Source organism: Saccopteryx bilineata, chromosome 2 (genome assembly GCF_036850765.1).
Source record: "Saccopteryx bilineata isolate mSacBil1 chromosome 2, mSacBil1_pri_phased_curated, whole genome shotgun sequence".
Lineage (NCBI taxonomy): Eukaryota > Metazoa > Chordata > Mammalia > Chiroptera > Emballonuridae > Saccopteryx > Saccopteryx bilineata.
In genome coordinates this window covers 246935323-247079501 of record NC_089491.1, presented here as the reverse complement: position 1 = coordinate 247079501, position 144179 = coordinate 246935323, and the positions used below count along the sequence as shown (strand labels likewise).

General features: G+C 41.5%; 2 protein-coding genes across 3 annotated transcripts; both read left to right on the top strand.

Annotated features, from left to right (window-relative positions):
• Positions 1 to 3877: 3877 nt before the first annotated feature.
• TBCEL (tubulin folding cofactor E like) lies at positions 3878 to 61588 on the top strand. 2 transcript variants are annotated; one of them, XM_066259817.1, is made up of 9 exons: positions 3878 to 4071; positions 10652 to 10791; positions 19026 to 19175; positions 21052 to 21191; positions 27585 to 27766; positions 29034 to 29290; positions 32342 to 32468; positions 33944 to 34060; positions 57694 to 61588. In XM_066259817.1, exons 2-9 carry the CDS (start codon positions 10722 to 10724, stop codon positions 58010 to 58012), a joined length of 1362 nt encoding a protein of 453 aa, XP_066115914.1. In that variant the 5' UTR covers positions 3878 to 4071; positions 10652 to 10721; the 3' UTR covers positions 58013 to 61588. The 2 variants fall into 2 exon arrangements, with proteins under 2 accessions (XP_066115914.1, XP_066115915.1); XM_066259818.1 differs by lacking the exon at positions 10652 to 10791.
• Positions 61589 to 72308: 10720 nt separating this feature from the next.
• On the top strand, positions 72309 to 140510 carry TECTA (tectorin alpha). Its single transcript, XM_066259816.1, has 23 exons — positions 72309 to 72372; positions 75487 to 75620; positions 78058 to 78345; positions 81976 to 82113; positions 82456 to 82621; positions 85696 to 86108; positions 90674 to 91244; positions 93532 to 94124; positions 95761 to 96334; positions 99699 to 100300; positions 107863 to 108424; positions 115777 to 115976; positions 122825 to 123208; positions 125862 to 126148; positions 127690 to 127985; positions 129793 to 129903; positions 131239 to 131441; positions 132749 to 132912; positions 133343 to 133591; positions 138134 to 138296; positions 139397 to 139484; positions 139775 to 139891; positions 140410 to 140510. Exons 1-23 carry the CDS (start codon positions 72309 to 72311, stop codon positions 140508 to 140510), a joined length of 6468 nt encoding a protein of 2155 aa, XP_066115913.1.
• The last annotated feature ends 3669 nt before the right edge of the window (positions 140511 to 144179 follow it).

Here is a 144179-nt window from a genome sequence, read left to right as displayed (position 1 = left end):
CTGGTACATAATTTTTTTTAGTAGCACATGTGCATTTGAGAACTGTTGCTCATTCAGGGTTTGGTATGCACAGGATTTGAGGGTCCCTTGTAAATAACTCTCGGGGACCCACAGGGTCTGTGTCCATAGCTGAGGAGACATTGCCTCCCAGCAGGTCTCTAACTATGTTTTGTAGGTCAGTAGGGTTCAGAGACTCATTATAAGGCATTACATGATAAAAGAATTGAGGCCAAACATGTATGGATTATAGTGCACGAAATACACTTCAACCATTTTCTTTTCTGCAGAACATCTTGGAGTATTTATAATGCAAGTATGAAAAATTATTCTCCAAAAGGGTGATATAGACATTTTTGACAAAAGTCGTGTGTGTGTGTGCGTGTGTGTGTGTGTATATATAAAAGCACATGTAGTAACTTAGAAGCATGAGAACTTGGAAACTCACATTTATTGCACAGACTAAAAATAAAAACAGAAAAAAAATCATAGAAATGAAAACTAAAAAAAACCTGGGGTAGCAATCCATATATAAGACAAAATAGGAGAAGTAATCAAAAAATTCCTAGAAAACAAAAGTCCTTAACCAAATGGCTTTAGAGGTGAATTTTACCAAACATTTAAAGAATCAACATCTATCCTTTTCAAACAATCTAAAAATTTCAAGAGAAGTAAAGACTTTCAAACTCATTTTAGTAGACCAGCATTCTCCTAATTCCAAAACTAGTTAAAGACACTACAAAGAAAGAAGATTCTAGGCCAATAACTCTGATGAACATAGATGCAAAAATCCTTAACAAAATATTAGCAAGCCAGCTCCAGCAATGCATTAAGAAATTATACACAGTGACCAAGTAGGATCTATTCCTGGGATGAAAGGTTGGTACAATATTTGCAAAACATTCAATGTGATACACCACATTAACAAAATGAAGAATAAATATCACACGATCATATCAATAGAAGCAAAAAAAACCCCATTTGATAAAACCCAACACCCATTTGTGATAAGAAATCATCAAAGTAGGAATAGAAGGAACATAACATAATAAAGGCCATATATGATATACGTATAGCTAACATTTTACTCAATGCAAAAAACCCCACTAAAAGTGTTTCCCTTAAGATCAGGAACTCAGGTACAAGACAGGGATGTCTGTTTTCACCACTCTCATTTAACATTGTACTGGAAGTCTTAGCCACGGCGATCAGATAAGAGGAAGAAATAAAATTCATCCAAATTGGAAAGGAAGAAGTAAAGTTCTCATATTTGCAAATGACACAATTCTGTATTTAGAGAACACTAAGGACTCCACCAAAAAAATTACTAAAACTGATAAATGAATTTGGTTAAGTAGCAGTATACAAAATAAATATTCAGCAATTGGCTGCATTTTTATACATCAATAATGATCTATTAAGAAAATTAAGACAACAATCTCAGTTACAATTGCTTCAGAGAATACTTAGGAATAAATTTAACCAGGGAGGTAAAAGACCTATACTCAGAAAATGATAAGGCACTAAAAAAAATTGAAAAAGATACAAGTGAGTGGAAGCATATGCTGTGTTTCTGGATAGGAAAAATAACATCATTACAATGTCCATGCTATACAAAGCATTCTATGGATTCAATGCAATTTCTATTAAAATACCAATGAAATACTTCACAGATCTAGAACAAGTAAATTTAGCCACATGTGGATAGTGGCTACCACTGAACAGGGCAAGTACAGAATAAGGGGAAACAGGAATGAATTTTAGAAAGATGATTCTGGCTGTCATGTGGGAATAGAACAGAGATGGATGGAGATATTGATCTGGTCTTTAGGAATCTGCTCTACAAGCTGAAAGAAGGGAACAAAATAAAAGCGATAAAGAAGTACAAGGGTCCTTGGGCGACGACACCATTCTGTTCCTACAACAATGATGTAACCCAAATTTTGGTGAAGGTCAAAACACACCCTAGCCTAAGTCACTTACCTATCCTAACACAGTTATAAAATCATAATCTAGAAAATAAAAACACAACTAAGCCACAGAAAATGAATATTGCATGTTCTTCCGCCATGCACAATCAAGCTGTACAGTTCGGTCACGTAGTTCATAAGTACAATGCTAACAGCATAAACCAAAACACTCACCTCTCAATTTTTAAAAGTTTTTATGGGAGTGAGCCTTGTAAATTTGAAACGTTGTATGTCAAGGAGGACCTTGCTCCTTGACAATAAGGAGCTTCCAGAAAACTATTGTAACACGAGGACCCCCCTGTATATAACTAATCACACTCAGTCATATATCTAGTTGCTCAGAATACATTTAACTTCCTCAGTATTTCTGGGTGTCCCCAAAGGTACCTGAACTTATGAGTAAGTTTATCATTTGAGTATCCATTCAGCATCCACCCTGTTCTCACTCTTCTGTGCATATTTCATTCTGCTCTTCTCATGGTCCTTGCCACTGGGGCTATTTTTTACTGTGATCATGTCATTGACCCTGATGCCCTCAAAGCCATTAATCCTAAGGTACTAGAAAGACATTGTTCTCTGCATCAGGAAGAAGAAAGCCCCTCCCCCCAACAAACTTAGCCACACTGCTTGACTCACCTTTCCCTTGATCCTCAGAGCACTTTATTTAACCAGCTCTTTCAAGCCCCCCCCCCCCATTTTACTGCATTAAGCCCTAGCAATGTGACAGAAGCAAACGAAACAAAATGAGTGAAGCAAGTCCCAGGAACTGCCTTTGGGTCCCTCCTAAAGAATTCCATCTCACCACCTCTACGAACCAATAAATACCCATGCATGCACACCATAACCCCTCAACTGCTTCTTGACACACACGACATGAAAGCACACATGCCTTATGCAACAGACCTCTTCCATTCCTAACACTTCAGCTGTTAACATAGCCACACAAGACTGAATTCTCTCCAGGATCAGCCAGCACTGTCCTACTCCATGTGAGTTCTTGCAGAAGAAATGGACAAAGAAGTACACAAGTGACTACAACCCAATGGTCAGATATAACATGTGCGGAGCTGGGGCAATAACACTGCATAATATTATTAAGTGCATGGGCTTGACTTTGGTGTCAGATTGACTTGGATTCAAAACTTAACCTGGTCACTTTACGTAATTGGGTGATTTGGAGCAGATTTCTTAACCTCTGTAAACTTTAGTTGTCAAATCTATAAAATACCTACTTTTGGAAGACTGTAAAATCTGACATCATGTAGGCACAGTATCTGGTACCTAGAAGGGGCTCAGTAAATGGATGCTACTATTACTACCTTGGCACTGGAGCCCTCAAAGCTCAGGATGCCATACAAACCTTGGGGACAGGACACAGAGTAAAGGTCAGAGTGCTACCATATTCTCATACAAAAGCATCTTCAGATAGTACTGGATTACAGCCCAGAGCTCATCTAGTGTTGGGCAAATGAGTTTGTAAAATTTGTATTTTTTTAGTTTGATCACTTATATTGTTAAAAAGACGGCAGGGACCCCTGGCCTTACACCTACTCAGGATACTAAAGGCAGAGACAGAAGGTGAGTTGATCAGGATCACACTACACATTAGTGACAACCAAGGACAAAATTCCAAGTCAGCCTGCAGGTTTGCTGTTGACCTGCCTCTATTTGACCCTGATGTGGCTGACACTCTGTACTCCTCCTTTGCACCTAGGGTGTCCCCTCATGACGCGCAACGGAAAGATCACATGAGTTGTGTTTCCAATGTCAACCAGACACTACCGACATCCCGCTGCCATAGCAACCGGAGCTCGTTGGTGAGGACCAGCTCCTCCGGCGCCCCCTCCCATTCACGCAGCGGACGCGAACGTGCGACTTGGGTCACGTGTTGTTGTTGGGGCCTGAAAGCTGCTTCCGGGTCAATGCAGGACACTGGCTCCTGCGGCCCGAGTTGGGGACGAGGTGAAGCGGAGCGGTCCGGGGCCGGCCGGGACCAGGCCGGAGGCTGAGCGGCGGCCCGGCGGCCAGGCGGCGGCCGGGAGGGGGGAGGCGAGGCGCAGCCCGAGGAGCCGCCGCAGCAGCCCCCCGCCTCCCGGGCTGAGGGGTGAGTGGAGCCCGGGCCTGCTGGCTGCTCGGTCCTCGCGGCCGAGGCGCTCCGCTCCGGAGCCGGGGCGCAGTGTGAGCGACTCCGGGGGGACTTCGGAACGGGACGCAGCCTGTCCCGGAGAAGGGCGGATGGGACACCTGCCGGGGCTGCGGGAGGACAGGCCTGGCCGGTGCTGGGCGTTGCGGGGCGGGTCCAGGGGCCGGTCCAGGATAGGAGGAGGCGTGGGGGGAGCCAGCGTCAGTTCCTGGGGGCGACCAGGCGTCCCACTGTGCCCCGGGCGTGGGGGATGGGAGGATGCCCCTGGCTAGCAGGAGATGGAGAGGACTCCGGGGCAGCTGGCTGGGCAGATAGGAAACTTGTCACTGGACCACTGAATCCGAAAGAAAAACAAAAACAGAAAGTAGCGGAGGTGTCCCCTGGGAAGTTCAGCGGGCGGGAATAACCGGGCTCTGGGACATCAGGCCTGCCCTTTCAGGGTCCAGAGGATGTGGTGGTTTATTAAAGGCTCGTGGCATAAACGTTTTGTCTGTAAGTTGGGAGATGCTGAGAATGAGGGGATTGGAGTAAGATGGGACCTGGAAGAAGGGTACCTTGTCCTGGGATCTGGGAGGGGTTAGGTAGCATAAGGCTCTATTAAAAATAGGGAAGGCAGGTCATGGGGGGTAGCTCAGTTGGTTAGAAAGTTGTCCCAATGGGCCAAGTTGGTTTTAGGTTCCATCCCTGGTTAGGACACATATAAGAATCAACCAGTGAATGCGTAAGTAAGTGAAACAACAAATCGGTGTTTCTCTCTCCCTAAAATCAATAAATATAAACTTTTTTTTTTTTTAATTAAAGAATGGGGACTACATAGTTCTAGGACTTCTAGTAGAAAGACATTCAGGGAATGGGCGAAGCAAGAAGATTTTATACTGTACTACCTTATCTTGGAACACAGTGATGCTGGAAGCTGTAGGAAGGAAAGCTGATTGCAGGAGTTGACCTGTTTACAGTCAGTGGAGGAAGGAGGAGTTCTACTCTGAAGGTTGATAACCTGCAAGGAGTGTGTAGGCACAGTCTGATTGGGAAAGTTCCTTGTCCAAACACAAGTTTAGCTGAGACATGGCCTGGTTATTTCTGTGCTGCCCTGGAGGACAGAGTTCTAGGACTTCTAGTAGGAAGACACTCTGGGAAGTGGTGAAGTGACAAGACTTGATACTGCCTCCTCTTGGGACACGGTGTTGCCTCTGGTCTTCAACCATTAGACCTAGATCCCCAAGAGTAGGAACTTTAAACTTCTTTTTCAAAATCATGCTCCATAGTGAGAAGTACATTTTATTTCATGATCTAGTACATACCTGCATATGAAGAAAACGTTTCCCAAAGCAATATTTACCCTTATTACATGTGATGCCATCAAATCATTTCTATTATATTATATTTTCTTTCACTAAAAAATGCTGACTAAATCCACTAAATTGATTTATGGGTCACAAATTACAGTTTGAAACATATTGTGTCCAAGACACATTGCTTTGATTCAATTAGTGTCCTCAGATCATGTGCTTCTAGAGAACAGGATGATTATTTTTCTTTTTTTTTAAATTGAATTTATTAGGGTGACACTAGTTAACATAATTATATACGGGTTTTGGGTGCCCAATTCTACAGCGCATCTCTGTATACTATATTGTGTGCTCCCCCCACCCCCCAAGTCAAATCTTTGTCCATCACCATTTATCCTCCCAAACCCTTCTCCACCTCCGCCCCTTTGAGCAGTCACCACATTGTCCACGAGTTTTGTTTTGTTTATTTTTTTTGTCCTGTTTTGCCCCATTCCTCCACCTCCCTCGAAGAGCAGGGATGATAAGAAGGACATGAATTGGGAGGGGCAGGAGCACCAACCAGATGTAGTTGACTGCTTCATTTGTTTAAATATTTATAGCATTGCATATTTGACTGGTATTTTGTACCATAATCTTAATCTTTGATATCTTCATTTGCTTGATCATTTGATGACATCTTTTGAAATAAGCATGCTTTTTTATTTTCTCTATTCTTTGCAGTATCTGAGAAATATGAGAGATCTGGTTCTATTTAGTTGATTTACCCCTACAACATAGTTTAGGTAATTTTATTTTCATGTTAGTGTTATAAATATACACTGATTTGTTTTTCTTCTGCTTAAAAAATTTCAAGCTGAAATCTTAACGCTTTTTTTTTTTTTTTTTTTTTTTTATTTTTCCGAAGTTGGAAAACGGGGAGGCAGTCAGACAGACTCCCGCATGTGCCCGACCGGGATCCACCCGGCACGCCCACCAGGGGGCAATGCTCTGCCCTTCTGGGGCGTGGCTCTGTTGCAACCAGAGCCATTCTAGTGCCTGAGGCAGAGGCCACAGAGCAATCCTCAGCGCCCAGGCCAACTTTGCTCCAGTGGAGCCTCAGCTGCAGGAGGGGAAGAGAGAGACAGAGAGGAAGGAGAGGGGGAGGGGTGGAGAAGCAGATGGGCGCTTCTCCTGTGTGCCCTGTCTGGGAATCGAACCCGGGACTCCTGCACACCAGGCCAACGCTCTACCACTGAGCCAACCGGCCAGGGCCTAACGCTTCTTACTCTAATAATTAATATGTGGTATACTGCTAAATGATTAAAGGTATATGGCTTTGGTATATATTTTAAACTTAATCATAAACTTAAGTATAACTTTGAGTCAGTTAACATCATCAATCCCCCCCAGGAAAATGTTGTTTTCATCTGTTTCTAAAAGAAGTGAGATCCTTATATGAATAGTACACTGCTCACAAAAATTAGGGGATATTTTATCACTTCATGTTCATTTTGAAATATCCCCTAATTTTTGTGAGGAGTATATTAAACATTAATGAGTTTTGGTGAACCAAGTGAGAGGCCTACCTCTGTAGCTGTGTTTAAAGTCCTTTTAAAAGTTGTCACACAGCCTTCTGTTACAGGATGTTGAGCGTCAAATGATGTTATCTGATTTCAGTTGGCAAGTTTATAGGGCATATGTTTAAGTCCAGTTTAATAGCGTTAATTTTTTTATTGAGGATACCTTCCTATTATTTGGAACATGAAATTCAAAGGCACAGCTGGAAGGGAAGAATTGCTCCAAACTTCATCAGTGGGTCCGCATTCTTGATTAAATGCCTTAAGAAGTCATTTGTAATCATCTTTAAACTTTGTGTGTTGTGAAATATATCTTTCTTACCTTGAACTATATCTTGGTTATCGATGAGAAGGCTATGTTAGCATGTATTGGCTGTCCTTTAAATTATCTTTTAATCGGGTAAATAGTTGTCTTAAAATATTTAGCTTTAACTCTGTGTGTGTGTGTGTGTGTGTGTGTGTGTGTGTGTGGTAGGTATTTGAACAATAAGGAAGATTCTCATAATTTTTTTTTCTGGGAATTGTGTACCTATCAATAAACAGTTGTGGAGAACTTACCCTGAGTGACTGTGTGTGCTTTTTTATAGTTTCCATTTCTTTTTAACCTCAGAATTTTAAATATGTCCACCTATAGTTGGATCTTTTCCCCTTCTAAATTTTGCTTCCAGAGTGCCGTGAGTTTGGAAGTAAGATGCTTACATTTGTTAGAATCATGTGTAAAATGAGATTGCATGGCTCTGAATAATGTTCTTTCATTTATATATTATATACATATGTATATATGTACAATATATAAATTATTATTAGTTTTTTTAGTGCCTGAATTATGTGCCATGTATCTTGGCTATTCAGAGGCCTATTTACTGACCTCTTAGTCATGGGCTGTGTTTTAAATAAGTGAACTTTATATATATTTGAGCCTAGTAATCTGTATCAGAAAAAGTTCTTAAAAAGTGACATGAAGCTGACAGTGATACAAGTTGGATTTAAGAGGTAAAGAAATCCTTTAGTTGTGATTGTTGCCTTTGCCCTTCATGCACTTAGTCATTAGAGTACCATTCCTCCCTTTTCCAACTATTTCACTACCCTTTTATTTCTTTGAGATTTGAATACTAACAGCTTAACTATTCCCATTGTCTATTATTCTAGTTCTACATGATCTTGCATGGCTTCAAAGAATATTGTTGTCTTTTATCATTTCCTTCCTCGAAAACCACTGGTAGCTTTCCAATGCCAACCCTAAATAAACTCATACTGTACAGGTGGATACTGAGGGCATTCCACAGCCTCTGCTTTTTTTCCAGACATTTTTCTATCCCTAAATGCAGATCCTCTGTTCTTGTGCCATGAGGTCTACTCATTATACCTTCTTTTGTATGTGCTTATTGCTTGCATTATGGCATAAATGATTAACTTGCATATGAAATGGATTGTATGGATACCTAAAGCATATATATAGTATTAAGTCTATTGTGGCTGCAGGTTACTCAGAAGAATTTAGCTTGTGCTAGGTAGAAGGTATTTTATTTCTGACTCTGCTACTGATTCATTGCTCAGTCATGTCATCTCTTATTTTTGGAATCTCCATGGAGAAGTAAACATTACATATTTCAGTGGTAGATATTAAGCATTAGTACTCTGATCTCAGAGTTTATTAAGAAATCTGTTTTTCATATTTTATAAAATTCACTTGATATGTACAATCAGAATTCTATTAGAATACTCATTGATTGTCTCATTTACTGGATGCTAATGAAGTACAAAGATTCAGTCAGTGATCACTACAAAGAAGCCTTATGATACATATGGTCCTTGTCCTCAAGAACTATGCAACCTAAGGACACAAGGCATAAACACATGAAAATCACATCAGTATGCATGAGTGGTATTATGCATAATAGTGTATGGCAGTGTTTTTCAACCACTGATCTGTGGACCGGTGCTGGTCTGCCAGAAATTTCATGCTGGTCTGCGGAAGAGTTAACCACCCTGATGTATAAAGACTATAGACCCAAAGATTATAGACTATAATCTTCATACAGCAATACAGACCCAGTGATTATAGACTCTAATCTTCATACAACATTATAGACACATTGATTATAGACTCTACAATCTTTCAATATTAGGGTGGTTAATTAACTCTTTCACAGACTAGCACCAAATATGACTGGTGGTTGAAAACCACCATTGTGTGGGACAAAAATGAAAAGATTCCATGCTAGTATGTGATTGATTGATGGACTGATTGCTCACTGAATATTTTAGGTAATGGACATCACGAGCTCAGCGCAATGGAAACCGATAATTATGGTGGAGGTATCTGAAAAGGCTTTGTCTCTGAAATATATTCTGAGTTGGGCATTGAAGGATGCATACAATTAAGATAGGTGGAGAGGAGAGAGGGATGAGCTTCCAGTTAAGGAAGAATGACATAAAGATCAGAAATTTTTACTGTCTGAATGCCTAATTGGCATTCACTAACATAGTCCTGGGAGCAAGAACAATTAGATTGAATCTATTTAACAAAAACTGCTAGTCCCCCAGCTCTACATGAACGCTACAGTGCTCACTGGGTGGTGATGGCAGTAGTAATAGGAGTAGCAGTAACAGTAGAAGTAATAGTAAATTTATATTTACTCAGTGCTTTCTATGTGCCAGGCACTGTGGTAAACACTTTTTACCCATATCATCCCCATTCATCCTTAGCACCCTGGGAACTGGGAGTTAGGGCTATCTATGACTCTTTCTAAGACTTAGAGAACCTAAGAAACTTGCCCACAGTCACACAGAGTCGTAGAGGCAGTCATGATTTGCACCAGGCGATTTGGTTCTAGAACCAGCACTTTAATTACCACCAGGCAATAGCACCATAGGCACTAAATGTGGACAGGGCTAGTGAATATTTTAATGACCTGTAAACTTTTGCAAACTTTCCATATGGCTAATGTGTAACATTCTGGCAATCCCTGGTTATGAGCCAGAAAAGTCTGTAAACTTCTCTAGGTAGTAGTTTTCAAACCACGTGCTGCAGAATTTTAAAAACACTATACCTGACTACTTAGTTATTTAGTTTAGTTATTGCTATACCTGATCTCTTTTCCTTTTGATTGTCAAAAGAAAAAAAAATTGACAACAGCTGACACAACAACAATAGCCATCTGGTGTGAATGAGTCAATAGTATAAATATTTTTTTGTCAGATCAGCAAAAATATTTTTTGGTGTGCTGCAGAATTTTAGTAATTAGTTTATATGTGCCATGAGATGGAAAAGGTTGAAAATCCTTGCTCTTGAAGGCTGCAGAGTGATGAACTAGTAGTCTATTCCCAGTGAAGCCTTGTTTTAACTTACTAGCTTCTGTTGGTGCTCAGGAGTAGAGATAATGGGAGTCATTTGTTCTGTAAACAGCTGAGTAATGAATGACCTTCAACTTGTGTATTCACAACTGAAGGATAGCATGCACATACAATTGGTTTTCTGATGAAAACTAATCAATTTAAGAAACTAGTATTTATTGCTTTTTTGGCCAGGAGAAGTTGAGAATAATTTTTTCCCATTTAGTGACTAAACCATTCAGTATTGCTGCTTAGATTTGTGGTTCAATTACTTTGATGTAGTTACAAGTGGTATCTTGGGTGGAGCGATTTTCATATATTTTAATAAGTTGTATTTCTGTGATTTGTGTGTGATGCCAGATGCTGTTGACATGAAATCCTCCTTTTTGAGTAAAGACGTGTGGCTCAGTAGATTAGGGGGACAGAAAGTATGACTGAGCATGCTGTAGGGCCACAGAAACCTGAGCAAGCGCCCTCAGTTTCATATCCTGGAAACAGAGGTAAGTGTCAGTTTGTCTGTTTCAGAGGGTGGTTGTGGAAAATTACTAGGCCTTAAATGATTGTTAAGCTCAGTGTGGGGGTCACTTGGCTTTTGGGGAACATCAGTTTGGGTGTAAATGTATCTACTCTTGAATTTTGAGTAAGAGCAACAGGCCTTGAGATTTTCCCCAGTCAAATCTGGGCCAGTAGAAGCGCTGTATGCAGCTTGTGAAGGAGCTGGGTGGTGGGAGAAGGGTGGAACTCTCTGCTATTGAATTAAAGCATACAGTGAATGTTAAATTTTTTGTTGTTCTTACTGAAAGTTTATGGAAAGTGTTTTCTCTATTTTAGATTGCCTACTTTAATAGAGATAGAGATAGTTGGTTTAAACCAACAATTCTGGATAATAAGAACCTAAGGAAATCAAGAAAGAAGTGCTTAGGAATATTTTCACACAAAAGTACGTCAGTCTAAATAGCAATATTTTCTTAATTTTTGTATCTTCTCAAATACCTTCTCAAAATCCTAAAATTCATGGGTTAGTGCATTTGGATCAGAAGTTCCCAGTGCTCTGTTTATGTAACAGTAGATCCCAAGTATACAGGTTAGTCATATTTGCAAAGGTGCAGTTGGAGATGAAAAGCTGTATCTGTTTTTTCAACATCAAATGTGCCTTGTATGCACTGAAATTGTTCAGGAGAAAATGCATAGAGCTCTGAGGCTGTGCTCATTGATAACAGAGTTACAGATTTAGATATCTTTGGAATAAAGACTTTGAGTTTGAAACTTTAATATCTGTGGTGCTTTCAGAGAGACGCGCAGTGCTGAGTGAAGGAGGGTAGTAGCAGCGCCTTACTCATAGCATCATTCAAGGACTGAGCAGGGGTCTGAATTCACATTTCACTTGGCAGTGTTGGATACTTTTTTAATCTTCTGTCTTGAAAAGCTGATGTTCCACATTATTATTACACTTAAATATAGAGTTGAGTGTACAGTTGAGAAGGAGACTTTGAAAAATAGGGTGGTTCTTAGTAGGCTATGAAATCGAAGTTGCATGGTGTGTCCTGATAATGGATTTATCAGCTGCACTCAAGTTTTGCACTTGGAATTCATAGAGTGAATTTGTAAATTGGTAAAAAAATAAGTCTATAGACTAGTTCTGAAAATTTAATAGGATTAATTTGTTTTCTTTTCTTTTCATCCCAAGAAAGTGTCCATTTAAGTATATTACATAATGCTTAGGGGATGTAACTGAGATAGAATTGCAGGTTTACGTATTTTATGATAAATGAAATTAAGAGTGAGATTGTCTAGCCTAAGTATTTTGACTTGGACAATGTCCCTGAAGTGTTTTTATGGGAGAGATAGCTGTCATTCGTGCCTTCAGTTTCAAAAACTTGTTAATGGGATACTCTACAAACCTTAAAAATGATTAACAGATATGTATTTATTAAAAAGTTCTTCATGAGCTGTTTAGTGAAAAGGCAGTTTACAGAACTATATAAAGTAATTGAATGTACATAGCATGGGAAAATAGCCTGGAATAGTGTGCCCCACATGGTGCATCCTTAGACTTAATCTATTTCCTAAGCATCTGTTGACCAGCGGTATGGCTGTGGCTCTAACTTAACTTCAGATAAGAAAGGTTTTGGCAACACTTATTTACATGCCTCATTTAGCTAATAGGGCAAATAGGTCTACATGGAAACTACACGATGTTACAGGTTTTTTGCTTATTTTCAACGCAACATTTAAAAAATTCAGAATGTAATATCACTTGTATTTTTATTATTTAAAAAAAAAGCTTAATAGACTTTTATTAATTCACTTATGTACTCTTTCATGGAGAGAAAAATGTATTTATACATTTTTCCTAGAATACAAATAATTTCCTAGAATACTTTCCTAGAATAGTTATGTTTTGTTGGGGTACACTTTTCCTGAGGATCAGAAAGGTATGGGGGAAAAAAATCCCAGCCACCCATCATGTCCAAGAATCTTCCTTTCAAAAAAGGAAGCTTTCTCAGATGTGGTTAAGAGTCCACAAAGCAAAAGGTAAATGGGCCTAAAAGGTTAGTAAGAAATACTTGCAAAATTGAGAAAGCTGCTAATCTTAAAAGGTTCTTTCACGCTCCCTGGGAGATTTTCCTCCACAGACTTGTTTTGTTATTATTGACCTCCTGCACTCCCCCCCCCCCAAATCTCAGCCTATAAATTTGTATTTTATCCTTTAAAACAAGAACAAGCTATACAAACTCTGTGAACAATTGTTTTTTCTTAATCACCTGTCCCATTTCTTCTGCTTTCATCTAAGCATCTCAAAGGCCTGGTCTAAACTCGCTGTCTTCACTTATTTATTTTATTTCCTTTACTTCTTATACAGTTTCTAGCCACCTGCCTGTACAGAAAATGCTTCCCCAAGGAACAAACTCCTGATTGCCCAGAGGTTTTAAAATTCTCATCGTTTTGACCTCTTGATATTCTACATCAGTGGTAGTCAACCTGGTCCCTACCGCCCACTAGGGGGCGTTCCAGCTTTCATGGTGGGCAATAGCAGAGCAACCAAAGTATAAATAAAAAGATAGATTTAACTATCGTAAGTTCTATAAAGATTTATTCTGCCAAACTTAGCGAAAATCCGACATAAAGTACTTGGTAAGTAATTATTATTATATGCTTTAACTTGCTGTAACTCTGCTTTATAAATTTGATAAAGTTACCTACTTTATAAATCACCATTACTGTAGAACCAGTGGGTGATTAGAAAATTTTACTACTAACAGAGATACAAAAGTGGATGGTAAGTATAAAAAGGTTGACTACCCTTGTTCTACATAAAGATTGGTAACCCCCAGCCTTGCACTATTCATGGATAAAGTTGAACCTGAGCAAGTCAATCATAGGCTGATTCTAATGTCTACCGTATAGTCCAGTGGTTCTCAAAGTGTGCACCAGGGCGCACTGGTGTGCCCTGGAAGATTTCCAGGTGCGCCCTATGGTATTTCAGAGAAATATGTATGTGTATGCCTGTTGGGGACCAAAACACCAACAGGGTTTTTGGAGTTTAGATTTTTGGGGGACAGAGGTGTGGGGAATTGGCTGTAAGCTGACAGTCTGCCCGACCCCCCACCTCACTTGCCTGATTAGATTGCAAAAGGCTATTAATCTGTGGTGCTGGACTGTTTACCTCCCATGTTCCCGGGAAAGACTGAAGGCAAGTTTCTTCTATCCTTTGTTTGGTGTAAAGTTAAGATGGTATGTATGGTGGGGGTTTTCTGCACTCAACACAATTAAGAGTAAAAAGAGAGAAATTCTTCAAAGTATTGATGAGGAAGTGAGAGTTTGCCTTTCCAATATATGCCCAAACATTGAAGAAATCGCTAGGACACATCAGGCTCATGTTTCTCATAAACACAAGAATGAAATAACACATGTGCGCCGGGACCTGCCCAATTTACTAAATCTTACTAAGAATGTATCTATATATATAAAAAGATAAACTTTTTTGTCGGTTTTTTTATTTTTAACCCCTCTTTTTTATGAATCCTAAAAAGCATAACTCAAAAAATGTAACAAAAAATGTTTTTTAATGTCAGAATAAATTTAATTTTGTTGTATTTATTTTGTTTAATTACCATAAAAGCACACTTGGACTTTATATATATATTTTAATATTTGACTTAATTATTATATCATTTCTCAGAAATATGTATATAGTGTACCTACAATTATTTGTAGGATTTTAAATGCGCCCGACTTCAAAAAGTTTGAGAACCACTGCTATAGTCAAATGTCCTGCCTCCCCTGCTTCCCAACATGTATTTTATATTTTAGCAATACTGCTTAGTAGCCAATATTTTATGTCCATTGTGCCTGTTCACACTGTTATTTCCTGGGCTGGAAATGCTCTTCTCTACTCTGTTAACCCAGTCTTCATTATCTCCCCAAATGGCTAAAGTTTCACCTCCTCCTTCCTTGGTCATACTTCCAAAAGTTAATCGTTTCTTATGTTTGAATTCACTGTGTGGCTTATTTCAGGTATGTGGTGTTTCCAAGTATTTCCTTCCAGACTGTGGCTGTCCTGAGAGCAGAGTCTGGGTTTTATTCATCTCACTTCCTTAGTGCTCAGCAGTGTTTGGCAGACACACTGTCTGATTCCTGCTTGTTGAACAGAACTAAAAGAGACCTTTAAGCTTTGTGAGAGCATTCATTTTATGAATGCTTGAATGGGAAAATAAGCCTAATTGATAAGGTGCAAAAAAGAGATAGCAGAATTGACTAAATATATTTGCTCTCTCCATTTTTATTAAACAAGTGGTAAAGAGATTTTTATTCTGAGATTGTTTTATAAAGGAAATAGGCACCTAAGTGGAGAAAAATGACTAGAATGAAATGAAAACTGACTAAAGGAACCGAAAGGTGAAATTGTAGAGCCTTTATCCAAAATGTTTAATTTATGTTTTGTTTTCAAACATTTGGTAGCAAAATATTGGCAGATAGCTTTTGGAGTGTAGTTTTTTCTGCCCTTCTCTGATGAATGGATGAGATTGGTTAGTTGTCTATAAATGGGGTCCATATCAAATGACTGAAAATAATTTTAAACTACTTGAGAGTGTTTAGCTTTTCTCTATTATTTCTATGCCATGAACATTCTTACTGAAGATTTAAGCTCATCCTAAACTGATGCAGATTTTGCAGATTGTTTTTTAGAACTGTAAATCAGTTCCCAACTATTTACTATTCCAGTAGTTTGAATCCCGTAGGATCAGCTTCAGCTTCCTGCTGCTGGAAGCACCCCTCTTTTCTTGGATAGTCTCCACAGTGACAGGTGACAGGAAGGCCTGAAGCTCTCAATGCATCCTTAGGCTTATTTGTGGCTTTGCCACCCCTGCCTCTTGGAGCCATTATGGACCCAGAGTCACAGTAGTTTGGACACAGTTTGGGTAATTTGGATGAAATCTTTGGCTAATGTTTACTAACGCATTTAACTTGTCTAGCTAAGAAAGCAACATGGCAGGTTGGGAAGGCCTTCTTCAGCACTCCTGCACATTTCACAATGGAGCGGTGGCTTTGCCTCTGACAGCTGTGACAGAGACCAGCAGCATGCTGCCATCTGGCCATTCATCTTCCTCCAGCTCAGCCCTCCTCTCCTTTTCATTGTAGTTTAGTTCTGAGGCTGGGGTGCGGGGGAGGGGGGAACCTTCTGTTTGCTTTTTCTTTCCCAATACTGTTTTACAAAAGTATCTGCGTTTGTCTATCCATCTTTCTTTTTTTTTTTTTTATCCATCTTATTTCTTCCTCACTTCCCACTTTTAAAATTATTAGGGGTATTATATATTCCACGTGGTCCAGTTTGGAATTTTTTTCATAAATAATTGATAATGAGGAATTTAAAAATCCTTTGACATATTATTAAGTCATTCCCAGATATATCACTGAAAAATGTTTTATATTTTGAAAAGATAATTAGAAAAAAGAAAATGACATGGTGTCTGGTGAGGTCAGGTGGGTCAAATAGGTGAACAGCGAAAAGTCCTTCTCCTTTCCACTCTCATCCTTATTTCTCTCTGGAATCAACCACATGAACTAATTTTACTAATTTCTATTATATCCTCCTAGAGGTAGTCTATGTGTATATAAGCAGATACAACTATTTTTATTATAAGATTTAAAATGTATTTTGGGGGACTCTCTGGGTATTATCTATTTTTTGGAAGTTGTGAGTGAAGCTTGTAGTATTCACACTTTCTTAAGTATGGTACTCTACTATAAGGGTGTATATGTGTGTCTCTGTGATATAAATATTGATCTTGTTTACCAGCATAAGGATATATTTTGTATTAGTGGTCAGGTATGCCTATTTTCGATTTTCAGTTACTTTGAGTATCTTACTAATTTTGACCTAGCCCTTTGGCAACATAAAGTACAAATTGTTTGATAGCAGATGAGGGTACTTAGGTGACTGGGTATTCTGTTCTGATATTAATCTATTTGGCAAAAACATACTGAGCACCTTACCCAACAACTTGCACTTGATCCTGACTTTCTCCGAACATTTACAAGAGCAGAGTCTAGTCAGGGTTTGAAGCACAAAGGAGTTAAAATTTTCACGGGTGCACTCTACAACTTGATAATGGAACTGGGCAACTTCACCCAAGATTCCTGGCTCCCTGACTTTCAGCACTAGTTTAGGACACTTTTATAAATGCATTAGCACTATGCCAAATGTAGAGGTTGCCAGATGTAATTTGACACCCATCCCCCCCCCCAGAAAGTCATAGATTACCCTTCCACCCCCAAAGAACCTTTTCAAGGGCTCCGCTTAAAGATCTTTTTCCATCTTGTGTTTCCTCAGTTTTTAATCTGTTTGGTTTTCAATTTTCCTTTCCCACCTACTATTCCTCCTCAAACGCCTCAACAGATTTTAAGTAGATTTATGTTACTGATTCATTTTGCAATCTTAATGTTTTAATTCAAAACTCATGTATGACTGTGTACACTATCTACATTCCTGGAAAGCTGTTTCAATAGCGTATCCTGGAAAGTGACCAGTGAAGGCGCCTGGCATTGCTTTTGTCTTTGGAGGCTGGAGGGGGAAGGAAGAAAACCCAGACTATCTGGAAGAGTTGTTAAAGCCTGGGGCCATGAGAAATAACTTTTTTATGTTCCCATGATTTACTTGCTTACTATAACTTATTTTGACTTGACTATGTCTTTAATATTACGATTCCTCAGTTGGTCTCCATTTAAATTGTGAATAAAATTATTGCTTTTGAATTGCATAAGTTTGAATTTAAGTGGTTCTGAGCCTTCTAGTTAAAAGATGCTATTTAAACTCGGTGATTATTTTGACACTGACAGTTCAGTGGTTCCCACACACTTTTTATTCTTTTTGTACTGCCATTTGTGTGGAAGTGTCACTTCTTTGACTTCCTGTTAAACATTTCTAAAAATTTTCTTGGCCTTTATTTGAGACAAGTCTTTGATAAGAGTTATGGTGCTGTCGCTAATGGCTTAGCACCTGCTCTATACTGTCTGTTGTCTGTACCAATAAATTTACATTGGAAAAAGAACTTTTCAACCTGAAGTTTCCTGAAGGCCTAGATGAATGTGTGGCATTTCAATTTTGACACCCTCAGTGCTGGGATAGAAGACACTGCAGACACTTATCACTCTATGTGGATAGAAAGAACAGACTGTCTTCTACTAAAACAGGTGCTATCCTTAGCTCACAAATGAGGACCCTGACAAAGGCAGCCCTGTAGTCTCAGCGTGACTTTTGGTATACTCATTATGAAATGTATTCCATGGTCTAAACTTGGTAAATTGTATAGATAAAATTTTGGTTCAGTAAGTGGACAGATATCTGTACTGGCACAGAAACAGACACATAGATCAAGGAACAGAATAGAGAGCCCACAAAAAAAACCCATGCCTAATGGTCAGTTAATCTACAACAAGAAAGGCAGGAATATACATTGCAGTAAAGACAGTCTTGTTAATAAATGGTGTTTGGAAAACTGGACTGGTTCATATAAAACAATGAAACTAGACCACTTTCTTACACCATGCATAAAATAAACTCAAAATCAGTTAGAGACTTATTTAAGACCTGGAACCATAAAACTTCTAGAAAATTTAGGCAGTAAACTCTTCAATATTGGTCATGGCAATATTTTTTTTTTTGGATATGTCTTCTTGGGCAAAGGCAACAAAAGCAAAAATAAACACCTTGTGCAAAGAGCATACTCTGGCTCTCTTTTAAGGATGATTTCCAGAAGTGGCCACAGATTAATATGTTTCTGTTTCATCAACTAGAATTTAGTCGTATACTTCCTAAATAGGAGTAGGTCTATATGTTAAAAACTCTTTTACTGTGAAAAAAGGAGATTGTATGTCGAGGAGCAAAGGATTCATTCAAACACTCTTTTTTTTTTAATTGAGAGAGACAGACAGAAACATCGATCTGTTCCTGTATGTGCCCTGACCTGGTATTGAACTCACAACCTCTATGCTTCCCAATGATACTAACCAGAGGAGCTATCCAAACTCTTTAGTCTGATGTTTAGTCTATGCCTGTTTAGTCCTTTTTGCCTATTACGACATGAACCCCTTGCATCATCCAAAAGTATTCTTGTTACCCTGGGTTAAAAATAATTGCCTCTTCTTCTAAGTCGTGTGGCACTTTTAATCTGTATTGTAATTATCATGTGCTGAAAATAAATAATCTTCCTAACTTCTTATTTTTTTGTAGAATTTTTGGAAAGGAAGATGGATCAACCTAGTGGAAGGAGTTTTATGCAAGTGTTATGTGAAAAATACAGTCCTGAAAACTTTCCTTATCGCCGTGGTCCTGGGATGGGAGTCCACGTTCCAGCTACCCCTCAGGGCTCACCTATGAAAGGTAAGAAAGATGGTACTTCAAACGTTTATTCTCTGGAGCTTACTTGGGACATTAAACCAGAATATTGCCTTGTTTGCAAATGACTTTCTTTATTTTGAATTTTTAGTCCAATAGTCTTTCTCCCTTGCTGTGGTTTCAGTTTTTTTTAAAACCATAAAAGGCCTTTGTTTGCTCCTGATTGGCCCAAAGGCATTTTAGTTGTACTCATAGCGCAAGAACAATATTTAAGTGATAATATTTCAAATGTGTATTCTTTCAAGGAACTTGGAGGGTGCAAGATAGATACTACAGACTACACTGTGCCCTCAACAACCTGATAGCCTAATCAGACGACAAGCTAGTCACATTTACAACAATATAACGTGAGGTAGTTTATGTTGAGCCCAGTGAATGGCACAGTGACTGGGAAAGACGTTTTTTGTTTTTTTTTTTTGTTTTTTTTTTGCATTTTTCTGAAGCTGGAAACAGGGAGAGACAGTCAGACAGACTCCCGCATGCGCCCAACCGGGATCCACCCGGCACGCCCACCAGGGGCGACGCTCTGTCCACCAGGGGGTGATGCTCTGCCCATCCTGGGCGTCGCCATGTTGCGACCCTCCTGGGTGTCGCCATGTTGCGACCAGAGCCACTCTAGCGCCTGGGGCAGAGGCCACAGAGCCATCCCCAGCGCCCGGGCCATCTTTGCTCCAATGGAGCCTTGGCTGCGGGAGGGGAAGAGAGAGACAGAGAGGAAGGCGTGGCGGAGGGGTGGAGAAGCAAATGGGCGCTTCTCCTATGTGCCCTGGCCGGGAATCGAACCCGGGTCCTCCGCACGCTAGGCCGACGCTCTACCGCTGAGCCAACCGGCCAGGGCCTGGGAAAGACGTTTAGAAGAGAGTTAATTAATCTGATCAGAAAAGGGTCCAAAGCTGTGAGATTTGAACTAACCCTTCAGGAATGTAGAATTGGGTTAGAGAGGAGATGACATTCTAGAAGGCGGGTCACGATATGAGAAAGGTCTACAATAGAACTGTGTGGGTTGTGTTCTCTGCCTACCTTTTAGCTTCACGTCGTAAGGAACAGTTCTTAGAATTAGTTCTTTGTAATTATGGGAGATAATTATTGAACAGTGTTTTAGTTCTATGACCAAAGGATACTGAGCGTTTGTTATTGCTCGATACAACTATTTTATCACCCCATGTAAACTGTAATGGCAAAGAAGTGGATTTCTTATTTGGTCATTTTTTCACAGTCCATTCCCATTCTGAAAAATTTGTACTGATAAATTCTAAGTTGAAAAATCATGTAATTTGAGACCTCCATTAATAAAATATTATCTTTGTGAATCCTTGTTTTATACCAAATAGGGAAAGTGGGGTTGAATTCTCATCTTTATCCTTTTTAGTAGAGATAGTAAGTGATTTTATTGACACATGTAGAAGAGTAGAGGTAGGTTAGCAGATACTATCTTTAATGGTTTAAGCTAATTCTAAAAGGCAGCAAAAAGTGAAAATACATACCAGACCGAGAGAAAAGAGCTATCCAGAATGATACTTTCAAAGGAATAAATTGGGCCAATAAGAAGACAATGATAGTGAGACATGAATTACAGGGGTCTAGTGTTTGGATGGCAAGATGATAGCATGGTGGGATAAATAATCCTGCTGGGAGGTAAAGCCTACAGGACGTTTTAATGGCACCGGGTCCAGTTTTTCTCATCTCTTCCTGGTTCATTTTTGAACCAAACTATCACCTGGTTCCTATTTGGCTGTCAGAGCCTGTATTTTCTAGGTCCTTGTGTAATTTCACATAGTTGAATTTTGATTCCTGGGGGCTGCACGTCTGTAGATGAGAACAAGGCTGATGCAGAACGTGTTGTGTTTCCCCCATGACTCAGATCGCCTCAACCTCCCGAGTGTGCTGGTGTTGAACAGCTGTGGGATAACCTGTGCGGGAGACGAAAGAGAAATTGCTGCCTTCTGCGCTCACGTGTCAGAACTAGACCTTTCTGACAACAAACTTGAAGACTGGCATGAGGTAAAGCTTCTATAGTGCTGCCTCTTGGTGCAGTGTAGCAGTGATCACTGTACTGTTGTTTATATTAAGAATATAATTGGTTTTTCATTAATGTGAAAGGCACTGAGGAACTTTATTCGAGGTGTCAAAAGGCTAAGAAGACTATAGAAGTTTAGACTGCTAGCAATGCATTAAATTTTCTACTATTTCACTAGCTTACACATCCTGTACTTATTCTTTGCTACTTCACCATTTCTTCCTACAAATTGACATAAAATTTGCTTGAGGCTGAAACTGAGATTATAAAAATATTCTTGTTACTGAAATTTATTACAAATATTTTAGAACTTTTTCTTATTTTATGAAGTCTCTTAGGTTTGACCTAACTGATGTCTGAGTAACTCTAAACCAAGTACCCAAATAAAAGTATTATAACATTCTTTCTTATTATTATACATATCATTAGCTATCTGATTACATCATTACCCAATAGAAGCTGCCTTGCTTGATCTGTTTTCCTGCCTTCATTTAGCTAATATTCTTTGCTTGGAAAAGCTTGCTAATGAGTTATTCTGCGTCAGTTTTATTCTACTTCCTCTAAGCCAGGGATCGGGAACCTTTCTGGCTGAGACAGCCATGAACGCTGCATATTTTAAAATGTAATTCCGTGAGAGCCATACAACAACCCGTGTACGTTACACATTATCCAATAAAAATTTGGTGTTGTCCCGGAGGACAGCTGTGATTGGCTCCAGCCACCCGCAACCATGAACATGAGCGGTAGGAAATAAATGAATTGTAATACATGAGAATGTTTTATATTTTTAACGTTAGTCTTTTTTTTTATTAAAGATTTGTCTGTGAGCCAGATGCAGCCATCAAAAGAGCCACATCTGGCTCATGAGTCCTGGGTTCCCGACCTCTGCTCTAAGCTATCTTCTACAGTGAATAATATATGATTATGATACCATCCTGTTTGAAGTCCTGTAGTTGTTTTTTCCTGCCTGGAAACTGATGAGTGTGGCCCTCTGTCAAATGGCCCTTTGCTGTTTCTAGAGTGCTCGCTATCTTCATCTTCAGCCAAATGCTTTTTCTTCCAGCTCCTGATAAACTCTTTGAAAGGCTTTCTCGCTTTTAATTAATTCTGAATCTATTGCTCTCTTCCTATGTTCTTTCAGAACTTGGCCCAACTTGCTATTTCTCTGTGAAAGTTCCCCTGGCTGTCATGCAGGCAGGGTCAGATTGTCCCAGTGCCTTTGTCATGCTGCTGTGAAAGGATTTATCACAACGTCCTGCAGTGACTTGCTTACCTGGCATTTTCCTCCTAGACTCAGCTTATTCGAAGTGGAGATTTTTGTCTTTTTATCATCAGCAGCCAGCAGACTAGGTGCTCAGATGTTTGTTGAATTCATTAATGAATACATGATTGTATCTTAAGGATTGAGCCAGACCACCGTTCCAACTTTCTTGTGATCTTAAGAACCTCACTTAATGTTTTGCTGCTGTGGCTCGCTCATCTGTAAGACAGGGCTGCCAGTGAAATTAATCACTGAGGACTTTGTACATGTTAAATGCCATATACAAATTTTAAGACGGCTTTCTTCTTTAAGAAAAATCTATCATAACCTAGTTTTCTTCAGCTTTTCTTATATCCCTTTATTTATTTATTTCATAGTCTTTTTTGATCTCTTAGCTGCTCCCAATTATAGTTCCTATTAAGATGTACCAGAATTCTTTGAGATGCTTGCCATGTGATTTCTAAGTAATTTGTCAATATATGCAGATTTATTAGGCCATTTCGGGGAAAAAAATCTCTATTTTTACATTGATTGATTGATTGATTGATGTACTTACCTAAACAACTAGTATAGTTCAGTATTCAACAAATTACAGTCTGTGCCTTCTTTGTCCTTTGAGATGCTTAATTGACATGCACGCTCTGTCCACACTGCACAGATGCAAACAGAACTCTGTTGGTAGCCCTCCTCCTCCACGATTCCTTCGTAGTCCTGCTGAACCTCTGGTGAGATTTTTGTCCTGCATGGGTGACACGTCAGACCTCATCTTCCTCTGCATCATTTCAGTGGCTGTCTTCACAGGCTGATTCTCCTAAATTTGTTTCTTTGGGAGTAAAATTTCACAGAGGTGTTGTGCTTTGACCTATGCTTTGACCACGTACATAAGTTTTTGCTAACTGATGGGAACAGTTTAAAAGTGATGAGGTTGCTACCTCAGAAGAACGATTTACATCAGTATGGATCAGAACACAATTTACACGAAGTAATTCAGCCTTTTCTCTGCTTAGACAGTGATCTACACGAAGTATTCTTCAGATCACAATGACATAGATAGCTAGAGGGTCACATGTTTATTTATACTCTGCTTAGTTTGTATATTCTTATATCTGTGTGCTCTACAGTTTGTTTTCAAATAAATATTTGTTATTGCTACCCTTTAGTTTTCTATATATTTTGCAGTTTATTTTTGTTTTCATCATTGCTTTATATTTTTGTCCTTAGCCTTAAATGTATGCAGTTGATCCCAATCTTCTAGAATATCTGTCAGAACACAGAGAGACGGGAGAAATACTGACAGCAAAGAATATTGATTTTTAGGATTGATTAAATGAAAGCCTCAGAGGTCATGGTTTTAAGACAATTACATTTCAGCCCCATTGCAGCCCATATATCTGATTACCAAAACGATCATTTGTCTCTGTCCATTAACTAGGTTTATTCAGACAGTATTTGATATAGCAATATGAAGCAAAATAATATCACTTGCTCTTTTAGTGTTTCAAGTGATCACTAATGCTGTGGATAACTTCTTTTGTAGTTTAAACTACTGGTTCTTGTGTATCCCGAGACTAAGATAAATATGCATAAGAAGTGTAATACTTTGGAGGGAACAAAGATTTGTCAGTATCCTTCTAAAATTGGGTATCTTTGTGTTAAAAAGAAAGATGCATTTTTTTTTAGCTTTTGACTTGAATTTTAGTCTAAATAGATTTTAGTCTGACCTTTCCCAAGGTATCTCCTTTTTCCTCCTTTTCTTATCAAAATCAGTTTATAAAAGAAATTAGACAAAGTAGTTGAGAGGAGGGTGGGATTAGGTACTCAGGTGCGATAGAGAATAGCTTGTATATAAGTTACAGGTTATTGTCTTACAGTACTTTTCCCATCTTTCTTAAAACTGTAATTTCTTTCTTTTTAGAAGCCACAGTAGAGGGTCCCCTATTAAATCACAGAACTGTGGAGACTTGAAAGGAGACCTCAGTTTGTTCATCTCCATGTTCCTGCACACGAGTATCCTCAACTCACTCAGGCTAGAGGAGTTTGTTCTTTATTTTTATTTTTATTTTTAGAATTTAAAAAAGAGAAGTCGATATACTGCCCTAGAAAGTTATTGAATGTCAGTCTTTGCTATTAGGACATTTTTGTGTCATAAATAAGTTTACCTGTGTAATGAATATTATATTTTTCAGAATCTTACCATTAATTTAAAAGTACCCTAAAACAGATTCTAATTTTAGCCTTTTAAAGAAAATATTTATTTATTTATTTTTAACGTGTATTCTTTTTCCTGCTTTAATTATTACACTAGAGTCTTTTTGGGATATTTCAGGACTAATAAGTCATTCTAAATCTTTATTCTCATTGGACAGTCGTGTTTATGCAGACTATGAGAAAGATTGTATCAATATCTGTTAGCTTTTGGAGTTCTTCCGAAACCCCTTAAATTATCAGTTTTTTAAGTTATTTTCCTCTTGTTTACAAAAATAAAATATGAGGGGTGATGGTTTAAAGGGTTTATGTTTTCTTTTTATTTAGCTGGAGCTGTGCTATAATGAGCAGTTATTCTTCATCCTGTTGTTGAAGCAGAATTCTTTTTCATTCTTTTTACCCTTAAAAGAGATAAACATAGATGGTCATTATTCTCTGTGTGGAAGTCCTTTATTTCGTTGGTGTTGAGGTGGTAGGGTGCAGATTGTTCCCTGTGTGGACTGCTCAGCTGTGTTGTGGCCACAAACTAAACCCCCTTTCCTAGCCAAATGTCACACCAGTGCTTGATCAAGCTGGAGAATGTGCTCAGACTAGGGCAAATTCCTTACCTCTTAAACTGAAGCCTAGTGTATTTTCTGTAAATGATGTCCAATTTTTTTTATTTGTAAAGTGAGGATATAAATGGTATCACTTCAGAGTGTTAGTATGAAGAATAGATGTGATAGTGCATGTGAGGACCATTTCCTCTGACATGCTTCTCTGAATCTTTTTGGAATTAATCTACTTCTCACTGATTTCAGAGCTCCTGACCTGCACAATACACAGTAAATCTGATGTATACAGATTACATTTTATTTCTACCCATAGTTCTCAGCCTGGGGTACCTTTTGACATTTCCTATGGAGCTCTGAAGAGAAACAGGTATATCCAGGTCTCAACCATGAAGCTTGTCTTACCTGTGTTTAGGGTGGATCCTGAGAATCAGTTTATTTTTGAAATTCTACCAATGATTGTAACTATGACATTCAAATAAAATAAATATGCTGTGACATATAGCCAGGGTGGAGATACTGGTTCTTACTAAACTTACAGTAGTAATTGTTACATTTATTGAATTATTCTGTGTCATTAATTTATTTAACAAACATGAAGTACCCCCTAGGCAGTAATGAACTGAGTGAGTACTGTTCCTGCTTTCAGGCAGCTTACATTCTTTTAGGGAGTAGAAGGAAACAAGTTTCTAAAAGGTGTTCCAAACACTACATTAAGTGCTTTACACATGCATCTCATTTAATTCTACCAATAATCCTGTAAAATAGGTGGGTACTATTTTTTTATGTTTTGATTGAGAAAACACATTTGGAAAGGTTAAGATCTGTGTCAAACCACACAAGTAGGAAGTGTTGGGACCTGGTCTGATTACAGGTTTCCTAACTCCAAAAGCTGCACTCCTTTTTTCATAGCTGGTAGTTACCACACTGCCTGGCTGGGTGATGTTGAATGTGTTTACTGGGCTTCTAGCGTTTATTTTACAGAACTTTAAGCTTAGTTCTCATTTTTTTTTGGTTATATCTATATTTTATTAGCTGTCGTACAATAGTCCCCCCTTATCCCCGGGTATAAATTCTAAGACTCCCCAATTAGTGTCTGAAGTCACTGATAGTGCCAAACCCTCTATATACTATGTCTTTTGTCTATACATACATGCATATATATTCTATAGCTCTCTGGCATATCCACATTGCCAGCATCAGTACTCTTGTGCTTTGGCATTATTATTAAGTTAAGAAGGATTACTTGAACAACAGTTGGTCTGATAACCAAAGTGGCTACTAAGTGACTAATGTAAGGATGGAGGCAGGTAGCATATACAGCCTGGATACACGGATAAGGGATGATTCATGTCATGGTGGGAAGGAGTGGGACACAGCAGGATTTCATCATGCTACTCGCAGGGGCGCCTGATTTAAAACTTATGACTTGTTTATTTCTGGAGTTTTCCATTTAATATTTTCAGGCCATGCTTGATACAGGAAACTGAAACCATGGAAAGCAAATCTGCAGATAGGCGAGGGGACTGCTGTATATTGGAAAGAACATGGCTCTGATTTTTAAGTTCTAGATTTGGCTTTTGTGACGCAGAGACCTTATTTAATATAAGATGTTAATTATTCAACATCTCTGAGTCTCAGTTTTATTTTTTAAAATGAGAAAGTATCAGTCATCTTACAAGTTGTTCTGAGAATGTAGTGAAATAGCTATATCAAAGACACTAGTACTATCCAAGCAAATAGTTAAAGGTCAGTAATGCTCAGTTCCTTTTTTAAACTTTTTTTCCTACCAAGTTTCTAGGTAAATCATTAAATTAGTGATATTTTCTCTTTTATTATATAGTTATGGATAGTTTTATACATCTTTGAACCAAGCTAGAACTGTTTTCTGAGTGATGATGGCTATGTAGTCAATTTTGAATACCTGAATTATTACTTTGTGGTCTTCAATAAAGTTTGAATTAGCCTTAATATTGTAATGAGGATAGAGGGAAGGAGATATTCAGAGAGGATTACATGACCCAATCTCAGCTCTTTAGAAAGTCATAGCCTCAAGTGTCATCTAAACAGTCTTTTCTCCCATTTATCAAAGAGAATGTCATATATAACAGTCAAAAGCCTTGCCAAAGGCAACATGGGAAATCTTTTTGTTTGTACCATTACTTTTCAGTGATGACAGTATTTTATAGAAAGAGATGAAGTTATTTGTCAAAATTTGTTGAAATTATTTATGCCCCTCTGTGCATACATAATGTGAATGGCCCTTTGCCTGGAGACCCACTCGCTTAGGCGTTTTGGAGCGTGATTGCTATTTAGAAACTCTGATTCCTGCCTGATATGCTTTTCTTTTTTCTCCCTAGGTCAGTAAAATTGTGTCAAATGTTCCCCAGTTGGAGTTTCTAAACCTGAGTTCCAACCCTCTGAATTTGTCGGTTTTAGAAAGAACATGTGCTGGGTCCTTCTCTGGGGTTCGCAAGCTTGTCCTCAATAACAGCAAAGCTTCCTGGGAGACAGTGCACACGATCCTGCAGGAGTTACCAGAGTAAGCCCAGAGAGCACGGTGGAGAGGGGGCTGAGCTGTCACCTGTGTTAGCACATAGAATACTGCTGATCTCCCACCGCAGAAATCCTAGACCCGCAGATACAATGGCGAATGAGGTTATGAAAATGAGTCATTACAATGAGGGTGTGAGTGTAACTTGGTACCATTTTTATTAGAATGCTTGTTCAGTGTTGAGTAACACCATGCCACAGGATATGTCATTCTTTGGCTAGACAATATCCCTGAGAAGCACTTATCATTTCTAGATCGACCTAACCTTTCTCCATGTTAATCTTCTGATTACCTGATTTCAGAATTTTGCCTCACCCCTTTTCTTTAGGAGGAGAAAAAAAATCACAGTATCTCTGAAATATATTAACAGTCAGATGATTAAGTACATAGCTGACCTAATTGGAATTGAACCTGGTGTTCTTTTCAATAATTTAAGCAAGAAATTATGCTGTTAGTCTAGAAATGCTCTGTTATATTTGTTTATCTATCTTTGAATATACATATTCAGAGGAAGGAGTTTAAAGAAATAGATGAAGCTGTAGTTTCTTTGACTATATAAATATGGAAATTATCAAAGCCTTTCAGAATTTGGTCTCACCCCACTTATCCCATCTTAGAGTCTCACTCTCACTGTTGAGATTAGTTTCCTCATGGCCTGCAACATCTAGCATAACATGCAATGAGCTTTTATGCCCTAGTTCTACTTCTAATCATGTCCTTTGACAAGCTAAATAACTTCTTTGAGCTCTATTTCCTTGTTTATAAAATGGGCATAATTATATCCACCTTGCAGAAACAGAAGTACAGTCTATAAAGCCCCTGGCAGGGCCTGACACAGGGTAGGAATTCAATAAATGGTAGTTATTGTTTCTGTTCTAAACATTTGTTTGTGATGCTACTGGATTTTCTTCCATCTTCTCTCAACTTGTGCAGGTCTACCCTCCTTCAAGGTTATGCATCCTTTCCTCATTATTCCAACTACAATTCTAATTCCATTTCTAGATGAATACTGTTGAACTTAGAGGTTATACTGCTTAATTAAGTCCCAAATAAAATTAATACTGGGTTATATCTTTCTCTGCTGTATTCCCAGCAGTAGTTTTAGCTTTGGGAAGACATCTTTATATTTTCTCTACAACACCTGGCAGTCTCACACATAGTAAGCATTTACTTATTTCTTGAATGAATGAAAACAGGTGCAAAGTAGAAAAGTAACTGCTTTCAACAATGAAGTATTTCCTTTCTTTCTCTGCAGTTTGGAGGAGCTCTTCCTGTGCCTTAATGACTACAAAACAGTGTCTTGTCCTTCTATTTGCTGTCATTCTCTTAAGCTACTACATATAACAGACAACAACCTCCAAGACTGGACTGAGATACGAAAGTTAGGGGTTATGTTTCCTGCACTGGATACTCTGGTCCTGGCCAACAATCATTTGAATGCTATTGAGGAGCCTGATGATTCATTGGCCAGGTTGTTCCCTAATCTGCGCTCCATCAGCCTCCACAAATCAGGTGAGCTATAGGCTTGTTCTTATTCTACACACCAATCGATTTGAGTCTATGCATGAAACACAGTGAAAGTATATTTCTTTCAGTCATAGCTCTGCCTTCTGATAGGACACATTTTCAAGAGCAACATGCGGATACCTATTGATTAGCTAAATTGAAGGCATTCTTCATAAATCAAGTGGCATAGCATTATATTAGCTATTTACATTTTATATATCAAAGGGGTCATGCCACAAATGAAGTGAAATTAATGAATTGTATAGTAAAAGGCAGAGCAAAAAGAACATAAAGAATTACAAACTAGACCATTTTGTCTGAATTTAGGTTTGGGAATTCTCCTGTGTCTTTCAAATGCTCTCTTTTCTTTTCTAGTACTTATATGTAATTGATTGCCAATTTGTTACCATCTAATTCTGTGTAACACAGGAGTGAATATTTTTAGCCTGTTTTAAAAAATTAATAAACTTTACTTTTTTAGAGCAGTTTTAGATTTACAGCAAAATTGAGCAGAAAGTACAGAAAGTTCCGCAGGCCCTGGCCAGGTAGCTATACCCCCTGCCTTCATGCATGCCGACCTCCCCCACTGTCAGCATCCGGGTCCCGAGGTGATAACAGTAGTGACCTTGCACTGACACATCGTCATCGCCCAGTCTATAGTTTACATTAGGGTTCCTTTCTTGGTGTACATTTTACGGGTTTGAAAAAATTGGTAATGACACATATCTACCATTGTAGCATAATACATAATAGTTTCACTGCTCTAATAATTTTCTGTGTTTTGCCTGTTTACCCTCCTTCCTTCCCAGTCCCTCGCGACCACTGAGCTTTTTACTCTCTCCATAGTTTTGCCTTTTCCAGAACGTCATGTAGTTTGGAATCATGCTGCATGTAGCCTTTTCAGATTAGTTCCTTTCACTTATAATATGCATTTAACTTTCCTTCTTCTTATGGCTTGATTGCTTATTTCTTTTTAGCACTTACATTCTGTAAGGCTCAACCAGTGCTAGCCCATTGTCTGGATATACCGCAGTTTACTATCCACTTACAAGCTGAAGCACATCTTGATTGCTTTCAAGTTTTGGCAATTATTAGTAAAGCTGCTGTAACCTCTGTGTGCAGGTTTTTGTGTAGACATAAATTTTCATTTGGGTCAATACCTAGGAGAGTAATTGCTAGAACATGTGGTAAGAGTATGTTTAGTTTTAGGAGAATCTGCCAAGCTGTCTTCCAAAGTGGCTGTACCATTTTGCATTCCCATTGGCGATGAATGAAAGTTCCTGTTGCTCCACATCCTCATCAGCATTTGGTGTTGTCAGTGTTTGTGTTTTGGCCATTCTAATAGGTGTGTAGTAGACTCTCATTGTTGTTTTAATTTGCAAGTCTTCATTAGCATATGATGCAGGGTAGTTTTTCATATACTTACTTGCCACTTATATATCTCCTTTGGTGAGTCTGTTGGAGTCCTTTGCCCATTTTTGAATCAGGTTGTTTATTTTTTTACTGTGGAGTTTTAAGAGTTCTTTGTGTATTTTGGATGCTAATCCTTTACCAGATATGTCTTTAGCACATATATTCTCCCAGTGTGTGCCTTTTCTTTTAACCTAGTTTTAAAAACAATTACATAACTTAAAATAACTAACCTGCAACTGAAAAAACATAAAGAGTTGAATTTGCTGTAAGGGTAGGAATTAAGTTTTAAAAACTAGTATTTTGCATAAGGAAGCTATTTGTTTCCTAACTCCATACCCCTTGAGCTAACTCTATTCTTCCTCCTAGATGGAAATACCATTCTGAAGGGAAGAGGATGGTTGTGACTTGGGATAGTTATACACCAGCGTCCTCATAAATTGCTCCTCTGCCTTTACTGTTGCTGAAGGTTGATAGAAACAGGAAGGAACTAAGTTTTCTCACATGGACTTAATGTGTTGTAAAATTAGCCAGCTTCATTATTTTATTTTTTATTTTTTATTTTTTTGTATTTTTCTGAAGCTGGAAATGGGGATAGACAGACAGACTCCTGCATGCGCCCGACTGGGATCCACCCGGCACGCCCACCAGGGGGCGACGCTCTGCCCACCAGGGGGTGATGCTCTGCCCCTCCAGGGCGTCGCTCTGACATGACCAGAGCCACTCTTGCGCCTGGGGCAGAGGCCAAGGAGCCATCCCCAGCGCCCAGGCCATCTTTGCTCCAATGGAGCCTTGCTGTGGGAGGGGAAGAGAGAGACAGAGAGGAAGGAGAGGGGGAGGGGTGGAGAAGCAGATGGGCGCTTCTCCTGTGTGCCCTGGCCGGGAATCGAACCCGGGACTTGTGCACGCCAGGCTGACGCTCTACTACTGAGCCAACCGGCCAGGGCCTTAGCCAGCTTCATTATTATGAGGCTAGTTTTCCTACCAGTGCCAAGTATTGACTTGGATGAGACATTTGCTCACAGCCATAGGAAGAGTTTTGTTTTAGGACTAAATGAATTTCATTTATTGCATGTTCTTTCCCAAAAGTTCAGATGTTTTGTTTTCATTGGTTTGAAATTTTGAATCTGTTTTCCCTGTCCCCCAAATGAGGACAGGATAAAAGAGAGATAATATTTAGTTTCTGGTTCTATTGACCTTGCCATATTTTAGAATTTGTTAGGTAAAAATTTGAGTCTAACATTATCAACTCTGATCAGTAGTAATGTTCCATGAATCCATATTTGATGACAGAGTCAATTACGTCACTTATATAATCATAACATACATCCAGCTTATTGAAACCACTAGTGACTCCCTTTATGAGCCATGTGAGTGGAGAATTAGTGGATGAGTGGATGGTAGAGAGTAAAGGTCTCTTTTTGACCACTGAGATCACAGGGATTGGAGAGGCTATAGGGAAGCTGGTATGGTGTTTAAATATAGTTCATTCTTTCCTTGGATTAAAAAAAGAAAAATCAGGATCTCTAACTAGTTTACGATAATTTTAACATTTCACATATTATTAATGAAGTAATTTATTTGTTATGTTTATCTTCTGATTTGTATACTCATGGATTTACTTAAACAATATGTTTCTCAACTTAGGTTTGCAGTCATGGGAAGACATTGACAAACTAAATTCATTCCCCAAGCTTGAGGAAGTGAGATTATTAGGAATCCCTCTTCTGCAGCCATATACCACCGAGGAGCGCAGGAAATTGGTAATAGCCAGGTCTGTTGTCCTGACTCTTCTGCTCCCCTTCCCCTTGGGGGCCTTGTTATTTCACTAAAGGAATGATGCACTACTTAGGAGGGAATGCCTTATAAACTGATCCAACGCATGAACAGACTATGCTTGAAGGAGCTGCTTGTATAGCTTGACATCCTGGAAGGAAGGGAATGCAATATGATGAGGAAAACATGGCATGTAATTGGTCTGCCAAAACCATTGTAAATTTTTCTCACATACTATTCTGTTTTTATATTTTTTGGTTTTCATAATATTCGAAGTTCTGTTTTGGTTCATGAAGCAAAAGTTGGTACAATAAGGAATCAGTTGTCCTTATTTTCTCTGTTAACATCATGGTCATTTATAGTGTAAACACCTAATAATCAGGTTGTTTCAAGTATAGAACTTAAGAGAGCTGAATCTATATTTTCTTCTTATTATGTAGACCGATGTAGATATGACTACTATTTTGTTATCTTCTTCCTTTGACTCCCTTTCCTGTCTCAGACTCCCATAGACTATGAAATGACCCATGAGTCTATTTCTGGATGTGCCTTTAGCAGCAGTTATATTCGGCTAAGATGGAAAGGCCACAGAACTTTGATTTGTTCTCTTTGTGTACTATACACAGTAGTTTTGAAAAGGGAACAGTAGACTTTAAGGTTCTAAAGAAGAATAGTTATTTAAACAGGGTATTGATCTTTCTGATCAACTAATATCGAGCAAATCTTTGCTGCTTTCCACCTGTTGACATACACATTGCTATCTCACTGAAGAAATAAGTTTCAGCATATTTTTCATCTAAGAAGTCTTGTAGTAGGCCTTATATGTTTTCTTTTTACATAGTTCTTTTGTAAATATAATAAATTAATTCCTGAAGTATATAACCAAATTGTACTGACTACTCTATAGACTTAATACTGTCTAGTTTGGTACCATTCACCATGTGTGACTTTTGAGCACTTGAAATATAACTAGTCTGAATTGAAATGTCCATTAAGCGTAAAATAAACCCTAGATTTCAAATGCTTTATATGAAAAAGAGAATGTAAAGTGTCTCATTACTTATGCATTAGTATTAAATTCAGGTTGAAATGATTTTATCCTGCGTATGTTAAGTTAATTAAAATATATTATTAAAATTAATTACATCTGTTTTACTTTTTAAAATATGGCAGAGAATTTAAAATTACATATGTAGGTTGCATTATGTTTAAATTAGACAATGCTGCTAGAATCTTATTTTGAAAAGTGAGTTATGATTATAAAAGGTCAGTGTCTCATCCAAAACTGAAATTAAAAATATTTTTGATGTTTTTATTTTATACCACTTTAGTTTATGTCAGTTATACACAAGCAGACTACATCAACTGTGTCTTTTCAGGAGAATAAGACTGGGCCTTATACCAATAATTTTATTTCCAAAACCAAATATTTTTAATATCTTAAAATGCCTTTATTTTGGCTTTTACTTTCAGATTGCCATCAGTTTCCAAACTCAATGGCAGCGTTGTGAGTGATGGTGAGAGAGAAGATTCTGAGAGATTTTTTATTCGTTACTACGTGGATGTTCCACAGAAGGAAGTGCCATTCAGGTAAAATTCCTCTGTAGTTTAGCAACACTTTAGCAAGTATTGAGGCAACTTAAAAACCATTTGTTTAAAGCAAAATTGAATAATTTGTCATTGGACCCTCTTAGAGGATATTGGTGATAGGTTAAAAAATAAACACAAAAGCAAACGAATTTTATCTCATTTTCCACAGTGTGTTTCTGCTACCTTACACTGGGTGAGTATTGAACTACTTCTAGTAATCCCACTCCATATTCCATATCATTGATTCATTTTTCATGCTCTTCTGCAGGGGCATGTTTTCCCTGTGCCCCGAATTGAACTCTTCTTTCACAGTGCATCTGCTTTTAGGATGTATTAAGTTCTGCAATTTGGAAGATTTGGCCGATGTGTATTGGGTTATATTAGGTTAGAGAGTATGGAAAAGGACTGGGTAGCAGACTCCAGGAAGTAATACAGGGTTTGGCATGGTTGAATATGAAGAGAAATGCTGAGGGTTAGATTAGTAATTACCTTTAAGTATATGAAGAGTTAATATATATTGTTTGGTGAAGAACTACCTTTGATGCTGTGTAAATATGAAAGGAAATACAGCAGGTATGATATAAATAAATACAAAAGAAAAAATATTTCAGACAGGTTTCTAGGTGTCGGTAACTATATTCAGTTGCCCCAAAAGTTATATACTTTCCTTAATGACTTTAAGAATATGATGAAATCCTATTTAATATGAGGAGTTCCAGACAAATAAAATACAGATTAGGACTGAATGGGTCAAATTACTTGGTCCTTCTGGTTACAATTTTCTGAGATTCTCCTAATACACAGAAACAAAAACAGAGGGGTAGTGAAAATGGGGAGATAAAGTAACAAAGCCCAAATAAAAGAGCAGTAGAAATCCCCAGAAAAATAGCTAACTGAAATTGAAGCAAGCAATCTACCAGATACAGAGTTCAAAACAATGGTTATAAGGATGCTCAAGGAACTTAGGGGACGAACGGATGAACTAAGTGAGAACTTAAAGAACTAGTAATAATGTAAAAAGACATAGAAACCATAAAAATGAACAAGTCACATCATAGGGATATTAAAAAGAAAAGAGAATGATCAAGGGATCAAGAATCTATTTGAAGAGAGAATGACTAAAAACTTCTCTAATGTAGTAAAGGAAAAACGCACACAAATCCAGGAAGCACAGAGGGTCCTAGTCAAGATGAACCCAAGGAGGCCCACACCTAGATACATCATAATTAAATGACACAGGTTAAAGACAAAGAGAACCTTAAAAGGAGCAAGAGAAAGACAGTTATCTACAAGGGAGCTCCCTTAAGACTGTCAGCTGGATTCTCAACAGAAATAATTCAGGCCAGAAGGGATTGGCATGAAATATTCAAAGTAATGAAAACCAAGGACTTGTAACCAAGACCACTCTATCCAACAAAGCTATGATTTAAAATGTAAGGTGAATTAAAGAGCTCTCCAGGCCTGACCTGTGGTGGCCCAGTGGATAAAGCATTGACCTGGAAACGCTAAGGTCGCCGGTTCAAAACCCTGGGCTTGCCTGGTCAAGGCACATATGGGAGTTGATGCTTCCTGCTCCTCCCTCCCCTTCTCTCTCTCTCTCTCTCTCTCTCACTCTCTCTCCTCTCTAAAAATTAATTTAAAAAAAATTAAATAAGAGAAAAAAATAAAGAGCTCTCCAGACAAAGAAAAGCTAAAGGAGTTTATTACCATCAAACTAGTATTATAAGAAATATTAAAATATTCACAGTAGAAGACACATGGAGACTGGTAGGAATGTCAGAGATGCAAAAAGGAAAAAGAAAAAGCTAAAAGCATTTGTTACCAACAAGCCAGTTTTGCAAGTAATAAAGAACCTGCTTTAAAAAAAGAAAAAGAAGAAGGGAAAGAAAGGAATGTAGTTAAAAGAATACAATGGTAAGAAATATGTACCTATCAGTAATCACTTTAAATGCAAATGACTTAAATGCTCCAATCAAAAGACATAGGATAGCTCAATGGATAAGAAAGCAAAACCCGTATATGCTGTCTACAAGAGACCTACCTCAAAATGAAAGATACACACAGATTAAAAGTAAAGGGATACAGAGAGATATTTCATGGAAATGAAAAAAAAAAAAACTGGGGTAGCAATACTTATATCTAACTAAATAGAGTTTCAAACAAAGGGTGTATGTAGTTAGAGATAAGGGAGGACATTACATAATGATAAAGGGAGCAGTCTAATGACAGGATATATCCCTTGTAAATATTCATGCAGCAAATGTGGGAGCACTTAAATATGTAAAGCAAATCTTGATGGACATGAAGGGAGAGATCGACTGACATCAGTGAATAGATCATCCAGACCAAAATCAAGGAAAAGGTGGCCTTAAATGACACATTAGATCAGCTGAATGTAATCAATATCTTCAGAGCATTTCACCCCAAAGCAGCAAAATATACATTCTTTACAGATTCACATGGAACATTTTCTAAGATAGAATACATGTTAGGGCATAAAACAAGCCTCAGTAAATTGAAGAAGATTAAAATCATGTTAAGCATCTTCTCTAACCATAATGGTATGAAACTAGAAATCAGTCACAAGAAAAATCCCAAAAAGCACATGAATGAAGACATAGAGGTTAAATGACATGTTACTAAACAATGAATTGGTTAACAATGAGATCAAGGGACAATTCAAAAGGTACCTTGACACAAATGAAAATGAGAATACCACAATCTCAGATAGGTGGGATATAGTGAAAGCAGTCCTAAGAGGGAAATTTCCAGCATTTCAGGCCTACCTCAAGAAACCAGAAAAATCTCAAATGAACAATCTCACCCTACATTTAAAGGAACTTGAAAATAATAATAAACAAGTCCCGAAGTAAGTAAAAGGAGGGAAATAATAAATATCAGAACAGAAATAAATAGAGACTAAAAAAATCAATATAAAAGATCAGTGAAACCAAGAGTCGGTTCTTTGAAAAAATAAATAAGATTGACAAACCTTTAACCAGACTCATCAAGAAAAAAAGAGAGACCTGACCAGGCAGTGGTGTAGTGGATAGAACATTGGACTGGGATGCAGAGGACCCAGGTACAAAACCCCAAGGTTGCTGGCTTGAGTGCAGGCTTACCAGCTTGAACGCAGGGTTGCTGGCTTGAGGGTGGGATCATAGACATGACCCGTGGTCTCTGGCTTGAGCCCTGATGTTACTAGCTTAAAGCTCAAGGTCACTGGCTTGAACCTAAGATCGCTGGCTTGAGCAAGGGGTCACTCACTTTGTTGTAGCCCCCTGGTCAAGGCACATAGAGAAAGCAGTCAATGAACAACTAAGGAGCCGTAACAAAGAATTGATGCTTCTCATCTCTCTCCCTTCCTGTCTGTCTGTCCCTATCTGTCCCTCTCCCTGTCTCGCTCTGTCTCTGTCACAAAAAGAGAAAAGACCCAAATAAATGAAATCATAGATGAAAGAGGAGAAATAACGACACCAAAGAAATATAAAACAGTGAAAGAAAACATATGAACAACTATTATGCCAACAAATTGGACAATCTATATGCAATAAATTTCTAGAAATATAAAATTTTCCAAAATGAATCAGGATGAATGAGAGAATCTGAATAGACAGATTACAGCCAGTGAAATTGAAGCAATCAAAAAACTCCCAGCAAACAAAAGTTCTGGTCTGGATGGCCTCATGGAAGAATTTTATCAAACATTTAAAGAAGAATTAACACCTTATCTTTCTCAAATCATTCCAGAAAATTCAAGAGAGGGGAAGACTCGCAAGCTTATTTCATAAAACCAGCATTATCCTAATTCCAAAACCAGATAAAGACACTACAAAGAAAATAACTATATGCCAGTAACCCTGATGAACACAGATGCTAAAATTCTCAACAAAATATTAGCAAACTGGATCCCGCAGTCTATTAAAAAAAGTCTTACACCATGATCAAGTGGGATTTATTCTGGGATGCAAGGTTGGTTCAACATCGCAAATCAAATGTGGCACACTACATAGACAAAATGAAGGATAAAAATCATGTGATCACATCAATAGATTCAGAAAGCATTTGAGAAAACTCAGTATCCATTTATGTTAAGAACTCTCAACTAAGTGGATATAGAGGGAATGTTACTCAACATAATAAAGGCCATATATCACAAACCCACAGCCAGCATCCTACTCAAAAGACAAAAACTATAAGCATTTCCCTTATGATCAGGAACAAGACAGGGATGTCCACTATCACCATTCTTATTCATTATAGTACTGGAATGTCTAGCCACAGCAATCAGACAAGAAGAAATAATAAAAGATATCCAAATTGGAACAAAAGAAGTAAAACTGTCATTATTTGCAGATGACATGTATATAGAAAACTCTAAAGATTCTACTAAAAAAAAAAACTAGTACTGATAAATTCAGTAAAATGGCAGGATACAAAATGAATATCTAAAAATCAGTTGCAGTTCTACACACCAGTAATGATCTATCAGAAGGGGAAAGTAAGAGGAAAATACCATTCACAATTACTTCATAAAGAATAAAATACCTACAAATAAATTTAACCAAGGATGTAGAAGACCTATACTCCGAAAGTACAAGACACCGAAGAAAGAAATTGAAGAAGATACAGATAAATGGAAACATATATCATGTTCATGGAAAGGAAGAATTAATATCAATATGCTCATATTACCAAAAGCAATCTATAGACTCAATGCAATTCCTATCAAGATACCAATGGTGTATTCACAGAATTAGAACGAATATTCCAGAATTCATACGGAACTACAAAATACCTTGAATAGTTACAACAGTTTTGAGAAAGAAGAACAGTGGAGGAATCACACTTCCTGATATCAAACTATACTACAAGGCCATACTAACCAAAATACTGTAGCATGGTACTGACATAAAATCAGACATATAAATCAATGGAACAGAATAGAGAGCCTAGAAATCAACCCATGCCTTTATGGCCCATGAATATTTGACAAAGGAGGCAAGGATATACAATTGGGGTAAAGACCGTCTATTCAGTAAATGTAGTTGAGAATATTGGACAGATACATGCAAAAAATTTGACACGGGACCTTATTACACAATACATATATAAGGGACTCTAAGTCAGTGGTTCTCAACCTGTGGGTCGCGACCCGCAGGTTGAGTATGTATTTTCAGATGGCTTTAGGCGACCCCTGTGTTTTGGTCGTTCAACTCCCGCCGGGGTCCTGACCCACAGGTTGAGAACCACTGCTCTAAGTGGATTAAAGACATAAATATAAGACTCAAAACCATAAAAGCCCTAGAAGAAAAGATAGGCAGTAAAATCTCTGACATTTCTCTTAATAATATTTTTCCTGATTTATCCTCTTGGGCAAGGGAACAACTACTAAACAAATAAATGGGGCTACGTCAAATTTAAAAGTTTTTGCACAGCAAAGGAAACCATCAAGGAAACGAAAAGACAGCCTACTGATTGGGGGAAGGTATTATCAGATACGTCTGATAAGGGGTTAATATCCAAAATTTATAAAGAACTCATACAGCTCATCACCAAAATACCAAACAATTCAATTAAAAAAATGGCAGAGAACCAGAATAGACACTTCTCCAAAGAGGACATAGAAATGACTAAGACATGAAAAGATGCTCAGTGTTACTAATCAACAGAGAAATGCAAATTAAAACCACAATGAAATACCACCTCACACCTCTAAAATTGCTACCATCAATAAATCCACAAACAACAAGTGCTGGTCTGGGATGTGGAGAAAAGAGAACCTTCTGTGCACTGTTGGTGGGGCTGCAGACTGGTGCAGCCATTAATGGCAAACAGTATGGCATTTTTAAAAAATGGAATTGCTTTATGACCCAGAAAACCCACTTTTGACTGTATATCTGAAGAAACCCAAAACACTAATTGGAAAGAGACACCCCTATGTTTGTTGCAGCATTGTTGACAGTTGCTAAGATAAGGAAGTAATCCGAGTGCTTATTGGTAGATGAGTGGATATAAAAGTAGTGGTATATATGTACCATGGAGTATTACTTGACCATAAAAAGAAGGAAATCTTATCACTTATGACAGTCTGGATAGACCTAGAGGTTATTTTATAGCAATTGAAATAAGTCAATCAGAGAAAGATAGCTGCCATATGATTTCACTCATATGTGGAATCTAAAGAACAATATAAACGAACAAACAAAACAGAAACAGACTCAGAACTATGCAGGACAGACTAATGGTTGCCAGTGGGGACGGGGTAGGGGGACTGGGTGGAATAGGTGAGATTAAGAAGTACAGATTGGTAGTTACAGTATAGCCACCAGGAAAGAGTCCATTCTGTTGTAGTATCTGTGTATGGTATCCGGTAGGGACTGGAAATACCTGGGGGACACTGTAAAGTATGTGATTGTCTAATCACTGTGACGAACACCTGAAACTAATACAGAATAATATCGAATATTAACTAATTTTAAAACAAAATATAAAAATTGCCACTGTGGCCTTGCTGCCTATTTATGTAATTATGCCTACTTTCTCACTCACCAGTGGTTAGTTCCATGGTTTGGTGTCTTCCTTGCTTCTTGAAATTGAAATGGGCAACCTGATTTCAGTGTGTCCTACCAGCATCTCTGGCCAATAATACGTTTTTCAAAGATGTAAGTGCTTTACTAGTGTTTTTGTTTGTTTGTTTGTTTGTTTACAGAGACAGAGAGGGTCAGAGAGAGGGATAGATAGGGACAGACAGGAATGGAGAGAGATAAGAAGCATCAATCATCAATTTTTTGTTGCAACACCTTAGTTGTTCATTGATTGCTTTGTCATATGTGCCTTGACCGTGGGGCTACAGCAGACCAAGTAATCCCTTGCTCAAGCCAGTGACCTTGGGTCCAAGCTGGTGAGTTTTTGCTCAAACCAGATGAGCCTGTGCTCAAGCTGGCGACCTCGGGGCTCAAACCTGGGTCCTCCGCATCCCAGTCTGACGCTCTATCCACTGCGCCACCGCCTGATCAGGCACTAGTGTGTTTTTTAAGGCCTTGGAAAATGGAGTGTCTTCTAGGTCCTCTTAGTGTTCATAGATGGAGAATGGGTGAAGGGTTAACATGGGTAACAATGATTTTCATCATTCCTGTGTCCTGAAAGTTTTGTATTCCTCCTTTCGTATTATCCAAAAGGATTTATGGCATTGCAACTTTTTAAAAAATAGATGACCATTGAGTCCAGTTTCCAATCAGCCAACTACATAAAAATTTAGAACTTCTCTAACTGGTTCTAAACCACTAAAACTAGCTTTTTGACTAAAACTGCTTTTCCTTCCTTGGTCAACATACTCTGAATTGATTACTATTCTTATGTTCTATATTTTTGTTCATATAAAAGACTAAAGTCTTGAAATTTTCTTTTCTTTTGTTTGTTTTTTGTTGTTGTTGTTGTTTGTAATTAAGCCCACAGAGCATGCTGTGATCTGATGGTGGTAGAGCCATTTCTTAGTGCACAGAACAGAAATAAGCTCTGGCCCACTGATGTAGGTTAGAAATTTAGCTCACAGTTGACAAGATTAGAGAATTAGACTCAGGTAGGATTGATGGGAAGCAAGCCGTTCCGCCAAGATTTCTGTGTCTCACTATACAAACAGCATGTTGCACCAGCCAGTGGACAATCATCAGCAAGCTGCTAGACCTCATTGCCCAGAGGCATTACAGTTATGCCTTTGAATTCCTGACTGTTATTCATCTGCTGTGAATAATCATGTATTAGATCTTGTATCTTTGCATTACATCTTGAGATATAACATTGCAGCTACACAGGCCAGGTTTATGTCACCTTCCTGTGTTGTAGCTTTCAAGGAATGGAATCAGACAGTATTCCTCTTTAGCATCTGTCTCGGGTTTCCCTCAACTCAAATCAGAAGGGCATGCAGATGCTGGACAGCCAGAGTCAACATGCATCCATTATCGTACCTATTCCCTAGTAGTATGTATGTATGTATGTATGTATTTTTGTGACAGAGACAGAGAGAGAGAGAGAGAAAGGGATAGATAGAGTCAGACAGATAGGAAGGAAGAGAGATGAGAAACATCAATTCTTTGTTGCAGCACCTTAGTTGTTCATTGATAGCCTTCTCATATGTGCCCTGATCGGGGGGCTAACGCACAGTGAGTGACCCCTTGCTTAAGCCAGCAACCTTGGGCTCAAGCCAGTGACCACAGGCTCATGTCTATGATGTCACGCTCAAGCCAGCAACCCTGCACTCAAGCTGTTGAGCCTGCGCTCAAGTCTGATGAACCTGCACTCAAGCTGGCGACCTCGAGGTTTCAAACTTGGGTCCTCTGCATCCCAATTTGATGCTTTATCCACTGCACCACCGCCTGGTCATGCCCTAATAGTATTTCTTATAAAACTTATTTTGATGTGCCAGGAACTAGAAGGCACTTCAAAAAGAACTGTAATAGCATTCATGTTGATGCAAAATGGAATGGTGAATAAGTGCAGTGGAATTTGTATTAAATGAGTTAAGAATAGTGATATATAAACAGGGTTTTAGTACCATACTTATCTCTTTCAAATTATGTGCATTTTCTCTCCGTAAAATAGTGCGGTCGTAGTTAGTAAAAAGTGAACATTTGGAGACCTTGGATAAATTGTGTTTCATACAGAATGACATTTGAGCTTTTGTTTCCAAGTAGGTTGAAGATGTCCATTTATTTTGGGGAAAAAACATTCCTTTTCATTTGGCCATGATTTTTTTTTAAATCAGGATTTAACTTGATGTTCCTGCAAATTCTAACTTCTACAACACCCGTCCCATTCTTGTTAGGTCCTCTCAGCTTTTCCTCCTTTCCTTTTCATGTCCTGTGTCCTTAAACATGAAACACCTCTACTCAATTTAGACGTAAATAGAAAAAGTTCGCCAAAGTGTCTCTGAGGACATAAATAAAAAGCCATTATGGTCAGTTTAATCTTTTTTTTTAATGGTAGCAAGGTTATTTTGTGAGTCATGTGGATTATTCACACACATCTGTTTTCATGTGCTTAGTCATTTTGATTACAGAAGACTTTAAAGATTATACAAAATTTACATACTCTGTTTTCCTCTCAGAATAAAATAGAAGCGCCAATTACCTTAATTGTTTCACTTTTTCATGGTGAACAGAATAAAATGATTAGAGAGCCGAAAGCAGACATCCTTATTACGATTTTGTGATTTCCTGTAGGGGCTCAGTTACCCTTCTCCTTGCGTTGTACTGGTAGGTGGAGCTGGAAGTGTGGCCTCTCTACTGTAGCTGTTCATGGTGATAATGGACTAATACAAAAAACCTTAGCAATCACGCATGTGTTTATTTACCTTGTGAAACAATAGAAAGTGAAAAATCTCCATTTCTTGATTCTTGGCCTTTAAACTGTACACAGTGTTTGCTTTTTCAATCAATGGACTTGGTTTTAAAACTTTCATCTGTGTCCTGTCTCTTCATGGTATGTGTAGCAGTGGTGTGCTATTTCCACATATGTTCAGTATGTAATGCAGGAAAGTTGTCCTCACTGAGCTGGTCATATTTCAATTACTGGACTCTCACATTCATCCAGGAGGGATTCTAGGAAATAACTCTAGATTCTAGCTGTGTTTAAAGGACAGTTTATTTGCTGAATACATTCTGTGAACCAAGAGGCGCTGGGCCAGAAGTTGGAAATAAGATAAAAAAAAAGTAATGTCTCCTCTCAAGATGTTTGCCACCTGGGCTAGGCTTGAGATATATTTCTTTTGCTAGATTCTTCTCATGTTTCCAACCTCTAAAGATTGAGTTATCCCCTAGATTTGGTTCTTGGACCTCTTCTATGTTGTACTCATCCCCTAAGGTCAGTGGTTCTCAAACTTTTTGAAGTCGGGCACATTTAAAATCCTACAAATAATTGTAGGCGCACTATATACAGATTTCTGAGAAATATGTTATAATAATTAAGTCAAATATTAAAGAAAAAATATATAAAGTCCAAGTGTGCTTTTATGGTAAATGAAATAAATACAACAAAATTAAATTTATTCTGACATTAAAAAACATTTTTATGTTACATTTTTTGAGTTATGCTTTTTAGGATTCATAAAAAAGGGGTTAAAAAATAAAAAAATGACAAAAAAGTTTATCTTTTTATATATATAGATACATTCTTAGTAAGATTTAGTAAATTCGGCAGGTTCCGGTGCAAATGTGTTAAGTTTTTTCATACTTGTGTTTATAAGAAACATGAGCCTGATGTGTCCTAGAGATTCCTTCAGTGTTTGGGCATATATTTGAAAGGCAGACTCTCATTTCCTTGTCAATACATTGAAGAATTCCTCTCTTTTTACTCTTAATTGTGTTGAGTGCAGAAAACCCCTACCATACATATCATCTTAACTTTACACCAAAGGATAGAAGAAACTTGCCTCCAGTCTTTCCAGGGAATATGGGGGGTAGTGTAAACAATCCAGCACCACAGATTAACAGCCTTTTGCCACGTAATCAAGCAAGTGAGGTGGGGGGTTGGGCAGACTGTCAGCTTACAGCCAATTCCCCACACCTCTGTCCCCCAAAAAATCTAAACTCCAAAAGCCCTATTGGATTTTTAGTCCCCAACAGGCATATATCTCTCTGGAATACTATATGGTGCACCTGGAAATCTTCTAGGGCGCACAGTGCGCTCTGGTGCACACTTAGAACCACTGACCTAGGTGGATGTTTAAATGCAATGTGATGTTCAAAAACAAACTTTTGATGCACCCTGCCTTACCTTTCTGTGGCCCACCTCTGCCTCCACCAGTTGCTGCTCTGCAAGTGTTCCTCCAACTCTCCATTTTTCCAGTTGCTCAGAACAAAACTTTGGCATCATTCTTGATATTTCTCCATCCTGTGTTTAGTCCATTTGTTTTTTTTCTTTCAGTTCTATCAAAAACGTGTAATCTACTTCTTACCATTAATTTTATTTCAAGCCTTCAGCATCCCTTATCCATGTTATTATAGAAGCCTTCTATTTGGGCTTCCTGAATCCACCCTTGCCCTCTCTAACTTATTCTCCACATGGCAACCACTTTATAAGAACTCGTTTATTAAAACAAAAAAATAAAAACAAAACCACCCTCCTTGATATTCCTCAGATACATAAAGCACACTCTCCCTCAGGCCTTTGAATTTTTTCTTCTGTTTGGAATGCACCAAGGTCTTGCCCCCACTGTCTTGTCTGCTCTGTAAAAACAAGAACTTCTGTTTTGTACTCAGCGCTTAGAGCAGTGCCTGACAATGTAATGTTCACATCATGCTCTGGGAGCATTAAGGAGGAAGAAGTGGTACTTCCTAGAAAGTGCGTCGATCTGGTGAAGGTTCGGAGAGAATATTCCAGACAGCTTTGAGTACATCAGGAGTAGAAGCACACAAATATGAAACAACTCTTTATGTGTGAACTACAATAGTTCCGTGTTTCTTGGTGAACAGGAGTAAGTGGGAAGTATGGCGGATATTTCTGGGGAGGAAGGTTGGGGCTCAGAGCAGTCCATTAAAGACCTTGAGATGACGTGCCGAGAGACCAGGATTTTTTTTTTAATTTATTGTAGGCAGTGGAAATCATTGAAAGGTTTCAGTAGGGAAATTAACATGGGCAGATTTTAGTTTATATTTAGAAGAAGAAGCTGAGAGAGACCCAGAGACCTCATACATAGCTGAGACTGTAGCAAAGTAGGATATGTGTGCTGGAGGTTGCGTATGTCTCTTACAGAAGTACGTGTTAGAACTGAATTTCACCACAGTGTAAAGTAGTCCTTAGAGGACATATTGTGAAGCTTTACTCTTTTTTCTGATATTTATAGCCCTGATTTCTCACGTGGTATTAAAATACCACTTAGAGAAGAAGAAGGTCCACGTTTATGACTCTGGTGCGTGTTCACGTATACATGTTTCTTATTTTCCCCCCGCCCTTTATCAGATACCTGTCCATATTGTCGGTTGTCAGTTTTTTCTTTATTTTGTGTTTGTTTTATATCTCTTAATTTCCTCTGAGAGTTTGAATTTAAATTGCTTATTTAGCACTTAACTGATACCCATAGTTTTAAAGAGAGACAAAGAGGAAAACTATGTAACATTTCTTTTAGAAATCAAAGTATCATGTATCTTTTGGGGTTCAATGGTTTCTCTCTGTTTTTGAGGATAGTGAGGGACAGTGAATTCATTGATTTGGGGTGTCTTTTTTCAGCCTTTAACATTTTGTTGTTCATAAAGAGGAATTATAAAAGGCATAGCTCCTGTGCACAATTATTTGATCGGACATGCTGTTGTCAGAGACAGAGTGGCAAAGCCAGAAATAGGTTTTCTTAAAGGCTTTTCTCAGCTTTTTCTGTCCGTTGGTACTACTTGGGGTTTGTCCCAAGGAATTACTAAACTACGGGTGATTCTTATTTATGATGTCAAGGATTATTTTAGGCATTCCTCAAATGTTTATTTGGTAGACATTAGTGGTATGCTTTTTAGAATATGGAGAATATGTTTTTTCCTGCTTGAGACTAATGGCTTTTCTAAATAGAACTGATTGTATCTTCCTGTTATTGTGAGAGCAGGGCAGCAGCCTGTATTTGGACACCACCTCAATGAAGGCTTATTTTGTCTTGGATGCTGGAGAAATCCTAGTGTGCTGGTTCCGTTACCTCATATTCCTTGCAGACAGAGGACCTGCTGTTGTGAAGAAACATTCCTACACAGGACATGAGTCTCCTGGGCTTCTCCATGTTGCCAGGCTCCATCATCCTCTGACAAGGGCCGTGACACAGCACCCCTCACATTCAGCTGTGAGTCTGACGAGAAACAAAAGGGGCTTTCTCCTTCACGCACCACAGAGAACCTCTGAAATGTTAGCTTCCCCTGTTGCTCACAGCCTTTGTCATTCCAATTACCTTGGACTTGATTTTGACTTCTTGCCACTTTCCCAGCCCAGCAGAAGATAGGCTACCTTCCTAATCTTGATTGGGATTATATATGAGAATTTGAATGTACCTGCGCAGGAAAGAAAGAGTAAGAACCAGTCTTCCCAAATCATGGTCTTGAGGGATATTATCTTTAGCGTCTGAACTTGTGTTTTGTTGGGGGCAAGGGGCAACTTTTATAATAATATATATTTTTTATTTGCTTTTCAGAATTTAAAAAAATTCTGAAAAATACTGAGAATGATAAAACAAATATTCATATACTATTCAGACCAATTATTGTTAATATTTTACTCAAGTTTATTTTTTAATTAATATAAATAATATTGTAGATAAGATTAGAGTATCTTTTTGCCTCTATGATCAGTTCTCCTCCTTACTCCCGGAAGTAACCCCTGGTGAAAATTGGATGTGTATCCTTGGTGTCTATTTATTCTATGGTATTTTATATATCCATTAAAATATAAAGAAAGATTTTATCATTTTTTGTCAATATGCATTACAATTTCTTCTCTCAGTCTGTAGCTTTTTAATCTGGTCTTTTCACTTTGTGTTTTTTGAAAAGAAGTTTTAAAAATTTAGTATCAAATGTATCAATCCTCTATGGTTTATTCTTATTTCATCTTATTAAATAATTTTTTCCTTTCCAAAGATCACTTAAGATAATCTCCTGGGTTTTTATCTTGAAGTATTTTCACATTTATGTCTTTGACCTACCTGGAATCTGTTTTTATGTCTAGTGTCAAATTGAGATGTAACAGTTTTTTCCCTCCACTGTATGTTGATAATTGGTATTCACTGCTGACCTGTCATGCCAGCTCTCTCATAGATCTTGTGTAATAACAAACCAACATCCCTGGTTTGTTTCAGGGTTCTGTTCTGTTCTGTTGGTGTATTTGTCAATTCTTGTACCATTATAAAATTATATTATATTGCTAAATTATAATAAGTCTGAAGTCCTAATTAGGGTAAGTTTCCCCACATAATTGTTGCTCTCAGAATATCTTAGTTACTGTAGGCCATTTTTCCTATGAATTTTACGATTGGCTTACTAAATCTCACAAAAATCCTGCTGTAATTTGGATTCTGATTTCATTGAATTCACTAATTTGGGAGAATTGACATCTTGACACTATTATGTCTTCTTATCTGTGAACACAGGGTATCTCTCCATTTAATTCACAGCATCTTTTTTGCCCTTTAGCACTGTTTCTAATTCTCTCACAAAGGACTTGCATATTTTTCTTAGATTTATTTCTAGGCATCTTCTACATTTTGTTGCTATTTTAAATGCAGTCGTTTTTTGGGGGTTTTTTTTTTTTTGTTCACCACTTCCTCTAATGGGTTACTATCAGTGTATAAACATGCTATTTATTTTTGTGTTGATCATATATCAGTTTTGCTGATGTTTAGAATAATTCATCTTTTCTTTCAGATCTATGTAGACCAGGGGTAGTCAACCTTTTTATACCTACCACCCACTTTTGTATCTCTGTTAGTAGTAAAATTTTCTAACCGCCCACCGGTTCCACACTAATGGTGATTTACAAAGTAGGGAAGTAACTTTACTTTATCAAATTTATAAAGCAGAGTTACAGCAAGTTAAAGCATATAATAATAATTACTTACCAAGTACTTTATGTTGGATTTTCGCTAAGTTTGGCAGAATAAATCTTTATAAAAACAACTTACTATAGTTAAATCTATCTTTTTCCGCCCACCATGAAAGCTGGAATGCCCACTAGTGGGCGGTAGGGACCAGGTTGACTACCACTGATGTAGGCAGTTATATCTGCAGATAATTTTTATCCCTCTCTTTTTTTGGTTTCTTGGGTCGGAACTTCTCCAGTATAATAAAAATGAACATTAAAAGAGACCAACTTTATCTTGTTTCTCACTTTAAAGTGACTACTTTCAAAGTTTCTGTGAAATATTTTGATATGAAATATGACTTTTGCTGTAGGTTTTTGATAGGTGCCCTTCATCAAGTTAAGGTAGTCACTACTTTTGTTTTTTGAACAGTTTCTTTTATTTTTAATGAATATTGATTTTTAAAATAAAATGTTCTTTGTATATTCAGGGGAGCATGTTGTTTTGTTCTGTTAATCTTAATTTTAATGAAACATTTTCAGATATTGAATTATATTTATATTTCTGGAATATTTAACTTAGTTGTAAAATATTAAGTGTTCTTTACAACAGTATAGAATTTAATTTTATAATGTTATTTTGGGATGTTTCCATCTAAAATTGGTCTGTAATTTTTTTTTCTGCTGTTCTTTTCTGGTTTTGTTATGAAGGTTATATTAGCTTCATAAAATGAATTGGGTTGAAAATGTTACATAAATATTGATATAATTACACAGTATATAGCCTTTTATAATTGGTATTTTTTTTCCCTACTTAGCGTAATTCCTTGGAGATTTGCCCAAATTATTTCATGTATCACTGGTTTGTGCCTTTTTATTGATGAGTAATATTCTGTGGTATATGTATGTACCACAGTTTAGGATATTTGGATTCATTACAGTTTTTGATTGTTACAAATAAGATAATCTATGAATATTCTTGTATAGGGTTTTCTGTGAACATAAATTTTTATTCTTTTGGTATAAATGCCTAGTGTAATCGCTGAGTGGTATAATTAACATGTTTTGTTTTATAAGAAACTCCCATACTGATTTCTAGAACAGCTGTACCATTTTATGTTCCCACCAACAATAAATGATCAACTTTTCTGCATTCTTGCTAGCATTTGGTGTTGTCACTATTTTTATATTTTAGCTATCCTGATAGATGAATAATACCTCATTATTTTAATTTTCATTTCCCTGATATCTAAATATGTTGAACATCTTTTCATGTGCTTATTTACCATCTCTCAAGCCTCTTCAGTAAAATATCTCTTCATGGTTTTCGCCCATTTTTTGAATGGATTGTTCCTTTACTGTTGAGTTTGAGAACTCTTTATATATTCTAGACACTAGTCCTTTGTTGGCTATATGATTTACAGATATTTTCTGTTAATATGTAGCTTGTCTTTTTATTTTAGCATTAATTTTGATAGCTTATGTTTTTAATTTTGATGAGTATTCAATTTATCATTTTTTCCTTTTATGAATTGTGCTTTTAGTGTCAAGAGCTCTTTGCCTAGCCAAAGGTCTTAAAGATTTTCTTGTTTTCTAAAAGTTTTATAGTTTTACATTGTACATTTAAGTTCACAATTTGTTTTAATGTTTGTGCAAGGTGAGAGGTTTAGGTTGAGGATTTCTTTTTGGCCTATGGTTGTGTAATTGCTCTAGGATTATTTGCTAAAAAGCTGTCTTTTCCTATTGCATTGCTTTTGCAACTTTTTAAAAAGTTAGGATGGTATATTTGTGTGGGTATATTTCTGGGATTTTCTTCTGTTCCGCTGATCTATTGTCTGTCTTCTACCACTCTGTCAGAATACTGTAGGTATATGATAAGTTTCAATGTCATGTAGGATGATTCTTCCCACTTTATTCTTCAATATTATTTTAGCTGTTCTAGGTCCTTTGCCTTCTATATAAATTTTAGACTAAGCTTGTCTGTCTACAGAAAATCTTGCTGGGATTTTTACAGGAATTTTATTAATGCTATAGATGATTTGGGGGAAGATTGACATATTTACTATATAGGATCTTCCAATGCATGAACACAGTATGTCTCTTTATTTATTTAGGCCATTTCTTCTGTCAGTGTTTTGTAATTTTCAACATCTAAGTCTTATAATCTTTTGTTACATTTGCACCTGAGTATTTCATGTCATTTGCAAACACAAAAAATTTTATTTCTGTGTTTCCAATCTGTATGACCCTATTTTGTTTTCATGCCTTGTTACAGTGGCTACAACTTCCAGTACTATGTTGCATAAGAGTGGTAAGACCAGACATTCTTGTTTTGCTCCTAATCTTAGGGAAAAGCATTTAGTCATTTACCACTAAGTATAATGTTAGCTACAAGATTTTTTTGTAGGTGCTCTTTATCAAGTTGAAGTAGTTCCTCTCTATTTCTAATATACTGAGAATTTTTATAATAAATGGATATAAGTTTTTTCTCAAATTCTTTTTTTGTGTGAATTACTATGGTGTGATTTTTCTTCTTTACCTTGTTGTCAGGGATGCTATATTGGTTGATTTTTAAATTGAACCTATCTTGCATACCTAGAATAATTTTCACTCAGTTATGGTGTATGTTTCTTTTTATATGTTGTTAGATTTAGTTTAATAATGTTCTTTTTAAGATTTTTGTGTTTAAGGTCATGGGAGATATAGGAATGTAGTATTTTTTTTAATAACTATTTTATGTGCTTCTGGTGTGAAGATAATACTGGCTTTATAAAATGAGTTGGTAAGTGTTCCCTCTTCTGTTTTCTGGACAAGATTGTGTAAAATTGCTATTAATTCCACTTTTTATTATTTACATTAAAAATTATTAAAAATATATAAAATTTACCATCTTAATTATTTTTTAATTGTGGTAAAATATGCACAACATAAAATTTATCATTCATTTCTAAGTGTGTAGTTCAGAAGTAGTGAAGTTCATTCACATTATTGTACAACAAATCTCCAGAACATTTTCCATCTGACAAAATTGAAACTCTCTAGATCCATTAATCCTCAACTCCGCAATACCCCTCTCTGCAGCCCCCTAAAACCACTTGGCAACCATCATTCTACCTGTGTCTCTGTGAATTTGACACCTTGTATAAATGGATTCATACATTATTCTTCTTGTGACAGGTTAATTTCACTTAATTTTCTCGAGGTTCATCCATATTGTAGCATAGGATAGATTTCCTTCTTTTTAAGACTGAATAATATTCCATTGTGTGTGTATACCACATTTTGTTTATCCATTTATCCATCAGTAGACATTTGGGTTGCTTCTACCTCTTGGCTATCATAAATAGTGTTCTTGGGAACTAGAGTGAGCAGATATCTCCTCAAGACTCAGCTTTTCAATTATTTTGAATCTCAGTAGTGGAATTGCTGGGTTATATGGTAATTCTGTTTTTAATTTTTGAAGAACTGCCATGCTGGTTTCCATGCCAGTTGCATCCTTTTACAGTCACACCAGTAGTGCAAAAGGGTTCCAGTTTTTCACCAACCAAAGCTTGGTATTTTTTTTATAGTAGCCATATATCTTTTTGATATTGAGATAGTGCCTTGTTGTGGGTTTGATTTGTATTTCTTTGATAATTAATGATGTTGAACATCTTTTTATATGCCTGTTGGCCATTTGTATGTCGTCTGGAAAAATATCTATTCAAGTCCTTTGCCCATTATTAACTAAGTTTTTGTTGTTGAGTTGTCAGGTTTCTTTATAAATCCTGGGCATTAACCTCTTATCAGATGTCTAATTTGCAAGTATTTTCTCTCTTTTGTAGGCTGCCTTTTTGCTCTTTTTTGTATCCTTTGATGAATAAAATTTTTAAGTTTGATTAAGTCTCATTTGTTTATGCTTTTGTTGTGCTTTTGGTGTAATATCTAAGAAATTATTGCCAAATTCAGTGCCATGAAGCTTTTCCCATGCTTCTAGGAGTTTTATAGTTTGGGATCTTACATTTCAGTTTTCAGTGTATTTTAAATTAATTTTTTAAAATATGGTATAAGGTAAGGTCCACCTTTACTTTTTTTGCCTGTGGAGGATATTCAGTTTTCTCAGCACCATTTGTTGAGGTAACTGCCCTTTCCCTATTGAATGGTCTTGGCACCTTTATTGGTGATCATTTGGTTTTTGTGAGTTTTCTCTTGTTTTTTGGATTTCTAGTTCATTGATTTTCATTCATATCTTTATTAGTTCCTTCTTGCTTTGAGTGTAATTTGTTCATCTTGTGTGGTTTCTTTAAGTGGAAGTTTAGGTCACTGATTTTCGTCCTTTTCTCTTCTAAACATTTAATTCTATCTATTTCTTGTTATGCTCTGTTTTAGCTGCATTCTATAACTTTTAATATATTTATTTTCATTTTCATTAAATTCAGAATATTTTCTAATTTCCCTTGTGACTTCTTTGATCCTTGGGTTATTTAAAAGTGCATAGTGTATTTCCAAATACTAGGGGGATTTTTTATTTATCTTTCTGATTTTCCATTTATTTTTTTGTTAAAGATTTTTAGTTTAATTTCATTATAGTCAGAAAGCATACTTTATGTTATTTCAATTCTTTAAAACCTGTTGAGATATTTTTTGGCCTAGAATATGGTCTATGTTTGTCATTATTCCATATACACTAGAAAGAAATGTGTATTTTGATGTTGTTGGAAGTATGATTTGTAAATGTCAATTAGGTCAAGTTTTCAGTGTTGTTCATGTATTTTATACTGTTAACATTTTTAATCTACTTGTTCTGTCAATTACAGAGAAAGGAGTATTGAAGTCTCCAACTATAATTGTGGATTTGTCCTAATTTTACTTTTAGTTCTGTGAGTTTTTGCTCCATTATCTTGAAGCACAGCTCTTAGATAGATATACATGGAGGATTGCTGTGTCTTCCTGTTTGAGCTTACCTCTCCCTGCCTAATGATTTTACAGTTTTCTCTAATCAACTCCCTGAACACCTGATCCAGAGCAAGCTCTTATGATGGATTTTGGAGAACCTGTCTCATAAGAATTACAGAGTTAGTGCAGATCTAGTTACCTGGGCAGCTAGTGATTTGACCCCATACCTGGTTGTAGAGCTATCTTATTACTTCTTTTACTTAGACCCTTTGCTGTAAAGAGGTAGCCCTAGACAGTGGGTCTGCAGCAGTTTCTTGCATGTTTTATGCCCAGCCTCACATCACCCCCATCCCACCCTTACCCCCGGTTTAATCAGTGAACCTGGCTTGGGTTCTTGTCTCTCCCATGGAATGCTTTAATCTCCTTTGCCTCATAGGACCTTAACTCCTGACTGCCACTGCCTGCTTTGAATTTGACGTCCACTGGTCCTGTGGTTTTTTGTTATATATGCTTTGTATTTCTGGACAATTTCTGGTCCATGGAGATACGTTTATTATTTTTGAGCCTGGGCTGTGTCTTCTGGAATTTAATCTTTCACATTTAATTCATTTTTACTTTGTGTTTGGATCAGAAATGCATTTAAATATGAATTTATGAAACTATTTTGACCAAAGCCTTAATCATCTTGATAATTGTAGGCCCAAATCATTCTTTTAACTGCTGCATAGTATTCCACCATTGAATAGTCACATTTTGTTTATCCATTCACTAGGCAATTTTGAGAGGAGTTGAATTTAAGAAATAGTGAGTTGAAACAAAATTCCATAACCTGAAAGCCTTTGTGAAAAATTGTGTGGAAAATATTAAGTTCAGTTTAGGATATTTTGCTGTGTATGCATGGTGAAAATAAATAATTCTGAAAGTAGGGGGGAAACAGAAGCTTGAGGAAGGCAAGTGGGAAGCTTCTGGGGCATAAGCTAAGGAAGAGAATTAGGTCTGTGATCAAGGAGCCTAAAGAGGTCACGGAGGAAAATGCAAGAGTCAGTTTTGAGGTCCACCCAAGTGTAGATGGTAAAGAGAGTGATGAGAACCCATAAGAAGAGATTCAAGGGGGGCATTTGAAATGTAGATGTGGGAAGAGAATTTCTAGGACAGTATTTGTTATTGCAACAAAGAAAGAATGAGGGTCTGAGAGCAAGACCTGAGCTCTAGTCTCTTTCCGTTTTCCAGCTATTAGACTTTGGGCTTACAAACTGGCCCTCAACACTGCATCTCTAAAATATATAATAGATGATCTCAGGTGTTTCTGCCTCTGAAATGTGATGTTTATGTGTTTCAATAAATAGGGTTACATGTTGTAATAAATAGGGTATTGGTGACCTTGAGAAAACTGAGTAGAATATAAAACCCCACTTGTAGAATGTTGAGGAGATTTCTTTTATATGCCATGATATGATACCATATCATAATGGGAGAAGCATACTATAGCAAGAGAAATTAAATAGTAACAATCAGGTGTTTAGAATATATATAGATGAGAGAGAGAGAGAGAGAGAGAGAGAGAGAGAGAGAGGGAAAGAGAGACATCAATTTGTTGTTCCACTTCATTTATGCATTCATTGCTTGATTCTTGTATGTGTCCTGACCCGGGATTGCCCTTCCTCTATAGTGGTACCACAGAACTGGCCAGCCAAGGGCACTGCTCCCTCCACTAGAGTCATATAAGGAGAGACTCAGGAAGCTGGTGTCCTGGGTCTGGATCCCACCACCTTAGCTAAGATCAGGAGAGCAGCAAGCTTCCTGGACATCGGAATGCACTGCTTGAACTGAAGTCTGGTCATTAAGAATCCTCTACCCAAATTGTTCCTGCTAAAGCCATTCTTTTTCTCCCTGGGGCTATTGAATAAAATTGATAGAGGCTAAATATCACCTGCAAAGGAGTGTGAGAAATGTAGTTTTCAGTTCTAGTCTTTGCAGTTCAGGAAGGTATTCCAGAAAGAGGTTGGAACAGAATAATGAAGAAGCTCATCCAGTTTATGCATCCACAGGTTACCACTAGTTCAGATCTTTGGTTCCTTTTAAAAGATTATGGCAGTAAGGTTATTCTCTCTATTGACCTGAGAAGAATATACCTGCCAAATAGTAGTCCTTGTGTACTCAAATTCAGAGTCTAGCAGCCATTGTGTACAGAGGCCTCTTATGCACACTGCATTTCAGGAAAAAGCCAGACTGGGCTGCTAGGCTTCCTGTACTGTGCCTCTGCTGTCTGACCCTTATAAAAGAGTGCCTAGGGTTGAAATTCAACCAATAGGACTGAGACATTTCTTGTCCAGTTAGAGCTGTGCAGCTGTATCCTCATTTGCATCTTCACTCTCCAATCAGAGCAGCCCCATTCCAACCAATCAGGACAGTGTTATTTGGACAAATATAAAGATTTGGAATTATTATTTGCATAGAAATGGACCAATTAGGGACTGAATGCAGACACTCTTCTCTATATAAGCCAGTGTTATCTCTGTCTTAATGGAGTAGTAAGTACACTTTCAGTTTCCATCAAGACTGTGTTCCCCACATCCGCTTCACCTGACCCGCTTCATGCCTGTGCTGTCTCACCGCCCAGCTGTTTTACACTTGAGCTGCTTCAGCCATGCTGTTCTACAGCTGACCTTTTCACACTGAGCTGTTTTCACTGAATAAAGTCTCCCCCATAGCCACACCAAAAATTGGGAACTCCTGTTGGCATTGAATTGGTGACAGCAACCTTTGGTTGATACCTCTCTTCATTTGTTACTTGCTGCTAGTGATTTCTTTACCCTTTTAAAAATTACTATTTTTGGCTCAAGTTCTGGGAGAAGAAAGATTCTATAATCTGCTTCATCGTGCCACCACCTCTTTGAAGAATTTTTACCTAAATATATTTTAATTATATATTTTCTAAGGATTGTGTGTGTTTTAGTAATGTAAGTTCCAGAACAGCAGGAATGTAATGTTGATATTTTTTATTTGTATATGAAATTATAATTTACAAAGTGCTACTCACCTCTATATAATTCTTATGACTGTCTTTATAAGGTAAGAAGGGCAGAATTTACTATCCCAATTTTACTAGTAAAGAAACAGAGATCCAAAAGCATTGAGTGAGTTCCCAGTCCCATAGTTAATTACAAGATAGAATCAAGAGTCTGAAGTCAGATCTTCTGACTCCAAGGCCCATGCTATTCTACCATGCCCTGTTATTCCCTGTAATGGAAAGAATTACCTCCATCGCTGACCACAGACATCTTACTATGTCTCTAATGTTCCTGCCAACCTTACATGCTGATCTAACTGAGCCCTAACCAAAAGTAGGGTGGGAGAGGTGGGGGAATAATCTTATGTGTCCATTGTAATTAACCTTGTGTGTCTTGGGTATAATAAAGCTGATTTCAGACCTTTTCAGCATTTTTCCTCTCTGGTTTGTAGGACACTGCTCAGCTTCCTCCATTAAAATCAGACCTAGATCCTCCAAGGCTGATAGTGGAGACGATTTTCCACATGGGAAACTTGACCCTGTGGGTCCGTAGTCTCACCTCTGTAATTCACTTTCCTCCCGGTGTCTTTGGATCTTTATCTCTGCCTTAATCAAGGAACTTGTATCCCTCATTTACCACTTTTTTACAATAATTTATTCTTGAATCTTCCACAAATCCTTTGTATTGTAACCAGTGAGATGAGACGGGAGCATTCAAAGCAGGCATCACTGAAAAAGCTGGGTTAACTAACAGCTAAATATACAGCTAGATGTTTTTGTTTGTAAGTTATGACTTCTCCAGGGCTCAGGAACTGCTGGCCCACTTCCTCCACGGAACGTGTGCTTAGATCTGCCCTTCTTCATAGCAGTACCCCAAAAAACAAGATTTACAAATTCAACTTCTCTTAGTTTTTGGGATGTCTACTTTTCTAGGTTCTATTTTCCTATCTAAGCCCACTCTTACATAGTGATTAACAGCAGGCATGGTGACCATCTGTAGGAGACACTATCCACAAGGACGTGGTTTTTACTGTCATCTCAAAAGGGATACCATATTAGATCCCAGATTCCACGATAGTCATCAGACGGATGGATAGAACAGGGTGTTAGAAAGATGTTGAGTATAACAGTGTGATTTACCAGTAGTTCCGAAAGAGTTTGAACTTCAGTTGCTAGTGGCTTAAGCTGACACTGTTTTTTATCCTTCTAGGTATCATGAACTGATCACAAAATATGGCAAGTTGGAGCCTTTGGCAGAAGTGGATCTAAGGCCCCAGAGCAGTGCGAAAGTGGAAGTCCACTTTAATGATCAGGTGGAAGAAATGAGTATCCGTCTGGACCAAACCGTTGCAGAACTAAAGAAACAATTAAAAACTCTAGTGCAGTTACCCACAAGCAACATGCTTCTCTACTATTTTGACCATGAAGCGCCCTTTGGACCAGAGGAAATGAAATTCAGCTCTCGGGCGTTGCATTCCTTTGGCATTAGGGATGGAGATAAAATTTATGTGGAATCCAAAACAAAATAACCTCTACCAGACTTGTAAAAACACACACATAAGGACTTCTTGCAGGGCATTTGTTTTTATGTGATTTTCTTTAGGAGGGAGAAGATTGTTTGTGTTTTGTTTTGTTCGGTTTTATTTAGGTTTTGGGGGGTGTATATCTCCCCCCAGAATGAGTAGGGGGCTGTTTGGGGTATTTTTTACCACGATTTCTTGGGCCCAGCCAGCAGCATTGGCCACACCTCCAGTCCGTGTGTCCTCCTTCATGGAAGGAGGACTAAGATCACCGTCCTACTGTGTTCACTGGGTCTTGCCTACTGCTTCGTTATCGTTAACCATGTAGGTGTGCTCGTGAAGGTAGCGGGAACAGCACACCCCTCAGAAGGGCGTGTGACAGCACTGAAATCAGGAAACAAGAGTCTTTACAGGAAGGGCCAGCATTCTCTCTCCCAGCTCCCCCTTTTCCTCCCTCTCCCTCTTTTTCTTTTCTTGGTTCAGTTTTTCATTCTGACTAGTGTCAGCATGAGTTACTAATAGTTTTCTTCTGTCTCTAATTAACTTCTCAACCTGGGTGATTTTCTTTCTCCATCTCTCCCTTTGGAAATAATTTAAAGTGTTTTAAGCATTTTTCAACCTGATTCTTATCTCAGGTACTCAGTTAGAACCTATGACTCTGTTAGGATCTTGAAGAAGCGGAGACAGGAGTTAAAATTAACTCCAGGAAAACTGGCTGTCATTCTGCAAAGCCTGGCAGAGCAGTCTGACTGCTTTGTATGTAGCTATCCCAGTTTGAATGTTCTTCCCATATTCTAGCAACCATTCTCTCATAACATAAAATGTGCCAGATTCCAGAGTGTTTTTTTGGGTTTTTTGCTTATTGAATGTATTTCCTCACATCTTTCCTTCTTTTTCAATACTTTGAACTATTGGGAATGGAGGCCTGACTTTTTAAAGAAGCCAGTAGTGCAATGCATATGCACGCAGGAGAGTTGGGAGTGAGCTCATGAACTGTCGTGTGTGGGAGGGGTCATGTGGGGAGAGTGTGGGACAAGCAGTGTTGTGACTTTCCTGCCTGTGTCATCATTCAAAGGCCTTGCTCCTGTATTTTGCATTTAACGAGGGAAACTTTCATCAAAGGGAACTTTGACTCCTACTTCTTTCCTGGGATTTTGTGATGTCATAAGCGAACAATTCTTTTTGCTTTACATTTTAATTTAGTTGCCCCTACAGAAGAACAACTCTAATTTGTGAGTAAAGTGTAAGTGTCCAAACTTCCGAATTGCCTCCAAATCATATGTTTTAGCATACTGAAAGTACTTTGTTTTGAAAGCTAGTTCCTCCCCTGCTCTGAAATCTTTTTATTCATCTATTCCTTTGTCAGTAATGTGATCCCTCTGTTTAATGTGTGTCTTTCTTGGTCCACCGTGTTATTCATGGAAGACTTGAGAAGGACCTAGCGTAATGGGCAGAAGGTATGCACATGGGATGTTTTTCAAAGAATGTAACCATTATGATTGTTTTTGATGTTGGGACCTTTTTACATGATTCCACAGCTCCTACAAATTTCTTAGGAAATTTTTAGGTGGCTTGTAAATTCTTTATGTATATGGCATTCTGTTTATTATTGCTACTTTTTAAACTTTCCTATGCCATAATAGCAGATGTTTATTCTCTTAATGCACTTCAGGTTCAGTATTTGTAAAGCCTTTGACCCAGGCCTACTGAGTCAAATCTACATTCACTGTAACATTAAAGGTGGAAACCAAAGGGTTTGAGAAAGATGAATGAGGCCTATTCTCCTTCCGCTACAGACTTTATCTTTAAAAATCATAAAAATGAGCTGTGGTGACCTGGGCTGGGTACAGACCAGAATAATTATTTTTCAATCACAACTTTCTGACGTATTTTTGGAAGTGGGAAAAAAGTGTGGCCACAGTGTCGTGAAGATGAAAACTGTGGGTCCTTTGTGAATGTGCGCACGTGTGCAGGTGAGTTTGAGAGAGAAACAGTATAATTGAGCCGTTTGCTTTTGTCAGCCTGGGAAATAGATGTGCTCTTATTTTTTGAGGTTATATGACCCCTGACTGTCCCACAGCAAAAGGCTTTAATCAAAAGTGGAGTAGTCACAATTAATAAGATATTTTATATATGACAAAGTTTTATGAAATGCTCTTTTACTATTTGAGGCCTGTTGCTTCTGTTACTACAGAACACAGTGTCCATCAACTGCAGGTATAACTCTTCTGTGTATACATTTGCGTGTCAGGGGGACTTCTCATTTAATTCTGTGGACATGGGTATTTTTAGAGCATTGTAATTGATGGTTTTAATAATTACTGAATAATTGTTGAGACAACATCTAATACAATCACCCATCTTTTAGAGTTAACAGAAGTAAATGAGAAAAGCTAACTGAGCATGTGTCCTTGTAGATTTATTTGGGGGGGGGCTGAGCTAAGAGGCTTCTTCTGAAATGAAATCGGTGCTGTGTAGACACTTGTCACCAAAATTATTTTTGTAACAGGCCAAAAAAGGAGAGAAGACACCACGGACCTTTGAGTCTACACGTTATGCATAGTTGGTTGCTGCTGCTTATCTGTTTTAATATTGATTCCATCTAGGTTCAGTAAAAGCATATTACTGACACTTAACGAGTCAAAATGCTGTCATACCCAGTATTACAGAGTTGCTGCTACCGCACAGTGTACAAAACATATCCTTTCCAAAACAAATTCTTTTCAGTTATGAAAAAGGAAAGGAGAGAAAAAGCCAAGTCAAAACCAAGGGATCCTTCCTACGTGTGAGCAGGTAGCTACCAAAGCCACGATGTAAATCAGTTTTCGCACTTGAATTACTGAACTATCTCAGAATGTTCCACAGGAAAGAAAGTTAAGAGTCATGTGTCTTTATTAAAAGTTTATATTGTTTCTGCAACCTGTTGTCACCATTGCCATAAATACATAAGAAAGCAACAGATAATATAACCTCTTGTTTCTTTAAAACTTGTTGATGAAAACCCAGAACATCAGCTATGTGTAACAGACCCTAATGTTATTATGCTGTGCTTTTTTTGTTTTGTTTCCTTAACAAAATGAAAGGTCCGTTTCAACCACTTGTTTCAGCTGTGTTGCTAAACCAGCAGTTTTGTGAGCAAAGACCACTTGCCCAGGAACTGGTCGCCATTGGAGGCTTGCTGGTAATGCTTTTACTAATGCACGTGGGACTGGCTTGCTACATATAAAACAGGAGTACAGTTCAGAGCAGTGCCATTTCTGCTTATGAATTTGCTTTTCCTTTTATCTCATGTTAGGTGGAAAATACAAGCAACCTGCTTTCAAGAACACCCAGAAGCTCTCTGTGTTACCGAAAGTGTTGTGAACACTTGATTTTCCATAGGTGCTTCCTAAAAATATATGTCCATTGTGGTGACGGAGAGGGACTAGACTCTCAGGCGCCTCACGTGCCAGTTGTCTCCTGCAGTTAATGAAAATATATATATATATTTTATTTTAGAATATCATTTAAACATGTTCTTTGCACTTTTTATTAATATATATATAGAGAGAGTTAATCTTTAAAAAAATTAAAAATCCAAGTCCACTTTCTCTCTGTGTTCTGGTTCTTTTCTGGAGGCGTGTGATTACGGTGTATATTTATTTTCTTATAGCTGAACATTGACTTCAGCGCTGTGATTGCGTTCCCTGGGGAACTGGCTGAAGCTGGTAGGAGTATCACCATTTTTTTTTTTTTTTTTATTTTTTTTGTATTTTTCTGAAGCTGGAAACGGGAAGAGACAGTCAGACAGACTCCCACATGCGCCCAACCGGGATCCACCCGGCACGCCCACCAGGGGGCGACACTCTGCCCACCAGGGGCGATGTTCTGCCCCTCCGGGGTGTTGCTCTGTTGCGACCAGAGCCACTCTAGCGCCTGGGGCAGAGGCCAAGGAGCCATCCCCAGCGCCCGGGCCATCTTTGCTCGAATGGAGCCTCAGCTGCGGGAGAGGAAGAGAGAGACAGAGAGGAAGGAGAAGGGGAGGGGTGGAGAAGCAGATTGGGCGCCTCTCCTGTGTGCCCTGGCTGGGAATCGAACCCGAGACTTCTGCACGCCAGGCCGACGTTCTACCACTGAGCCAACCGGCCAGGGCTGAGTATCACCATTTTAACGAACTTAATTGGAACTTTGTTAAAGTTAGAAATGAAAACAAAACCAAGTTCACAGGAAATGTGTTACTGGTTTTGTGACCAAGTTTTATACTTCTAACATGCTCTTCCCACACTCTTCCTTTCTTGGGCTATTTGGCATCCCCTTTTTTTGAATGAGAATGGAAATCTCCTTTTGGTGGTTTAGAAATTTGTGCCACTCTTTTTTCCGTTCAGAGGGAATTTTCTATAAGAATTCGAGTTTTTGAAAGAGTGTTGACTTCTCTCGCTGCTTCAGAGAGAGGAGTCTGTGCATAAGTATCACAATCTCTTTCAATTTAAAAATCACTTCTACGTCGTCCGAATTTCAGACAACTGTAATTTTAACTTCTTGCTAAATTCGATTTAGTTTGTATTTATTATGAGCTCCTCTAAGTATTTGCAAGGTAAATGTATGTCAAGACATCAGTACACACTGGATTGAAAAATGCTGTGTCTTCCACATTGGAACGCTTATAAAACAAGGTTAACCTTTGAAGTTACCTTTTTCTTTCCAACCCTTTTCTGGAAAAGAAATAACTGTGTTTTCCAACTTAGAACTTTAGAGTTCAAATTTAGCCAGATGACTTTTAAAACATATATAGGTCATTATAGATGTTAACGTTAGTTTAGTAATTTTTTCTTCTTTTAAGTTTTTCATGAAACTGAGAATTAGGGATTGGGTAAATCCACGAAGGAAAAAAACATCCCATATTGTGTCTCCTTAAAATATAATGTATTTCTGAGTCCTTCAAAAGTTTGAGTGTTAATACTACAAATGTTTAGTTTTTTTTTTAACAAACTGCTCTACTAAAATGTTCATATATATGAACTCACATCTGCATATATGAATATAATATAGTTGAACAGTCTTATATCTCCTCCATCGTACTCTGAACTAAAGAAAACAACATATCATTAGGGTTCAGCATTATTCCGCTGAGTCAGTGGTGTTTTCACTTTATTTCAAAACACTGAAACTGACCTAAATCATAATTCAGCCTAACAGATAGCAAACTAGAATAAAGGAAATAAGTCCTGTTTAAATAGGTAAAATAAGAATTGCTAATAGCTGTTTCCTGCTTCCATTTGGCTGGGGAACGCGAGCACTTGACAGCCACCCTGTGCAGTACTTGCTGCTCAAGTTCTCAGCTCTGCTCCTCATTTATTGTGCGTCTTTATGTTTCGCTAAAACCCTAAAACGAGATGTTCCTCAATATCCATTTACTAAATTGATTCGCTCTATAAAAAACCACTGATATGTCTGATGGCTCTAAATCCAAATTGCAATTCGCCCTCGTGCTGTTTCCAGACTGTGAAATTGTGTCAGGTATCTATTATCCTTCACGTCTCTGAAATGCCACATTGGACGCTTGGGTGCTATTGACAAGAATAAATGAGCCAGTAATATGATGCAAGAAAAGGAACAAGTTGGTGTTTAACCTGAGAACATTCTAGAGCCTTAAAACTTTGTTTCAGTAAACAAGCAAGAGTGAGAGAGGTCATTCAGTTCCAGCTCAGACTTTTATCACAGAGGTGTCGTGTTCAGGTAAACATAAAATGGGTATTTTATGAAGAAAAAATAAGTTTAGGATCTACTGAAGCCTGTATTAAAGGTTTTGTTAAGGGATGAGGTTGTTACTGCTATTGTTTCTCTTTAAACTTCAAGAGAAAGCCTCGAGAAGAATATAAATGTTGTTGACAAAATAGAAGAAACAGGTTATCTATTATGACCAGCAAGATCTAAAGCTGCCAAAAACTGATACTGCAGTTTGTTTCAATCTATCACCGACTCTTCATCCCTGAATGCTTCTTAGGCAATATAAGTAATACAGTTAAGGTATTAAATAAATAAGAATGGGAATAAGAGGAGGAAGACAGAGAAAAAATGCAGAGAAAAAAATGTCTTTTGATATGCCTACACCATTTGAGGGCAGATGTAAGCTTTACTCCATAATTAGAAAATGCAAGTAGGATGTTTTGAATTGCTTTGGTTGTGCTAAGAGTTTTTTTATTTAAATTTCAATTTGTTTACAAAAAGAAGTCTTTAAAATTTTAATTTTAAATTGAAAACATAATTCAAAACTTAAAATATATATTTAAAAATTCCATTCTCACTTCAATTTGCTGCAATAAAAAACATGTTCTTGCCTGACAGGCAGTGGCACAGTGGATAGAGCATTGGACTGGGACGCAGAGGACCCAGGTTCAAAACCCTGAGGATGCCACCTTAAGCACAGGGTCGCTGGCTTGAGCATGGGATCATAGACATGACCCCATGGTCATGTCTTGAGCCCAAGGTTATTGGTTTGAGCAAGGGGCCACTTGCTCTGCTGTAGCCCCCCCCCCCCGGTCAAGGCACATATGAAAAGGGAATCAATGAACAACTAAGGTGCTGCAACAAGGAATTGATGCTTCTTGTCTGTCCCTATCCCTCTCTCTGTCTCTCTGTCTCTGTCACACACACACAAAAAAAAATTCTTTTACATGTTTGAAATAAATCTGTGGAGTACTTTCCCAGAATTGGGATTGCTGGATCAAAAGGTCAAAGTTTTCAATTTTGGTTGCTAATGTCAAGTTATTCTCCTTTGGAGTTATATATAAAAAAAAAAAAACTTTTATGGTTTTATGACTTGTCACATCTGTGCAAAGTCAAAGACTTTATTATCTTGGGCTTGATATATTATTCCTGGTTAGTGCAACCAAGACAGTGTTCTTTCCAGTTAGGCACACAAAGCCATGCATTTGAATTCAACACATCACAGATTCGCATGAGCCAGCCATGTCGTCTATCTTATGAGCCATCTTTCCTAGGGAATCTGTCATTTCTAATCATTGGTGAGTGAGATTACACCCCTGCAGGAGAAGATAAATGTGCCCTTGGAAAATGATAGATTAATAGCCCTAAATCTCTCCACTATTGTCCACAGTAATCAGAGCTGCTTCTGACCAACCAGGGAAATTTTTCTGGGGGAACCACTGGGTGCTACATGGTGAATAAAGAATATAATGTGTCACCTGATTAGACGGTGGCGCAGTGGATAGAGTGTTGGACTGGGATGCCGAGGACCCAGGTTCGAGATCCTGACATTGCCAGCTAGAGCACGGGCTTATCTGGTTTGAGCAAGGCTCACCAGCTTGAGCCCAAGGTCACTGGCTCGAACAAGGGGTCACTTGGTCTGCTGTAGCTCCCTGGTCAAGGCACATATGAGCAATCAATGAACAACTAAGGAACCGCAACGAAGAATTGATGTTTCTCATCTCTCTCCCTTCCTGTCTGTCTATCCCTATCAGTTCCTCTCTGTCTCTGCCACAAAATAATAATAATGTGTCTCCTGACCTAGGCAGTAGTGGTATAGTAGATGGAGCATCAGACTGGGACGCAGAGGACCCAAGTTCAAGGCCCTGAGGTCACTAGCTTGAGCATGGGCTCACCAGCTTGAGTGCGGGGTTGCTGGCTTGAGTGTGGGATCACAGACATGACATCATGGTCCCTGGCTTGAGCCCAAAAGTCACTGGCTTGAAGCCCAAGGTTGCTGGCTTGTGCAAGGGGTCACTCACTCTGCTGTAGCACCTAGGTCAAGGCACATATGAGAAAGCAATCAATGAACAACTAAGGTGTCACAACGAAGAATTGATGCTTTCATATCTCTCTCTGACTGTCCCATCAGTCCCTTTCTCTGCCTCTGTCACACACACAATATAATGCGTCTACCCCACAGTCTCTTTCTTCACCTTATTGCTAGTGTGCCAGCAATGATGTTAGACTAAAGCTAATTGTGAGGTTTTCTATTTGGTTTGGTTTGTTTGGTTATTTGATCTACTTAGAAATAGCTATTACAAACTCCTTGGCTAGAGGTAGATAGGAAAATATCTTTGAGTCCTTGTTTAAATTTTAGAGATGAACATATTTATTATTGAGATCTTAGATCTAGAAAATGTTGCTGACTAGGTAATAAACATTTAAAAGTATCATCAATGTGATTTTTGGAGCACCAATGCCACTTTTCTCACAGTTGAGCCATATTTATGAGCTTAGTCCAAGCCCAGTGTTTAGATTAAGGCCAACACAAAAATAAACATACAGGCAAATAATATTAATTCTTTAAAAAGACAGGTTCTAGAACATTTGTGCAAAAATTTAAACTGATGCAGCTTGCTGTTTAAATGATTATTACGATGATACTAATAAATGTGAAAAATTTTAGAAACATTGCATCAGGTTTTTAAAAAATCTGATTTTAAGAATGAAAAGCTAAAAGAATGATGGGCATCCCATTTTGTGAGAGTTAGTCCAGATGTCCAGCAATGAAGAGTCCAAGGCAGTAGAGAAGCATCAGGCTGGCATTTTCTGAGTCATAACTGTGCTCTAACCAGTAGGTCCTACTATAGTTGGGACAACACCCACCTCTCGTTTTTTAAAAAGTGGGTTCCCTTGTCAGATGCTACTTTGCACGGAATTCTATGCCTATAGATCTGGCATCCTGGACTCCTCCATGCTGAGGGCTTAGTTCCGGTCTCTGTTATTGGCAGATTGAACGTTCAGAAGTCATGGTAACTAGGTCAGCCTTGCTAAATGGGAGTGTGTGCTCTTGGGTTTATGCATAACCTCTGTCACTGCTTCTGTGGCCACTTCATACATATGCACGTAGTACCAACATGGACAAAGACTGCCTCACATGTCGTTTGGGCCGCTCGTTGTTTAGTCCCTCTTCTGTAGTGGGTGCTTTCTTGTGGGTGTTAACGTATGATATGAAGAGCTTCACACTCTGTGTCCGTTCCCATCTGTCTATCCACGTGTCTACTCCATCTTCCTCGCCACAGATTTCCCAGCCCTTTTCCTTTCCTGCCCCTTGTCCGGCTGGCTATGTGATCTACCACTGCCTACAAGTTTGTACATGTTCTAACCTCAGAACACTTCCACTCTGACACAGAATACATGACAAGATATATTGCCCAAAGCTCCATACATTAGGAAGATTCTACCTTATCACTCTCTGAGTGAGGCTGTAATAATAGCCACCGTATGCTTTAGGCTTAGGACCGAGATGGTCCAGCTATACACCAAGCCTAGGCATTTTTCTTGTCCTTGTCATGTGTACCCCTTCCCAACCCTCATATGGCCCTATGTGTGATCTGGGTTGGGGGTGGGGTACTTGTGCAACTATGAAAGGTGACAGACTCTAGGCTACCGAGTCAAGCAGCTTGCTCATTGCCAGTGCCAGATACATCATCACCATCTTATGATAGGTTGCTACTAGGCCCACCTGACTTTATGACTTAATGGGTCCAACGGGGCCCAGCTTAACATGGGAATTTCTAGCCTGACCAGGCAGTGGCACAGTGGATAGAGTATAGGATTGGGACGCAGAGGACCCAGGTTTGATACCCCAAGGTTGCTGGCTTGAGCACTGGCTCATCCAGCTTGAGTGTGGGGTCTCTGGCTTGAATGTGGGATCATAGGCATGACCTTATTGTCGCTGGCTTGAGCCTAAAGGTCACTGGCTTGATGTCCAAGGTCACTGGCTTGAGCAAGGGGTCTGTTGCTCTGCTGTAACCCCTCAGGTCAAGGCACATACGAGAAAGTAATCAATGACAACTCAAGTCCCACAATGAAGAATTGATGCTTCTCATCTCTCTCCCTTCCTGTCTGTCTGTCCCTGTCTGTCCCTCTCTCTGTCTATCTCTGTCACACACACACACACAAAAAAAAAAAAAAAGGATGGGAATTTCTAGACACCTGTCACTTGTATCTGGATAGCTATATTGTGTAGTTCTGGAAGAACCACCTGATGATGGTGTTCCATGGGAGAGCTCGGCTTAGCCACCAAAGCTGGCCCCCTTTCTTCCTCATCAAGCCCGGCAGGTCCCTGATGGGTAACAATGCAACTTAACCCTGACTGTAAGCCTAGCAGCTAGGAGAGGAGGTGGGAGCAGCTTCCGAGGTAGGTGGGGACTGTTGCCGTAGGAAACAAAAGTCCTTTCTCTCTCTTCCTGTTCTGAGAGAAATTTTAGCTCTTAATGAGGTAGTCTTGAGAAATTTAAAGAGTAAAAAACTTAAGGGGCATTTACCCAAATGATGCCATCACATACACATATGTATGCATGTATGTACATGTGTGTATATGATACATTTTATACATCAAATTACATATATGTAAATATGAATATGAATATGAATATAAATATAAATAGTTTGCCCAGTTAGTTCCTGATTTAAGGATAATAGATCTGCCTCAGTTGGTCACTTGGCATAGTTGTGTCAGCGGCTCATCTGAGAAGTCCTGCTTTGGCTGGGAAGTTTTTGGCCATTGTCTGGTCACGGTGCCCAGCCCCCAGCTCAGGGCTGCCCCAAGGAGAGTGTACCCTGGGCTCCGAGGCTGAGCCGAGCCTGCGGGAACTCACAGCTCAGGCCGTTGGCCAAAGACTCCTCTCACTGCAGGGTCTCTGCTGAGCTCAAAATCTCTCCCACAGAAAAGGTGTGTGAAACATAAGCAAATAAAACAAAACCCATCGGCGTGTAAGCCCACTTACTTGTTTTTAGGGAATTATACATTTCTGTTTGCTTTGGTTTTGTTTCAGTTGTCCTTTGCTCCTGCCTTAAAAGCAGCCTCAATCTATGCACACGCTTCTTGGGTTACTAGCTTCAAGCCACCCCCACACCACCTTCGGTCTCAGTCTCATCAGAAATCTTTGCTCCCTTCGCATCTTCCACAAAATAAGCCCTCCTGCCAACACGTCATAGAAAGATTCTTGTCCAAACTCTTAGAGAGAGAGAGAGCAAACTGATGGTCACCAGTTGGGAAGGGGTTGGGGGGATGGGTGCAAGGGATTAAGAAGCACAAATTGCCAGTTATAAAAATCGTCCCAAAAATGTAATAGATGGCACTGGAAATATAGTCAATAACATCATAATAATAGTTATGTGAAGTGCCAGATGGATAGTAGATGTATCAGATTATCACGTTAGGTATAGACATGTCTAATCATTATGTTAGATACCCGAAATGAATATAAAGTGCATGTCAGCTATAACTGAAAATAAAATTTAAAAATAATCTAAAAAAGAAATGATAAAAAATGGCAAAAAAAAAAAGATTTTTGTCATTTCTCCATCTGTGACCACTGAGTGAACACCTGCAACACACAGTCACGGACTGGCTTCCCTGCCCGACCAGACCAGTCTGTCCCCAAGCACCTGGCATGCCTCGCACCAGGAATCTCAAGGCGATTCTGATGCAGTTATGCCACCATCTTGCATGCCTGGCTAAGCCCGGTGACGTTCATCTCAGGGGGAGTCCTTCTTCAAGGAAGATGAGGCATGTAATATGGGTCAAAGGGCTGAAATACAAACACCCTCAGGAGCATGAGAAAGAAGACCAAAGCAATCACTGTGCCCCCAGCAGGTTTTTAAATAAAACCAACTATTCTGCTTCAAGACATGATGGTTGACCATGGGACTAAAACCTTACTAAAGACTGGGCAAGGAGAATGTTTTGCTCGGTGAGTCTAAGGTTAATTTTCTATTGATTAGACACTCAAAAATTTAGATTTTCTGTCACATGAATATGTGCTTTTGGAGCAAAATCACCATTTGACACCCACGATACTAGTCACGCTACTAGTGAGAGAATAAGTTTAATGTGCAAAACCTACTGACTTGCCATGGGTTGTTAGGAAAATGTTCAATAATTTACACTAAAAAATTAGTTCCCAAATGCTCTTGTACATTTTAGGACAACTTATTTGAAACTGGAATGATGTTTTTGTACAATCGCCATTTCAATGTCTGGTCAGAGACAAATTCAGCATAATTTTAATCTTCCCACTGATTTATATAGAGCCCCCACCACCACCACCACCACCACCTGCTACACTGAAATGATTTCATTTTAAACACATTTCACTCTAAATATTTTAAATACTAAACTTAATTTATGCCTTGGCCAAATTTTCTCATCCTTCATCTGTCCTACCGTGGTTTCCCCCTTGTTTACAATACCTTTTAAACGATCTACTTACTGTAAATTTCGTCAGAACGATTCTATCTCCCTCATCTGCCTCTGAGGACCCTGCCTGAGCATCCGTGGAGGTTTCCAGAGTGCGGTCAGCCTTCCCCCTTGCCAGGGATCCTGCCCTGCGCTGTTTACCTGCTTCCGGCTTTGCCAGAAAGTTCCCTGGACTACCCCACTGTGCAGGGGGAGGGTTGGAGAGGGAAGGGGAAAAAATGCAACGGAGAAAAGTTTGAGAAGGTTTCTTTAAATACTTCATGAACACCTGTGAAAAAACTGAGCCGAGCCTATCCGCGGCAACTGTTCAGAATCAGAGAAACGACAAGACTAGAAGTAGAAAACCAACTGCATTTAAATGTTGGAGGCAGCAGCTTTGTTTGGCGTTTTAATCCCATGCTAGTGGATGCTAATTCTGTAACATTATACAGTTGCCTTTTTTTTTTTTTTGGTACAAAGGTAGAAAGGGGGGGTTCTTTTGTGTTTTTCAGTGCAAAGTGATTCCGATCAGAAAAGCTCAAGGTTTCAGCTCCAAGTACCTGACATTTCCATCTGAATCTACTTTTTTTTTTAAGGGAGGGGGGAAGGTCTAGTTTTTCAGGAAAAGAACCTCTCTACACAATCCTGAAACTGATCTTTAGATTTACTTTTCCTTAATCAATTGAAAAAAACTTGATTGCAACTCAACACTTATCTGCCTCTAGCGCGGGACTAACTGAATTTTTGGTTTTAAGAGTAGGGATTCAGACATCATTTCAGGAATCAGAAATAATTGGCAGCAAGAGGGGGAGAACTGACATGAATTCTTGTTTTGCCTAATTTTTGCCTGGTTTACCAAGATTTGGCTTAATATTTCTGAACTCAATTCCTCCAGTCTCTACAGAACAGGTTAGTGACATTTTTTTTCATAAATACAGATATTTAAACGAATTCTCCTTATTGCTCTCTGAACTGTTTCCCTAAGGGCTCAAGCCTTCCACGCTCACGGCATCTCCTTCTGCTAAAGCCGTGTGATCTCTGCGAAAGCCTTAGCACCCTTTGCAGCAAAACTAGTATTTATTATGTGCTTGAGCTTTCAATGTGCATGCTTTGACAACGGAAGATTTACAATAAGACCCTCCCTGGGTGGATTCACTGATTTCTCCACGACATTTTGGCTGAAGAATGGTGAGCGCTTCAAACAATAAGAGGAGGGTTTTCGTATTTAAGAATACTGTCAGAAGCAAACTTCACAATCTTCCCACGCACTGGGTTCCTAGGCAGGTGTATGTATAATTTGGGGCTCGCATATGTGTTCACCTCTCAGCTTTATGGAGCGACACAGACTGTCCATCCTCCTCGCGGAGGGTAAAGCAGCCGGTTCAGCTGGTTGTCACTGAATGAAAACAAGTTCACTTTTGTGATGTTCCTCAACTAATTTGTGCTGGGACTGATTACTTGCTTGTGTGCTGGGTTCTATTTTCATTGTAATTCCAAGGAACAACCCTGGCATATTTCTTTTCTTTTTTTAAAAAATTTTTTCTTTCTTTTTTTTTAAACCAATGTATCTATCATTCATTTCACTATGGAAAGTCACTGGCCAGAACTTCAAAATGGTGGATTGGCTCCATACTTCAGAGAAGGTGATGGAAAACTCTTAATTTTCCCACCTGTAGAAACGCGTGTGCTTTGACTGACTTTATTTATCCTCACCGAAAGCTGTTGTGGATGTCGGAAGATCCAGGTCTCACAGAGGATGCAGGTCCGTCCTAGAGACACGACGTGCATCTTAAAGCTGGGTCCGACTTTTCTGTGCCTTTTAGTAGCCGCATAGTAGATGGCTTTCCCTGACTCCTTGCTGTTCTCCCTGATTCTGTTTCATTTACTGATCATTTGAATGCTCTCACTGCACTTCTCAACTGGCTTCTCCCAGGGAAGTCTAATTTGTTCACGAAATGTTGAACTTAAGAGGACCTGTCAAGCGTCCGGGGAGTTTCAATCTGATTCAGAACCCTGTTTGTGTCGCTTTGTGACTTTGTTCTATGATGGTTGTGTTGTGTCATGGGATTCGCCACTAAACACACCTGGTGTTCTGTTTACTCTGGCAAGCTGAGGATATTTTTTTTTCCTTTTTCTTTTTAAAATTCCAGGATGAATTATTCATCATTACTTAGAATTTTGGTCTCTTTCATCTTCGCGCTTGTACAGAACCGAGGTGAGTACTACAGAATTTTGTAAAGCTCTTGATTAGCATGCTCTTGAATTTGTAAAGAGACACTTCTGTTGGAACCATAATTGTCAGGGCAGGTGTGCATGTGTCTACAGATACAACAAGAAAGACGTAAATTAAATGTTGTTGTCAAGGGCAAAAATAACATTAACTTTAAATAATGTTTATTTACATTCCTACTTTGTCTTATTTAACTGCAAACACAACTTGTATAGACCAGAATGCCCCTGTGTTAATAGACTGGGTCTTTAAAATAATGCAAATTATTTTCATTCAAAGTATAGAGGGTAAGTGTGTGTGCAGCCTACTGATTCCTATTAAGGCATTTAACTCGTGGCATAGACTTTAAAGAATCCACTTGCCTTACCCCAAATCAGGGAGTTCCAATGGCACTGGTGTGGGTGACTTGTGTGTCAGTGGCTTTTTACAAAAATCGGGAACTATACGTGACATTAAAAAAAAAAATCATACCACTCAATGATTCCTTCTTTCTCTCTGTGTAGCATTTCCCAGGGTGGGTGAGAAGCCATAAACATTGCTTTCTACTGTTTTCGGGTTTTAAGAGAGGTGGGAAGGTCTACATGTCTTTGAAACTTTAATGGCTAAAATGCTACAACATCTTTGTTTTGTTCACTGGCACATGATTACAAGTCTGAGTGAACAGATCTATAAGGCGTGTGTAGCCCTAACATTTTTCTATGGTTGAGGCAATTTAAATATTCATAGCATGCAAACTATGGTGTGAATCCCCACAGTAATGAGAGTCCCACTGACTCCAATCTCCTACCCCTGCTCTAAGGAAGTATGCTTTATTTGGCCCAGGGAGCATAGTTATGTTTATTATGAAATTCCCAACCCAAAGCTAGCATAAGCAGGGATATTCTTTCTTTTATTAACTCTAATGGTATTAAATAGGCCACACTGTTAATATGTTATATTTTTTATAACACTAATGGCTTATATAATGGAAATTACTGTAGTTTAAATTTACTTCCTTTTATTAAGGACCTGCTTTTATTCCACAAATATTTGTTAACTATTTATAATATTAGCTATCTGTTTTGTATTCTTCTCCACATTGAAAAACAAAATTTTAACTGTCCATTTATTCTTGTTCAAAATCATGTGCTAGTCAGGATCACTCCTGAAGGGAATAATCTTGCTCATTTACCTCCCTGTTGGGACAGTGAGAGAAGTTAGGGACCGTTTTCATGACCATAGTTTCCTGTCTCCTCCATGAGGTGTATGAATTATTCATTTCCTAGGCAGATTGAGCAACTCTGCCCAAGACACCAATGAATCTTTCCATTATAAAGATTACAGTTTAGTGGGAATATGAGCCCTTATCCATACTTAGACTTTTAAATAGTTCCTCATAAAGGATAAACCCATGACATGATTTAATTTATTATTCTGAATTTTAGAAAGTTTAACACCTTCCAAGCTTAATAAGTAACTGCGTATAATGCTACAATAAGGATTCTAAAGATTTTTTTTTTAAATTCCTACCTTCTAAGAATTCCAAATTGTTACTTTTATGTAAATACGAATGTCAAGAACCACCCCTCCCCGCCGATTGTGACATTAAATACAACATGTCAGCGGAGTGCTCCTGTGATTAAGTGAGCAACAGCACCTCCTAAAGGTTGAGATGTGGTTGGCTTCACAGAGACTTGTGGGGCTTGGGGAACAATGCGTATGTGCTAATGACTGGGCTAGTTTTCCCTGCTGTCCTCTAATGTGAGCCCTTGGAAACAGATGAGATGTCTGCCTAGGCAGATCACCTCTCGTTCCTTGCTCCAGAAAGAGAGAGCTGGCACCTGGCCCGGAGCTTCTGTGCCGCTTCTGGCACTCTGCATTCTCCCGTAGAGAGCCACTGTCTGCTCACTAAAAAGTCCCCAGTCCCGGCCCGGTGCTGGCTGCCTATCAGCTCCATCAGCACAGAGGGACTTTCTCAAGCACAGGGCCCGGCCCGCAGAAGGGGTGTTAGCATCTGACTGCAGACAGGTACCACAAGAACTAAAGCCAAAAGCCCCAAGTGACTTTGCCACTGCCCCTGAAAATGAACAATTAAGAAAAAATGGAAGAAAGGATGATGTTCGCTTTTCGTTCAAGAGGAAAGAGGACGGAAGCAGGGAAAGTGACACTCAAATGTAGATATTGTCATGGATAGCATTGGACCTGGTCATCAGTAATGTAGACCCTCGGGAAACTGTCTCATTCCTATGAGGCTAAGTGGGGTCACCCCCTGCAAGAGTTGGGAGGAGAAACAAGGCGGTTGCCAGGAGAAGGGGTGACACAGTGACGTGAGGGGAGCTGTGTGTCAGTGCGTTGACTGTCACCACTGATCCGGGTGATGAGTGAGAGCCCTGAGCCTCCTCTCCTGGGTGTTCTCCAAGGCCCAAGGCCCTCACCCAGGAGGACCCCACGCCCTCTCTGTAAACAGGCACTGGGCAAAGAGCCTTCCCTCGGGGCTGGAGCTTGGTCAAGGTCATTCACAGGCCAGTTACCACAAACCCTCTCCTCCCACTTTGTCCCACTTCCAACTACAGTTCCTCTCCTTCGGGGATCTGGTGTCTGCTCCTGTTATGCAGCAGGAGGGACGAGATGCTTTTCAGGAAAAGACAGGAGAGGAAAATATCTGAGATAGGAAGGCACTTCATAGCCACACGCCACCTTCTCGGCACCTTGCTTTCCGGTCAGGAAGCACGCGTCTAGGCCATGCTGGACGTAGAGGCCACATCAGTGCTGGCCACGTCAGTGCTGGCCACGTCAGTGCTGGCCACATCCAGACAGGAGCGATTTCACAAATTCCAGCCCGTTTTAACCATCGCTCTCTCCAAAATGTATGAAAGCATGGAAATGAAGCATGCACTGACTTTTCCTAAAGAGAAGTGACATCGTTCCCGTTACCCCTTTTCCAGAGGCAGAAGAGCCTGCACACAAGGGACCGTGCAGGGGTAGGGGAAACACGGAGTCCGGCTGGCGTTTAGTTTGAAAGGCCTACCGAGAGCAGCTGGCTTTTGTGGGTGGGAGGGAAGCGGCTTGCCCAGCGGAAGAAGGGTCTGCCATCACTCTAACCACCGTCTCTCTTGACAGTTCAGCCCAGGGAGCTCATGTATCCATTTTGGCAGAATGACACCAAAACCCCTAAAGTAGACGACGGAAGCTCGTCGGAGATTAAGCTGGCCATCCCCATTTTCTTCTTTGGCGTTCCGTACCGCACTGTCTACGTAAGTGGAGAAGCGGCCTAGCTGTCGCTCTGTGGCTCTTCCCTGTGTTTGTCATTAAGGAAAACATTCAAAATACCTTCTTCCAGGGCTCCAGGAATGGAGGAGGATTTCTTGGCAGCCCAAACGACAGGCTCTGAGATATCATGAACTGATAGATTTTATGATTAAGGAAGTCAAAGGTATATTGAATAGCTAATGTTCATCGTGTACAGGACAACCCATTCTTTGGTGGGTGATTAAACACAAACATGAGGCAGGGGCCCCAGCACCACCAACATTATTTCTGCTTCTCAATAAGATAAAAAGATGCAATAAACAGCACAATAGGAGCAGTGTCATTTTTCTCTCCCCACTGGGGATGTGAAAAGTTTAAGCATTTATTGTTCTTCAGCTTCTTACCAATTTGAAGCAGAGTCAAGGCATAGTAGAGGGGCGGGTAATCAACTAGTCTAGAAAAGTCAGTCACAGAACTCGGTCTGAGATATGCCATAGGGTCCCACACATGCATAAAGAAATGGTACCGTTTGCTGTCAGAACCCTCCTGGGCACCTGTGTCCTCATGTTATTTATTTGGTCCATTCGTTGTGGCTAAGGATTGGGTGTGGCATTTGTAGATTATATCACATCCTATTCTATTCTGTGTCCTGCGCTGGAGGAAGAAATGAAACTCCAAGCACCTATAACCTCTGGTCACTTCTGAATCTGGAACCTCTGTTTTCCCCAATTTTTGATTTATAGCTCAGGGCTGACTCCCATTAGCAAATAGTTTCCTGTTCCATTACTTAATCAGTATCACCAGGGCACTTATTAAAAATATCACTTCTCACACCTACCCCCTCCAGGCCTTCTGAATCAGAAATTCCAGGAGGATAACCCACCAATCTGCGTGTTTAACAAGCCCTCCATGTGATTCTGGTGCCTACAAAAGATTGAGAGTGACTGATCTTAACTATATAGACTATAATCAAGACACAACTGGGTCATCACCACTTCCTCTGTTAGTCCCTGTGTTTTCACTGCACCCATTATTCCCTGGCAAACACATTTGTCTGGCACCCTGAAATGGCTTTTCTGCTTTATTCACAGTAGAGTTTTCTTAGTCAGGAGGAGCTGGTTGTAAGTTTCAGAATGTGTTGACCTGATTTGGGAGATGAGCGAGGCGCGCAGGACTTCCGTCTGGAAGCCTTGGTCTCACAGAGCTAGAGTAAATGTATTTAGTTCAGCTCCTTTTTTTCTCCCATGTGCTACATGACATAGAGTCTAAAAAAATTCTTGTTCTTGCAAAAGCAGGGTCCTAATTTGGGGCAAACTTATTGGAGAGCAAATTGGTCTCAAGAGTTGCCAGCACTTTGAGCAGTGCAGTCTTTTGCAAGCATCTGCATTGTTCGCTGTAACTACAGACAGTAGACTCTTGGTGTCCTGTAGCTGGGTGTGCGGCTTCTTTTCCAAACTCCATGCCCTGGCTTCCAAAACAGATCAATATACCCTTGACTCAGGTACTGATAACTTACCGCTGGGATCCGTGTCCTGGTTAGTGCGATAGTAAGTATTAATGATTAATATGAACATAAAACTAGAATGCATAGAAAAGTGATCTCCATCTCCAAGTTTTCTGTGTCAAGAAATGGCAGGTATCTCCATCAGCTTGTCTCCTGCGGAAGCCGGACAAGCCCCAGGGCTAAGTCAGCTCACCCACCAACCCGGAGAGCTGCAGACTCGGGCAGAGGCACCCTGTTCACGGAGCCGGTGTCAGCTCAGTACACACTGGCTCATGAGTTGCCATAAGGTTCTGTACTTTAACAAGTTTACTAAACTATTTGCCAATCATGAGAATAATCACCACGAAAGAGAGTAGAGTGGTTGTAACATCAATAAGAGTTCTTTAAATGTCTCATCCAGAGCAGGGTATGGTTCATCCTGAGATCTGAGTTTGATGACAAAGTATTTGAACCTTCTTTTTCTGACAGTCCTCTCTTGTCATGTAGTAGGAATCTAGGTCTAGTCTGTAGAGTTCCTTAATTTTTAAATTTAACCTTTTGCTTTCATGTTTTATTTTTCCTGTCTGTTCTGCATCTGTGACTCTAGATCTTCTTTATTGTCCACATTATTCCCTGTCTAGCCCCCCGACACACACACACACACATCACACACGCTACAACCGAGTGGCATTAGATACATGTAAATAGAGATGGGTAAAGAACATGGAAATGAGACTGATTATTAATAAGAAATGCAGCTGACTACAAATTGAAAGTGAACGACAACCAATGAGCTTGTCTGCAAGCAAAGAAACCTCCTGGTTGAGCAATGTTTGCAAGATCTAATTCAGGGAAAGCTGTTCCCATTCATATGATTGGGCGAATGTCTGTCTTGGCATAGGGCTCTCAAGTTGTCACGGTTTCAGATCCACTGTGCAAAACCTCTCTTATTTTTGTAGGTCAATAACAATGGAGTTGTGTCCTTCAATGTGCTAGTGAGCCAGTTCACGCCGGAATCCTTTCCCCTGACGGATGGGAGGGCCTTCATTGCTCCATTTTGGGCAGATGTGCACAATGGAATCCGAGGCGAGATCTATTACAGAGAGACCATGGACCCTGTCATCTTGAAAAGAGCCACCAAGGACATCAGGAAGTACTTCAAAGACATGGCAACCTTCTCTGCCACTTGGGTTTTCATTGTGACATGGGAGGAAGTCACGTTTTATGGAGGGAGCAGCACCACACCTGTAATAATTCAAATTTTCCGTTTTCCATTTTTCCATCCTGACATCTAGTTCTTGTCTATCTCCATGGCTGTGAAGGAGTCTCCTTGTTAGAGCGGAGGCCCATCCATTTCCTTGAGTTAAACCAGTGTGTCTTGCTACCTGTTTTCCAGGAAACAGAGGGAGCTACCATACTTAACCAGTGCAGTCAGCCATAACATCTCAGAACATGTACAATTCCTAGCACTAATCATTACAAATGTGGGGGGAAACCCTCCACCATTTTCTTGTAGTTGGTAGCATTTCTACTTTGCAGGAGAGAGATTGAGGCACTGAGACCTGACCCAGGCCACATGGTTAGAGACCCATCAGGAACCCAAAGGTCTTTTTCTCTTACCAGAGGCACAAATACCTTTCTTCATCAGCTAATGGTTTTTTTTTTTTGTTTGTTTTTGTCTTTCTTCACAAAACCTGGTAAGACAAGAAAAATAGGTGCTGGCATTGAACACAAATGACCTGACTCATTTTATTATGTTAGGATTTTTTTTATTGTGACCGGGGTTAGCATTCATATTTGATGCTAATTGGAGTGGGCAGTTCAAGCGTTTCAAGAAACCAGTTTTAACATCTGCTCTGAAATCCCAAATGAGCAGTCAAATAAAAAGTTAGATAAGAAAGATTATCACTGGCATTATGGTAGCGATGGCCAACTTCCTGCATGAAGGGACAGAACATACTTTTCACGAAAGCCCGCGGCTCATTTGGATGACTTTGGCAGTGGAGATTTTTCAAGTGGCAGATGTGTCTTCCTCTGTAGAATTTTCAGTAAGCAAAGACACTCAGAAATCTGCCCTCTACTTTTTTAGGGTTATTCCCAACCCCATCTATTTTCCCGTTTCCTTGGCAATGAGTCAGCTGTTTGGGGGTGGAGCAGAAACTCCTGAGTTAGAGACAGAGGTAGAAAGTGCTGGGCCAGCGAGTCCTCGCAGCCAGGCAGTGAGCACTGTGCTTTCGTACCTTCTGACCAGAGCATCGAGATGCACTTTATCGCTGGGAGGTTTTGGATAGCAGAAAGACACAGTTTAAACAGTGGATTCCATGGCTAGAAATAACCTCTAAAGAAGCCTCCATTTTCCTCTGTCATGTTATGGATTGCTAACGACTCCTGGGGTGATGGTTTGTGTCCTTTAAGTCTCATATTTACAGCGTTAGAAGGTAAGATGCCAGCAGTTGATAAATTTTAGTGTCTGTAAAGAAAAAAAAGAGAGAGAAAAAATGCCCATCAAATGCTGACCACCATTTTTCCCCCCATTGGCAATAAAAATATAACTCCCATTGGCAATAAAAATGGCAAGATAATTTAGATACTCTCCGGCTTGTACTTTGAAGTAAATTTCTGGACTAGGTGAGAACTCTTTCAACAAGGATGAATGTTTTGATCGCCTTGAAGAAAAAGATAATACAATCCCCCAGAGCTATAGAACTGTCTTCCATCCCTATCTTGAAATTGGCACCCTCATCTTCCCATTCTTTCCAGCCTCCCCTTCTCCACAGGAATCCATATATCAGCAGGCCAACCAAACACTGGGCAGGAGAGATCTCTAAGAGGCCGAAGGTCTCGTGCAAGCCCGACAGAAAGTGAAGGGGGTGGGGATGTGTCCACTTTAAGGAAAAAAAAAACTAATATCTATTGAAGACTTACTGTGAGCCCAGTTCCCTGATGGGCTATTTTTGCGTATCATTCAGCCCTCAGGAACGTGCTGCTATACCCACTCTCTCCACTTACTGCGGAGGGACAGGCCCAGAGAGCTTAAATAACTCACCCAAGTAGCCAGAAAGGAGACCTTGAGGAAGGCAGAGCAGGGTTCAAATGGAGGTCCCTAACGCTGCATCCTGAACCTTTTGTCTCAGCCGCCTCCTCCAGTTATCATTAGAAGTCTTCTGGACTATAAGAGAGGTTTATTTGTGTTTTGTTTGTTTGTTTTTAAAGTATTGAAAACGTGGTTTTACCAAAACATATCCAGACGGGTCTTAAAGCTGATGTGGAAGAGTGTGCCTGTGCAGAGGTGTGTGAGAGCCAGCAAGGATGTGCATGAGGGCCAGGGAGTGTCTGCAGTGTCGTTCGGTGGTGGCCAGTTAGTTTTGAGGTGACTTCTGGAGTCAGACGTAGGTTTCTCTCATGACCCAACATATCTCCAACTTTGTTGCAGGAAAAGGAATTTAGTTCCTGAAGGAGAATCCTAAAGGAGGGTTTAGCTTTAGTCCTTGTATGACCTTGGATTTGTGCCTGTCTCTTGCCCCTGCTCTTACAGTGACCTTATAACAATCTTGAGCTGGCTGCTCACTCATCTCTTTATCCCACTTTCCTGTCTGGTCAAGCAAGGCCAAAGAATGGAGGTGTATACCTGGGTGACTCTATCCTCAACGCCATCAACTGCGGCAACCATGGAGCTGGAGGAGAAAGCTCTCGTTTACAAAAGGGGCTTTTCTTCCCTTGCACCTTGTGTTTCTCCCTGGGACCATCTAGGATGGGCAGATTTGGGGCTTCCAAGATCCTCTACCCCAGTTTGATTACACAGGATAAGGATGTGGGTCTTCCTCTGCACCTGGCAGACGGTTAACCGGGATAGTATCAGGTAGCTGGGGAAAAGTCGAGGTTTGAATGGAAAAGGTCAAAGCAGCCTCTCCTCTTAACTCTGTTTTTCTTTTAATTTCCTGAAAACATGTGTCAAGTGGTAGAGATTTGCAAAGGGAAATTGTAAAGAACAGCGTTTGCTATAGCTTGTTTCCAAGAACTGTTTGCCAGGCTTGTCTGAATGTATATAACATCTCTGCTCTAAAAAGTTGACCGCCAAGACAATGCACTAAGAGAGACGAGGAGCTCTGGCTTGAATCCCAGTTTCTGTTGCTTGGTCATTGTGAGATCTCCAGCAATTCACTTCCCTTAGCTCCCAGTTTTTTAAGCTATAAGATGAGAATGACCCCCACCCCACAGAACTGCTCTTCTTAGTATTTAGTATTGGTCTGAGGCACAGATGGGTGGTAAGAATCTTGCAGATATAAAGTGATGCATACATGCTCAATTAGAGGAGCAATTTCCCCCCCATAGAGTGCTCTATAAAAATCACTTTTCAGCTATCATTTTATAAAGGTGGGAGGTATCACCCAGGTTAGCAGTGTTTTCTGGGAAGTAAGAGAGCACATTCCACATCACCACCCCAGTCCTCTCTCCGCCTGCCCACGCGCCTCCCAATCTGCTGTGGGAACAGGTGCTTGCAGCCCTTGCCCTGTTTGGACGACATCCTATAGTTTATTCTCATGCCGCCATCTATAGGTGCTTGTGTAGCATCACAAGCTGAGCGGAGCCTCTGACTTTCTGTCTGGTGCAGGTCAGAGACATAAGTGGGGCGCTGCTGAGTCCCCCTCCAGGTTACGCTCAGGCGATCTTTCTTTTAGGTGCACTAGCCCATGTAGCTGGCTTTTCCCACTGGAGGAGAGAACAAATCCAGAGAGGAGGCAGGGCGTGTGGGCTGGCGTGCAGCAGCTCTGAGCTGCCTGGAGGCCAGGAGGGCGCAGAGCAAAGGGACCTAGCTGCAGCTGGGGACAGGAGCTCGGGGAGTGCGAGCCATGAGCCTGTTCATCCTCATCCTGCAGGTGAACACCTTCCAGGCTGTCCTGGTGTCAGATGGCTCCTATACATTCACGCTCTTCAATTATTATGAAATCAACTGGACCACTGGGACAGCAAGCGGTGGCGATCCCCTGACGGGTCTTGGGGGAGTGATGGCACAGGTACGTGGCTCCCCATTTTACCCTCCTGCACATTCTGAAGCCCTGCACTCTCTGCTTACGCTCCTCAGCATCCTAGAGGGAGTCCTGCCCCCAGCTTTTAACTAGAGCAGTATGTCTGATCTTCCAGGTACACGGAGAGGCCAGTCTTGGCCATCTTTGATACCTTGATCTGGGTGCCTAGTTCATAACAGGCAGGCCTGTCTCACCTGAAGTGGTGACCCAGAGACTGCAGGGTCTCTTGATGTCAGGTGTGCTAGATTCTAAAAATCAGGTATTTGGGCAAGTGACCCACTGGCGGTAAGTGTTCATGCTCAAAAGTCCTGTCTTCCTTTTGTGCTGTAGGCAGGATTTAATGGCGGAAACCTCACCAATTTCTTCAGCCTCCCGGGGTCAAGAACCCCTGACATTGTGAACATCCAGGAGACCACAAATGTCAATGTTCCGGGCCGCTGGGCATTTAAAGTGGATGGGAAAGAAATCGACCCAGCCAATGGCTGCACCTCCAGAGGTAAAGGCTTTTCCTCTTCTCTACAGCCGAGTTTGCTTCGTTTAGATTGACAGGCAAGCTTTTAAGCCCCGAGGGCAGATACGTCAGGTCAATACACTCTTTTGACATCTCTCTGCTGGGTAATAGAGATCTATGGGACCAAGACCTAAAATCCCGCATTTGCTACACTGTGGTTTCTGAAGTTCTCGCCTGAGGTGTGAACACATTTCCTTGTTGGGAATAACTGCGAAACAGACGGCGATCTTGAGTAATTTCTCAGCCGGAGGACAGACGGGAGCCCTTCTATTTAATATTATCATTGTTATCATCCCCCCCCCCCTTCACATTTCTCTTCCTGTCTTCACTCCTGCTCTGCCAGCTGCACTTTGTAGAGCCTCAGGAGTGGGCGGACTTGGAGCATTGCCCAGTCTCTACAATAGTAAATCAGTATTAGACCATATGATTAGAAAGAAAGCAAAAAATAAAAAAATAATAATAGCGTCAGAGTCTGGAGGGTAGCTTCTCCTACACTCCTCCCCGCAGCAGCAAAATGTACAAGAATTTGGGGTGAAGCAAAGCCAGCTTTAGGGCTGTGAGAACAAGTTGTGGATGAACCCCCGTGGGTTTCCTTACTCTGGCACCCCAAGTTTGGGGTCTTTTCTGAACTGTCAAAACCTCTTTTGATGGGCAAAACAGCCCAGGAGTCTCACAGAAACATCCTGATATATAGATACCTGCTTCTCATGTGTCTAAAAGTATTCTGAAGACAGCATTTCTGTGGATATTTCTGTTCCTAGGAGTGGAGGCTGTAGCAACTAGAATTAGCAAGCCACCTACCGACCCATCCATTCCGCCATCCAGCCATTGCGTCTTTCTAAAGAGTATTTGGAGAGCCCCAGTGAGGTGCGAGCCACTCTCTTAGGTTCTGAGGAAGAGGGAGCCTCCTATGGCACCACTATGGTAGAGAAGTCAGCCACAGAACCGGTGATGTTACAGTTTAAGAGTTGTTATGATAGACATGAGCGTAGGGTACTGTGGGAGTGCAGAGGATGACTCTCGGGAAAATGTTTTCAGATCTATAAAAAAGTTTTGAATTGGGGTGGAGTTTTCAGGAGGTCTCCTGCCCTCCTTAGATGGAAAGCCTGGCCTGGTGACCGGCATGTCTCGGCCACCCCAGGGGACCTCAGTTTTCTCTTGTGGCTCAACTTCTTTGAGTTGTACAATATACAAGAATGCCATACTCACCTGCTCTGACATTCCCACACTCTCTGCCCCCAGTCCCTGCACCGTGGTCAGGTGCAACCTCTTAGCAACCTCTGCCTTTGCTCTAAGCAGGGGTCATCTGTGAAGACGATCTGCCCAGACACCTTTGCCTCGGCTGACCCTGTAAAGTCCTCCATGTTCAGAATACCAGCTAAATGCTTTAGAGCTGGGCTGGTATTAACCAGACAGACAAGACTCTGGGCCAAGGCTCACCAGGCTTTCAGCGCTCGCCCGCTCCTCCCTTAGTGCACCTGCAGTTGCACCCAAGGCCCACGGGAAAGACCACGCCAGCACCCCTTGCCCCTCACCCTCTCCCTCTCTGACCTGGACTAGAGAGCCACCCAGCCTCCCCCGCTTTGTCCCTGCAGCAGAGATGACTGGCTGTGCAGCCTGAGTGTCCAGTGACAGCCCTTCGGCTGCATCCTGGGAGTGACGTATGGGGGTCGTGGGAAACGGCCTGTGGAGCTCTGGCGGTGGTTAGATGCCAGCCGTGTCCCAGGCCCCCGCTCTGACCTCATTCTCTTCCTCCTGTGTGACGGGTTCGGTCTCACCTACAGGACACACTCAGCATCCTCCTACAGACGGCAGTGCCTTTGACGTGCCACTGGACGTACGGCAATGTCACGAAGCTGGGGTTTGGCCGGGGTGACAGCAGGGGAGATGTTGAATGGAGGTGGTTTACTATATCATCATTTTGTAAAGAAAATGATCTGAGAGCGTTTCTGTTTTGGGCTAACCTCCTCCATGCAGAGGCCATGGCCTCTCATGTACTGAAGCCTGGAAAAGCAGGGACAGGTGAAGGGACATCAGTAGCTGTAAAAGCTGGCTGCAGGGCTGTGACCTTCGCCCGACTCTCTTGACTCCGACCCCCCACCAAGGCCGACCACAGCTCTCAGCCCCAAGATGCCCCCATTCCCATTGAAGGTTGATATTAACAACTGGCAAACTTCAAAATTATTGAGGGAGGAGATCATTGACTTAGGGAAATGATTTTAAAGACAGATCGTCGGCCAAATAAATAGTAGCAAATACTTTCAAAATTAGCACATCCCTTCAAACCAGTACCCTTCCCCTCCACCTCCTGCTCCTCCTGACCGAGATCCTGTCGAGAAGTTCTGCCCAGCAGATAAAGGGAGAAGAGTAGGAAACTTTGACAGGGCCAAGAGTGAGAGAGGACAACCAGTGTAGTTGCAAGTTTTGCCTAAGCAGCATCTGCAGGATTATTGAGCACTGGAAGGTGCCAAGACGGAGGTCAGCCTCTTCTAGAATCTTCCCAGGAAGACTGGGGTTTAAATTAATACATCTGACTCCTGGTTCATGTGATTGGCCTTTTCTGGCATATGCTGGGTCCCCCACAAATGTTTGTTGAGTGAGTGGATGAATGGACAACTGAACAATGTTGCTGAGTTACTTGGGTAAGCCGGGCCTTCTTGGGGAATTCCTTCCCTCTTCTGGCTTACAGGAAGGATATAACTCCTGTGGGTCATAGCCTTTCCCATGGACTAAGACAACGTGTCTTCCCTTGAATGAGAGTGTGCTCGCCAACATGGAAAGGATCATGCCAAGAGCTTAGGCTGGATTCAGACAGACTGGCTTGGAATCCTGACTCCACCACTGAGTGCCTGAGTGATCTTGGAGGAGTTAGTTACTCAATTTCCCTTAAGCCTCAGTTCCTCATTTGTCAAGTGAGGGTGACAATACTTCCCTCATAATGTTCTTTTGTGGATTAAATGGTAGAGGGCAAGTCAAGCATTTAGCCCAGTGCCTGGCCCAGAGGGCACTTACCCGGTAAGTGCTCAATAAATGCTGGCTCTAATGTCGTTATTCCCCAGGACAGTTCCTTCGGCGAGGGGAGGTGTTTTGGGATGACCTGAACTGTACCATCAAGTGCCGCTGTCTGGATTTCAACAATGAGATCTACTGCCAGGAGGCCTCTTGTAGTCCGTACGAAGTGTGCGAACCCAGAGGCAAATTCTTCTACTGCAGCCCAGTGGAGACCAGCACGTGCGTGGTGTTTGGGGAGCCACACTATCACACTTTCGACGGCTTCCTCTTTCACTTCCAAGGCTCTTGTGCCTACCTGTTGGCCCGGCAGTGTCTGCAGACTTCCAGCCTCCCCTTCTTCAGTGTGGAAGCTAAGAATGAACACCGGGGGGGCTCGGCTGTCTCCTGGGTGAAGGAGCTCTCGGTGGAGGTGAATGGCTACAAGATTCTCATTCCCAAAGGAAGCTATGGAAAAGTCAAGGTGAGACACCCTCCATCCTTCACAGGGAGATGGAGAAACTGGTGCTTCTTCTGCCTGGGGAAGACTTTCCTAGACCTACTGGTTCTGCTAGGTGCTGTTTGAACCAAAGGGATGCATGACTCTTCCTGCCTTGCAAATACTTTGTAAAATTCTTTGCTCAGCAACATTTCCTTGGTATTAGAGCTGACCTAAGCTCGCTCTTTAACATGCTGTTTATCTTAAAGTGCATGGATCTTCTTGGTTCCCATACAAATACTCACACATACACACACACACACACACACACACACACACACACACACACACAGTTCAAACTCAGAAGTAACTGGGAAGAGATAAGTTTAGTTTCTCATGGCTTGAAAGAGTGGTAGCCACGTGGCCAGGCCCTGGAGATAGTGCAAACCCATAATTCAGTTCAGCCTTTGATGAACAATTCTCACCCTGCTTCCCCCAACCACCACCCAGTTTTCCCAAGAGCAGCCGCTTAATTCTCAGAGAAACCCCCAAATCGATTGGTGTCTTCAGGAGCACCTGGGGAAGGCTTGGTGACATCTTTAGTGAAGTCTGGGTTGGAAGAGCTTATAAGAACTTTGCCCCAGTCCCCCTCAAACAAAATCCCTCACTCCTGTTTTGAAATAAGGCTCTCCAATGCTCTGTTTCAGATTTGCAAATAATCCCTGTCACTGTCCACCTGGCTTCAAGTAGGGACATTGACGAAAACCGGCAGAGCAGAAAGCCACTAGCAGTTACTTAACACCTGGAGGCTCCAGTTTTCACAATGTGAATGCAGACCCTATTGAAACCATGTGTTTATTCAAGCAGTGATAACCAAGGCCCCCAAGGGGTTGATTGCTGCAAGCCCATGCGATCCTTAATCCCCAAGCTTGACATTCATCACAGAGATTGCAAAGTAGCCAACACAGGGATTTCTTACTGTTTAAATGTGTTGTCATTTTAACTGATGCAGCACATTCAACACAAGACAGGATCGAGGAGCTAATTCCACTTTCTCTGGTTCTGCCCTTCCTGGGTCTATAGCTTCTCAGTGGCATAATGAGAAAAGTGAGCTATTACTGAGGTTGAAATTCCAATTTGGTTGTTATTTGGTTAGTCTCTCTCGGGACAGTTCTGTATATCAAATCAAAGGTAGAAGTTTAGGCACAGAAGGTCAGAGACTTTCCCCCTTTAAATTTATATCATGCCGTGGAGCACTATACTTATTTATCCCTGAAGATACTAACATTTTCAAGCTCGAAAAATGTTCACTAGCTTTCCTGTACTTCCTGTGTTGTGGGGTGTATATAATAATTGTGGTTGAAAAAGAAAACTTCATGCTTTATTCCTACTTTCCATTTTGACGAAATTCTTTTCTCACTCACAGTCAGGTTTTTCCTTTAGGGAGGAAGGGGCCCGGACATTCCTTTCAGGCCCTGCAGCCCTGCTGACTCTGTGTGGCTCTTTCCCATCGCCCAAGTGCGGGGCATAGATTCCTCAATGCTCCGTAGCAACAAGGAGACGTGGATGTGAATGTAAATGTCTCAGAAAGAAAAGGTTCTGTGACTCCAACTGCAGGCTAACAATGGCTTCCTTTTCCTTTGGCCAAAAGGCTTCCAAGTTTCTCTGAATCGACCTGCTCTTCTGAGGAGGGGGTTGACTAGGGGGATGGCAGGGTTCCTACCCAGGGTGAAGCGGGGACAGGCAGGGAGAGGGCTGGGAAGCAGAAGAGAGTCTGATATACCTGCGAGGCAGCTGACTTCTTCAGACACGCTGGGCCAGGATGGGAATGGCCCCTCATATATGTTCTTGCACTAGAGACCTCCTTCCTCCATGTGCTAGGCGGAGGGACTGGGTTCTGTTTATGGATTTTTCCCCTTTGAACTGTTCTCAAGAAACAAAATAGACAAGATAGGATTATATATGCCAATGGGGACCAACGAAAGCCAGCTAAAATATATATGTTGTAACACAGCCTTCTAGCTAATACTTACCAGTTTTTACATTTCTCCCCCAGTAAACCTGAATGATTTAGGGTGCTCCAAGACCAATTAGCGTGTGGCGATAAAGAGCTCCTCTTGGATCTCAGGATGGCTTATTGCTCAGGCATATTCTTCTTGCCTGCTTCCCCCCCTTCAGTCCTACCAGTCTTTAGAGACAGAGATTTGCACATGGTATCTGCCACGGTAAACCTTGGGAGCAATGCTTGCACAGTCTATTATCTCACTCCCTAGATCAGTGGTCGGCAAACTCATTAGTCAACAGAGCCAAATATCAAAAGTACAATGATTGAAATTTCTTTTGAGAGCCAATTTTTAAAAACTTAAACTATATAGGAAGGTATGTTTCTTATCAAGTTAGCACCCACACATGGTATTTTGTGGAAGAGCCACACTCAAGGGGCCAAAGAGCCGCATGTGGCTCACGAGCTGCAGTTTGCCAACCAGGGCCCTAGATGACTCAGAAAGTAGCAATAATAACGGCACTAAAGTCCCTTGTCCTTCTCATGTGCCAGACATCAGTGTGGGTGCAGTATTGCTATGTGTCCTGTAGGCAGTGCCACCAAGGACTAACCATTCTACCTCAGCCCACAAATGTGACGTCTGTGGGTGCTAGGCATGTTAAGTGTGAAAAGGAAGACAATTAACTCTCTCTTTTGGAGGCTGATCAAGCCACCTACTCTGAGCCAGACCTGTGGGCCTCACTTTGGATTCTCCCCGCGTTTCCCACTGCCCACTGCAGAACCCCACCAGGTCCTGCTGAGTGCGCCCCGTGTGTTTGTCCCCTCCGTGTCATTATGTATGTGACTTAGGCCTTCCTCCTCCCTCACTCCTGGATTCTAGCAACAGGTACCTGTCTGGTTCTCTGCTTCTAATTTTGACATACTTCAATGAATCTTTCTTGCTGTCCAGATGGGCCTTTCTAGAATGCAAGTCTGTCTAGGCTATTTCCTTTTTTGAAACCTTTTAGGGCTCACCCTACAGAAGAGAAATCCAAAGGGTTTTGTTTTGGTTTTGGTTTTGGTAGGATTTTGTTTTGTCTTGTTTTAAAACATGGCTTTAAAAGCCCTCCAAGGCCTGTTCCCAACACAGAAGCCCACACAATTTTCTAAAAAATGGAAGTCAGATCACGTTAATATTTTCCTCTAGACACCCTCTTGGCACACTATCTGGCTCAGGCAAAGCCAAAGTCTTCACAGTGGCTAAAAGGCTCTGCCTGTTGTGGCTGCTTTTATCTCTCTGACATCATCTAGCACTGCCTTGCTCTCTCTGTGACTGAGCTCTGACTTCTTGAGGTCCCGGGAGTTCCCTGGCAGGCTCCTCCTGAGACACTCTGTCCCTGATAACAGCACGGTTTGCGCCCTCGTCTCCAATGTCCCCTTCCCGGTGAAGTCTTCCCTGACTATCTTATTTGGAATTAGAAACCCTCTTTCCTAGTACGCTTGGTCCACATTCTCTGCTTTATTTTTCTAACATGCTTAGATATTTTACCTCTTTATTTTGTTTGCTGTTGGTCTCCTCAATTAAAATATGAGATCCATGATGCAGGGATTTTTATCTGTTACTAATCCCTGGCTCTGAGAACAGTGCCCAACATCCAGGAAAGGCCGCATCAGTACTTGTTGAACGGGTGGGCCTGGCCCCTGTCCGCAGCTCATCTGTCCAGGCCTTCTCTCTGTGGCACAGTAACCCTGTCCCACACTGCCTCTATGCTTATGTCCTGGAATTTCTTGCCCCCCACTCCTCCTTGTGCTTCTTCCGTTGATCTCGAAAGACCCAGGTCAGACTTAATTCCCTCTAACAAGCTTTATGTGACTTCCCCAGGCTGGATTGGATTGAGTGTTCGTTCCTCATTTTCCCATTGCATCACCGATGAACACCAGCTGCACACAGTATATCGTCAGTATCATTTGTGGCCCCCTTCCTCAGTAGACTGAGCGGTCAGGAGGGGCAGAAGAAATGATTTTTTTATTCCTTATTTCTCGGCACCTACCATAGTGCTTGGTACCCAGCAGGAGTTCAAATTTGTGGTTGAATGATTCCATGACATCGGTCTGGTATCAGGAAGCGACAGGGTGAAACACTCAGAGAATAATACCGGGGCAGCCTCTGTGCTAAGTGCTAAGTTGTGGGGGAACAGTTTATAGCACACACTTCAGCTGAGAACGGGTGTCAGGGAGTGCTAAAGGCATTGAGGGTAGCTGGGACTTAAAGAATGGGTTTAGAGGAGTAAAGAGGAGAAGCGAGGTAATTAGACTTTTCAGAAGAGACGAGAAGCTGGCTCGCCCAAGAGCCAGCAGGAAGAGTTCACAACCACCTGGTCCCCAGAGGAGTCCAGAGTGGCACCAGCAATCCACGATTCTCACACACAGAGCTCTGAGGGCCACACCAGCTTGACCCTGAGGTTCCCAGGCCTCTGCCTGAATAGCAGGAAGCCCGCTGGAGCCCCGGCAGTGCGGGGCACTGTTCTCTCTGGAGCACTGAGTTGCGTTGCCTCCCTTTTCTGACATTGGCTGAAACCATTGTCCTGGCCCCTGCTTACCTGCCTTTTACTATTATTGTTGTTGGCAGGTTAATGATCTAGTGACTTCTTTGCCCGTCACCTTAGACTTGGGGGCGGTGAAAATCTACCAGAGTGGCGTGTCTACTGCCGTGGAAACGGATTTTGGGCTCTTAGTGACGTTTGACGGCCAGCACTATGCCTCCATTTCCATCCCGGGCTCTTATATAAACTCCACGTGTGGGCTCTGCGGGAACTACAATAAAAACCCCCTGGACGACTTCCTCCGCCCGGACGGCCGGCCAGCCATGTCTGTTCTGGATCTGGGAGAGAGCTGGCGGGTCTACCATGCCGAGTGGAAGTGTGACTCAGGCTGCGTGGACAACTGCACCCAATGCGATGCTGCCACCGAGGCCCTCTACTTCGGCTCTGACTACTGTGGCTTCCTCAACAAGACGGACGGCCCCCTGTGGGAGTGTGGTACTGTCGTGGACCCCACCGCCTTTGTGCACAGCTGTGTGTATGACCTGTGCAGTGTGAGGGACAATGGGACACTCCTCTGTCAAGCCATCCAGGCCTATGCCCTTGTGTGCCAAGCCCTAGGCATTCCGATTGGAGACTGGCGAGTCCAGATTGGGTGTGGTAAGCTGACATCCCATCCAAATGAGAGGCTGTTCTTGTGCAGGGGGGCAGGGAGAGGGTTTCGGGCTCCTCAGAATCCTCCTTGTTAGGATAAATTGTCTGACAGTGGAGGTGAGGCTGAAATATCACAAATTATAATGAATGATCCGTAAAAGCACCGTTACTTGTATCCCCCACTTGATATTCTAGCCAGAAAACAAGAAACCACTGATGAGCAGAAGTGGTCTAAAAACATGAACGTGTGGCAGGAAACGTGTGCCCGGAGGAAGGCCCTATCACAGGAAAGCAGTGCCAGAGCTGAGCCAGGAGGGGGGTTCTCAGGGGTGCAGGTGGCTATCTTTGTGGCTGAGTAAATGCAGACATTGGCCCGGGTCATCACAACCAGCCTTTAGTCAAGCCAATCACCTCTCTGTGGAACCGACAACATTTGCTCCTTGGATCGCTCTTCTCCGCTTTCAGCCCCTGTAGGTTTTGTGTCCTGTGCATTTTCACTGACCCGCTCGCTGCTGGGGCTGCAGACGGGGAGTGCGGCACCCCAGGGAAGGAGCCCTCTCTCTGAAGTGCTGAGTGCTTTGGAAGAGCCCCCACAGTGTGGGGAAATCCACTTTCTTTTGGATTATACTTTTGGATTCAGCATTTTATACCATTTAGTTAGCTCATCATTTTTTCCTTCTAGCCCACTTCAACCTCTCTTTCTTTTCTTAGATATGCACATTTTTATTTTTATTTATTTTTAAGTGAGAGGATCGGAGATAGGAAGACATGCACCCCAACCGGAATTCACCTGGCTGCCCCCCACCCCTGTCTAGGGCTGATGCTCAATCCACTGAGCTGTCCTCAGCGCCTGGGGCTGACATTCAAACCAATCAAGCCCTGGCTGCCAGAAGGGAAGAGAGAGAGAAGGGAGAGAGGGAGAGGAAGAGAAGCAGATGGACATTTCTCATGTGTGCTCTGACTGGGGTTTGAACCTGGGATGTCCTCACACTGGGCCAATGCTCCATCCACTGAACCAATAACCAGGGCCACTATGCAAAATTTTAAAATAAGCAAATAAAAAACAGCTACTTGGAATTTTGTTTCTTTCCTGGTCCTTGGTTTTCTCCATATGAGTATACAGAAAATTATAATCCACGCTTTTGAGAGTGTTATAGAGTTGAGAAGACTTAATAATTTCTTTAAATTCCAAGGTTAGAGGGAGATTTTTATCTGATCAGTATAGGGTGCATTCACATAACTGATCACATATCAGATTCAATTCTAAGATTACTGGTCAAACTAAGAGATGGCGTATTTATTTTATCTCCTTGAAACTGACCATCCTCTATAATGTCTGGAGCATCCAACTTCTGATTCAAGTTTAAATTAAATATGACTTTTCTTTGATTTTTTTATAATCCAAAAGCATCCAAATTGCCTAACTAAATTCTCGCCTATAGTGGCTATTTTTCCCAGTGTTACTGCTTTCCTATCTTCCCCATTCCTCTCTCTCCCCCCTCTCCCTCCCTCTAACGTCAGTGAGATGAGTCATATGTAATTAAGAGAGCTAGTTTACCAGGCCCATGAGCCCTTGCCTTTTGAATTCAACCAGATCCAAATATTTTACGTAAACTCAGATGTTCTTAAAATAAGAATCAAAGGTTTCTAAGGCAAGAAGGCTGTCGGAGGCACATGGTTCTTGTACAAATCCAGTCTCCTGGAAGAACGGGCATGCAATTCTTTCCAGATAGCCAGATTCTTTCTTATTTGTAATGTTCCAGTGAATTCATTTTTGCAATGTTCTTTGGTTACTCAGGTATTTTTCAGTACCCACTTGTTAGAAATTTTGTATTTTCAAATTCCTCCTTTCACGGTTACATTTTTCATTTCTCCTGCAAGTTGAATTTATTTCCTCCTAAGAATGGGCCACCCCCTTTAAAATCAGAACAACTTACATGTCATTGCTTGAGGATCTTAAAACATCATAATGGCTGTAGATCACCAAACAGTTAACTCTATATTGAACAATCTATTGTCTAGTTAGGAAAGCAACCTGGAGTTTAATGGTCGCATGAGAGTCAAAGTTCCCAAGTCAATCGTGTGTCTCAGCAGTTTTTAGGAAAGCAGTTGAGCTTGTTTCCACAGACACAACCTCAGTCCCTCTTTCCCGGAGCAGTGGCCACTCGGCCCCTGCTCTAGGAGCTAAATGGAAGATGCTCATTTCCTCCAGGCCCCGTGCATGGTGGCTTCCGGCCATTAGCCCCTGGGTCATTGACGGTGTTGTCATGCTCTCTTCTCTCCCCCACACCAGTGTCCACAGTACAGTGTCCAAACTTCAGCCACTACTCCGTGTGCACCAGCAGCTGCCCCGACACCTGCTCAGACCTCACGGCCTCTCAGAACTGTGCCACGCCCTGCACGGAGGGCTGTGAGTGCAACGAAGGCTTTGTCCTCAGCACCAGCCAGTGCGTCCCGCTGCACAAGTGTGGCTGTGACTTTGACGGCCACTACTACACCATGGGGGAGTTCTTCTGGGCCACAGCCAACTGCACGGTGCAGTGCCTGTGCGAGGAGGGCGGTGACGTGTACTGCTTCAATAAGACCTGCCGGGGCGGGGAGGTGTGCACGGTGGAGGATGGCTACCGCGGCTGCTTCCCCAAGCGGGAGACCGTGTGCCTGCTCAGCCAGAACCAGGTGCTACACACCTTCGACGGGGCCGCCTACGCCTTCCCCTCTGAGTTCTCCTACACGCTGCTCAAGACCTGCCCCGAGCATCCGGAGTACTTGGAGATCGACATCAACAAGAAGAAGCCTGATGGGGGGCCTGCCTGGCTACGAGGCCTTCGGATCCTGGTGGCTAACCAGGAAGTCAAGATAGGAGGAGTTGGGGCTTCTGAAGTCAAGGTAAGACTCCTGCTCTCCTGCTGCCCTGGGGTGGGGGTGGGGTTCTGAAGAGTCCCTCAGGTGAAGAAGCTATATTCTTCAGGCTCTTTTTGCCTCTGACCATGAGTGAATTCTAGAAAGGCAACAACTCCAAAATGGGAGCATCATCTAACTGTAGACACCAAATAAGAGTCCAAAAGGGTGGAGAAATGGAGTGAAGCTAAAATTTCTTGAATTGGATAGATATAACAGGACTAACTCTCCACAATGGTAAATACTCATAGTACGTTTACTATGAGCCCAGCACTATTCTATATTGCATCTAATCCTACCAGATATGTAATATTATTCTCCTTTTACATAAGAGAACACTGAGGCACAGAGAGGTTTGATCACTACCTCAGGGACACACAGTCATAAAATGGGAGTCGGGTCCTGGTGGGCTGGCTCCAGTGTCCATGCTCTCCACCCTGTAGTATACCCACTCTCCCACCTATAATGGGAATCCTTATGGGGTAATGCAAAGGGTGCCTACTACAGTGCCCTCTGCCCCTCTGACCTGGTCTAAAATGCCCACTAACACACATCTAAACTCATAGATCATTAGCTCTAGAAAGAATCTTAAGAATAATCTAGTGCAATTTCTTGTCTTCACATGATGATCACAGAATGCTACCTTAGGAATGCGGACCTCAGAGCTAAGTCATCGTAGAGCTGGGATGACAGAGCGAGGGGACCTTCCTTGTCCCAGGCTAACATGCTTTTCATAGTATCACATGAAGTTTAAATATTTTTTAAGTGGGAGGAGGAGAGACAGACCCCTGCAATTGCTCTGAGTAGGCTCCACCTGGAAACCCCTCAGCTATCCTCAGTGCCTAAGGCCGACGCTTGGACCAACCAAACTATCCTCAGCGCCTGGGGCCACACTTGAACTATTTAAGCCACTGGCTGTGGGAGGAGGAGAGGGAGAGAAGGGGAGAGGGAGAAGAAGAGAAGCAGATGGTTACTTCTCATGAGGAATCGAACCCAGGACGTCCACACACCAGGCCGATGATGCTTTATCCACTGAGCCAGTGGGCCAGGATGAAGATTAATTTAGAAATCAAAGCAGCACTGTACAAGGACATAATAAAACACACATTTGCAAACTGTAAGGGCTGTGTTTTCCTTTCTGTTGACACACTGGCAAAGATCAATTTTTTAAAAGAATCGTAGGAGATAGACATGAGGATGGGCAGCTGAGTAATGAGATGTACATGCTATGTCCCCAATCAGACACAGGCAAAGTAAGATTTAAAGGGAAAGAAAGGAGCCAGAAACATGGGGGGAGGGGGCTCTGTCTGTGAAGAAGTGTCAGGCAGTAGGAGGAAGCCAACTTGCTCACACTTCAGTTTGGTTTGGGGCTAGCCTACAGTCTTGTGCATATGGAAATAAACAGCAAATGTGTTGAATTAGTAGAGTCTAGAAGTAAAAAAACAGAGGTGCCGGGGGGGGGGGGACAGTTGGTGTCTGTCTGGGTGGATTCCACAGACCGTCAGCTTCTTGACACTTCTCAAAGCGCCAGTCCTTGGGCAGAGTCGTGCCTTTTTTCCCAGCCTGGAGAATTGTGAGCCCCCTGTGTGTAGCTGGAACTGATGATTGTGATTTGCTTTTTCAGTTGAATGGTCAGGAAGTGGAATTACCTTTTTTCCATCTTTCGGGGAAGCTGGAAATCTACCGAAGCAAAAACAGCACGACAGTGGAGTCCAAGGGCATCGTGAGCGTCCAGTACTCAGACACAGGTCTGCTCTACATCCGGCTCTCCACCACCTACTTCAATTGCACCGGGGGCTTGTGTGGCTTCTTCAATGCCAATGCCAGCGACGAGTTCTGTCTCCCCAACGGCAAGTGCACGGACAACCTGGCAGTGTTCCTGGAAAGCTGGACAACTTTCGAGGAGATCTGCAACGGGGAGTGTGGGGACCTGCTGAAGGCCTGCAACAATGACTCAGAGCTGCTCAAGTTTTATCGGAGCCGCTCCAGGTGTGGCATCATCAACGACCCCTCCAACAGCTCCTTTCTGGAGTGCCACGGGGTGGTCAATGTCACCGCCTACTACCGCACCTGCCTTTTTCGCCTGTGCCAGAGCGGAGGCAACGAGTCGGAGCTCTGTGACTCTGTGGCCCGGTATGCAAGCGCTTGCAAGAACGCCGACGTGGAGGTGGGCCCCTGGCGGACCTATGACTTCTGCCGTAAGTTGGGGCTACATTACGCGGGGGGCCAACGGGGGGGGGACTAGACGGGACAGTGACCATTCTCAGGACTTCTCTTCCCGAAGAATGGGGCTTAAGGACAGTCTCATACCTGTGCACACCTTCTCTCATCTGACGTGTCCGCTGGAAGTTTCTATTACCCTACACCAAACTGTTTCTCCCCTTTGTTTTTATTTCTAATTACACGATATCTCTTCATTGTAGAACAATTAGCCATCCTTTTGACTGGTGCTTTTATCTAACACATATCACGTCAAAGGACTAGAAATCTCTGCGATGCCTCCCTTGGTGCCTTCTCTCTTGGCAAAGAAGTCCCCATTCATTTGAATGGAAGTGGATCAGTCGGTGCCTTTCATGGCATAGAGATTAGCACTGCTCCCTGGGGCAAACTTGACAATGGCTATCAAGAGAATCTCATATTGCTGGTTTTTTATTTTGTTCCCAGAGTACCAGAATATCTAACCCCTCTCAGCAGGGCAGTGGTAGTTCTAGGAGCCTCCTATGTGGGCTTTTGACATGCCTGTTACTTTCTAGCATTAAAAAAAAAAAATGTTTTGCACTCATCTCTTAACCTTCCCCAGTCCCAGACTAGAATCAGCCATTATTCCAAGAAGCCTGGACTCCTGGTGGGGAAAGTGTTACAAACCAAGGTCTGTGTGAGGCTTAACCATTGCTACTAGAGTATTCTTGCTTTACCTCTAAGCCTTTTAGAGCGCTTAGAGCGAAGAACTTTCTCTCTCTCTCTCTCTCTCTCTCTCTCTCTCACACACACACACACACACACACACACACACATCTTTTTAAATCTGGCTTCTGAACCTGGAAGTTTGAGGTACACATGGAGTGTTTGGTGGCTGTTACCTCAAAAACAGGCAGTCATATACCTGGTGAACCTTAATAACCACACTTGGGAAGAATTAATAGAAGATGCTGTGAATCCGAAAGCTGGCATTCTGGGAGTATGCTCTTCCCACGAAGTCACCTACAGGGAGAGAGTTTCCAAGGCTCCTCCTGACCACCGCATGTAGTCGGACCTCACAGTGTTTCCCTAAAGCCTTCCCTTTAATTCACGTCCCTCCTACTCCTTTGTGCCGCCTCCAGTTTATCTCCTGTGCTCTCTGTTCCTGCTCGGCTCTCAGCCTCTGTGCAGAGCTCAGTCATGGCATGGAATTACTCCGTCTGCCCCATACCGAATCCATTCTGTGGCCAGGCTGTGTCTGTGCCAGTCTGTTGAGACTCTGAACCCCTGCCCAGCAGGAAGTGTCCCTGGATTGTTTTCTGTACTGCCTGGAACATAGTTTGGTGGCATTGTTTGTATGAAGTAAGTGCACTGGGATGGTGATGAGCCCCTCTTTTCCTGGAAGTGGTGGCCTCTGAGAATAGCATCTCACCACCCCTTATCTGGACCACAGAGCTGGAAGAAGCTCTTGTAAGTGCCTTTTACATAGAGAGACATGCAGGCAGAAGCAGGGCTTCTTATGGCGAAGGGCCAGGGCTCAAATTTGAGATATCCTCTGGGATGTCTTGTCCAGACCTTCTGCACATGGGTCTGGAGAGAAAAACTGGATCATGCACACTTGATTAATCAACTCACCGGGTGCTACGGAGTTAATGTGCACGGACGGGGTCTTGCAGCATGGGGGCGAGACTGGACAACACTTGCAAAGCAGGAACACAGTCTTCTTTGAACTAAGAGACAACTACTGCTTCTGCGTAGATATATTGAACCAGCCCTCTTGTTGGCAGAGCCAGGACACCCAATTAAAATAATTTCACAGAGACATTTCAGGGACCAGGGGCTGTTTATTACTTACAGCTGTATGTCCCAGACTTTCCGACAAACTCAGACAACACAATATGTCGTGAAGCGAGAGCTATTTAAGTAAGTCATGTTGTTTGCTATCACTGCAAACCAGCAGTCAGTGCTACAACATTCATAATTTAGAGACAAATGTGAAAATCCTTCCATACAGACATATTTAATCAGTGCTGAACTTGCCTTCAACTCCAGTGCGGTATGGTGGTGTCGTCAGTGGGGGTGGAGGGAGTCCTTCAGCCCAGGGGGGAAATGATTGCTTTCAGTACACAGAGCAGGACCGTTGAGCCAGCACTTGTGGGCAGAGCTATTTGCCACGCAATTTCATTCTCTGTATCATCCCTTGTGTCCTTGGATTCGGAAACACTATGAAGGAGTAACAGTATGCCCAAGAGCTAAAAAAAAAAAAAATGTTAAAGACAAGAGTTTATCCTCCCGGGAGATGGTGGGGACATTTGCACGGCTTTAGACTACACAGACCTGTAGGTAGATTTCTTCTGTGCTCCTGGATTCTTCTCTGCCTGTGTCAAATTTGGACAAACTAAAATAATACAAAGGATGGGAAGATTCCCTAGAGCTCCGCAGTGAGCAGCACGTGCTGGCATTATTGTACGTGCCGTACTTTGTGACTCAGAGACTCCGTCTCTCAAGGAAGGCGTCTGGGCAGAAGTGCAATTTGAAGTGACACTTGAAGAACAGGTGGGATGTGGCTTTTGTGAGGGCCGTCCAGGTGGGGGAGAGTGTGTGCAAAGGTGGCAGAGGTGACCGTATACAGCAGGTAGTGTGGAGGTGGAAGAGGCCAGAACACAGCAGATGAGAGAAATGAGAGTCAAAGGGAAAGACCAGTTTGTAGAGTAAAAGTACCCTGCAGAAAGCCCATCCGTCAAAGTGTGAAGGGTGAGGGCATTCAGACTCTACTGTGGACTTATTATGAGCTTACTGATGCTCAGAGCAGCCAGGCGACGGAAGTATTGTCCCTATTTAATAAAAGAAGAAACTGAAGCTCAGAGATGGTATCCACAGCATTTGTTCTTGACAGGACATGGTCTCTCCGGGGTTTTTGAGTCAGGAAACGTAGAATCGGGAGATCCGGGTTCAGATCTCGCTCCAGGATTTATTAGCAGGATTAAGTTAAGTCACTGAACTTCAGTCTCCTCATCTATAAGATAGGGATGATAAGACTTTCCTTCCTTTCTAGGTCATTGCAAAGTTACACTGAAGTGCCTAGAACAGTGTCTGGCATGTAGCAGGAGCTCCATACAGGCTTACAGTCTTGGAATCTTCTGCACTGAAAGCTAAGGGCACTGGAGGGGCGCATGAGTGAGGGGCTCACTGGGCCTTTGATGACCCAAATGAAGGTGACATGGCATTTATCGAGCTCACTGTGCTGTCAAGTAAGAGTACACACACGGTACACCCACAGGCACACATACACGTACACACACATGCATGCTAATGAGTGCACCCACGCAGTGTCTGTGACCTCTGCCCCTTTCTCAAGCCTGTCTTTTCCTTGATCACCCTCAGCTCTGGAGTGCCCAGAGAACAGCCATTTTGAGGAATGCATGACGTGTACGGAGACCTGTGAGACGCTGGCCCTGGGCCCCATCTGTGTGGACACCTGCTCTGAGGGGTGTCAGTGCGACGAGGGCTACGCCCTGCAAGGCAGCCAGTGTGTCACCCGGAGTGAGTGCGGCTGCAACTTTGAGGGGCACCAACTGGCCACCAATGAGACCTTCTGGGTGGACCTGGACTGCCAGATCTTCTGCTATTGCAACGGCACAGACAACAGCGTCCACTGTGAGTCCATCCCCTGCAAGGATGACGAGTACTGCATGGAGGAGGGTGGCCTGTACTACTGCCAGGCCCGCACCGACGCCTCCTGCATTGTCTCGGGCTACGGCCACTACCTCACCTTTGACGGCTACCCATTCGACTTCCAGACCAGCTGCCCGCTCATCCTGTGCACCACAGGAAACAGGCCAAGCTCAGACACTTTCCCCAAGTTCATCGTCACAGCCAAGAATGAAGATCGGGACCCGTCGCTGGCCTTGTGGGTCAAGCAGGTGGATGTGACCGTGTATGGCTACAGCATAGTGATTCACAGGGCCTATAAGCACACCGTGCTGGTGAGTAGTCACGGGCCAGTCCCCCGGGAGGGAGTCGTGGGGACATGTGGACAAGGGCCCTGGGTCAGCAAGCCAGGCCGCAGCTGAATCAGGCTGGTTCAGAATCTAAGGAAAAACAGATAGAATGTTGGAGCACAGAGGGTCCCTGGAGAGTTTGTCTCTTTATCTTACAGATAAGGAAACTGAGTCTTAGAGAGAAAAATGATCTTCCCAAGTCACAGGCAGCAATTTAAGCACCAGCTCTAAAAAAATGGTAGCTTTCATATTGTAGGTTGGAGAGACCACAGTCCTAGATTCAAATCCCAGCTTGGCTCCCGCTGTGTGGCCTGGGGCAGTCACTGCATCTATCAAAGAAAGCATTGCCCAGAGAAGAGCAGGCATCTAAGGTGGTTCTATTGTCTAATTCACCTTCTTCCCACTTTGGGGATTATAAATGATAATTGATCTATTCATATTTTTTTATTCTTCTTGATTCAGTTTTGGAAGATACTATTTTTCTAAAAATGTATCCACTTTTACCACAGTGTCCAATTTGTTGCCATATTGTTGTTTGAAATATTTTCTCATAATGTTTTTTATTTCTGTGGTGTCAGTTTTACTTCACCTCTTTCATCTCTGATTTTATTTATATGTACTGTCTCTCTTTTTTTTCTTGATTAGTCTGGTTAAAGTTTTGTCAATTTTGTTTATCTTTTCAAAGAATCAGTTTTGGTTTCACTGATCTTCCATATATTTCTTTTTAGTCTCTCTGTCACTTACTTCAGCTCTGATTTTCATTATTTTCTTTCTTCTACTCACTTTGGTATTTGTCGTTCTTTTTCTGGTTTCCTGAAGTGTAATGTTAGATGGTTTATTTGAGATTTCACTTCTTTCTTGAGGCGGGGCTGTTGTTATGTTACACATTTTCCCTTTAGGACTGCTTTTGTTGTGACCCATAGATCTTGGGTTGTTGTGTGTTCGTTTTTATTTGTCTCAAGGGAGCTTTTTACTATTTTGTTGATCTCATCGATAATCCATTCATTGTTTAACAAGATGTTATTTAGTTTCCATGTGTTTGTGTGGGTTTTTTTTTTCTTATAATTGATTTCCAGCTTCATATCTTTGTGGCTAGAGAAGATGCTTGATACGATTTTAATCTTAAATTTACTGAGACTTGTTTTGTGTCCTAACGTGGCCTATCCTTGAAAATGTTGCATGTGCACTTGAAAAGGATGTATGATATATTCTGCTGCTCTGGGGTGAAATGCTCTGAAAATGTCAACTGAATCCTTCTGGTCTAGCATGTCATTTAAGGCTGCTGTTTGCTGGCTGGTGTTCTGTCTGGAGGGTCTATCCATTGAGGTCAGATGTTAAAGTCCTCTACACTGCTGATCTCTCTCCTGTCCCTCAGTATTTGCTGTATATACACAACGGGGCAGAAGTAGGTTTATGGTTGAGAGTATGTGAAACAGAGTTTATTCTTGTATTAGTATTTATTTATTATTGTATTATCTTCCCTACAAACAACTGCCAACCGACTCTGCCCCACCCTGTATCTAGGTGCTGTTATGGTGGGCGCATAAGCGTTCACTACAGTTATATCCTCTTGTTGGATTGATCCCTTTGTCATTACGTAGTGTCCCTCTTTGTCTCTTTAAAACATTTTTTTTATAATTTTATTTTTTAATGGGTGACATCAATAAGTCAGGATACATATATTCAAAGATAACAAGTCCAGGTTATCTTGTCGTTCAATTATGTTGCATACCCACCACCCAAAGTCAGATTGTCCTCTGTCACCTTCTATCTTGTTTTCTTTGTGCCCCTCCCCACCCCCTATCCCTCTCCCATTCCCCCCTCCCCCCCGTAACCACCACACTCTTATCAATGTCTCTTAGTTTCACTATTATGTCCCACCTACGTATGGAATAATACAGTTCCTGTTTTTTTCTGATTTACTTATTTCGCTTCGTATCATGTTATCAAGATCCCACCATTTTGCTGTAAATGTTCCGATGTCATCATTTCTTATGGCTGAGTAGTATTCCATAGTGTATATGTGCCACATCTTCTTTATCCAGTCATCTATTGATGGGCTTTTTGGTTGTTTCCATGTCCTGGCCACTGTGAACAATGCTGCAATGAACATGGGGCTGCATGTGTCTTTACGTATCAATGTTTCTGAGTTTTGGGGATATATACCCAGTAGAGGGATTGCTGGGTCATAAGGTAGTTCTATTTTCAGTTTTTTGAGGAACCACCATACTTTCTTCCATAATGGTTGTACTACTTTACATTCCCACCAACAGTGTATGAGGGTTCCTTTTTCTCCACAGCCTCTCCAACATTTGCTATTACCTGACTTGCTAATAACAGCTAATCGAACAGGTGTGAGGTGGTATCTCATTGCCGTTTTGATTTGCATTTCTCTAATAGCTAAAGAAGATGAGCATCTTTTCATATATCTGTTGGCCATTTGTATTTCTTCCTGGGAGAAGTGTCTATTCATATCCTCTTCCCATTTTTTTATTGGATTGTTTGTTTGTTTGTTGTTGAGTTTTATGAGTTCTTTGTATATTTTGGATATTAGGCCCTTATCTGAGCTGTTGTTTGAAAATATCATTTCCCATTTAGTTGGCTTTCTGTTTATTTTGTTATCAGTTTCTCTTGCTGAGCAAAAACTTCTTAGTCTGATGTAGTCCCATTCATTAATTTTTGCCTTCACTTCTCTTGCCATTGGAGTCAAATTCATAAAATGCTCTTTAAAACCCAGGTCCATGAGTTGAGTACCTATGTCTTCTTCTATGTACTTAATTGTTTCAGGTCTTATGTTTAGATCTTTGATCCATTTTGAGTTAATTTTTGTACAGGGGGAGAGACTGTAGTCCAGTTTCATTCTTTTGCATGTGGCTTTCCAGTTTTCCCAGCACCATTTATTGAAGAGGCTTTCTTTTCTCCATTGTGTGTTGTTGGCCCCTTTATCAAAAATTATTTGACTATATATATGTGGTTTTATTTCTGGACTTTCTATTCTGTTCCATTGGTCTGAGTGTCTATTTTTCTGCCAATACCATGCTGTTTTGATTGTCGTGGCCCTATAATAGAGTAAAACATTTTTTTTAAAGTCTATTTGGTCTGATGGAAGTATTGCTACCCCAGCTTTTGAAAAATTTCCATTTGCATGAAATGTTTTTCCATCTTTTTACTTTCTGTCTTTGTCTTTCATTCTGAGATAGTCACTTTTAAACAGCATGTTTGTTTTCTTACCCATTCAGCTACCCTAAGTATTGTGATTGGAGCATTTTTGACATTTCTATTTAAAGTGATTACTGGTAGGTTTGTATTTTTTGTCATTTTATGCTTTATAACTATGTTCCTTTTTTTCTTTCTTTTTTTAAAGAAGTCTCTTTAATATTTCTTGGAATACTGGTTTGGTGGTAATAAATTCTTTTAGATTTTCTTTGTCTGGGAAGCTCTTTATTACACATTTAATTTTAAATGATAGATTTGCTGGGTAGAGCAGTCTTCCTTATCATCACTTTGAATATTTCATGCCAATCCTTTCTGGCCTGAAATGTTTCTATTGAGAAATCAGCTGACAGTCTTATGGGAGCTCCCTTGTAGATAACTGTATTTTTGTTACTGCATTAAGCTTCTCTCTTTGTCTTTAAACATTGCCATTTTAATTGTGATGTGTCTTGGTGTGGGCCACTTTGGATTCTTCTTGTTTGGGACTCTCTGTGCTTCCTGGATCTATGTGTCTTTTTCTTTCACCAGGTCAAGGAAGTTTTCTCCAAAAAAGAGTTGAAAGGGAAGGGTGTCTAAGTTTCTTCGGGCTGCCTTCGTAAAGTATCACAGGCTAGGTGGCTTAAAACAACAGAGACTTATTCTCTTCCAGTTCTGGAGGCAAGGGGTACAAAATCAGTGTGTTAGGAAGGCCATACTTCCTCTGAGAGTCTAGGGAAAATTCTGTTCCAGGCCTCTTTCCGAGAATGTGGTGGTTGTAGGTGAGCCTTGGCTTGTCTAACTCCAGTCCCTTGCCTCTGTCTTTATATGGACTTTTTTCTCTGTCTTCTGTTTCTCTATGACAAATCTCTCTCTCTCTTTTTTGAGACACTAGTCATTGGATTTAGAGCCCACTCTAATCTAATATGATCTTATCTAAACTCAATTACATCTACAAAGACCCCACCTTCAAATAAGGTCACATTTACAGGTACTGGGGGTTAAGATGTCAATGTATCTTTTGGTGGACATAATTTAACCCACTACAGGGGTAATTAGAGAATAATGAGGAAGGATTATTCATCAAGGAGAAATTGATTAAATGGATAAGGGGACTCCTTGCCAGGGCTCAACTTTCTAAGTCACCCAGGCATACTAAACACCAAAGCTGGGAATAGAGCATATAGCTTTCAAATCTGTGACAATAAGACCACATTCAGGATGCATTGAAGTTCCTCTTCTTCAGGGGCATGGGAGATAGATTTAGCATTTCCTTTGAATTATTAATATGCATTACAGGATCTGCTTGTTCAATGATTTCCATTTGTTTTTCCCATGCCATTATTAGTCACCTTCTCTCCCTAAGAGAAGAATAATGGCCATCACACTGACAGTGTGCAGTGGAGTTCCAAGCAAAATAATGCAGAGCCCTGGGTCATTGCTTGTACTGTCAGAAGTAGAAGTGACATAGGAGTGATTCTTTGGGACACAGGGTCACTCTATGACTCTGACCTTTCTCTGAATTTAGCAGTAGTAGAGGACATGGGAAAATACACTAAGCCAAGAAAAACTAGAAATAAATATGCTATCTGTGTACTAAATAGGGTTCTGGGGATGAGCAACAGAAGGTGAGTCAGTCTGGGGGCACAGAAGCAGCCCCCATCTCGGCCAGCCTCAGCCAGAGCTCAGTAGAGATGACCTCTTAGCCGAGTCCAGCATGGTCCAGCCGGAGTGCAGGTTTTTGTCAGATTGCCAAACCTGTAGCCATCCGAGAAGAATGAGGTTTTGGCCATCACTCTAGCTCTAATTAGTTTGAGGAGCTTATATTGATGCTTATTATATTGGTGCCAAGTTTTGCTAGGAAAAAAAAAAAAAGAATAAAATATGGCTTTTGTCCTAAGGGAATTCAGGGTCTCCTGGGAAAGACAAATGTATTCCCAGGGAATGTGGACGTCGTGTCACGTGCTACAAAAATGGAGGGTCCCGGGAGCACAGGGAATAGGTTGTCTAAGCCGGCAGGGCTTCAGGGGATGCCATCTGGGAAAGATGACCCAGAACAGAGCCCTAAAGGAGTACATTAGCTGGGCCAAGAATGGCGGAAGGGTTTGCCACAAAAGGGAAGCATCAGTGAAGGCCCAGAGTAAGAGCAAAGTGTGGGGTACGAGGGGACTTCAGACACCAGAGCAGGCTAATCAGGACCAGCTGTTTAAAGGGAAGGTCTCCACTAAAAGTCTAATATGCGGCCTTATTTACAACAGTTAAATATTTAAAATACATTTTCTCACACTCATCCCCAGGCCCTCTTCCCCTCCTCTCCACGCCTCCCTCCTCCACCCACAAGGCTTTGCTTCTGTACCCACCCCTTCCTTTCTCTGCCTCCTCTCTCTCTGTTCCCCTTCCTCTCCATTTCTCACACACAGAGAGATGGAGCAGTGACGACAGGATGAAGGTGGCATTTATGGGACTTCAGGGGGTGTGTCTTTCTCAGGGTTCTCCTGGGCAATGGCAGCCTCCACAAGCCCTTAGCATGAATCCCATTAGATTGTCTCCCTAAGGTGCGCCTCCTGCTTGACACCCAGTAGCCAAGAACATAGAAGGGAAGGCTTGGGAGGAGAAGCACGTGGGAGCCTCTGGGTACAGAGCACTTAGGATGTTAGTGTGAGTCTTCGAGGCAGGTGCCAGCCCCCACGGCCTTCGCTTCCTTCAGTGACCATCATATGTTTGTTCTGTGTTTACACACAGCCCAAGTCATTCCATCGCTGGGTCTCCCACTGGGAAAGCCTTGCTCACCAGGTGTGATCTCCCTTCTCCATCCACTCTCCTGGGCCCTGGCACCGAAATGACCCCTCACAGACCCCTTCACTCCTCCCTTCCAGGCACCTTGCCCATCTGTCATTTCCTCTCCCTTCTGTGCCTTTAACCAATACACATTCTTATTCTAAACAATTATTAACCAATGTCACCCCAATGAATTCAATTTAAAAAATGAAGACTCACCAGGTGGTGGCGCAGCGGATAGTGTGTTGGACTGGGATGTGAAAGACCCAGGTTCAAAATCCTGAAGTCACTGGCTTGAGCACAGGCTCATCTGGCTTGAGCATGGGCTCACCAGCCTGAGCGCGCAGTCACTGGTTTGAGCTTGAGATCATAGACATGACCACCGTGGTCATTGGCTTGATCCCACAGGTCACTGGCTTGAGCCCAAGGTCTCTGGCTTGAGCAAGGGGGTGAGGGTGGGGGAGAGGTGTCAGATAAGAGAGAGATTAAATAGTCAGGAGAGAAGGTATTTCTGATTGGAGAGCAATTCAGAACACCCCACAGTAGCAGCACCTACCTCTCCCCCTGGGAAGACCAGCTCCCTCTTAGCCCTCAAAGTCGACTCAGTTTTCCATCATTGGCTCACCTAGCTCACCTAGAGTTATAGGGTTTGTCTCATTTGAATAAAAATAGTTCAAGGGGAGTGCGGTTCTGGAGTGTTACATGAAGAGATTTCCTTGTTTTCTGAATTTAAAAGTCTCCGGGAGGAAACGTGTTAGGTGCCCACTCTGTAAGGCTTTGTACTGGCTGCCCAGCATGTAGTCAAGTCAGGGGACGATGGTTATAAAGATCAGTAAAGTATGGGTCTTACCCTCAAGTTGCTCATAATCTTGTAGGTGAGCTAGAAATGTAGACAACCAGCCATAATATAAGGCAGAGTGTGATGTGTGCTTCAATAACAGAGTACATATGCTTGATCTGGGCTGAAGGCAGAGAACACAGGAGAAGTATAAATAGCGTGGTCTGGTTGCCCACCTGAGGGAGTGATTAATTCTGACCACAGGCTCTATTAAGCTTGCTTAATAGAAGATATGACATTTGAACAGGGTCTGGAGGATGAGAGGGATGTTGACAGATGAAGAATTGTATTCTAGGCAGAGGAACCAGCAATTAAGTAATTCTTCAGGAGAAAAGGTATATATATCCCAAAGGAATTAATAAATTGGGTTTTATCTAAAATAATTCTACAGTAGAGCTGGAAATACAAACACAGGCATTCCAGGTTTGGGTTTTTTAGTCTAAGCTTTAATTGAATTCTCATTACTCTCTCATTACATCGGAGGAAATATTCTGAACTCCCGGGGGAAATAATGCTATGTAAACAGAAGTCTCTGAAATAAATGGGTATATTAGTGTACAAAGGATAGTCAATTAAGCCTATTCAAATCTTAATAATGGTAGTTGACTGGCATAAACAACACTAAATGCAAAGATTGTATTCAACATGCTCAGATCACCCTCTGGGACTATCTCTCTAAAGACTAATCATTAGGAGAAGAGCCGGGAGATTGCTGGACTTTCTCTTCATCTTTCTCTTGCAGGTCAATAATGAACGGCTGTATCTACCCCTGAAATTGGGACAAGGGAAGATAAATATCTTTTCCTTTGGCTTCCATGTGGTGGTGGAAACTGATTTTGGCCTGAAGGTAGTATATGACTGGAAGACCTTCCTGTCGATCACTGTCCCGCGGAACATGCAGAACAGCACCTATGGCTTGTGTGGCCGCTACAACGGCAACCCTGATGATGATCTGGAGATGCCGATGGGTCTGCTCGCTTCCAGCGTCAACGAGTTTGGACAAAGCTGGGTGAAGAGAGACACCTTCTGCCAGGTTGGCTGTGGGGATCGCTGCCCTTCCTGTACCAAAGTGGAAGGCTTCTCAAAGGTGCAGCAGCTGTGCAGCCTGATCCCCAACCAGAATGCTGGCTTCACCAAGTGTCACAGCAAAGTTAACCCCTCCTTTTTCTACAAGAACTGCCTGTTCGACTCTTGCATTGATGGGGGCGCAGTGCAGACAGCCTGCAGCTGGCTACAGAACTACGCCAGCACCTGCCAGACTCAGGGGATCGCCGTGACTGGCTGGAGGAATTACACGTCATGCTGTGAGTCCTCTCCCTTATTTGCCTTGTGTCTTGATTGGTGCGGGCAGGTCAGTCTTCCATTTCCACAGATTGAGCTTGTTGTCTGACACAATGTGTGTAACCTCCCAGAGCCTCAATTTATTTACCTATAAAGTTGAGTTAATACTATTTATTTTTTCTTTTGAAAAACCTTTTAAATTATATTTTATTACTTCTTAATTTTTTATTTTTTAAACACAGTTGACATATAATATTATATTACTTTTCGTTGTACAACATAGAGGTTAAAGTGATCAACCCAATAAATCTATTACCCATCTGACACCGTACATGGTTATTACAGCATTATTGACTATATTCCTTACTCTGTAATTTACATCCCTATGACTGTTCTGTAACTACCAATTTGTGCTTCTTAACTCTTTCACCTATTTTACCTATCCCCTCAAACCCTCTTCCCATCTGGCAAACATCAAGATGTTCTCTGTTCCTCCGCTTTTGGCTCTGCTTTGTTGGCTCATTTATTCTGTTGTTTAGATTCCATATGTAAGTAAAATCATATGGCATTTGTCTTTGTCTGATTTATTTTACTCAGCATAATGCACTCTAGGGCCATTCATGTTGCAAATGGCAAGATTTCCTTATTTTTTATGGTGGAGTCATAGTCCATTGCATATATTCACCACTTCTTTATCCATTCAGCTATTGATAGACACTTAGGTTGTTTCCATATCTTGGCTATTGTAAATAATACTGCAATGAACATATGGATGTATATGTCTTTTGGGTTTCTTTGAGTAAATACCCCGGAAAGAAATGGCTGGGTCCTCCTTGTCTCTTGTTATAGATGCTGTTGTAAAGTCTGTTTTGGCTGATGTAAGTATTGCTACCACAGCTCTTTTTGTTTGTTTCCATTTGCATGAAAAATATTTTTCCATCATTTGACTGTCAGTGTGTGTGTGTTTTCTGATCTGAAGTGAAACTGTTGTAAGCAGCATATTTAAGGGTCTTGTTTTCTTATCCATTCAGCCACCATATGTCTTTTGATTAGAGCAGGGGTAGTCAATCTTTTATACCTACCACCCACTTTTGTATCTCTGTTAGTAGTAAAATTTTCTAACTGCCCACCGGTTCCACAGTAATGGTGATTTATAAAGTGGGGAAGTAACTTTACAAAATTTATAAAGCAGAGTTACAGCAAGTTAAAGCATATAATAATAATTATTTACCAAGTACTTTATGTCGAATTTTCACTAAGTTTGGCAGAATAAATCTATAAAACAACTTACTATAGTTAAACCTGTCTTTTTATTTATACTTTGGTTGTTCCCCTACCGCCCACCATGAAAGCTGGAACGCCCACTAGTGGGCGGTAGAGACCAGGTTGACTACCACTGGATTAGAGCATTTAATCTTGGCATTTAAAGTAGTTGTTTATAGATATGTAGTTATTGCCATTTTATTATTCATATTTTTATTCTTTTTTTTCTTCTATGTGATTTTTAAAGATTCTGTCTTTGTCTTTAACGTTTGGCATTTTAATTACTTGTCTTGGTGTGGGCCTCTTTTGGGTTCATCTTGTTTGGGACTCTCTGAGCTTCTTGGGCTTATATGTCTATTTCCTTCATCAGATTAGGGAAGATTTTCATCATTATTTCTTCAAATAGGTTTACAATTCCTTGCTCTCTCTCTTCTCCTTCTGATACTCCTGTGATGCAAATGTTGGTACAACTGATGTTGTCCCAGTGGCCCCTTAAACTATCCTCATCCTTTTTTATTCTCTTTTCTTTTTGTTGTTCTGATTGGGGTTTTCTGCTGCCTTATCTTCCAAATTGCTGACTCAGTCCTCTGCTTCATCTACTCTATTATTGATTCCCTCTAGTATAGTCTTCATTTTAGTTATTGTATTCTTCATTTATGACTGGTTCTTAAATATATATATATATATACACACACACACACACACACATATATATGTATATGTGTGTGTGTGTATATATTTACTATCTCCATTTTCATGTTTACCGTCTCTTCATTGTTGAACTTCTCGCTGAGATCACTGAGCACCGCTATAACCAGTGTTTTGAACTCTGTGTCTGGTAGATCACTTGTCTCCATTTTAGTTGGTATCTTTTTCTGGAGTTTTGTTCTATTTTTTCATTTGGGGCATGTTTCTTTGTCTCCTCATTTTGGTTACTCCCTGTGTTTGTTTCTGTGTATTAGGCAGGGCTGCAACATCTCCTGGTCTTGATAGGGTGGCCTTCCACAGTAGGTGTCCTGTGGGGCCCAGTGGCAAAGCCTCCCTGGCCACCTGGGCTGGGTGTTTCAGATGTGTCCCTGGTGTGGGTTGTGTGTGCCTTCTGTTGTAACTAATGCTTGATCGTTGTTGGCTGATTGCTCAGGATGATTGTGAGGACTGACCATGACTATAGCAGAAGAGCTGTTGTCCAGGAGATAATCTTGTGGGCTAGAATTCACTTTCGCAGGGCTCTGGTGCCTGCCCTATGGGTGTGTTGTTTGTGGAGGTGTTTGGGTGGTGCCCTGGTGTGGTTTAAAGCTGACCATCAGGTGTGTTGGTTCTGGGGTCTTTCAGGAGGGACTTTGATGCAGGCCAATGTCAGTAGTTCCCTATGCCCTGCCTGCAGCTACTTGTTGTGAGCTACAAAGTGATTTGCAGATTGCTGCCACTGTGTTGGGCTTGTAAGTGCCTGGAGACGGAAGCTGCAGCAGACTGAGGCTGGCAGCCGTGAGTGCCAGGCTTCGGGCATTTGCTCAGCAAGAGGTATGGGACATGCTGAGGCCAGATGTTGCTTGTTTTGGGTTTGTGAAACTTTGAGAGATTGTAGGAAAGTTCACAGCATGAGCCAAGACAGGCTGTTGGTATGGAAAAGCCACTGAAAGCAGTGTGGATGGGCTTACAAGTTGGGTGAGGCAGGGTCTTGGGGTATCACCAAGGTTTTAGCTAGGTTGATGGAGACTCAAATATGGTGCCCAGCTGTGTGTGCAGGCTGGGTGGGGAGAGGGATCAGCAAAGGAACAACGACTTCTGCCAGCACTGATGTCTGGGAGAACACTGCTCCTCCAGCCCTTGCCCTGAAACCAGATAGTTCAGTTCCTCCCCATGTGTCCCTGGCACTTGTCAGGCTACTGCCCCTGAGCTGGAGCTCAGAGCAAGTGAGTCCATCAGTGAGTAAGTCAATGTGTGGGCCCTTTAAGGTGAATGCCTGGGACTCCCTCCATCTCCCTCAGCCACAATCCCTGCTGGTTTTCACAGCCTGAAGTTATGGGGACTCCTCTTTCCAACCCTGAAACCCTGGCCTGGGAAACCTGGTGTGGGGCTAGAACCCTTCACTCCTCAAGGGGAACCTCTGCAGCTGAGAGATCCCTCCTCACTTTTATCTGCCACACGGGGATGTGGGACCAGCTTGTTTCACCTCTCCACCCCTTCTACCAGTCTCGATGTGCCTTCTTCAGTATATTCTTACTTATAGGACTGGGCTTCAGGCAGTTCTCAGTAATGGTTGTTCTGTAGTTCACGTGTAATTGTGATGTGGTCACGAGAGAAAGTGAACATAGTGTTTACTTACTCCACCATCTTGAGCCCATCATTTATGTAAACACAGAGCACCATCCATGGCATTCGGATTCAGCAAGGACACAATAAAATTCTAACAAAGAACTGATAGGGCAAGAGTGAGTGAGTTAGTTCGTTCTAGAACTTCTTGGGCCCATCACTGTACCGGTGATGTATGGGCTTTCTCTAAGTGTGTTATTCTATTTAATTCACATACGTCATGGATTAGACTTCACACTTAGGAAGCCGAACAAGATGTCAAGAGCATCAGAAACAGAATTAGAGCCCCTGGATTCCAGGCTGGCTCTATCCATCAGGATTAGACCAGGATTAGTGTAACCTTGGAGCATTACACTTTTCCTCCCTGGTTCTTAGTCTGTCTCCCCCCACCCCCTGCCATAATGCTGTGATAATGCTGTTGTCTTTGTACACCCTTTATGCTGCAGCAACATGAGGTGGATAAAATTAGGTAGCCGAAAGCACACGGCACATCCTATGCATGCTAAATTGTATTCTTGTTACATTAATGGCTTGCTCTGGGCCAATCCCAGTGCTGAACACTCCATTAACATTATCTCACTTATTCTCTTCAATAATGCAATTAGTTAGAGAGAACCTGAGACTCAGAGGAGTTATGTAACTTGCTTAAAGTCATAGGATCTCCTCGCAAGGTCTGAATTTGATCTTCCAACTCCGAAGCTTATGTTCTCAACTCCTACCCTCTATACTGCGTGCTGAAATAATTGGCCCACGCTCAGCATGTCACAACAGGAAAAAACTGGGAGGAAAAACCACTATTGGTCTTTGGCCTTAGTCTGTTTTGCCATCTCAAGCTCATTAGCTATAGTAAATTTCTTTTTAGACCTAAGCGTATAAAAAGGCTACAAATTGATGCCAAATGCATGGAGCTCTAAACAAGTGATACAGCAGGTGGTACCAGGGAATACACCCCCTTGCATCCTGGAAAAAGGATATTTGAATGAAAAACCAGAAAGTGTTGTAGTTTAATGTTCACACAGTTCATTTGCATGCCCCTAACTGCGTTCATGTAGATCGTGGGAGGAAATGGGGAGAGGGAGAGAAAGATGCTGACACCGTTTCATCCAGGCTCGGTCCCCGAGTGAGGGGTTGGAGTAATGATGCCAGTAGGGGTGACTGCCTGGACTACTGAGCCTCTGATGACTTCAGTAAAATAAATACGCCTATAAAGAAAGTCAGGGTCTGGATAAATCCCCAGAGCTCCCCTGAGTGCAGCAGGGTCAGCACAGTCTGGACAGTGAACTTACCTTTCTTCAAACAAAAAACCAGGTTGTGGACCTTAGGGGCCTTGGAATGGCGCAGGATATGAGTTTTAAGAAGGACACTCCGCCTGCTTCCTCGTGAGACCTACTACAAGGGTCCCCTCTCTTGCTGTAGCCAGGTTGTGTGGCTGAACTGCTCTGTAGGGTGGCTGGGATAGATGTGCACCAGACCCCTGCTTCCAGCGGCAGTGAGCAGGAATATCACAGGGATATGTCTCTGAGGAACTGCCTTAGTGTTTTCCACAGCCATCATACCATTTTGCCATTTGTCAGTGGTGCACAAGGGTCCTAATTGCTCTGCCTTTTTGCTGACACTTGTCATTTTCCTGTTTTTCAATAGCAGCCATTCTAATGGGTACAAGGTCTCATTGTAGTATCCATTTGCATTTCTCTGATGATTAATGCTATGGAGCATATTGTCACGTGCTTATTGGTCATTCACATATCTTCTTTGGAGAAATGTGTATTCAAGTCCTTTGCCCATTTTTTCATCAGGTTTTTTTCTTTTTAAAGTTCTCTGTATAGCCTGACCTGTGGTGGCACAGTGGATAAAGCATTGACCTGGAACGCTGAGGTCGCTGGTTCTAAACCCTGGGCTTGCCTGGTCAATGCACATATGGGAGTTGATGCTTCCTGCTCCTCCCCCTTTCTCTCTCTCTCTTTCTCTCTCTCTTTCTCTCTCTCTCTCTCTCTCCCCCTCTCTCTCCTCTCTAAAATGAATAAATTTTAAAAATCTTAAAAAAAATAAAGTTCTCTATATATTCTAGGTAGTAGTCCCTGGTAGCTACTGCGTTTAACATTCTTATTTCCAAGGATTATAAAATATGTTGATAACAATCAGTGAGGATGTGAGAAAATAGACCTCCTCCAATAGCCTGGTAGGGGGATAAATTGACACAGCCTCTTTCGAAGGCAATTCGGTTGCATCTATCAAGAACTTAAACAAGCACATCCTTTGACCCACTAATGCCCTTTCAGGAATTTATTGTACAGATTTCACTTACTCATGAGGGCAAAGATAATGTAACAGGATACTCACAACAGCACCATTAATAACATATAAACTATCATGCAGCATTACAAAAGCAATAATTCAAAGCTATATTGTGTTGAGTAGACATCTTCACATATTAGTAGTTACACTTTTTAGATACACCTACTAAAATAACTTCCCATAAAACTTTCAAGTGAACCTGTCTAATGATTGGCTAGCATTTACCTGAACACTTATGTGCTGAGCGCTGCTTTGAGCACACAGACTCACTCAGTCCTTCCCAACAAGTCATGAAGTAGATGTTACAGGTTTCCGCACTTTATAGATTGAGGAGCTGAGAACCAGAGAGCCTACAAAATGGGCTCTGGTCTCTTCCATCTGGTCCTAGAGCCCACACTCTCTTCTAGGACCCAAACTGCTTTCCATAAAAGCATCTGCGTGCATTTGAAACCTGTTTAAAAATTTTTTTTTCTTAAGTGAGAAGTGGGGAGGCAGATGGACAGACTCCCACATACATCCCCACAGGGATCCACCCGGCAAGCCCTCTACCAGGGGATGCTCTGCCCATTTGCCCATTTGGGGCCACTGCTCTGTTGCCCAGCAACAGAGATATTTTTAGTGCTGGAAATGAGGCTATGGAGCCATCCTCTGTGCCCAGGGCCAACTTGCTCCAATCGAGCCATGGTTGTGGAAGGGGAAGAGAGAGATAAAAAGAGAGAGAAAAGAGAAGGGAAGGGGTGGAGAAGCAGATGGGCACTTCTCCTGTGTGCCCTGGCTGGGAATCAAACATGCTGGGCCAATGCTCCATCTCCGAGCCAACCGGCCAGGGTCATTTGAAACCCATTGAACATAGTTGACATGGGTCAGTCTAAACACACACACACACACACACACACACACACACACACACACACACAGAGCATATTAGCCTTGTCAAACATCAAGGGGTTCAGGAGCCTACCATTTATACACTACTGGCTTAGAAAACGGTTCTGTGGAAGTTCTGAGATGAAGGGGGGTTGTTAGTACTGGCACAGGAGTGGGGAACATTATGAGTAAGATGGGACTCCACCTAGGACTTGAAGACTGGGGCATCTGGATGGGCCAAGAGGAGAGAGAAAGGCATGCCTGGGGAGATCAATGTGAGTGGGGACCTAAAGGCAGGAATGAGCGTGGGTGCCTAACTGAAGTCGAGATGCTTGTTGGGAGTGGGGTTTAAAGGCAGCCAATTACAGGACCTCAAAAACAAGCTGAAGAGAAGACAAAGATTGTGTGAGGAACCTCTGGTTATCTTCATCCGCTCTTTGGTCCATTATTTAAGCATTAATAAGTCAAGGGCTCTGAATCAGCAGAACAGGTCGTGATCAGGAAAGGTGGTAAAGTTCTCCCACCCCCTCCCCAACACGCACACCCTCCATCTCCCTGAGTGGGTGAGCGATGGCCTCAGGAGACCGCTTACACTTCTTGCGACTGCACGAGTTCTGACTTGTGTCTTCTGTTGCAGCCGTCACCTGCCCTCCCAACAGCCACTATGAGAGCTGCGTGAGCGTCTGCCAGCCCCGCTGTGCCGCCATCCGCCTGAAGAGCGACTGCAACCACTACTGCGTGGAGGGCTGTCAGTGCGACACGGGCTACGTCCTCAATGGCAAGAGCTGCATCCTGCCCCACAGCTGTGGCTGCTACTCGGATGGCAAATATTACGAGGTAGGGGAGCCCAGCCCTGCCTTTCCCTCCTTGCCCATCTCCAGATTTCTCTCCAGCTCCAAGAGGTTCCTCACAGGTGACTAATCCTCCCACTTTCTTATGAAGATTACGGTGCCGATTTGCAGGGAGGTGGAAAGACAAAGAGGTTAAGGACAGGTCAGTAGAGGCTCTTGCTAACTGAGTATTGGATTTGGGAACACATTCGGGTCTCCCTCTGCTCCTTCCTCGGCCTGAGCAAGGTCTCCAGCACTCCGCCTCCACTCTTCCCTACCACCTGTGTTCCTCTCTCCACCATGCCCATCTCTAGAACCTTTCTGGTTGCGTCTCTTGTTAATCTTAGTTTGAAAGCTTCTGATATGGCTATTGTTGGGAAATACAGAGGCTATGAATCTGACCGTTGAAGCTGTCATAGCTGAGGACATTTCTAACAGGGAATTATGGGGCTTGAGGCCGGGAGGAATAGCTCTTTCTCTTCTGGCTATTGAGGCTCTGTGGGAGCAAGTGGAAGCGTGGCCATCTGTCACATCTGTCCACACTGTCCCCAGAGACTTCTATCTGAACTGCTTAATGCTATGCTCCCACATCCTACTCTTTCCTTCCCTATATATAGGAACTTAAACATCGAGCTAATGAAAATGTCCTTTGGAAATCTCGCTTAGTAAAATGTATTAGCTCACTAAGTTGTTTACTTTTTGTACTTTGTAAGTTTTATTTATTTTGACTTTAAATATTCTTTTATGTTTCAATTACAGTTGACATATAATATTATATTAGTTTCAGGGGGTACAACTCAGTGATCAGACATTATATAATTCACTAAGTGATCACCTTGGTAAGTCTCCTACCCATCCGACACCACATATAGTTATTAGAATAGCACTGACGATCTTCCCAGGCTGCACTTTACATCCCTGTGACTATTCTGTAGTGACCAGTTTCTACTTCTGATCCTGTCACTTCTTCAGCCAGTGCCCCAAACCCCCTCCCACCTGGCCACCATTGAAATGTTCTCTGTATCTATGAGCCTGTTTCTGTTCTGCTTGTTCATTTGTTTTGTTTTATAGAATTAATTATAGATAGATATATATTTATTGCCATTTTGTTATTCATATTTTTGATATTATTTTTCTTCTTCTTAAAGAAGTCCCTTAACATTTCAGGTAATACTAGTTTGGTGATGATGAACTCCTTTAGCTTTTTCTTGTCTGGGAAGCTCTTCATATGTTCTTTGATTCTAAATGATAGCTTTGCTGGCTGGAGTAATGGTGGTTGTAGGTCCTTGCTTTTCATCACTTTGAATAGTTCTTGCCAATCCCTTCTGGCCTGCAAAGTTTCTGTTGAGAAATCAGTTGACAGTTTTATGGGAGGTCCCTGGAGGTAACTAACTGGTTTTCTCTTGCTAGCTTTAAGATTCTCTCTTTGTCTTAATATTTTGCACTTTAATGATGATGTGTCTTGGTGTGGGCCTCTTTGGGTTCATCTTGTTTGGGACTCTCTCTGCTTTCTGGACTTGTATGTCTATTTCCCTCACCAGGTTAAGAAAGGTTTCCATCATTATTTTTTCACATAGGTTTTTAATTTCTTGCTCTCTCTCTTCTCCTTCCGGTACCCCCCTGATGTGAATGTTGGTAACTTGAAGTTGTCCCAGAGGCTCCTTATTACTATCCTCATTTTTTAGATTACTTTTTCTTTTGACTATTTTGATTGGGTGTTTTCTGATTTTTTAGTTTCCAAATCTCTGATTGGATCCTCTGCTTTATCTGCTCCACTTCAGTTCATGTTTTCTTCATTCCTGACTGGTTCTTTATATTTTCTACTTCCATTTTTATGTTTCCCATCTCTTCATTGAAGTTCTAAGTTCATTGAGCATCATTATAACCAATGTTTTGAACTCTGAATCCAGTAGATTACTTGTCTCCATTTTGTTTAGTTCTTTTTCAGGAGTTTTGTCTATTCTTTCATTTGGGCCATGATTTTTGTCTTCTCGTTTTGGCAGCCTCCCTCTGTTTGTTTCTGTGTATTAGGTAGAGCTGCTATATCTCCCATGCTTGATGGAGTGGCCTTATGTAATAGGTGTCCGATAGGGTCTGCAGCGCTGCCTCCCTGACCACCCTTGCTGGGCACTCTAGATGTGCCCCATCCCCCTATGTGAGTTGTGTACACCCTCCTGTTGTACACAAGTCTTGATTGCTGTTGACATGCCATGGGAGGGATTTACCCCAGGCTGATCCACTGCAAGGACTGGTTCTGGCCATCAGTCATCTTGGTGGGTCTACTGTGCAGGGGCCCATCCCAAAGAGCAGGATTTCCTTCAGCAGGGCTCTGGTGCCCGCTGAGTTTGCCCCTTGAATGTGTCGCTTGTGAGGGTAGTTGGGTGGTGTTTTGGTGTGGTCTTAAGCTTTCCACTGGGTACACTGGCTCTGGGGCCTCCTGGGAGGGCAGGTCAAGGTCAGCCACCACCTGGGTTCAGTAGGGAGCCACCTGGCATGAGATTCAAAATGATCTGCAGATGGCTGCAACTTGTGCTGGGCTTGGAGGTGCCCAAGATAGGGCAAGCTGAGAACCAAAGCTGGCTGCCACTAGTGCTGGGCCTGAGGCCACTTAGCAAGAAGTATGTGGCGCCCGGAGGCCAGATGCTGCTCATTTGAGAGATTTTAGGAAAGTCTGCAGCATGAGCCAAGACAGGTTGTTCCTATGAAAAGCCAGTGGAAACCATTTGGGTGGGTCCATAAATTGGGTGGGGTGGGGTCTCAGGGCAGAGCAAACAGAGACAGCTAGGTTGATAGAGACTCAGATATGGCACCTGCCTGCTGGCTTTGTGGGGAGAGTGCTCAGCAAAGGAACAATGGCCTCTGCCAGCTCTTCTGTCTGGGAGAAAGCTACCCCTCCAGCTCTTGCCCTGATGCCTAACAATTCCATTCCTCCCCATGTGCCCCTGGTACTTTCCAAACTGCTGCCCAAACAATGGAGCTCGGAGCAAATGAGTCCTAATAAGGCCGTGTGGGCCCTTTAAGAGAAACTGTCTGGGCCTCTTACAACCCTCTGTCTCACTCAGCCACAATCCCCATTGGTTTTTACCATCAGAAGCTATGGGGACTTCTCTTCTTGGCCCTGGAACCCTGGCTGTGGGGCCTGGTGTGGAGCTGAGACCCTTCACTCCTCAGGGGACCCTCCTGAGCTGAGCTATCCCTCTCTATTTTTATCCGCCACTTGTGGATGTGGGACCAACCTATTTGATCTCTCTGCCTCTCCTACCAGTCTCCATGTGGTTTCTTCAGTACATCCTTTTTCAGTTGTAAGACTTCTGTTCAGCTAGATTTCCAGTGGTTCTGAATGGTGTTCTGTAGTTCAGTTGTAATTTTGACATGGTTGTGGGAGGATGCAAGTATAGCATTTACCTACACCACCATCTTGGCCCATGTAAATTCTTTATGTGCCATTATACTGTGCGTGAAGGTTCTTGCCTGGAGGTATTTGGTCTATGCTTCCATCTCAAGCCCATTCTCTCTTTAAACAACATCAATACCTTACATTGGTGAGCAGACAGCTGAATACAGCAAATAACAAGGAGCTGCTATTTGCAGATCACTGTGCTAATGGTATTGATAGGGATGATAACACACGTTTCCTGCCTTAAGGAGTTTAAAAATCTATTTCAGAAAGAGAAAAGAATCCACTTTAAAGAACAAGAAAACAATTACAAAATAATGAGTAAAATATAATACCCCACAGAACTAATCCATTTTAAATGGAAAAAAATAGCAGCATTCAAAAGACTGAATTAAAATGTCTGAATTGGAAATAAACTAGGCAAACATAACTATTATCTCCTTTTTGTAAAGATGTGTTGACTTGTCCAAGAACAATTAAGTTGACGTTACTTTGAGAATAAGGGAAAGAAAAGAACAATTAAGTTGACTTTACTTTGAGAATAAGGGGAAGAAAAGAAATGTTGATGTTACTCTCAATTTTACTCTCAGTGGGAAATTTGCTTAAATGTTATATGAGAAAGACAAGGAAAAGTAGAGTTAAATAGTAGAGCTAATCAAAGAAGACTTCTTGGGAGAGGTGGGTTTTGGAGTTAGTTCTTAGAAATACCGATAATTTGAAAGGAAAAGGCAGAACCCGTGGTAGATAGTAATAATAATAAATCCTGCTTTCTTATAATCTAGAACAGCGGTTCTCAACCTGTGGGTCACGACCCACAGGTTGAGAACCGCTGATCTAGAAGAAGAAAAGCACTCTTCTGATCCTGCTTTGTAGCAAGTGATGGAAGTCTATAGCTACTGAGTCATGCACCCCCTCAGCAGAAATCCTGGCCATCTGTGACATAATGGAATGAGACTTGGGTTTGATCCCAGCTAAACCATGGTTTGTGGTGTGACATTGAATAACCTGTGTCATTTCTCTGAGCTTCAGTTGCCCTGTCTGTGAAATGGGACTAATAACACCAACTCAGTATGGTTCTTATATAAATAATCTATGCCGGATGCCCTGCTTAGTATGGGCACCTAGTAGTTCAGTAATTGGTAGTTACTATTGTTGATATTCTCCTGAAAAGCATTTTTTAAATAAAAAGCCCAGCTGTGTTCATAAAATGATGCATATAAAAGACCATGGAGCACTCAGGAAAGGCACAATACAGCTCTGGGCAGCCATTAGAACTCTAAACATTACTACCAGCTTTTCATCAGAAAGTCGGGGGGGGGGGTTGACAATAACTTATACCTGCTAACTAACAGAGCAAATAATCCACATCTACTTGCCGCAATTTAAACAAGCTCTGGGTCTTGTTAATACAACAAATTTCTTTAGAAATAAGGAGCACATCTAGTCATCAGCATGTAGGGTAATCACCCAGCTGCTGTTGTCGTGTCTAATCAAGGTAAAGAAAGCAGCCTTGGGCTCTGTCACTTCGCTGTGGTGCTGGCTGCAAATGGAGTTCTCCTGTAGGATGAGTTACTTCCCCTTGATCATACCCACATACCTCAGGTTCATTTCCTCTTTCTACCCATGTGATGTCTGACTTTGTATAAGAAAGAGCCCAGATCACCCACTCAATTATCCTGCAATCTGAGGCTGCTGGCACCCAGAATATTTTACAGCTCCGGAAGGAGGGACGACTTGGTTCCAGGGACGACTTCACCGGGAGGATTAAAGTTATCAGCAGTGACACCTTGAAGTGTATTATTACATTGAGGAAAATAATCTTGGAAGGTCCCATCCTGTATCTGTTTACTTTTGAATCTGAGTCCAATCTGTAGTCCATTTCCAGCATTTTGATAAATTTGCAGAAAGCCGTGACCAGGCAGAAGCACAGGCCTACCTGTGCACTTCAGACATCTCGGATAGCACTGTTCAGGTAAAGTGAGCTAGCATGCTGAGCGCCCCATCTCTGTAGTTTGCTTGTCAGGACCACCCCCAATTGAACGATCATGACCCATTTCCAACATTCCCTGGAATTCTTACTCTAAAAAAAAGCACCAGATGAAGAGCACAAAACACTAGCAAATAAAGTTGTATCTATAGAGTGTTGCTCATTTGGGGGACGGTACAAAATAACAGCTGTCCTCACCTGCAGATAACCTGTGTTGTGGGTATTTTATATAATGTGCCATAAATCCTCATCGTCTGAAAGAGGATGACTAGATCTTTTCCTGTGATAACAGCCGCTATGGTTTTAATTCTTTCTATCCATGAGGGCAGTGTAGCCTTCAATTTATTTGTATCTTCTTCAATTGCTTTTTTTTTAATTGACTTTACTAGAGTGACACTGGTTAACATAATTAGACAAGTTTTAGGTGCCCATTCTACAACACATTTCTGTATACCATATTGTGTGTTCACCATCTCCGAGTCAAGTCTATCCATTACCATTTAGCCTCCCTATCCCCTCCTTCACTCAACCCCCGGGTATAATGCATATCATTTTCTGAATACAGATCTTTTACCTCCTTGGTTAAATTTATGTCTAGAATTTTTCTTTTATTTCTGATGCAGTTGCAAATAGGACTGTTTTTTTTTAAATTTAATTTCCCCTTCTGTTAGTTTGTTGTTGGTGTATAAAATTGCAACTGATTTCTAAATATTAATGATGCATCCTGCTGCTTTACTGAATTCATTTATCAATTTTAATAGTTTTTTGGTAGAGTCTCTGGAGCTCTCTATAGTATTTTGTTAGTTTTATAGGTTTGAAAATGTTTAAGTATTTATATGCATAGAAAGGTACAAATAAATACTATGTTAAGACAAACATCTAAGTTGCATTTAATAAGTAAATCTACTTGTTCTCACTTACATACAAATTCAACTTAAAAATAAACTTATAGAACTTATTTTGTTTGTAACCTGGGGACTGCCTGTATCATGAAATATTGAAATGGTTCATCATGAGAGTTGGTTATCACTTTCTTTTTACCCACTTAATATTTGAAGGGCCAGTTTTTATTATTCCTGAGTAAATTTAAATGTTATCTCCGAAGTGGAAGTGGCACTTGTTAGAATAATTTTTTTTTTAACCAAATATATGGATTGCGTCTTCACCATGTTTCTCTAGCAGCTGGATATTCAGCTTGGCAGTGAGTAGTCCTACAATTCAGCTGGAAAGATCCCCAAATTCTTGATTGAAACCAATAGACTGAATTGCATATTGTTTGAGATCCGAGTTGTGTGGAACTGATGTACCATGTGAACTAAAGCAGCTTTTTTACTGCTGTTCCCTGTTGCTAAGCTCAGTTCCATGAAAGAAAGGCTAGCCCCTTCCGCAGAAGGGTCCAGAGGTACTGGGTTTTGCGGTCTCCAGACCTGCCTATAGCCTGAGTTTAATGGCAATGGCACCTCTCTTCCAGCCCAAGCAGCTGTTCTGGAACAGTGACTGCACCAGGCGCTGCCGCTGCTTCCGGCGCAACCTGATCCAGTGCGACCCGCGCCAGTGCAAGTCTGACGAGGAGTGCGCCCTGCGCAACGGGGTGCGCGGCTGCTTCAGCACCAAGACCTCCTACTGCCTGGCTGCCGGCGGGGGTGTCTTTCGCACCTTCGATGGTGCCTTCCTCCGCTTCCCAGCCAACTGTGCCTTCGTGCTGTCCACCATCTGCCAGAAACTGCCTGACATCTCCTTCCAGCTCATCATTAACTTCGACAAGTGGTCGTCCCCCAACCTCACCATCATTTCGCCCGTCTATTTCTACATTAACGAAGAGCAGATTCTCATCAACGACCGGAACACTGTCAAGGTGACAAACCTGTCATTGATTCTTTTTTTTTTTTTTTCTGTCATTGATTCTTAAGAAACGTGCCTGGGGAAGGCATGGCTAGAGGGCTGTTCATTGTTTCCCAGGTGACCCAGTTTGAGGCTAAGAGGTTGTTGCTGCATATGTACCATACACAGATAACCAGGTTTTAAATAATGAAAGTATAAAGATTCTCCAAGTGTAAGAATGGATCCCATTTAGTCCTTTACTGACAACTCCAAAGGTTTGAAGGGAAGGTACAGTGTCACAGGGCCATCATGAGTAATACAGAAAGACATTTCACAGAACAGAGTTTGGGTGATGTTCTATACAGAACATCTTAATGGCAAAAAATCAGTGCTGCCTGATTGGTAGTGGTACAGTGGATAAAGCATCAACCTGGGACACTGAGGACCCAGGTTTGAAACTTGAGGTCACCCGTTGCTAAAAAAACAACAACACCCAATTTATTAGCATGGGTGCTAATAGAGCTTCAGGTGATAAAATGGCAGGTAAGCCAGCTTTTACTCTGGATTAATTTCCAAAAAGCATCTCATTTGCTTTCAAGAGCCTTTTAAATTACTCTTGGCTCTGCCCGCCTCTACCAAACCACACTCTTTCATCTCTGTCATCTCTTCTGGAAGCCAAGAGAAGGCAAACATTGTCCTAAGAAAACAACTACCTAAATAAAAACCCGATGGAGCAACCCCACTATTAGAGGGCCCCATGATGTCATACCCAATGAAAGAAACAGGCTGAATATGGTGAATTTCTCATAGGTTGATTCTTCCTTAGGACAGCTGCCTGGTTTCTTGTGAATGTTAGATGTGTATATAAATAAATGAATGAATCTCCAGCCCACCCCCATTACTAATGGAGGTTCCCACTTTGGGTTCCTCCCTCCTTTTCCATTGAAGAAGGTAATCTCCTCTGATGAACTATGGACAGTGACTCCCAGCCTCTCAGTTAAACCAGGCTGCTCACAGCAGCAGGTCTGAAGGATGGAGTCAGACCTCAATACTCTGATTACAGAGAGAGAGGGACAGAACTAGAGCCAGGACATACACATTAACATTATTTTGGAATTGAGTGTTATTGCATGTATCTGCTTTCCATCCTTGGTTCAGATTATTGAGTCTATCTTTATTTGAACAGTCGTCAAATAGCTTAGTATCCAGAGTTATGCAAAGACTGGCAGCATTTTGCAAGCTTAAAAGGAAGTTTAAATTATAATACTGGTTTTTAGCTTCAGTGCAAGCTTCTACTGTTTCCTACATCTCATTTTAAATTCAGAAAGTGAAAATGACCACCTAACACAGCAAAATTGACGTTGTTGCTAAATACAATACCCCAAGCTACCAAAAATAGTAAAGAATCATTTTTTTAGAAGATTTTTTAAGCAACAAAATTTACTAGTAACCTGTGAGGGGGAAAAAAAGCCCACTTTATTTTGTAAGTATAAGCAAAGCATGTTATGTTCTGTCCTAAGGGCTAAGAAAAAAAGCTATTATTGATGAATGCAGAAAATACTGTGCCTATAGGCTCTCTGAAGTGAACCTCCTGTTTGAACACTATAAGCATGAAAACAATAAGCATAGCAATAATTCTCAGATTCATTTTAACCATGTTAGACTCTCCTCAGCACAAGATTGGATTTCATTTTCAGTAATTGGTTTGTGCTTGGGAAAGTTTTATACAAAAATCTAGCCATTTGCTGTGGGTTATGTTTTTCTAATGTTTTCTTATCTGTCTGCCTTTATATAGTGTGTCCGTTAAGTCATGGTGCACTTTTGACCGGTCACGGGAAAGCAACAAAAGATGATAGAAATGTGAAATCTGCACCAAATAAAAGGAAAACTCTCCCAGTTTCATACCTATTCAGTGCAGTTTGATGTGGGCTCATGCACACATTTTTTAGGGCTCCTTAGGTAGCTATCCCATATAGCCTCTACAGACTTGACACTGACTGATGGCCTACCAGAATGGGGTTTCTCCACCAAACTGCTGGTTTCCTTCAACTGCTTATCCCACCGAGTAATGTTATTCCTATGTGATGGCACTTCACTATAAATGCGCTGATATTTACGTTGCACTTTGGTCATGGATTCGAATTTAGCAAGCCACAGAACACACTGAACTTTCCTCTGTACCGTCCGCATCTTGACTGGCATGACCGTGAGCTGCTCCACTGTATACATGGTGTTACGTCATCATCTGCGCATGTGCACATGCTTCCACATCATCCTATAGAAACTGGGAGGGTTTTCCTTTAATTTGGTGCAGATTTCACATTTCTATCATTTTTTGTTGCTTTCCTGTGACCGGTCAAAAGTGCACATGACTTTATGGACACACTGTATTTTGCTTCTTTGGGGGGAACTGTAGGCAGTGAGATTGTTGAATGTCCTTGAACTGTGGAGGAGGGGTCAACAAACCACAAGATCTAGCCAAATTTACTTGCTTCCTGTTTTTGTAAATAAAACTTTATTGAAACACAACCCCTCTCATTTAGTGACATATTGTCTACAGGCTGCTTTCCTGCTATGAGGTTAGAGTTGAGTAGCAATAGTGATCATAAAATATTTACTCTGGCCCTTGACAGTAAACATTTGCTAACCTCTGCTCTAGAGTCATTTACTTTTCTTTTTTTCACTAGGTTAATGGCACACAAGTGAATGTTCCATTTATAACCGGGTTGGCAACCAAAATCTACAGTAGTGAGGGCTTCCTGGTGATTGACACCAGCCCTGACATCCAGATATACTACAATGGATACAATGTCATAAAAATCAGCATCAGTGAGAGGCTGCAGAACAAAGTGTGTGGCCTCTGTGGCAACTTCAATGGGGACTTAACTGATGATTATGTGACGTTGAGGGGAAAGCCAGTGGTAAGCAGCGTGGTCCTGGCCCAGAGTTGGAAGACAAATGGCATGCAGAAGAGGTGAGAATTCTAGCCACTGGACCCAGTGGCCCAAATCATCCCACATCCACGGGAGCTGTTCATAAAAATGGTACTTCCCTTAGCATCATTTTTCTCTCCTGCAGAGCTGAGCCAAAGGTCTATGGAGTTTTCATGACACAAAGAGACACAGGAGAGGTCTCAAGAATTTCTTGAATGGCAAAGGAAGAAACTGGGCTTAAGTTTTCATGTCATTCATCCTTTGGCTACACAGCGGAGGCTAAGCAGCAGAGTCTGCCCAGGGTTAAAACTCCGGAGCCTTCACCAGCTGCCCAACAGGGACCTGAACACCCTTGTGTGGGTGGGGTTCAAAGTTGACCCACGGGGAAAAGGATACCCCTTGCCCCCAAGTGCGGGGTCTCATTGTACATTTGTGACTCTTACCAGAAGGCTGAGTTGTGGTTATGCAGGTAGAAGTTGGTAGGAGTCAAAAAGCCTTTTTTAATATAGAAGTCATCAAGATTATTATCAGGTTTTTGGCTATCCAACTTAGATAGAATGAGCTATACAAGTTATTTCAAAAGCATTTGATTTAGGGCCCCTCTGGGCTGCTAAATTATAGTCATATCTTTCTGGATCTATAGATATGATTCTCTTTCCTGGCACTATTTTTTTTTTTTTTTTGTACAATGGCTCAATTACCCTGTGCTTCAACATGCCAAACATCAGCTAAATACCCAGATGTGGAAATGAAACTTCAAACCCTTTTTGACCCTTCTGCAGGTAAACTGAAGTAGACAATTTTGTGAATTATGGGGCCCAGACCTAGACAGAACTTTGGGCAACTCTAGTCCAGTTCAGTCTCTTTCTTTTCTGGGTAAAGTGGAGGCTGGTGTGGAATGATTTACAGGAGGAGGCCCTCTAAGAGCCAGGATCACCTTCCATAATTCCTAATCGGATACTTTCTCTAAAATGTCATTTATTCAGCCCACAGTTATAAAAGTGACAACTTTGGACATTTAAGTTGTCCCGAGGCTTCCAAAGATGAGCAAGGTTCAGTTCCTCTTGAGGAATTATGGTTCTGTCTGAACTTCTGTTTCTTCTTTCCTTCCTTCTTCTAGAAACGATTTCAGCCTGACATCAGTTTTCTCATTAAGGTTTCTTTTGGTCTCTGATAGCTAAACTGGAACTGCTTTAAAAGCTGCTGCACTGCCTTCCAAATCTTTCATTCTACCCACTGTCATTAAAATTATAGTGATGATTATTATTTGTTATAACCATACCTGGTAACGGTTATTGTATCGATGAGATCAGTCAATTGTGTCAAAGGTTAATGGTTATTATGTCAATATCTATATATTGTCTGACATTTGGCTTCCAATTCCTTACTTTATTTTATGCTCAGTTAGCTCAGTGACATTGACAATAGGAATTACCTAAGTTTTCTAAGGTCAGATAGCCAGTTAGTGTTGGCATCAGCCCTACTGCATTGACTTATGGGTTAGCAAAAGAGAGAGCAGCCGTGGTCTTCCCTTCCGCTGGAGAGCTCAGACCATTGTTTTTGCTTCACTTAGTCTGACCAGACTTCTCGCCCCCAGCTGTAACGAGTTACAGTTCTCCCAGTACGCAGCCACATGCGACAATGTGCACATCCAGATGATGCAGGGCGATGGCTATTGCCTGAAGCTCACAGAGATGAAGGGCTTCTTCCAGCCCTGCTATGGGCTCCTGGACCCCCTCCCCTTCTACGAGTCCTGCTACCTGGACGGCTGCTACAACCACAAGAAGTTCCAGCTGTGCGGCTCCCTGGCCGCCTATGGAGAGTCCTGTCGTTCCTTCGGGATCCTCAGCACTGAGTGGATTGAGAAGGAGAATTGCTGTAAGAGAATTATTTTATTTCTGCAGACTATTTTCTAAGGATTACATTTTTAAAATTTTTTATTGATTTTAGCAAGAGATGAAGGGAGATAGAGATAGAGAGAGAGAGAGATAAACAGGAGCATCGATCTATTCCTGTATGTGGCCTGACCGAGGATTGAACCAGTAAACTCTGTGGTTCAGGATGATGCTTTTAACCAACCGAGCTAGCCAGCCAGGGCTATATTTCTAAAAATTTAAAAGAATAGCTTTGCTGGTGGCATTGCTTTGTCTTTTTTGACTGGCTGGTCTTCGTCTTTTCCAGGATTAGAAAATTGCGAGTCATGAATTGCCGTGGAGATTTGATGAGGGGCATTTTCAGCAGAGCTTGACTCCTCTGCCGTTCTGTTCCAGTGCTGGAACTTGGAACACCAACTTGGGAAGATGAGGCTTTCTGGATTGGATGAGAACCAATTCAGTGACTTATGAGGTGGAGGAACAAAGTATAGACCTCCTGATCAACTTCACTTCCCAAACTCAGCTCCTTTAATGTGGCTCAGAGCCCAAAGCAGAAAGGGCATCCATGTGGCAAATGACAAGTTGGGTTGGAATTGAGCTGGTTGTATCTGCCTGGGCTGAAAGGAAGCTGTGGTTGGGTGTGTAAAGGGAGTGCGGATAGATATTTTAAATTAGTGATAAAGATCTATGGATTCTTATATTTTTCTCTACTAGGAACATTATTTGATGTATATATCCATTATTCTGTTTGTTCATTTTCTTGCTATGTTGATCAAATACATGGTGAAAATATGCATATAAACATACATAAATATGTCATACATGTATATGTATGAGAGCATGGCAGCTGTGAGACAGCTCCATTCTTTGGTTTCATTTTTAAATGCATGCTGGGATAGAACGGTTGTTGTTCCTTTAGTTCTCACCATTATACACCATGACCAATAGAAGAATTCTTACATCTGGGTAGGGGGAAAGAGTCTCTAACTAAAAAAGTGAGTGTCTCAAAGAAAATTATCTCAATGAACAGTTTCAGACTGAATTGTTGATGGTCTTGAAGATGGTCTGTGGTCTCCAATGCCACAGGAATAGTTTTCATAGTATTATGATGGTGGCAGTTCACAGACATTTATATTTTACTGATAGTTTTACTGTTTTGGCAAAACGGTACCATTAATCTAAGTTGATGCGTGTGAGTTGTGTGTAGGTTTGGGCTTATCTGTTTTTCTAAAATTAAGTAGAAGTTTCTGGGGAAGGTGATGAACCATGAATCAAAACGACTAAGAAGTCCTGGTTTAAGGGACCTGGCCCTAAAATTTTCTTTCTTGACAAATACTCATTGAGCGCCTACTATGAGGTGGCTGGGTGTTGGGAACATAGAAATGAATGACTTGTATCTTACTCTTTATAAAGATACAAATGCACATCGGTGTAGTGCAGTGTAGTAAGGGTAATAATCGTGGTGTATCTTGGCCATTCAGACTGTCTGTGCATTCCATCTTCACCACGTGGCTTCACCTGTGTGTGACCGTGGGCAAGTTGTAGCTGTGAAATGGGGATCACAATACTTACAGAGCATTTGTGAGGGTTGGAGGAGATAAGGAAGTAAAGCATGAAGCATCGTGTCGGGCCCATGGCAAGGGCCTAATGAACTAGCTGTCATTATTTTCTGGAAGGTTGCCCTATGTGTTCATCTGTGGTTGTTATCTGACCATCGCCGAGACTATGAAAGCAGCAAATCTAGAGTGTAACCGACTGTGTGTTGGTGTGAAAATCAAGTTGTGCGTGTTTCCGTTTGTTTTGCTTTTTAGCAGGAGTGGTTGAAGATCCCTGTGTGGGGGCAGACTGTCCCAACCGAACCTGTGAGCTGGACAACGGAGGAGAGCTGTGTGGTTGCATCGAGCCGCCCCCCTACGGAAACAGTGAGTGACGCCTGCCACCCCGCCCCCACCGCCCAGCCGGGCCCACGGGAGAGGCCCGGCAGCCCCGTAGCAAAGCTCCAGGACTAGAACCCCTATGTCTCACATTGCAGGCTACAAACTCAAACAGCAAAACTGTAATGATCATTTCATCAGAACAAGGAAGCAATCTGACCACTTCAACGTAGGCTGATGTTTATTTGCTCATAGCTACACCCTTTTCTGCAATAAATTATAACATCAAAATCTGTCCATGGGAGAGGAGGGGCACAAAGAAAACCAGTCAGAAGGTGATAGAAGACAATTGAACTTTGGGTGATGGGAATGCAGCATAATCAAATGTCAAAATAACCTAGAGATGTTTTCTCTGAACATATGTACCCTGAGTTATCGATGTCACCCCATTAAAATTAATTAAAAAAAAAATCTGTCCATGAATGGAATCGGCCAGTTCCATCTGAGGCCACATTCAACATTAGAGCGATCCACCTTGATCTTTGAGATTAGAGGGGAATAAGGTGGTTTGGTGAAACCGTGGTAGAATCAGGGTGAGAAAGCCGGGTGTTTTCAGACTTGTCTAGAGCTGCTTTATCTGGCCGCGGTTTTAGGTGGGTCCCAAACAACGGAAATGTTTGAAGCAAACAGTAAACAACTAGTCCGGCTCCTCACCCCAGTCTCCTTACAGTAGGGGCGCACCCGTGATGTTACTAAAGGGGAGCTGCTTTGCCTCCCAGCTCCCCACCCTCGGCTGAACCAAACAATGCAAAAGGCTTGTGCTAAACTGAACATTATCAGACAGCGAAAGCCCAATCGACTAAGAGGCTCTGTAGGAGGAGACAACATGTGTTGTTCAAGTGCTTCCCCGAAGCAGATAAAAATGTTTATGTCTCTATAGCTCGCGTTCGTGTACTCACAGAGAATGTCAAGTGGGGTATCACTGTGTCAAAAAACAAGAGCTCCTAGTGCTCACCTGGGCACAAGCTAGGGCTTTGGGGTGGCCTGGCCACTGATGCTCTTGCTTGGGACAGGCTCTGTAGCCTCTCCACAATGAGCCAGATGTACTATGTAGCGTACAGAAAAGCAGCTGCCGCCAAAGTGGGGGAAAGTCCTGTGTTGAGAAAGGAAAGACACTTGATTAGTATTTGCATCTTTTAAAAAAGGTTCTATAATGTCCCAGTTACGCCTTTGAATGAATTCATTTATTCATTTAGTTTGATCAAAGCTTTGAAGTACCTCAGTCTGTGTGCAGATGATTAGCCTTTCCTAAAGGAAAATGTCACGGATGCCTCACCCTGCCCTCTGCTGCAAGACCAACTCCCACCGACTTGTTTCCCACAGACTCGCATGACATCATTGATGCAGAGGTGACCTGCAAGGCGTCCCAGATGGAAGTGTCCATCTCCAAGTGCAAACTCTTCCAGCTCGGCTTTGAGAGAGAGGGCGTGAGAGTCAATGACAGACAATGCACCGGCATTGAAGGGGAAGATTTTATCTCCTTTCAGATCAACAACACCAAAGGCAATTGTGGAAACATTGTACAGGTGAGAAACGGGCCGGACAGAGCACCTGGCAGAGGTAGTACCTGTCTGGGTGTTTGCACATTGATTGTCCTCAAAGCAATGTCGGGGTGGTTTAGTTAGAAACATCCTCCTTGGAAAAACAGAAAAAGACGTGCAAAATGAAAGATATCAAGGAGAATGATCATTTAGCACCAAATGGTTGATTGAACTAAAAAAATACAACAGGTAACGGGCTTCTTTCCTTGGCTCTCTCTCTGCTGTCATCCTTTGCCCTGCACATTGACGAAATGCTACCTCTGTTAGCCTTCTGTTGTTCTTCCAGGGAAATGCAGCTGGGATTAGCTATTTCAGGTGATCAGGGTGATCCAGGCATCACTGGAGAGAAAGACAGTGAGGTCCCACTTTTTGGTGTCAGATTATCCAATTTATAGGTTAGCAAAGCCTCTTGCCTCATCTCTTCTTCCTGTTCCTTCCTGCTGTCTGTCTGTCTGTCTGTCTCTCTCTTTCTCTGTGTGTGTGTGTTTTAACTGTTTTTATTAACACTTTTATCATGAAGTAAAAGGAGTAAGAAGGTGAAACTGAATTTGTTCATCTTGGTACTTGTGAGCAAGTCTGGTAAAGATTTGGTGAGGATGCCCTGGCCGATGGCTCAGGTTGCTTAGAGCATCGTCCTGAAGTGCAGAGGTTGCCGGTTTGGTCCGCAGTCAGAGCACATAGAAGAATAGATGTTATTACTGTCTATCTCATGCTTTCTCCTTTTATTTCTCTAAAATCAATTAAATAAACATTTTAAAAAAGAAGAAGAAGATTTGGTGGAGGAGAGATTTTTAATTAGGAATTTGAAATGACAATTTATAGTCCCTTGTGATAGCAATACGCCATGTCCCAGAGATACCTGGATGCTGGTTGTAGAATCGCCTTCTGTGGGCATCCAAGGTTGTCATACTGGAGGGTGCTGTTGCCATCTTTTTTTTTCTTTTTTAATATTTCATTTATTTACTTTTTGAGAGAGAGAGAGAGAGGGAGAGAGAGAGAGAGAGAGAGAGAGAGGAGGAGGAGGGGAGGAGCAGAAAATATCAACTTCCATATGTACCTTGACCAGGCAAGCCCAGGGTTTCGAACTGGCGGCCTCGGCATTCCAACTGTTGACATCTATTGTAATAATTTTTTTAAAGTAAGTCCTGAGGCTAGCTCCACACTGACTTACACCAGCCTCTGAGTTATGTATGAAATGAAGCCATTTCTCCACTTTCAGGGCTTGGATTTGCAATGCAAGCCACATCCTCACTGCCAGGTTTAATGATATCTGACCTCCCTTTGCTCTGCAGTCCAATGGCACTCATATCATGTATAAGAACACAATCTGGATAGAAAGTGCCAACAATACTGGCAACATCATCACCAGGGACCGGACGATCAATGTGGAATTTTCGTGTGCATACGAGCTGGACATCAAGATCTCCTTAGACTCTGTTGTGAAACCCATGTTAAGGTAAAGCATCTCACAGGCTGTGCACATGATTTTGCCTCTTTGTTGGTGGTTAAGCTTAGCATCATCAACATCGCTAGCTTTTCTCTTTGAAGCACTAGGGAAAAAAGAATTCATATTTCCGCATCTAAATGCCTGTTTGATAAAAGTTTCTTTAATGATGGAAGTGTTCTGTATCTATACTGTCTAGTATCATAGCTCTATATGGTCGAGCACTTGAAGTATGGCTGGGGTTGCTGAGGAATTAAAATTTTAATTTACAGTAATTGTAATTGCCATGTGTGGCTAGTGGGTCCTATTTTGGACTGTGCTGCCTTAGATTTGACTATTATCTGCTTCACCTTCCCTCTTCATTTTCAGCTTGGAAAACAATAAGCGATTGAATAAATATAATTGTTTGGGTTTCCCTGCCCCATGATTTTTTCCCTTTTAGTGTCATTAACTTGACAGTGCCAACCCAGGAAGGCAGCTTCACCACCAAGATGGCCCTCTACAAAAATGCCTCCTACAAGCATCCTTATCGCCAGGGGGAAGTGGTGCTGACAACGCGCGACGTGCTGTACGTAGGGGTCTTTGTGGTGGGAGCCGATGCCACGCATTTGATCCTGACGCTGAACAAATGCTATGCAACACCCTCCCGCGACAGCAATGACAAGCTTCGATACTTCATCATTGAAGAAGGGTGCGTGGCCTCTTATTCAGGACAAGCTCAGAGCCTTTCGTGTAATAGGAGTCTACACATATTTTAGTGAAGGGAATAGGAACTAGTATTTGTTGACTATCTGCAGGGCTGACATCTTGCATCCATGTATTATCAAATTCTCATTACAACCTATAGGGGAGATGTTAGAAGCTTCATCTGATAGATGAGAAGGCTTAGGCTTGCCTGACCAGGCAGTGGCATAGTGGATAGAGCGTCATCCAGGGATGCTGAAGACCCAGGTTTGAAACCCTGAAGCTGCTGGCTTAAACAGGGGCTTACCAGCTAGAGTGTGGGTTCATTGGCTTGAGTGTGGGTTCATAGACATGACTCCATGATCATCAGCTTGAGCCCAAAGGTTGCTGGCTTGAAGCCCAAGGTTTCTGGCTTGAGCCCAAGGTCGCTGACTTGAGCAAGAAGTCACTGGCTCAGCTCAAGCCCCTGGTCAAGGCACATATGAGAAAGCAATCAATGAACAACTAAGGTGCTGCAACAACAAGTTGATGCTTCTCATGTCTCTCCTTTCCTGTCTGCCTGTCCCTATCTTTCTTTACTTTTCTTTCTTTCTTTCTTTCTTTCTTTCTTTCTTTCTTTCTTTCTTTCTTTCTTTCTTTCTTTCTTTCTTTCTCTCTTTCTTTCTTTCTTTCTTTTTTTCTTTCTTTCTTTCTCTCTCTCTCTTTCTTTCTCTCTCTCTCTTTCTTTCTCTCCTTCTCTCTCTCTCTCTCTCTCTCTCTCTCGCAAAAAGGGAGAGAAAGAGAAAGAGAGAGAGAAGGCTTAGGCTTAGTGAGAGCAAACAACTAGCTTAAAGTCACACAGCAATTCAGTGGTAGGTCTCTCAGTCCATATGGCATTAGCTACACATAATATTCTCAATGTGATCAGAGGGCATTCTATCCTGCCTACTTTAAATTCCCATTTGAGAGAAATGTGGGTCATCTGCAAATGAAAGAATGTAACATGAATAACTAAAGGTGACTAGGACATCTATTAAAATTTTTAAAGAATAGAATTATAGCCGATAGAAGTCAAAGAAGTTCTTTTTCCTCACCACTGCATGCCTAGCACCTAGTATATTTTCTGAAATATAGTGGCTATGAAACAATTTATTGCGTGAATGAATGAATAAATGAAGAAGAAAAAAAGACTATAGATCAAACAACAATAGTGATAAGTATCTTTATTTTTTAAAAAGCACTGGTTGTACCAAGCAACAACAATTCTTTTTTTAGCAGCTTTATTGCATACCTAACTTATATGTAATGAAATGTACTTGCCTTAAGCGTAAAATCCAATGATTTTTAGTAAATTTACAGGAGGAGTGCAACCATCAGCATAACCTAATTTTAGAACATTTCCATCACTCTGATACAATAATTCTTAAAGCAGACAACTGATTAATCAAAATTCCTATTAGATGTTGTAGAGACCAATTCAAAGCAGCTCATGCAAAAAACAAGACGTGTAATGATTACAAAAACGAATCACAGGAGTGGATGAGGCTTCAGGGATGATTGTATCCAAGGGGCCAGAAGCAGTTGAAGCTCTCCCTCCCTCCCTCTATCCCTGTCTCTGTCTGTTTCTATCTGCTTGTTAGACATTGGCTATCCTGAACTCACATTCTCATGGCATAGCGTCATAACCACAAAAGAGCGAGCATTCCTTCAGGGACTCCCCAGGAAGGAATGCGGTCGCCCTCCTTAGATCATTGCTCCTCCTTTGACTGGAGGGGATGCGACATGAAATTGCTGGTGCTGAGGAGGTCAGAGTTCTCCTCAACCCTCTGAGGGTCCTTGACTGGGTCTGGAAATGTTCAAAGACAGATTAACCAAAGAAAACATCCCCATCTATTTAATACAAGTTTTATGTGACACGGGAGACTTCACAGGGAACTGAAGGCCCAAAGAACTGGTTAAATGTGAGTGTTTCATGCTCAGTTTGAGGAAATGTGAACAGTCACAGAGCAGGGTGATAAGTCAAAGAGTAGGAAGTGATTGTAGTGGCCTGGGGACACTTGGCATCAGGTGCTTCTCTGAGTCCCTTTGTCTTTGGCGGTGAGGATGCTCTCTCCTTGGGGTACAGGGGGTACCTCTCCCATGAAGGTTTCATGACTTGTTTCAGGTGAAAAGGGTCAGGGAGAAAGTCAGGATGACCTTCCTGCTTCTGTCATTTTCTCACACTCATTCATTCACCTTAAAATTGTCAATATGCCAAGGTGCCACATTTGGGGTTAGCACCGTGTGGTGGTCAGAAAGTGCTGTGTATACTGTGATTAGCTTTACGGTTGGGAATGCTTCCGCAGAAGGGTGTGGTCCAGGCAGGCAGACAATAAAAGGCTCCTACCTTGCAGATGCAGCGGGCTGAGAGAGGGTCGGTACACAGCTAACCCAAGGCTACTCGACCAGCAAGGGAAGGAGGAAAGACCCTTCCAGGTGTCAAGACCCATAGACTCCCCAGCTGGCCAGGTGGAGCCTGTGGCACAGGTCTTTGAGGCACACTGTGGAAGTTTCAGCAAAGATCTCACTAAGGCCTTTGATTTTCTGAATGGGTTTTTAACTTCTTCAGGGGCAAAGGAAAGGACTTGGTGTCTCGCAGGCCCAGCCGCTTGAGCTATCATCACCATTCTCCTTTTCTCCATGTGTCTTCTCTCCCCTGTCACGGTCCTTTCCCAAAACGAAAGGACTAAGATCTGAGCCACTGTCAGATGCAAACCCAGGGGATAACAACACGACTCGTGCCTCCCTTGAAGGTCGCTGTGGCATTGAGCGTTTTTTAAATAGTAGTTAATAGACTTGACCCCAAGAGGGAGAGCTAGCAAAGTGAGCATGTTTATAAATCTCGGCTTCCTTCAGGGGGTCTGAATAAAGGCCTTCAAATTAAACTGTTATTGGGTGCAAACCAATTTTTGTCATGGGGGAGAGTTTTAACTCTTGAGTCCCTCTGACTTGGAGGCAGGCGGAAATTGTTTTTCTTCCAGAGAACTTACAGGAAAAATGATGCTCAGTGCTGAATGACTGAGCAGCAAAATGGGTCCACTTGGGACCATTGTTTCTCTTCCGCTCTGTAGAGGGCAGAGACAGTACCAGCATCTATTAGTGACACAGAAGCTTGGAAACATGCAAGTCACTTCTCTTTCCTCCTCCTGTGCCTAGACAGAGGAAAAGACAGGTTTCCTCTGAGAGTGGACAAAGCATTCCAGTGCTTGGCTTGTTTGCTCCCACGAAGGCAGGCTTCCAGAAAGCCTGTCTCTGCTTCCCGGGGCCCCTTCCTTCTGCTCTATGTTTTTCTGGTACCTAAACCTGAAAGCAATCTCTCCAGTCGCTGGGGGGGGGTCTAGTTAGGAGAGAAGTGCTTGAAGATCAAGGGCCAGAAATATTTTAGACTCTCTGAGCCAATGCAGATTACTCAACTGAGTAACAGTGACGAGAAACAGTAAGGCTTTTGTTTCAAAGCGTTTAAGAGACTATTGCTTTGAAGATGAATTACAAGACTTACTGGTGTGGGAATGCGGAAGGCTTACTTCCATTTATAATTTTCCTATTAACTAAGCTATTTAAGTCAATGGGCTAGGAGAAGGAACATAAGAAAAAGAGTCACCTTTTATCTTTATTATTTTAAAGAACTTCTTAGCTCCTATGAGCCACCCTTGACCATGGCAGCACCATTCATTCACTAATTCATGCATTCAACAAAGTCTCACCATGCCCTGCAGTGTGTTGGAGACACAGTGAGGATTGAGTTGATTCTTGTACTCTCGAGGTTCAATAGGGTGCTGTTGGCAAATTCAGGAAAAACCGCTTAGTCCTACCTGGCCAGGGCAGGACTAGGAAATATTTATAAAGGAAGGGGAGCCAGAGACTGGTGTTGGAGAAAGAGCAGGAGTCATGCCTGTGAGCTGCAGAAAGACTTTCCGATGGGGACACATTGTGTGGAAAGATCCTGGGGTATAAGAAACTGATACATTTGGGAAACTGTAAGTGGTGGAGGCAAGATATCTGTGCCCGAGGGAGGGCTGGAGTTGTCATTGCTTACTGGCTCGGTACCACGGGAGAGGCAGGTGAGAGGAGAAGCTGTCATCTGCTTTTAAACAATTCCTCCGCTCCTCCTTGATAGCTTTTTCTGTTCCTCCACTCCCCGGCTTTTTCAACACATGGGAGGATTTCTCAGCAGGGTTTGAATCAGGGACCCCTCCCAAACTTGATAATTTAAGTACAGAAGAAGTAATCTTGCGTTTGTTCAATTGATAGCAGTAACACACAGCATTATGAGGAAACAGAATGAGAAACTGAACCTGGGGAAATTCAGTTCCGTCCCCACAGTCATTGTTTTCAGTTGCAGTTAGGGTACTAACTGGAGGTGCTATTTGATGCTTTTGAAACAAACTATGTAACTATAAGGGCGTGGTAACAAGTGACAAGCACACACAGTCCCAGAGGTCACTTTCAAATGCAAAGGCATTTTTACCATTTACGGTGGTTCTTATATGAAATATGAAAGTAAGAAGCAAAGATATTTTTTTCTGAATAGGTGTCAGAACATTAAAGATAACACCATTGGCATCGAGGAGAACGGTGTCTCCCTAACCTGTCGCTTTCACGTCACAGTCTTCAAGTTCATTGGGGATTATGATGAAGTGCATCTTCACTGCGCCGTGTCACTCTGTGATTCAGAAAAGTACTCCTGTAAAATCGTAAGTGAGCGTGTGGAAAGTAAACGTTTGGCCTTGTTTCTCGCTGCCTCGCGTTTCCCAGCGTGGGAATCACAAATTCCAGGACCCATGTGACCTGGGGAGCCCTTTAGGTCTCGCAGCACCTGGAAGGGGCTGGAAGGGAGTGTCCTCAGGTGCTCAGAAGCGGCACGCGTCTTTGGTGGGACAGTAGAAAGAGAACACAGTGGAACGATGTCCATATGTGCTTCTCTGTCTCTGAAAGGTCATCTGTCATTGGTGTAGCGCTAGATTAGGGTTTCTCAAACCTCGGCACTATGGACATTTTGGACCAAATCATTCGTTGTGTGGGGACTCTTCTGTGTACTCTAGGACGTTTAGCAGCTTCCCTGGCCTCTGCCCAATAGATGTCAGGCGCACCCGTCCCCCACAGTTGCAACACCTGAAAATGTCTCCTGACAGTTGTGCCTTGGAGGCTCAAAGTGGCCTGTTTGAGCACAACTGCTCTGGGGTCTCAGGAGCCAGGTCATCTGACTCCGAAGTGGAGAGTGGGGCCCAGCGCCACTCCACTGGAGAAGCAACCTCCGGGCTCAGGGTGCACAGGAGCCAGCTGGTCTTCACGCAGGGCTGCCCTGCAGCTCGCGCAGAGCCCTCCCGGGGCCTGCGGCTCTGCAAGGGCTGGTGGGATGAGGCGTCAGGTGCCCACCCCCACCAGGTGTGGCTAATGACACTAAGAGTTCATTGCACTGGTCCCTGCTCCCTAACTTTTAATATTGCAGCCCTCTGCTTTCCCCATCTGCAAAATTGAGATGTGAATTATAGTCAGAGCTACTTACACATGCTGCTGCATATGTTATTGTCTGATGAGATACAGCAATCCTTATTCCAAGGAAGGGAACCTGTTAGCATCTAATTCTAGTGGGGAGAATATATTCTATTCTCTTCAACCTAAAGCCTGGAGTCCCAGTGGGCTCGATGATCAAGAAGACATTGGTCCTAAAGAACCTGAGTAGCAGTCGTGTCCGAGGCTGGAACCACTCCCTCTTTGGAGGTGAAAACATGGCGGGGAACATAGTTACCGGCCTCGTTGTATGAAATGTTCCCTCTGGTGTTCTGTCTTTCAGAACTGCCCACAAAATTCCAGGATTGCCACAGATTATACGAAAGAACCTAAAGAACAGATCATTTCGGTGGGACCTATTAGGAGAAAAAGTATGTATGTTTCCTAAAACACACTATCAAGTAGGAAAACAATGGGGTTGGAAGGCTGAGGAAACGCTTGCCTCTGTTTCCCCTATAATGTGCATCGGCTGAATGAGGGGGTTGAAGATACTCGTTTGAGAAGACCACCCACTTTCACAATGAAATCTTTTTCTTATTAAAAACTCACAGCCACACTGGGCTTTTCACTTTCCTCTCCTCTTGTGAAAGCCTTGCCCTTGGCCATGAGTTGAAGAGTTAGACTGTCTGCAGTTCATTTGACTATCTGCTCCTTTTTTTAGGGCTGGACTGGTGTGAGGACAACGGAGGGTGTGAGCAGATTTGCACGAGCCGGGTAGACGGGCCCCTGTGTAGCTGTGTGACGGGAACCTTGCAGGAGGACGGCAAGAGCTGCAGAGGTAGACACCCCTCCCGTCTGGGCAGGCAGCGGGGCCCAGGGACCTCTCATTCATGACTGAGTCCCAGCCAGTCAGCAACTGACCTATAGCAATTCAGATACAAAGTAGACAAGATTGGGGAAACTCTCAAGAAATTCTAACATCATTTTATTTAAAGCTTTGGGTCCCTGTTCTTTTATCAAAAAGATGAAAGTGATTTCAAAATAAGTTATCCAACCATTTAAGGACCAAATATTAGCCTGACATCTGGCCGCCAAGTCTACTTGGGCTGTGGTTGGGATTGGATGGTGTGATTCAACAAACCAGATTTCCTGCAGTAACCTGGGCTCGTGGTTTCCGTGGTGCCCATGGAGATTAGCAGGAGTCTTCCAAAAGTTGTGTTAATTCTGCTTCTTTGCAGCCATTTGGATAAAGTGGGTTTTTGGCGATGTCATTTCCTTTATTTACAGTAGTGGAGAACTGCAAAAATGTCTGATCTCTGTCCAACAGGTATTTACTCTGTTCCTTTCCCTTCACAGCCTCTAATTCTTCCATGGAACTTCAAGTTTGGACGCTTCTTCTCATCGTGACTCAGATTTCATTATGGCATTTTGTGTATAAATCAGTCATGACCTCATAATTAACTCAAGGTTGCTATATAAAGTACTGTAATTTACTTTTTTCGACTCCCTGTAGGATAAAAGGTGTGTGCCCTTAAGTCCAAACCTATTTGAACGTGTCCAGAATCTCTACACAGTGCCACCTGCCTCAGCCGGCCAGAGACCTGGAAATGAGTGAGATTCCAAGCTCCTTTTTCAAAATACGCAACAAGGCTTCTAAAGCCGGTTGTGGAACGCATATATCTTGCCTTAAATTTCCAAACAGTCGTCCCTAAAAACTTTGATTCACAGAAATAACCAGTACAGGAAAAAATAAAAAATCTGGTTAGAAAAGGCAGACTGGAAACCTGATCAGAGATCTGTGTCAAACCGGGGCTGTTTCTGGATCACAGCTTTTACAAGAGGGTCCGGTGGAACAGTCCTGAGAAGCAGAGCCGGGCAGGTCTGATGCCCTCTGAGGAATCCTTCCGCGGTGTGGAAGTGTCTGAGCTCGGATGTGCAAGCGTCGCTCCCTTCTCTTCGTGGTGAATTCCTGCCCCACCTCGTGTCCTTCAACCTTGCCAGGCAGCTTGGTCACTGGGTATATTGTTTGCAGACCTTTGGTAACCCCACCCCCCATTCCCATCCCCTCAGACCCAATTCCTTCTCTTTTACAAATCAACCAAATAATTTGTAATGTGTTTTATGCTTAAATAAACTTTGTGTTCAAGTATTCTCATGACTTGTTGGCTGAAAAACCATTCTTACTGATGTTAAGCCTTGCACACTAAATAGCATGTCCTGATTTCAGAGGCGATGCAGGAGCAGCAGCAAAGGGACCAGGTGAGCTGTAATGTGTTTTGTTATGACTGTGTGTGGGTAATTAGCAGGGCATTAAGGTAGCTGTGAATAAGAGAAGCGGGCTATGCCCTCCTTTTAAGTAGTACATGAACACACATTTATTATAATTAACTACCAAATGGAGGGCCTACTACATGTATCCCTGAAATGCCTCTCTTTTGAAGGTTGAACACAAGGTAAAACCCATTCCAAGCTAACTTTAAAGTTGTTTTGGATTTAAGCTGATGGCAATTTTGAATTGTCCTGGGAACCCTGTGAAAAGCTGAGCAGAAATCATCAGCATCCCTAACGGTGAGTGTGGGCACCAGTGCTGTTGCCTTACACGTAAACGCATCACATTGTGCTGTCTCTGAGTCTGTAATGAGCCGCTTTGTTCTCCCAGCCCTGGGAATGTCAACAAACTGTAGCTTGTCTTAGTCAAATATGCTATGTATTGAAAAGGACAACTGTATGGATGGAGAAAAATATGCACGTGTTTCAACTGGCGCATCTTAAGATCTTTTAGGAAACTGTGTATTGAGATAGATTGAATAGTTTAACCAGGCAGTGGCACAATGGATAGAGAATTGTCCTGGGATGCAGAGGACCCAGGTTCAAAATACTGATGTCGCCAGCATAAGTGCAGCTTCACCTGCTTGAGCACAGGGTCACTGGCTTGAGTGTAGGATCATAGACATAACCCCCATGGTAGCTGGCTTGAGCCCAAGGCGGCTGGCCTGAGCAAGGAGTCACAGGCTCTGCTGTAGCCCCCTGGTCAAGGCACATATGAGAAAGCAATCAATGAACAAATAAGGTGTCGCAACTACGAGTTGATGCTTTTCATCTCTCTCCCTTCCTGTCTGTCCCTGTCTATCTCTCTCTCTCTCTCTCAAAAAAAAAAAAAAAAAAAAAAAAAAAGAAGAAAGGAAGAAAAGAAAGAAAGAAAGAGATGAATTAAATAACCAAACCAACTATTCTGCATGAGACTTAATAAATCTTTACTATGGTAGAAGTTGATGTTATATACATGTTCTTTTTCTTTTTTATATAGAAATTTCACATGGAAATCTCTAGAGTGTCTCCCACTTCAAGATCAGAAGATTCAAATGAGCTAATGCACTACACTCATTTACACAGTTTAAGAGTTAGGTTTTCACGATCAGACAGAATCTGAAATGAACACAGTAATGTCTCATTTATTTTTTTACTTGACTTTCTTAGATGAAGTTGAACTGAAAACATACAAGGAGGAAGTGTTTTTGTATTTAATAACTCCTCTTTATTAATTTTCATGTCAAAGTCATTACAATTTTTTATATTAAAGACTATTGGGGTTTTGTAAAAAAAGCTTTTTAATTAAAAGCTTTCTTGGCACACTTTTATTCTTGGCCTTTGAATTTCTCACTTGGTTCACATCCTTAACTTGTCTACCATCAGGATAAGTGAGGTGGTCCCATAACAGAAAACCCCAGAATCTCAGCATTAAACAACAAAGGTTCCTGAGGAAGAAACTTTGTTTGTGCCAGGGGTATCTGATCCTTATACTCACCTGGGACAGTGATTGATGGAGAATTCATATCTTTTTTTTTCCTCAACAGAATTTATTGAACAATTTATCCCTTCCCCATAGACATTAGTACCACCTTCATCATACATCATGTTTTAATCCCTGTGCTTCTGTTTGTGAGCCCTGATTCTTTTCCATTGGTTTATTTTGCTGTTCCTTTGTCAGGACTACACACTTAAAATTGAGATGTAATTGACATATATTAGTTTCAGGTGCACAAATTCATGAATTGATGTATGCATATTTTAGGAAAATAATCACCACAATAAGTTCAGTTAATAACCATCACCTCTCAGTAACAATTTTTAAGATCCATTCTCTTAACTTCTAGTAAGATAGCAAACAAACATGATTTTCTAAAATTTTGGGTTTTGTTCAAAACCCTTTTTTTAAAAAAAGGATGGTCTTGAAAAATGTTACGTGAAGACATTGTCTTAATATTTAGCAAGAAAGTAGGTGTGCAAATTGGTTTCAAGATTCTATGTGGATCACACAACCACTAATATTTTCTAATAACTGTGACAACATATTCAAATTAGTTGATGTAGATATTTCAAAACATGAACCAAACATTAATATCTTGCCTTTCTATATAATAAAAAGTGGTTAATTTGACCAAAAAAAATCCATTCTCTTGGCAATTTTCAAATATACAACATGGCATTATTAACTATAGTCACCATGCTTTGTATTACACACCCCAGGACTTATTTATTTTATAACTAGACATTCATATCATCATATCTTTCGACCATCTTCATTCATTTCACCCACTCCCACCCCCTCCCTCTAGCAACCACCAATGTGTTCTCCATGAATCCATGAATTTTTGTTCAGATTCCACATATAAGTAAGATCATGCAATATTTGTACTTCTCTGTCAGACTTATTTTAGCATAATTCCCTGAAGGTCCATCCATGTTGTTGCAAAAGGCACGATTTTATTCCTTTATATGGCTGAATAAAATTCTAATGTATGTATAGCCAATATGACTCATTCGTCTATTTTATTTTTATTTTTCAATTACAATTGACATTCAATATTATTTTATGCTAGTTTTAGGTGTACAGTGTAATGATTAGACATTTATATAATTTACAAAGTGATCCCCCGATAAGCCCAGAACCAACCTGACATCATATATACACTTATTCCAATATTACTGACTTGATTCCCTATGCTGTACTTTACATCCTCAAGACTATTTTGTAACTACCAAATTGTGCTTCTTAATCCCTTCCCCTTTTTTACTCAGCCCCCAAATCCCCTTCCCATCTGGCCACCATCAGATTGTTCTCTGTA

Coding starts and splice junctions, on each gene's coding strand:
- TBCEL (XM_066259817.1), top strand. CDS start 10,722: ATGACTGAGCATGCTGTAGGGCCACAGAAACCTGAGCAAGCGCCCTCA. Junction 29,291..32,341: donor CATCAGCCTCCACAAATCAG/GTGAGCTATAGG, acceptor TTCTCAACTTAG/GTTTGCAGTCATGGGAAGAC. Junction 34,061..57,693: donor CAGAAGGAAGTGCCATTCAG/GTAAAATTCCTC, acceptor TTATCCTTCTAG/GTATCATGAACTGATCACAA.
- TECTA (XM_066259816.1), top strand. CDS start 72,309: ATGAATTATTCATCATTACTTAGAATTTTGGTCTCTTTCATCTTCGCG. Junction 96,335..99,698: donor GCGGACCTATGACTTCTGCC/GTAAGTTGGGGC, acceptor GATCACCCTCAG/CTCTGGAGTGCCCAGAGAAC. Junction 123,209..125,861: donor ACGACCGGAACACTGTCAAG/GTGACAAACCTG, acceptor TTTTTTCACTAG/GTTAATGGCACACAAGTGAA.